This window comes from Amblyomma americanum, unplaced genomic scaffold (genome assembly GCF_052857255.1).
Source record: "Amblyomma americanum isolate KBUSLIRL-KWMA unplaced genomic scaffold, ASM5285725v1 scaffold_12, whole genome shotgun sequence".
In the NCBI taxonomy this organism is placed as follows: domain Eukaryota; kingdom Metazoa; phylum Arthropoda; class Arachnida; order Ixodida; family Ixodidae; genus Amblyomma; species Amblyomma americanum.
In genome coordinates this window covers 1,009-111,450 of record NW_027526484.1, presented here as the reverse complement: position 1 = coordinate 111,450, position 110,442 = coordinate 1,009, and the positions used below count along the sequence as shown (strand labels likewise).

At 46.6% G+C, this 110,442-nt stretch overlaps 1 protein-coding gene across 1 annotated transcript; it reads left to right on the top strand.

The window, feature by feature from the left end:
• Positions 1–40,140: 40,140 nt before the first annotated feature.
• On the top strand, positions 40,141–104,818 carry LOC144111872 (DNA mismatch repair protein Msh6-like; the record flags this gene model as incomplete). The annotated part of the gene is made up of 16 exons (XM_077644900.1): positions 40,141–40,441; positions 45,109–45,286; positions 48,303–48,460; positions 59,645–59,709; positions 63,974–64,135; positions 66,392–66,505; positions 67,266–67,379; positions 68,130–68,233; positions 75,314–75,401; positions 80,169–80,228; positions 81,429–81,503; positions 81,775–81,910; positions 83,594–83,736; positions 87,265–87,336; positions 97,241–97,312; positions 104,623–104,818. Coding segments are annotated over exons 1-16 (1,903 nt in total), but the record flags the coding sequence as incomplete, so codon positions are not given.
• Between the last annotated feature and the right edge of the window lie 5,624 nt (positions 104,819–110,442).

Genomic DNA, 110,442 nt, shown 5'->3' with positions numbered 1-110,442 from the left:
TCTATCGCAGAGGTGAAGAAAGCCAATGTTTTGTTCTTGGGAAGGCTCAGTGGCTACTGGCTACAGTTAACCACCCGTAGGGGCACTCTGTGGGCGTCATTAACTGTCACGAGGCACGCGGCTGCCTTCAGGCCATTGCTTCGAGAGTCGACCGGCTCAAGCACTCCCACGGCGCCGCTCTCTACATCTGAAGGCACAAATGCGTACAAAATGTGCTCCGACCAAGGAAGGACGACCGCCTCCTCGACCAGCCGGACGGCAACCCGCGAATATACCTTCTCCAATGATCCCACTGTTTGACGGGTGTCAATATCGGTAATGCGAATCTCAGCCCCTCTCCTGTTCAAAAACGGAACTTTTGAGCCGCCCGCATTAACCTCTTCCTCAGAGAATGAGACTGCTACCTTCCCTTTTCTCAAAAAATCCTGCCCTAATATACCTGACACTCCGTTTGGCAGAGACACCGTGTCCGGGCATACGTAGCAGGGGTGCTCCAATGCAATTCCGCCGAGAGAGAAGTGTAACCGGTAGAGTCCACTTATGCCAAGAGGATCCCCCGTTATGCCTACAAATTTGGTTGCCATACCACCAGACACTTCCAACACCTCGCGGTCCCCCTTCCTTCGAAGCGTGTTAAAACTGCTCTCCTTAAGCAATGTCACCTTTGACCCCGTATCTATCAACAATTCCATACAACAACCATTTAACTTGCAACGCACAACAGGGCATGCCTCGTCGGCCACACAAACTGCCACCACCTCATCATCTACTGCTCCCTCCCCACGCTCCTCAGGCTGGGGAGGACTAACTAGTTTTTTGACTCTGTATCTGCAGCCCCGCTGTAGGCTTGCTTAGGGCGTGTCTCGCCTGCTTCTCTTTGTGGCTCCCCACGGCGCACGTTTTGGCAGAACCTGGCGATGTGTCCGCGACCCTGGCCAGCGAAGCATACGATTTCTTCAAAATCTCGCATACCGCGCCTGTAGCTTTGTGGCGGTCTCCGGTTTCCAGCGAATGGGCGCTGTTGAGCGCGCGCTTCAACCTGGCATTCTACCTGCTGAGATAGCAGCTGTTCTAAGCGATCTAACCGCTCTGTCAAGAGAGCAACCTCAGGGTTGAGCACCGCTCTCTCTATGACGCGTACTCTCGCTGCGGCTGTCGTTAACGCCTCATTTTGTTCCTCATCCAATGCGGCCTCCACGGCTTGGTCGAAATTGCTCGGCTTGCGCGAGAGCACGAACCGGCGCACGGGGTCTTGCAGACCAGCCACGAACAAAGTGGTTATTTCCTCTTTAAGTATATCCTCCGCGTATTTCTTCTTAAGCTGGTCTCCTTCCTCCTCCCTGCTTAACGTATCGCGCGCTAAGCGCTGAAGCCGCGACGCAAACGTTCGCACGTCCTCCCCTACCATCTGTCCGGCGTCACGGAACCTCTGTACTCGCACGTGACGTGGTTCAGTGTCAAAATGCTCAAACGCGAGCTTCTTAAATTCCGCAAATGATTTTGTGGATTTTACTTTTTCGTCTCGCCATGCAAAATCATGAGCAGCTCCTGCCATCTTACACCTCGCCATTCCCAGCATTTGAGCATCGGACCATCCCCCCATTTTCCCAATCTCTTCTAGCATGGAAAAGAAATCGCAGATTGGAACCCCTGTCTTATCTCCCGTAAACGTCGGAATGACGCTTCCTAATGCCAGCATGCTTGCTCCGAGCGACGGCTGTGGAGTGGGAGCTCCCTCAGATAGTCATTTTTTTTTTTCAAGCCCTCCAGTGCCTCAAGCCTCTCAAATGGGGGTAAAAGTCCCACAATCAGTCCCGTGATTCCCTTTTGATTACAATTTTGAAGTCATGAATGTCACAGCATTCAGAGGACATTTGCTTTTGAGACCCCACTTCTGACACCAGTGTGATGACCCCCATAATGCGCAGGTCCACACGGGACGGAGAGGCAAAGAGACACCGTATGGCTCAGTTTAAACAAACAGGTATATTCAATAATTACACATGATTAAGATTATACATCAGAGGCTGGGGCGTCCGAGCTTACGTGCCGACGACTTCATGGGGGCGATGGAGTGGCTCCGGAGTTGGGCTCGAGCGGTTGCTGGCAGAAGCTGCACGCCGACGGGCTTCGGCGCTGAAGGCCCTCTTGGCGAACGATGTCGTCCTGAGCGTGCTTGCAGTAGAATTTCAATAGTCGTCCGTTTCTTCGAGGATGGTTCACAAACCCTTCCTCTAGTGTCGTTCGGCTTGGAAGATGAACAGGAGGCGAGCTTGTAGATGATGACAGCAGAGCATAATTTTACAACATACATATACAGAGAGTTAAACTGGAAAAAGCAGAACTGAATTTTACAAAAGAACAAACTTTGCACTACTTTACTCATCGACCGGGCAGGTTAGTGCCTAAGTAGCATCACATTACATGCTAAGCATGGAGCCCCAGCTCAGACTCGACTGCATCCGTTTACATGTGCTTTTAAGCACTTGATTAACAAAGGACTAAGGGCGGTCATTTCCAGTGGCCCGCCCAAAGCATCAATTCTCCAATCCAAAATAACATGCGAGATGGGGACCACCCCTTGGGTTGGGCTTAGCCTCGAACCCAGAGTCTGTTAACAATACAAACTAAATAAACAACAAAAACGCCACCACTCTCTCTCAAGTGAGAGTATACACAGGCTCTCTCTTCGGAGCTAATTCACTAGCGCCTGTCTTTCCACATTCTTGGCGAGTACTGCCTGTCCGCCATGACAGGTGTCCGTCACGGCCCTTCTGGGAATGCGCTTTTGTTCACGAGGCACGGCGGGAAGCTGTGGGTGCCTTCCCGGCGATAGTCCACGTCGAAAGGGGAAGGAGGGAAAGAATGTTGTCTTCGCGGTAGCGCATAGCGTCGGCTGTGGTACGGCGCGCTCTGGCCCGCTGACAGCTCCTTTGTCCTGGAATGTGTCCGGAAATTGGGGAGGATAAAGCCTGTTTCCCCGCGGCGGCGGCGGCGGCGGGTCCGGTTGTTCTGGTCGTCACTCAAAGAGCATGGCTGGGTAATTGATGATGCCGCTGTCACGGCGGCGGGTCCCTTCGTTCTGGTCGTCACTCAAAGTGCATGGCTGGGTAATTGATGATGCCGCTGTCATCTGGGTCTCCGTCTACGCCGCGCCGTGGAACGCGGAACCTCGCAGCACACAAGGAATGTCACACTGACTTCTAACCAGCTCACACACTTTCTGGTTGCCAAAGAGCTTCTCTTTCTAGTGTAAAAGTCCCTGTCAGGGCTCAGCGACTCAAATCCTGGCTTGGATTGCTCATTGCACAAAATGAAATAACCTGCTTAAAATTAAGACCGAATCGCTTGCTTATATTATAACCTCACATGTGCCTACCCGCAGCCCGCAATGCTAGGTTAGCACTTTTTATACTGATTACACCACAGAAGAAAAGAAAAATGCAACACTCCTGATTCAGACATGCGCAGCGGGCAAGAACAGAACTAGACGCTGCTACAAAGCAGGGAGTCTGCTAATACAAGCAGCAACGGCCATTTCATTCAAGTAAAGGAATGGGTTAAAATAAATGTGGTCTTTGCCATGGCAGGTCAACGGTTCCATTGATACTACAGGACTCTCAGAAACAGGGCAACGTCGGTATTGCAGAACCAACCACCATGCAGCAATGCTTAGCATATTTCAAAGAACTGAAATAAGCCTTGTTATTGTAGCTTTGAATCTGTGCAGGAATGGTACTGTCGTGACCACACAAATGTGAAAGGATAAGTGGGCCAGGAAACCTAGCCGATCACTGGGGAAGGTGCAAATATGCGTCTATAAGTCAGCAAATAAATTTTTGTTAGTGTAAAATGTAAGGAGGATTAAGGAAATCTGGGAAGCGTTCTACATTGTCGATACTCAGCTCATTGTGCTCGCCATCGCCGTCACTTAGCAGACAAGTAATCATGTCCGTAGCAAGCAGTCACAGGCAAATGAAGGCAGCAGGGTGCATGTGCATTCTGACATCTCCTTCTCAAGGCTTCGAAATTGTGCTGTTAAACAAACTGGTGCGGCTGTCACAGGGAGTGCTGCTGAATAACCACTTAACACCAGCAAAGCAGAGTTCACGAGCTGCTCTGCAACAATAGCATTGTGCACACATCCACTTTCGTACCACTGATCTTCCGATCGAAAGGGACCGTGAGCAAAATCAACAACAGTGTCACGGTTCATGAGGTGCTTCAAGATCACCGAATTTTTCTGATTACAGTGGAGACCAAGATCCCGCTTCAACTTCACATTGCCAAGAATTTGTCAAAGCAAAAAGAGAAAAAAGCAATGGGAAAGATTTTCTTTCCCATTGCTTTCCCATATATATATATATATATATATATATATATATATATATATATATATATATATATATATATATATAATATATATATATATATAAATATATATATATATATAAATATATATATATATATAAATATATATATATATATAAATATATATATATATATAAATATATAAATATATATATATATATATATATATATATATATATATATATATATATATATAAATATTCATCAGGACTCGCACAACTTGTTCTGTGGACAGTTTTACCCATAAGCTGCTGCCACGGTTATATTTTTTTGCGTAACAGAGTGGAATGCTCATTGAAAAGTAGACTCATGAGTAAACACATATTAGAGATTCTATATTGAGAACTAGCCGTGAATGATTCTTGTTCGTAATCGCGTAATACCATGTTGTCACAACCTGAACTGAAATGGCTAGAGGAAGTGTTCAGTCACCCATTCATCGCGCAAATAATTATTGCAGACATCTGCACAGCGGGCAGGAAATAAAAAGAAATGACGACCCCGAAGATACATCTGCACTGCACACCAATGTTTTCACACAAGTCACACAGTGCCGCCGGCCACTCGTAACCCGAGCACCCATAACCACAAAATGTATTGAATGGAGCACCAAGACGCAAAAGGATGGCGGCGTTGCTTTTGTCGCCGCAGAAAAGTCTGGCGGCCGTGCAGCCAAGATCGTGTCACGTCGCACACACGGCAGTACTCGAGCACAGTGCCCGCACGAATCGCGATCAATATGGTAATGGATACGTAGCAGAAATAACGTCGTGTGGTCGCGATCACTGCAACCATCGCAACGAATGCGCCTAGCTGCGCAACGCCACGATCACTTCAGCATTCGGAAAGCACGGCGTCCGTCGTGAGCTTTCGCAGGTGCACATTTCGCTGCCTTGACGTAAAAGCACTCGCTCCGATCGCAGTCACGTTCACTACGCGGACACTTGCCACTGTGCTATGCAGCTCATGCACGCACAAGAAATTCACAGTGAGCAGCTGTTACTCGCCGCTGTCCGTGATGATCCGCGCAGGAATTAGGAACGCTTGCAACAACCACAAACAGCTCGAAATAAACACTTCGTGACACCGCCACTGCATTGGTCTTGCATCGGTTTGAAGAGGCGCTCCGTCAACTCCGTCAGCGTAGATGATTACAGAATTCAACTAGTGGAACTGTCACTCGCCACTGCTGAACGCGGCGAAGTTCGCAGTCGCTCTGAACACGTGGTAATATTAAGATGTGACCAATATAATATGCTTCGCGACATCGCTGCCAATGCCCAGGCCGCGCTCCCCAGTTAAGTCGACGGACGGCCATCTTGCCCCGGCAGGGCAGAACCGAGGCGGAGGGACTCGAGACATCACTGATGTCACGGGAAAAGCAGCCAATAGCTGCAATCCGGTCGCCGGCCGGACACGCTCGTCCGCCAGAAAGTTGAAGTTGACCAACTTTCCATCCGTTCGACGGACGAGGCGGATCCGCCAGGCCCGCTCTCGAAGCGGACCTTGCGGAAGCCGCAAAAGAACGATCGTACGACGGCCCTCCGCGCGTCGTCGCGTGCGCAGCCTTGCGTATAAATGGCGGAGATTTAATCGGCGGCTGTATCGCAACGCTTGATCTGGATGCACAGAAGGAGAGTCCAGCCGCTGCTAGACGGCGGTATGTACAAGAGAACAATAACTTCTGATTCTGAGGTTTTCGCCTGGCAGTTGGCTACTCAACAAAGAGAGAATGAGCGTTAGAAGGTGAAGAGAGCAGCGGAGACGCCCGAACAGGGAGAGGAACGCCTTGCTAAACGGAGACGCCAGACTGCCGATCGAGCGTAAATAGACGCCGCATAGCCTCCGAGATGGAGCCTATGGAAGGCCTCAGTCAACGGGAACCAACCGGAGAGGATGCGAAGGCCCTTCGTGTTACTGATCATACCATTCGAGTTTCCGAAAGTGCATCTGCGACCCGGACATTTGAAGCAGACTTTGTGAACAATCCGTTTGAACACATTTGTAGTGTAGTGTGCGCGACAGACTGTGGCACCAAAATGACTTGACACCACTGAGTAATCCAATGTATGACACTTTGCGTTTGGAATTACCAGAACAACAAGCTCAGCCAGGTAAACGTACCTCCCGCTGCGTGTATCCTGGCATAGCGGAGCTAAGCCACTGCCAATTTTTTAAAAGCTCTGCCCACTGCAAATCTTAACGAACGTACCATATTCCCAGGCGTACTGGCTGGCTGTCGCCGCCCGAAGCAGACGGCCAGCTGAAGGGTTTTCTTTAACTCTTGAACCATGCAGTAATTTAGCTTAGCTACTGAGCCAGAGTACCGGGGTTCGAATCCGGTTGGTTTGGCCGCGTTTCGATGGAGCTCGGTGATACGCAAAAAGCGCCCGCGTGCTCCACTAAGGTGCACCTCTTTCTCCCTTGCTTTTTTAACTCCCTCTTTTATGCTTTCCCTTACGGCGCGATTGAGGAGGCCGCAGAGATGTCAGAAGCCAATGCGGCATTCATTTTTCGAGTGACGAACTCTCAACATTCCATGAAATAATTTCTCATTATAAGCTCGGTCGTAAGACCTATCCAGCTGCAGATAAAAAGATTGGCCCAGCGCAACGGAACGAGGACGAGAAGAAACACGAAACACAGGACGGGCGCAGTCCTGTGTTTCGTGTTTCTTCTCGTCCTCGTTCCTTTGGGCTGGGTAAATCTGTGTCGGAAAGTATGCACCAACTAGCCCACACCAGAATCCTCTTAGGTAAACAGCTCAGTAGGAAAGAGGAAATCATGTGGAGGAAAGAGGAAACCGGGGTGTTTCCAAACCCTCAACTGTACCGTAAATGGCATCCAGAAGTCTTTAATCCTAGGTCCCCGCAGGGGGGCGCCTGCAGCTTGCAGGCGTCGCGACAATGCGTGGCGACACCGCGGGTTCCCGAGCATCCGCAGGGACATCCCCGCAAGGGGATGATGGTGAACAGTGCATCACCACGGACCCGAGCACCCACGTTTCGCCGTGCGTGGCATCGCCGTGTCCGGGGAAAAGGGGATCCTGGTGGTTGAGCCGATGCCGAGCGTTTGGACCTTTAAGGCCCCTCGGCGGAGGCAACGCACCACTTTGGCCCCAGCTTCCTGTAGACGGCACCTTCGGCCTGACCCGACCGGGGGAAATCGTCAGTCGCCTTTTCCTATTCTCCACTTCATCTTTCACTTTCCTACCCCTTTCTCACAACTCTCCTGTCTCCTACTCACTTCTTGGTTTTTCCTTTTTCCTGGCAGCGAGGGTTAACCTTGTGTGGCTGACAAACCTTTGTTACGCCATATTTGGTTATAGTGATGGTGTACAGCTGGCGCGGACAGGGCTTTTTAAAGGCACCTGTCCCGTCCCCATGTAGGGCTCCATGGTGGGTGGCTGCCACCATTGCCGAACAAAGAACACATTCCATGGCTTCTCATTTGTTTCAACCCGATCTCCCTCGAAAAAGAGGGCGCACCGAGACAGATAAATTCTTCAAAAAAACGCTACAAGCTTCCCTCGATTCCACGTTGTTCACAGCGAACACGAGGAACAGACTGCTAGACAAGTGTCACCATTCATTGTTACCAGGACTTTAACAAGTGCCACAGGAGAAGGGTACAACATCAAAAAACTAGCAAACAGAGACCTTCTTTTAGAAGTTTTATACAACCACCAACAAGAGAAATTGTCAGAAGTGAAGTCATTTGGAGATATACCGGCCACAATCAGCACACACCGATCTTTGAATACTGTTCGGGGAGTTATCTCAGATGATGACCTCAAATATGTAACTGATGAAGAACTTCTGGAAGGTTTGAAGGAGCAAAACGTGACCAACGGGTACAGGATAAAAATGAGACGTGATAATAAAGAAATCCCCACAAAGCACATTGTCCTGTCATTTGCATCTAGTATCCTCCCCGACTCCGTAGAAATAGGCTACATAAAGCTCCAACTAAGACAGTACATACCAAACCCACGACGCTGCTTCAAATGCCAACGTTACGGCCACAGATCTCAGAGTTGCCGGGGCCAACTCACATGTGCTAAATGCTCTTCCCATGAACACGATTCCGCAAACTCTGCAGTTGAACCACACCTATGTGTAAATTGTGAGGGCAGCCATCCTGCATACTCACGCGCAGGTCCAGTTTAGAAACAAGATAAGGAGATTGTCACAAAGTCAAAGAAAACATAACATTTAGGGAAGCGCGTAGGAGGGTAGCTTCGATACACAAACCTACTTTCTCTGATGTGGTGCAAAGGGGCACAGCACCACAGCCGCTTTCGGCTCCCACTCAGGCCACACGCAGTGAGCCTGTAGCGGGGCCACCCGTGCCCAAGGTGGCAGCAGCTAGCGCTGCGCCACCACCCACAAAACAAGACGCGCGGGCCTCCAGGTCCGCGGGCCCCAAGGTCCCTCCCCACACGGAGAGGCCGAACATGAAGACAAACGTGCGGCTCGCACGTTCGTCCAGCGTGTCGGAGGATGCGATGGACACGATGGACACAAGTCAAAGTAGTCCTATAGCGTCGACGTCGTAAGGGCGGCGGGGCTCCATAGACCGAAAAAAAAGCCCCGAATAAGGGCGCCTGAAAACCCAACCTAGTTCCTTTCAGTACCCACATAATACAAGATGGCTTTTATACACTGGAACTCTAGGGGACTCTTACATAACCTAAGCGACATAAAAGACATATTAGCCACATACTCACCTGTCGCCTTGTGTTTACAGGAGACAAATTTAGGCTCTAAACACGAAAACATTCTAAAACACTATAAGGTCTTCCGCCGTGACCGAGAGCAGGCGAGCCGGCTTTCGGGTGGCGTAGCCATCATTGTTAACAGTGGAATCGCAGCCCGAGAACACAAGCTTAAAACCAAATTAGGAGCTGTGGCGGCCATCCTGCACACATTTAAAACCCTCACAGTGTGCTGCGTTTATATAGATCCACATCTTAAAATAACACTCCAAGACTTACAAGACCTTTTAGTGCAACTACCAGAACCGTTTTTGATGGTCGGAGATTTTAACGCCCACTCCAGTTTTTGTGGCAGTAACAAAACCGACACTAGAGGCCAACTGATTGAGGATTTTATACTCTCCAATAACCTTTGCCTCCTGAACACTGGCAAACACACCTATTGTTCCCCTAGCTCAGGAAAATTCAGTTGCATAGATTTGTCTTTTAGTTCGTCCTCGATTTTTAGATTTTAATTGGGATATCTAAGATAACCCATGTGGAAGTGATCATCTACCCATACGAATTAGCTTAGCACATTCACCCGAAGTAATCCCAACTAAACCACAACGATGGAAACTGCACTTAGCCGACTGGGCACTGTTCCGTGAAAAAGCCAGCCTAGATAGAATAGTTTCTGACGACGTGAGTGTAGACGAACTAAACGAATTTCTCACAAACTGTATTATTGCCGCTGCACGCCAAGCTATTCCTCAATCCTCTGGAATAGTAAAACAAAATCACAAATACTTGTGCACAAAAGAATGTAAAGAAGCAAAAAAGAAACAAACCAAAGCCTGGGGCATTTTTCGCAGAAACCCTACACAGGAGAATTTTATAAAATTTAAAAAGGGGAGAGCAAAAGCTCGTTATATCCGTCGTAGTGCCGAAAAATCTTCTTGGAAAAATTACGTGTCGTCAATAAACAACTCAACCACATCAAAACAAATGTGGGAGAAGGTCAGAAAGTTAAAAGGCAACTACTCTCCGTTCAGTCCCCCTTCTTACCGCTCCCGGTGTACAGACTAGTCTAGAACAACAGGCAGAAATTTTAGGCGAATATTTTTCCGAAGTTTCCAGCTCATCCCACTACAGCGATTCATTTTTAAAATACAAAATACAGCAGAGAAACAAAGACTGCCGGCAGGTTGCGGTACAAACGAACCGTACAATAGTTTAATTACAATACAAGAAATCCAAACAGTACTTTCTGCCGGTAAACATACTGCCCCCGGCCCAGACCAAATACATTACCAAATGCTAGCCCATCTTTCTGAACCTGCCGTAGAGGCACTTCTCAAGTTTTTTAACAAAGTTTGGGTATCAGGAAAAATACCCAAAGCTTGGAAAAAAGCTATTATTGTGCCTTTTAACCTCTCCGAACAGTTATAGACCCATAGCCCTTACCAGTTGCCTCGCAAAGTCCTTTGAAAGTGTCCTAAACATAAGATTAACTTTTGTCCTTCAATGCCGTGAACTTCTCGACAGCCATCATTGTGGTTTTAAAAAAGGATGCTGCACCACAGATCACCTAGTCCGCCTTGAAAATACTGTCAGAGATGCGTTTATACACAGACACCAATGTCTTGCAGTCTTTTTTACTTAGAAAAGGCATACGACACAACCTGGAGGTTTGGGATTCTGCAAGACCTTGCCGAGCTTGGCGTCCGTGGCAGGATGTTAAATTGCATAAGACTTTTTATCCAATCGCTCATTCCATGTGCGCCTAGGCTCGACCTTTTCAAAGAATTTTATTCAGGAAAATGGGGTACCCCAAGGATGTATTTTAAGTACAACTCTCTTTCTCGTAAAAATGAATTCTATTAGGAAAATAATCCCAAGGTCCATTATGTATTCGGTTTATGTTGACGATCTTCAGATAGCATGTACATCTTCAAACATATCCACTTGCGAAAGACAAATACAGCTAACAATAAATAAACTTGAAACTTGGGCAGACAGGAATGGTTTCCAGTTCTCTCCACAGAAAACAGTGGCCTTACTTTTTTCACTGAAACTGGGTCTACAGACAGACCCCACATTACACCTAAACGAAACCCAGTTACCTTTAAAAACTGAACACAAATTCTTAGGCATAACATTTGACCGAAAACTAACTTTTCTACCACACATAAATGCGTTGAAAAAGAAAGCTTCTCTATCGCTGAATATACTCAAAGTGCTTTCACACAAACACTGGGGTTCTGACAGGGCAAGCCTTCTAAACATCTATCGCTCTGTGGTACGGTCCTGCTTAGACTATGGTTGACTGGTGTATGGTTCTGCAAGGCCATCCTACTTGAAACGACTAGATCCAGTGCATAATTTGGGGTTGCGTCTTTCCACTGGCGCTTACAGGACGTCGCCCATAAACAGTCTATGTCGAAACAAACGAACCATCACTTACAGATAGAAGCATGCTTACATGCTCATACGTCCTAAAAATCCGTTCCCTTCCAAAACACATCTGTTATGAAATAGTGTCCATCCAGAACAATCTTTAACAACAAACCGTAAACCACCAGGCCACTGCTCTTACGCTTTGAAGAGATCTGCCAGAATCTCGGCGTACTAACACATTACCCAGCATTGCGCAAAGACGAGGTCCACTGCCTCCATGGTACGATTTTCCTACATTGTGCGATTTCACTCTCACATAGTTCTTCAAAAAGCAAACTCCACAACACCAAATAGTACAAGAATTTCTGGCACTTGAGGAAAAATACAATGGTTTCACAGCCTTTTATACTGACGGTTCGAAAACGGATACTTATGTAGGAAGTGCAGTGGTGCGAGGGAATTCGGAGACAACAATACGACTTCCACAGTGCGCATGCATCTTCACTGCAGAATGTTACGCAGTATATGTGACCGTAGAAAAAATACTCGGTGAGAACCTCCAAAACGCTATTATTTACACACTCTTTGAGTATACTTACAGCCCTCCACTCAAGAAACGCAAACACTCCTATATTGGTGACATTATACACAACATAGTAACAGCCACAGCTAGAAGACAAAACATAAAACTCTGCTGGGTCCCGAGTCATGTCGGCATAAAAGGCAACGAGCGAGCAGATTTCTGTGCTGCTCAAGCTCGTGGCAAGGAAATAAAAAAAGTAAATATACCCTTGAATGACTGCATGAAATTAGTACAAAGGAAGTTAAGGAAAAAATGGCAATCGGCTTGGAACAGCGAATTGAATAATAAACTACACTTAGTAAAGCCGATTTTAGGTGAATTTAAGTCATGTGTGCACCAAGAACGTTTTAAAGAAGTGATTTTATGCCGTCTCAGAATAGGCCACACGCACCTTACGCACAACTTCCTGCTAACAAAACAAGATAAACCTGTTTGCGAAGAATGCGGAGATTAACTTACGGTTAACCACATTTTATTCTCGTGTATAAAACTAGAAAAACTGAGAAAAAAGTACTTCACTCAATTTTATCATGAATGCATTCCTTTCCACCCTACATTGCCTTTAGCTGATAATGCCATTGTTAACATACCTTCCATTTTTAGCTTTTTAAAAGCAGCAGGCGTATTTGAAAAGATAATTTTTTTTAACCACTGGATCGCTTTTATACATGATACACCTCAGCCACTTTAACATTCTTGAGAAGTAGGCTGAGGCTGTTTATTTGGTTGGGAGCCTCAGGATCCTTGCTAGCCAAGGATAGCCGCTAAGGCTGCCTGACCTTCTTTAAGGCTTTTACCATTAGCCATTTCCAAATTTCTTTCCTTCTTTTATTACTAGGCAGTACAATCTCTTTAAGTCATCTGCACCATCGCCTCTTTTTCTTACTCCAAAACGTTCTGTAGAAAAGCAATTCTATACCTTGTGCTTGGCGCATGATGGCCTTAGCTGCCTATGTGCCATAAAACCCAACACAACACAACCCTTTAATCCTAGATGTGCGCACTGAAATATCATTGCAGATCTAGTCCACATGGTCTGGACCTGCCCTTTCTATAACGACCCGAATCGAAATGTGCAATCCTGGGAGACCTTATTGCTCAACCACGAAGCAGAACAACGCAAGGTCATCGGTCTCGCCCTGACCGCCGCCGAATCCCAAGGGATTCCGGCGGACGGTTAGGGGAATGAATGGGGGTTGCTAAAGCCTTCTCCCCCGTCATTTTTGACTGGTGCAAATTAGTCATTTCTCTCTCTCCCTCTCCGCAAAAACCAATTTATAATTTAACCTAGCAGAAATTATTCCAGAGCCACCCACTACAGCGGTCTCTCTAGTCTTCCTCTCCCTTTCCATCTCTTCCAAAGTGCGGTTGAGGCAAGTGGCCACAAATAAAGAAGTGACTAGGGTGCCTCGATGCCCGCGCCCCCGCGATGCGCGCGCCCCCGCGGGGGCGCGCGCTTCGAGGCACCCTAAAGTGACAATCACTGATCTCCACCTAGTGGAGTAGAGGAGGTCAGTGGTGACAATTACTGCGTCTTTTCTTCCTCAAAACCAGTTTATTTATTGATTATTAGAGCGAGATAAAGCGAAAGTATGCAGAAATGGCTCAGTATAGTAAAAACGGCGCCGTGTGGCACTTCTTTGCTTCAAAGCCTTCAAACGTAGCATGTTGATGTTTATCTAGTCTATATAGCAGGCGGGCATGGCAAGTGTGTTTTAGTTTGTTATTATCAATTATTGGTCGCGATGAACTCGGTGCAAAAAGCCCGACAGCGATTAAATTCATACCCGGATGCGTCCTTCAAGTGCTCCACAGATGTAATGTTGCGCGTAAAGCAAGGATAGTGCCTCGCTTAGCGTGCAGTGTAGTTACGCTACAGTTAACTGGAGCCACGCTAAGATCCCGCGCGTAGCAGTCGGCTCTTGCGATTTGCACTGCTTTATGTCATTTGCTTTTGGTGGTTAAAGATTTGAGGCGTGTTGTCCTGTAAACTATCAGGGATAAAGGCAATAAACGTGTTACTGCAGTACGCGCCTGTCACCGACGCGCGCTGTAGTCTTGAGGGTGCCGAGTGCGCTCTGGCCGTCCGTGCGTTGCATACGTAGTGACGCAACCCTCTCGGTTGCAGGCTGTGCTTTACGGGAAGTGTGTCGTCGCGGCGGACGACCTGAAGATGAACGACTGCGCGAAGGAGTTCCAGGAGCTCAGAAATTGCATCCGCAAACACGTGGGCGTGTTGCTTATTCCCGCCAGAAGCCCGAATTCGCCGTGGCCACTTGTTCTTTCCTATTTAGTTTACTTTTAAGGCGCGGTCTGTTCGCACGACGTCGTGATCTTGAACCGGAAAAGGTATGCGCACGGCGCGACATTAGCGCCCTCAGCGGCGGTTGCGGCGCGTGCTTGACGAAGACTGTTCGGGTTCGGCTGCCGGCTGTCGAGCCCGTGCCCCCCCCCCCCCCCCTCCCCCCCACGTGCCCCCCACTCCGGCGCCAAACATGGCTCACACACGGACGCGGAGACTGCTTTCTCGTTGTTGTCACGTTACTCAAATCGGCGGCCGGACGGCGCGGCGTTGTGTGCCGCTACCGCTGCCCATGCTGGCGGTGCGGTCAGCGCCGTTATGCTCGCCCGCTTCCTTGTGCTACGTTCCCTTGTGCACATCCAATTTTCCTTTGCAAACATCGGCCGCAACAGCAGCGGACTTACGAAAGCCGGATACATGCAAATTGAGTTTGGGCCCGCCGGGCTCAGTAGTTTTGGTTACGACTTATTATGCCACACACTGCACTTTTATATCCCAGATGAAAATGGAACTTTCATTTACAGCTGGAAATGCTCTTCTCCAGCTGGAAATGCTCTTCTCCAGCTGGAAATGGTATTTTCCAGCTGGATATTGCATTTTATAGCTGGAACTTTCCCGGCTGAAAAATACGAAAATCAGCTGAAACTTGTAAAAAAATGGCAAAGTTGTCCCGTGCTTGTGCGACAGACATCCACGCAACCGCAGCTACCAACCGATGCTGAAGCCCATATGTCGCCCATTTGCCACATGCGTGACATGGACCTCGGCATCGAGTTTTGCTAGCATTCATTATTGAAACAAGCCTGTATGTAGCGAAAACTCGCGCGACGGCGACGAGCGACGCCGTCGCGCGAAGCAAAAGGCATGTGTCGCTTGCCGTGTCGCTCGGATCTGCACCCACAGAAAATTTCGCTCGTCACCCGGAAGTTGCTTACGCGATTAGCCAATAGCAGCTAAGGCAGCGTACGTCACTGCCGGTAATTTCGCGCGCTTTCTCCAAAGTGCCGCATTGTTGGCAAGTTATTTCGAGTGCTCGTAGGTGTGTCACATTTGTACTACCATGGCACACGCCCAAGCTCAAATCTTCAATGAGAGGCTCATCGGCGCCGTGGAGTGCGAACGGGTCCTTTGGGACATGCAACAAAAAACTACAAGGCCCGCAACGTATCGGAAGCGGCGTGGCGCCGAGTAGCAGCAGCCGTCGGTGCAACAGGTGAGTGGTTTTGTAAACAAAGCACTCTGTCGGCGCCATTGACTATACGAAATGCTGACCGTACGCCGAGTGCCGCTTTTCGCAATTGCTGCGTTTTACGACGTGGCAAGTTGTGTAACATCGAGCGATCGTTATCATTCGCTAGAAAATACACTCCGCCGGGCAGCAGATTTGCATGCCAAATCGATACAGGCTTTCACCTGATAGCCGATTATTATTACGCTTTTCATGCCTCCGCAGTTCCTGACGTGAAGCACCGATGGAAGAATCTGCACGACACGTGCCTTCAGGAGGGTGTTTAAAGGGCTCACCCAAACGAAAAAGAGCGGGGCTGGGGCGGACGAGGTTGAAGAGACAATCTGGCCTTTCTTCGAAAGGCTGCTCTTCCTGCGGGACACGATGCTCAGCAGACCATAAGTCCATTTGGAGGTTATTATTACATTTCACTGAATGTATGCTGTTATGTGCAGTTTCGCCGCTGATTTACCGTTTTGCACAGAACAAGGAAACCAAGGCCCAATGTTATTTCCTGTCTGCCGTGCTGAAAATTATTGTGGAAAATTTTGTATTTGCTGCCTCTTAAATAATTTCGAGCAGACCATTGGCTTCAAGTGCATTAAACTTTCAAGGGCTTCATTTCCCCGACTGAAACTGGAGGTACTTATCTTTTACCTTACTGTAGGACCTTAGGCAACTTGGAAGCACTGCCGCATGCAGAAGCTGTATATATTGTGCCCGAAGAGAACTTCAACGACACGCCACAAGGAAGTGCGGAGGCGATTTCTAGCAAATGTATGCCAACGAGTGTGCCTCTTAGCCATCCAGTCCTGGGACAAGCTCAGCGCCAGCCCCAAGTGCCAGTGTCAAGCTTGTGGCTGAAATGCCCAGCACCGGCTCACATAAAAAAAAGGAGCAGAATAGATAAATACGACAGTCAGATAGATATGCTCGGAGAAATCCTCCAAGAAAAAACCAGACAGCCTTGATCATTTCGGAGCATATACCTGGTACACAAAATGAGGGAAGTGCCATAGTCTCCAGAATGAGATGCAGATGAAGTTGTTGCAGTGTGTCTTCCAATTCATACCGGAGAAATGATTTAGTTGATATATCCTGTGAACTATCTGGAAGCAATAGGGGGAACACAGGAGCATGAGGCCTCCGTACTTTGAAAAAGTGCAGCCACCAATAGACAACAGGTGGCATCAGGGTCATGCTCGGGAAGGATAGGCGGCCATGCTTACTTTGCGTGCGCCTTACACTGACGATTCTCGCCTTCTATCCTTGGCAGTACTTTGCAAAGCAAGGAGGCCACACGCTTCCATGTTCCCCCTTATATTGCTTCTAGCTATACATCATGCATGGGAGATCATATGAAGGAAGCTAACGGTCACCGAAAGCAAGGAAAGCATAGGGAACTAGATGCATATACATTTCTTCATATTGTGGTATTGCTCATTGAGAAATTATTACTGTAATATTGTTATGCCTGAAAGATAACAGATTACAAACTGGTTTGGTTTGGTTTATGGGGTTTAACGTCCCAAAGCAACTCAAGCTGTGAGAGACGCCGTAGTCAAGGGCTCTGAAAATTTCGACCACCTGGGGTTCTTTAACATGCACTGACATTGCACGGTACACAGGCCTCTAGAATTTCGCCTTCATTGAAATTTGACCGCTGCGTCCGGGATCGAACCCGCGTCTTTCGGGCCAGCAGCCAAGCGTCATTACTACCCAGCCACCGTGGTGGCTAGATTACAAATTAGAACAAAGGCAAGCAATTGCCACAAGTGCGATCCGAACCCACGACCTCCATGTCGTGTACGGTCGTGAATTTGGTTCCCATTGCTGGCATATGCATGCTTTTGATCGACTTGTAATCAGTTACCTTTCAGGCATAACGAGATTACAGTACTAATTTCCAAGCGAGCAGTACCACAATACGAAGAAATGGAGAACAGTATATGTATACAAACTCCCTATGCTTTCCTTCCTTTCGGTGACTGTTGGTGTCACTCGTTTTGAACTGTACTATCAGACACAATTTTGTGCAATAAAGACATCAACATTCTGTATTTTCACAAGGCTTATAGTCAACCGCATCATTATACAGTGAAACCAGCATCGCTTTGTGCATCAATTGTGATAATTCTGCAATGAAGCAGTCACATCTCTGAGCAATGCTAATTGTTTCATGTTTCTCATTTCATCATCTTTGACATTGTAGCCAGATACAACCCAGAAGCTAAGCAGCAGGTGCCGCTGAAAGGAGGCCTCCAGCCAATGGCATCATTAGGCATTGACGCCGAAAGGCATTTGCCGCTTTATCCTTGAGTTGTATTCAACTATAGTGATGCTGTAATAACTCTGAATACTGCAGCTTTTACACTTTTGTGCAATAATCAAAATTATATTCCTTTATAGTTTTTTTTATTTTACAGTCAACTCTGAAATTGGAGTTGCAGCGACTGTTTTCAATACTCAGGAGTCTGCATTTTCTGCGAGATTAGAGGTGTCTAAGTTTTCTCATTTTAGTGTATGATTAGTAATGCCCGACTATAGTGATGTGATAGCTGAATACTGCAGCTTCTACAATTTTTGTGCAATAATCAAGGTTATGTTCCTTTATGCATTTTTATTCACAGTCAGCTTTGCCACTGTAGACATTGCAGTTGCAGTGGTCATTTTCAATGCTTACATGTCCACATTGCTGCGAAGTAAAAGGAGTCTTTAAAATTTCTCACATTAGTGTGCGCTTAGTGATATCCGACTGTAGTGATGCCGCAATAACTGTGAATGCAGCAGCTTTTACACTTTTGTGCAATCAAGGTTACATTCCATTATGCATTTTTTTATTTATAGTCAGCTTTGCCACTGTAGACATTGCAGTTGTTATTTGCAATGCATACATGTCCGCATTTTTGTGAAATAAAATGCGTCTTTAAAGTTTCTAAATTTAGTGTGTGAATACCGTGACCTGTTAAAATCGCAAAGAGAACAGTGTGTTCACAAATTCATTTCTTTCCATCAGAAATACGGGGCGAAGCAAAAAGCTGCAGCAGCAGCTTGAATAGTCGTGGCATCTAGCAAGTTACTGCTTTCGAACTCCCTGATTACTGAAGAGGTTGGAAAACATAACGGGTGATGATAATTGGCAGAATTGGCTGAAAATTCAAGGCACAATGAAACATAAAGTACATGGCAATCTAAAGAATCGAGTGTGCAGAGCTTTTATGGTAGAAGAATTAAATACACAAAGACATATTCATAAGATGTAAAGGTACATAATCTGAATGCAGAGGTTCACATGCAGAATAAAAGAAAGTCTTCAAATACAACAAAATAATTTTCCAATATTTACACACATACACACTTGAGGCTGCAAATTATTGATATCCAACAAAGTTCGCTACGGAAAAAAGACAATGTAATACAGAGAAAGCAGATGGTCAAACATAATTGCGCTTTTGAACTGACTGGGGACAACAGGGGCGACACAAACACTGGTGCGCAAACTGTCAACTGAAGTTTATTGCGGTTTGCACACATATGTAAGCGTCACATGTCAAAACATAAATAAAAAAAGATTGAAAGCAGCAACTTTCCTATCGTATCAAGAAGCATCAAAAAAACTCTCAGTAGATCGGTTGACCTTTGATATTGCTTTTCCAAGATTTGCTTTTCTTGTTTGGAAAGCAAAAATGAAGGGTCTCTTGCACAAGTCCCCTCTTTTCCTGATTCCAAGCATAAGCTTCCCACAGCTCCCTGATTGTCTTATATCTGGCATTATGTTTGACCACGTTAACTACCAACTAGCCCAATTTGAAACCCTCTCAATGGAGGTGCATTGCTGAATGGTACTGGTACCCATCTTGTTTGGTGACTTCAGTTACCCTATTACCTTCTCCCTTTTGTCTGTCCAGTACATGAGCACAATCTAGGCAATTTTTAAGCCTAGTACAGGATCACTACCTTCAGGGAGTGATGATATGGCCCTCCTGTTGACATCAACCCCTGATAATGTAACAAGTATAAATCTGATAACTGGCATCGGCCATCACAACCTCCTCAAATTCAAATTCACCTCAATTTTCAACATTTCACAATGTTGACGGTCTTACAGGCAAAAAGCTGTGGGGACAGCTTGATGGGGCCTGAAAGCCGGCGGCAGGCAACAGTGACAGCAGTACAAAATAAAGTTATACATGTACTGCTGTTTTGAAAAGACACATTTTATCATAAATTTACAAAAATAAGAGCAGAAGCAACAGTGAAAAAAGACATGAAGCCGTTACACAGACTAGCGTATGCATGCACACGAGATTACAGCAAAGCCGATCATTGCATTCAAGTTAGACATAAAGCTAAGATTATGTTTATAGCACGCAAGCGCAGGTCACTCTAGAAATATTGAATGCAGAACTTTACGGGTTATTACAGGGTTAATAGAACTGGGTAAATTGAGCTTATTGAGCAACACTGGCATGTAAAGCTTAATGACTGTAGAAGGTAATTTGTTCGGCGGTGTTCAATTTCCCATTTTTCAGGCACGCGTTTTAAAAATATTGCAGCGTAACATTGCATCTGAAAGTGTCAATAAGAATTCTTTATACTTTTCATTACCAAAATGAAACTGGTGGAGGAGACGGTAATTATAAAGGGAGTGAATATTGATTATATGATGCTGACTAAATAGCTCGGCTGAGGGATGTAAATATGATACATTGTTTAAGCAACGTATGGCTTTTTTTTCTATCACATCACTTTTTCATTATCAATGAAAAGCAGACTACCTTCTAGAAAAATACCAGATTATGGCAGATCAAACAATGAAATCATTAAAGGTACCCTTCGCAGTGGCTTAGTGGTTAAAGCACTCGTCTACTGAGCCGGAGTACCGGGTTCGAACCCGACCACAGCGGCCGCATTTCAATGGAGGCAAAATGCACAAGGCGCCCATGTGCTGTGTGATGTCAGTGCACGTTAAAGAACCCCAGGTGGTCGAAATTTCCAGAGGCCTTCACTACGGCGTCCCTCATAGCCCGAGTCGCTTTGGGACGTTAAACCCTCATAAAACCATGAGGCTAATGCAAGATGATGATAGACTATCATCTAATAGAATGGATGAGAAGGAAACGTGCAACTGCAATTAGTAGTCTGCACTCGACACACACATGGCTGAGCCACTGCCCAAGCCTTACGGCTTGCTGACGCCAGGCAGGCTCCACTGCCAGGGCACTTGGCCTTCAGCACTAAACTCCAAAAATGTGTTGCGCACAACAGTGGCACCCTGTGCACAGTTGCGTGCTCTCGTCCTCTGCAACTGGAACATTGCAGAGGTACACGCAGCCTCCCGCCAGGAGCCCTCGTGAACATTTCCGAACGTGTCAGTGCAGTCAGCGTAGCCAGGAGGGCGTAGTAGCTAGATGAACTGCTCTCTATACAAAGAAAATTATGGAGCACACATGTTGCCTTTACTACACTGTCCACATTTTTGGGCTCAAGGTTGATCTTTCTCTCGAAGATGCGCCACCAAGACATCAAGATACAGAATGCATTTTCGACACATCTTCTGTAAAAGAAACAATCGCAATTCTGCTTGCAAAACCGATATGTGTCTCACTTTTTTCACACCAAGCAAAGCCCTTTTTGTGACTCAATAGGCTGGTTTTAGCACTTATAAAATACCGCACGCCTGCAAGTCTATGATGCTAACTGGCGACTGAGAGAGGCCAGAAACACAGCTAAATTTACTGTTAGGTTCTCACTTGAGTGATACATACCGTGCTCGGCTGAGGTGGTAGTTGAACACCTCTTTGGCATCTGTGCGGCTTCCTGGCAGTGGCCGCATGAAATCTGAGCGCAACTGGAAGGCCCCATCGCCAACGAAAACATGAGGGCACACCTTCTCCGAATTTGGCAGTCGAGCTGCACGAGGCAGATTGAGCTTGCCCTCATGCAGACGTTGGCCAATGGGGGAATCTTTAAAGATGCCCCCATTACTGAGTCTTCCAGGTGCGCCCATGTCCACTAACCGAAAAAGATGCCTGCTGTCCACCACGGCCAGCAGAACGATGGAATGGGTACCCTGCGAATAAGTGTGAATACAAACACTGAAGACTGGGGTCCACAGGTGTCACCAGAGTGAGCAGTAGCGAGTGCGGTGACCTGGCATGTCATCCCAACCTCTACCACGTCCCGATGCTCGCTCTGCACCCACAGCAGTTGACCCCCCCCCCCCCCCCCCCGTAGTGAGTTTACTGCTGGAGTGTCATGAACTTTGTTTCTTGCAGTGCGTTACAATTATTATTGCAACGCAGTAGTTTTCGCAAAAAAAGGGACTTTGCCTCCTCAGAACACACACTTGCAATCACGCCACACAAAACACCAGCTCAGTGTGACTGTTTCACAGTCATATGTGACCCTTTCCACAATGCTCTATGGGCCTTGACAGCAGTGCAACAAATGGATTACAATCTTTTTTACATCACAACATACAAATACTTTGCTTCCATATTTTGTAGTTGAAATAGGCTTCCAGCATTCTTGGGGCATTTGATTTCAATGTGCTTTCCATCAACGGCTCCCAGGCAGTTCGGAAATTGCCACAGACTCCAGAAGTCCGCAGCAATTTCCCTCCACTCGTTCTCTGTTGGAGCCTGCAGTAAGGAGGACCAGTGGTTAATGAAAACTGAAATGCCTATATCGTAGCTGTACTGTACTAGAGGGCAAAATTGATGCACCTTCATGTATAAATTGGAGCAAGCACCTCCCAGAGCACTGTGCATGTCAGATGGATTGCCCGTCTGGCTGTTTCGATCCCCACCCTGAACGCCATTGCGGCATCTTTAATCAGCATTCCTGATGACAGGTACCTGAAAATATAGACAATAACAAGAATTTCATCAAGTTCCAAAACGCGCGCGCTGTGCTACTCTGAATTAATACAGGCAAGCAATCGCCTGAACAATGTCCTCAAACAAGCGTCGTCTGCTCAGAGCCGTTCGTCGCACAGCGTCCCTTCAGAAACAGTACGCCCTTACCGCAGTGTCAGGGCGAGGCGCTCGCCAGACGATATGGGCTCTCTGCACAGTCACTCTTTTGTTAGGCGACTTGCAACCATTGAGTGGAGGAGGTTAAATGTCTCCGGGGACATGCGGTAAAACTTGTGGAACAGCAATGCGTCCCCGTCTTGCATCACCTTCATCTGCAAGAATGCATTGAACCATATGCAGTTGCGCTGTTTTCATTTCTTCGCCAGGAACAACTTGCCGCTGTAAAGAATTAGCTTTCCTCAGCGCGCCGCTCCCAGACTGGTCGCACCCAGTACTTGCGGGTAAGGGCCTTCTTTCTTTTCAGAATTAGGCGCAAACGCAGAGCTGCTACTTTCTGCTGCCACTCCATTTCGACCGGGGAAAGCGCGCGGGGAAAACAATAATAATAACAATAATAATTGGTTTTGGGGGGAAAGGAAATGGCGTAGTATCTGTCTCATATATCGTTGGACACCTGAACCGCGCCGCAAGGGAAGGGATAAAGGAGGGAGTTAAAGAAGAAAGGAAGAAAGAGGTGCCGTAGTGGAGGGCTCCGGAATAATTTCGACCCCCTGGGGTTCTTTAACGTGCACTGACATCGCACAGCACACGGGCGCCTTAGCGTTTTTCCTCCATAAAAAACGCAGCCGCCGCGGTCGGGTTCGAACCCGGGAACTCCGGATCAGTAGTCGAGCGCCCTAACCACTGAGCCACTGCGGCGGGGCCGGGGAAAACAGCCGAAAACAAACTCCACAACCAAGTGCCAAAAGGTTACGTGAGTGTTCAATTAAACAGTCTATACTCAATTGGCAAAGCTGTATACACATTTTATTTTGAATTTATGCGCAAAATTTTAAACTTTGCACATAATGTGACTCTTGTTATAGGCGCAAACAGCTTTGCGGTGTATTATGCCAGCAACACTGATCGTCGCCGCCATTTCGCGTTCGCGCATGGAGCTTGGCCGGTGGGCAACGGAGCGAACGCCAACCGTCGTCTTCGCATTCGCGTGAGTTTTCGCGTACATGAAGTCCAAAATTGCAAAGGGCGAATTTGCGCTACAACAACGACAAAAAGAGCGAGCCTCCACGCCTCAACCAACGCCAATGATTGATTTTGGTACAGCACAGTTGATTATATCAATTGGATTTAGCCAAATCTAGCCAAAGCCGATCGCGAGCCGCACTGGAGTAAACATCAAATATGGCCGGCGTTCGGAAGTTCAGTTGAAGGCTGCGTGCGCTCGGTTTTTCGTGTTTTTTTCGTCCTCAAGTGCTGTTCGCTGACAATGCGGCTGTGTTATCGACGAGTGTTTTGTGCATCTGTAGATGGCATCTGTTTTCAGCAAAGGACATTCGACAGCAAGAGAAAGAAGCAATTTGCAATTAGGCCTCATTGTACTCTGAAGTAATCAAAGCTGTTGAAAACCACTCTTTTCCTTCAACAGCACCTGTGAAAAAAAAAAAGTTACAGCTAGAAATTATAGCCTTCCAGCTGGTGTAGGTGTTATTTTTGGCGTGGAACTTTGAGCTGAGAAACGTGTCCTCCGTATTACTTCTCCAGCTGGAAATGTAAATCATTTTCATAATTAATGGGAAGAAGTAATTATTGTTCCTCCTGATAAATTGGCGGAAAATTGTAGTTCTACTTTACCACTGTTTCCTCGCATGCCTGGTTATGCTTTTTCATTTTGAACTACTAGAACTTACGTGACAGTCTTCAAAACTTAAAGTAGCATGCGCACTTCACATGGCTCCACGATTCCAGGCAGGCAGCCACTTCGCCGAACAGAGAATGTAGCACTGCTAGAAAAACAGCTATAAGCTGCTGTTAAACTGTTAAATGTGATAAGGAGAGCACCAACCTAAGATCGAGTCCCGCGCGCGAGTCAGCCCGATGACGATTAGAGTCGGGGTATATTACTGTTGTAAGCTGTGTGAGTTGACTCGGGGCAATACGGCACGAGCACGGCGTTGTGCTTTTCAGCGCAACTGCCACGAATCTCGCTGCCAGCAATTCGGGTACCCCCGTAAAAGCGGAAAAGAATTGCCACCGCACATCGCTTTATTTACAGATTGCACCGCCAGCAGCAGCTCACGACGCTGCGCCGATTTGAGTAGTCGCGGCGGCCGAGCCGAACATTCTTCGAGCGCGCGCCGGCGCTGCCGCCACTGCCGCTGAGGGCGCTAAGGTCGCGTCGTGCGCATACCTTTTCCGGCGCAAGATCACGACGTCGTGCGCACAGACCGAGTCTAAATTTAAAGTTGCTTGCGCTCACCTTCTCGGACAGCAGCATGCCACAGGCAGGCAAAAATTGCCTTACGACTGTTCTTAGGTGTTTGCCTTGCTTCCCATTAGAATAGCAGCACACACACAAAAAAAAATGAGCACCACTGGCACTTAAAGAAACATTACATTGAATACAAGAACCTTCACTGCGCGAAACTAAAGCAAGACGTATTGGAAATATTGTTTGCCAGCCTGTTCGTTCATGCATATCCTGACTTGGCCCATGTGTATCTTGACACAGGGCAGTGGGATTTTATAAATAATGCCACTGCACCAAGCACAGAAACCTTGACATGCATCTTTAAACTCAACATTTTCTTTTGGTCTTCTGACATATGTGGCCACTAGCGATTTAAGTTCATCGGGGCTGGTAAAGACAGCAGGCATAATGTGACACAACCCCCTTCATGTTTTGAAGCGCACTTCAGACATAAGGAAGCACTCGACAGTTTTGCGCAATGCTGTGAATGATGTGCTATCAGTTGGCATTTTTTACCTTGAACCTTTTGCTAAAGTGTTACTTAAAGGGACACTGAGGAGAGCTCTATCAATTTTTTTTGTTAGCAAAATCTGATAGTTCGGCATTTCATGGCTTTGTTGCCGCTTGTCCGGGAGCGAAAGATGTATTTATTTCAAAGAAATTTCGATTCGAAGTTGAAAATGTTTTTCCCGCCGCTCCGATTCAAACTCGAGAACTCTTATGACGTCACGGAGAACTCTTATGACGTCATAGGACGGAATGACGTGACGTCAACGCAGACTCCGTGATTTCTGCCCGTTAGCGGTGCGGTCTAGCAGCTGCCGAAATGAAAGCTACCGCCGCCGCACGTTGAAGGCATCTATCGGGGGTCGCTACCGTCACTTCGTTTACGTTTGCACCGGCGCCTTGCGAGCGTTACGATGGATTCCCGTTCCAGAACCCGACGTAGTTTTCGCAAAAACCCCGGCCTGCATTTCAGCGACTTCAGCCCCACAGAGCGTGCGATGCTTTTGAGGGAGCATGGTTAGGTTAGGCGCCGGCAAGTCGTTTCCGGCTTCCGTTGTGAGCAGCCGCAGCAAACAAAATATCATAACCCCAGTGCGGGGAGTCGCGAGGGGACAGGACAAGGTCTGCGCGTTGCGCATATCGGAGGCTGGCTGGTGCTTTGAGGCCAACGGATTGTGATTCCTTGAACGGCGCAGTTGCACGGTACAGCAGGCAGCGTCGAGGTCTCCCACGGTTGCAAGGGCCAAGTTATTTATTTTTTTTTGCCACAAAAAACGGATGGGTGCTCAAGGGCGGACGCGTTTAAAGTTGGCGGCTTGAAACTAATGCCGACGCACGACGCTTCAACGGCTTCCGCTAGATCCAATGGGTCCACTGGATCGGGTTCTCTCACCCACTTGCATGTACCTTCAGATGTGTACTGTGAATGGATTAAATTAGCCGAGAGCTCGAAAAGAACAGCTTCGCTCAACTGCCGAAGCTGTTGAATTATGTCACAACGCGCACCTCGCCGCGGAGCCGAATCAGTCTGGCCGAGCCGGCGGCGGCTGGCGCACTCGGTGCGAAATAGACATGCTCAAAGTCCTCGCCAGTGTGGTCAGAGTGCGCCGAAGCTGCCGAACGCGTCGGCAGTCAAGCGCAGTTGGCGGGTCTCGCTTTAGCCGACGTGACGTCGCCGTGCAGCGCGCACGCGTTACACCGGAGCAAAACGCGCCTTAACAGATCCTGCGCTTAACCGCTAACCAACGCATTCGGTGGCGGCATCTATGGGAGCCACTGAAACCCCCCGCCCACTCACTGAATAAAAAAAAAATCCTGTGCCGAGGCTCGGATTCGAGGCAGGGCCTTTGGCGTTTGAGGCGGAGACGCTGCCACTCCGCCACAACGGCTCAATGCAACGTCATCCATAAAGGCGCATGTAGTTAATGGACTCTCTTCCAATGTAGAAACCTCCGCGCTTTCGCTACGTATATCCTGTCCAAACAGAGCTAGGCCATCAGAAATTTTTCTTAACTGCCCTGTATTTGTCTACCGTCCCTAATAAACGATTTCCGTTAAGTAGTTTGAAGTTGACTGGCACAGCCGGGAATGTTTCGCTGGGCGAGCGTGCGAAGACACAAATGCTCTTTATACTGCGAACTGCCTTGTACGATCACCGACCATCGTGCCATCATAGTTTTTCAGCGACCGTGGCGATCATCTGACCAGCCTTAACAGGCTCCTTCAAAGGTTAACTATCACTTGAAGCGGCACTTAAAGTTCCTCTGCTGTTCGGCACTTGTACATCGAGGCGCGTCAAAAACAAAACCACAGGGCACGCAAACCTCATAGACACGAAGCGCCATAAAAAATCGACTCTCCTGGCCTCCTGTGGCGCCGCCAAGCATCGGTTATCTTTGCTTCCAACGTTCAGGTTGTCTTTTGTCTGCCTTTCTTATGTGATAAAAGTGCACTATTGGTTTTAAAACAAAACTTACTTCAATATTAAACTGCGAAACCTTCCTTTGTTAGCCTCAGAGATTCACGGCACACGTAGAAAAGAAAATTCCTCCAAGGTGGCGTCTCTTATCCTATGACGTCGCCACGCTTGTACTTGCGAGATTGGCCTGTGGCGGCGATACCTGTATTTTGGTTCTTGCTATTCTCTACCTTACAAGAGCTTTGTTTTCAGTAACAGTGGCGTTTTTGTGATCAGGAGCTGGTATTCTATCGATACAAGCCAACTTCAATTTCTCCTCAGTGTCCCTTTAAAGCAAACAACCGGCTGCTGTCAATTTTTAAACCTAGCAGTTCAAGCATTTCTGAACAAAGTCAACAGACTTTGTCATGTATATTGGGAGATGAAAAGTTGGGAAAAGAAACATATGTCAAGCTTATCATGTTTTGCACTGTGCATGTTATTAAAAATTCTGTTACTGTGGTGCAAGAATTACATACGATTATCTGGAAGATTTGTAAATAAAGCATGATCTCACTGCCAAGAACAATTCGACTGCACTTTTGCCTCTACATTGTTAGGACTGCTGATACAATCCCCTACTTAATGAGTTTCAAGTATTTAGCTAGAGAAAAGATGTAGCTGTGCAGGCATTCTAGTGGCCTTTAAAATTTTTGTACTGACTCTCAGTTCTGGTTGAAGTTGCTTAACTTCACCCATTTAGTAGGTTGTTGTAAAGGCACACATTTAATCCTTTGTTGCCTGTACCTTTAGTCAATTATTGTTCTATGTTCTGACAGTGAAGTGACTGTTTCTGTGATTTTCAAGGCTGTCGCTGTTCTTTTATCTTCACAGGTCAAGAGGCCAGGAAAATTGTTACAGTTTATCGGGTGGGCAGGTGCTGCAGTTGACATATGAGGAATAAATAAATCATGCTTGTGGCCATCCAGTGTGCATACCAGGCCCTTTACTTGCTGCTAAGTGTAGGTCCAGTTGTGTTGGTTTCAAGTACAGTCAGAGTACTGCGATGCTCATGTGCACATGTACACTTACACAAGCTGTGCTACCAGAGCACTCTTTTGTATGAATTGAATTGAATTGGCTGTTGGGGAAAGGAAATGGCTCAGTATCTGTCTCGCATATTGGCGGAAGGGAATGGATAAAGAAGGGACTGAGAGAAGAAGGGAAGAAACAGGTGCCGTAGAGGAGGGCTGGACCACCTGGGAATCTTTAACATGCACTGGCATTGCACAGCACATGGGTGCCTTTGGGTTTCGGACAGATTTGCGATTGTGGTCATATGGACTGTATCATATGAACAGAGCGAAAACAGATGTGAACATGCAGTGAGACGTGACACAAAGCCCGGCAAGGATAACTTATGAAGTACATATCAAATAATATGAATATTCTAGTCAACAAACTGTGCCAAGAATGCAACCAAAAGCACGACTACCTTGTCAAGTTATCTTTCTGCAGAATAAGGGGTGAAAGTGAAGCTGATGAGAAGCCGAAGAGAACATTATAGGCATGTTATAGTGATCCAAAAGCTCATTATGCAACACAGTTATGCCATAGCACATAATAGCCACACGCATCAACTCGAGCAAAAATGAAACGGACTAAATTCTTCTTTAGGAACTCGTCAATTCGTGTGGAATGTTAAAACAGTGCAAAAATGGTCACAGACAGTATAGTGATGCAAAAACGATAAGCACAAAAGTGGCCTTTGTCATTTCAAGCAATGATAACCCCTGGCTGCTGACGTCCCTTGCTCGACATGACGTCGTATGCCAGGTTTCCGAGTGGAAGCCCGGCACTGCGCGTAGCCGCGAGGTGCGAAAGTGGGAATTTTTAAAAATGTATTGTAAATTTCCCACTTGCTTTTGTGGTCTCGTGCGCAGCATGGACGGTTTGTCGCCTGTACTCTACATACTGCAAACATTTTAAAGCCAAGCTCAAACACCCCTTTCTGTGGCCCTTTAATGTTCCCTTCAATATTTGACTAAGTGGATGTTTTTTGAGTGCACGGCGAATAAAACGATCTAACCGTCGATATGAACATGTGTGCATGCACCTAGTAAAATATTTTCCGCATTTCACACGCTCCTCCATGTCGAAGAAGTGCAGCAATAGTTGTGCTGCTTTCTGGTTCATGCAAGCACCTGTTGTAATGTCCACGGGTCAGGCACTTCTCGACCACTTGACTTTTGAGAATGCCCTTCCGGACTAGCATTTTTATTGGCCAGCAGATGAGTATGGGATTCCAGAGGCCCGTGTCCTGTGCGATGTCAATGCACGTTAAAGAACCCCAGGTGGTCGAAATTCCCGGAGCCCTTCACTACGGCGTCCCTCATAGCCTGAGTCACTTTGGGACGTTAAACCCCCATAAAACCAAACCAAACTTCATTGACAATGCTGCTTACTCTAGAGGAAATGCCCTGTGCAGCTGTTGCCCTAAAAACAAAGCACAATAGTGCCATTATCCGAAAAAAATCTTATCTCAAGGAAACAATGCAAGATATGAACAGGCACCGAAGTAAATTTCAAAAACGAAAAAAAAATGCCACAAGGCCAATGGTCAAGCAACAAAAAATTCAAAATACACCGATAATGGTAACCAGTTGTAGGCAAAAGAAACAAAAATGTCTGGAAACAACAGGGAACCATAAGAATGTAAGCAAAATGCCCTTGAAATACAAAATGTCTCGTCAATAAAGAACTGGATGGCGCACTTATACATTTGTTACTAGCAAGGTTCAATATGTAGGCAGTTTATCTCGTTATCTTTCAAATGTATTTTATCCTGTACCAGGTGGCACAATATACACTAATAACGAGCACAAAAACCGCCTGTTTTTTTTATCTCTTTTCTCAGTCAAATTGGGCTTCGTACATCAGTGTGACCAGTCAAAGAAGCTGTAAAGAAATAAGCATTGAGCAGCTCTTCAAGCTGTGTGCATTTATCCAGCCACCATGAGTATGCCTGTTGGGGATGTATTTTAAGATCATGCTGAAAGGCATGTGCACAACACTGCATTAAGGGATCAGTGGAAGTCTGACTTCTGTACTCAAGGATAAGGCTGCAAATTTATCTATGGTGATAAGAAAAATCTTGACATTGTAAAGCAAATGTTCAAAGAGCATCATCATCAGTCTGACTATACCCACTGCAGGGCAAAGGTCTCTCCCATGTCTTTTAATTAACCCTGTCCTTTGCAAGCTGCACCCACTGTATGCCCGCAAACTTCTTAATCTCATCTGCCCACCTAATTTCTGCCACCTCCTGCTACGCTTACTTTCCCGTGGAATCCATTCCATTACCCTTAAGGACCAGCGGTTATCTTGTCTTCGCAGTACATGCCCTGCCCAAGCCCATTTCTTCCACTTGATTTCGACTAGGATGTCACTAACCCGCGTTTGTTCCCTCACCCACTCTGCCCGCTTTCGGTCTCTTAACCTTACACCTATCATTTTTCTTCAGATAGCTCGCTGCGTTGTCCCTAACTTGAGCTGAACCCTTTTCGTTAGCATCTACGTTTCTGCCCCGCAGTTGAGCACTGGTAAGATACTTTGCATGGAAGCAGCGCAGCAGACGGGACCAAGAAAGGAAGACACACACACACAGCGCCCGTGTGTGTGTCTTTTTTTCTTGGTCCCGTCTGCTGCGTTGTTTCAATGCAAAGAATGTACCAACTAGCCCGGCTTACTCCTTTGTTGGTAAGATACAACTGTTGTATACCTTTCTCTTGAGGGATATTGGTAAACTGCTATTGAGAGAACCTGCTATATGCGCTCCACCCCATTCTTATTCTCCGAGTCATTTCCCTCTCATGATCCGTATCAGCGGTCATTACCTGCCCTAAGTACCCTTACCACTTCCAGCACCTCGCTACCAATGAACTGTTGTTTCCTTGCTAGACTTAAATAATACTTGGTTTTCTGAATGTTAATTTTTAGACCCACCGTTCTGTTCTGCCTGTCTAAAACATTGATCATGCTTTACAGTTCATCTCCTGAGTGACTCAGCAAGGCGATGTCATCAGTGAAACACAGATTATATTTAGGTATTCCCCATTAACTCTTATCCCTAACTCTTCTCAATTCAGGCCTCGGGAGTACCTCCTGTAAACAGGCGGTGAATAGCATTGGCGAGATCATGTCTCCTTGCCTGACGCCCTTCCTTATTGGAATTTTATTGCTGACTTTATGGAGGACTATAGTAGCTGCGCAGTTGCTACATCTTCCAGCATTTTTGCATAAGGCTTTTCTGCACCCTGATTCGCATTGCCTGCATGACTGCCGAGGTTTCCACTGAGTCAAATGCTTTCTCATAATCAATGAAGGCTATATATAGGGGTTGGTTATATTCTGCGCATTTCTCTATCACCTGACTGATAGTGTGAATATGGTCTATTGTGGAATATCCTTTACGAAAGCCTGCCTGATCATTTGCTTGATTGAAGTCTAAGGTTGCCCTAGAGACAGAATAGAACTAGGAGGGCTATCGAAGTTAATAAATAAGTGCAAGGGGGCGGGTAGCCGATATAAGGAAGTTTAATATGGAGAGAATCGAGCATGCTCCAGAAAACGGAGGTAGCCTAAACACGGCGAAGAGAAAATTAGTTAAAGTAGCTGAAGAGCTCTATACAAATCTATATAGTAGTGAATGTAACCAGAGTGTTAATGAGAGAGACAGCAGCAAACAGCAATGCGTCATCTCGTCAGTAACGGAAGAGGAAGTAAAGGAGATAATGTAAAGGGGGTAAACAATGGTGAGGATCGGGTAACGGCAGATCTGTGTAAGGAAGGGGGGATGATGCTAGAACAACTAGCCACCATGTATACGTAATGCCTTATGACCTCGAACGTACCGGAAGCATGGAAGAATGCTAACGTTGTCATAATTCATAAGAAAGGAGACGCCAAAGAGTTGAAAAATTACAGGCCGATCAGCTTACTATCTGTTGCTTACACAGTATTTACTAAGGGATCGCTAATAGAGTCAAAGAGGACTTCACTCCAAACTTAAACCATGCCTATGAATGCTACTAGTTCATCCAGATGAAGTAGAGGGAAGTTGAGCCTTTCATCGAGTTCCTGATGGCAGCGAGACAGCAGGCAAAGAAATGCCAGTTCGGAGGCCTGATCGAGGAGCTGCTTGGTGATCGCATCGTTGTCGATTTCCAGTATCTTGGGAACTCCATGAGTTTCCAAACCATTCTTTCGTGGTGCCTATGACTTGTGATGATTCACCATTATGTCTTAAAGTCTGAACCAGAGAACCTGTCTACGAGAATGTGGGTTGGTTTTGTTTTCGAACTTCAAGAGGCCTGGTGCAATTCTTTCCCAAGGAAGGCTTTGTATTTCCTTTATGAGGAGTTGCTCACGTGATGAATTATTGATGATTTCTTGGCATGCTGGGCATGTTTCTATGTGGTTCTTTATATGAGCATTCATACCAGGCCAGTATACATTTCCCTGGCTCTCTTGAGTGCCAGTATACCATTTCCCTGGCTCTCTTGAGTTTACTGTTTATCCTGACATGACCTTTGTGCATATTTTTTAATTCTTGGGGACCCTATTTCTCCAGTACCTCGAAATTGCAAGCTGGTCACTCCTGAACAACACACCTTCATAAACTGCAAGTTCAGCCTCGAATGACCAGTATACAGTATTGCTGGTTCGTTCAGGGCTTTGGTGTTGTTTGGCCACCCAACTGTAGCTATTCTCATGGCCCTTGTAAGTCTTTGTCCATTTAAACATCTTTTTTTAATCCTTTCCATATATCAGGTGCCATTGGGACAAACGCCATGACGTGAAGGTACTTAATTCGTGCGCTCAGATGAATCTTGTCATCTGACAGCAGGTAAAAACGGGTAGGTTATGATGAGAACCAGAGGGCTGAAAACCGTGTGAATTATGTGAAGGTAGCCATAGGTGGCTAAAGTTGGAGAACTACTGATAGCTGACCAATGGCCATGTCATTGCATAGAACCAGATATTGGCCTCTTTATTGAACAGAGGAAGAGCTGCAATATTGAGTGCCATTAATGCTTCTGCACGGTCATGAATAGTATTGACGCGACCGCATTAAGGTGCCCATGTCACAGAAAAGCCAATATGGTTGGCCGCGAGCGAAAAAGTCACGAAAAAATCTACACAAAAGCAACCTAGGTGGGCTATCTAGAGTCTCATTGCCTTGTGGTGTCGTCGCAACCTGCCCACTGGATTGTGAGCAAACTGCCCAATGTGGCAAGGTGGCAGTTGGTTGCAAGAGGTTGCTCTAGTCTTGCATGTCTCACTGATGGCAGCACCTGCCATCGCAGTGTAAAAATGCTAACTGGCCAACTGGTTTAAGGAACAATTCCCAGCTGAGTTCCAGTTGGCATCAACTGGGAGCCAAGTGGGAACTAACTGGAATCAACTGGGAATTGTTCCTTCAACCAGTTGAACCAGTTAGCATTTTCACAGCTGCGTTGCACCAGTAGTGTACGAGGACTTGCAGGATCTACAGATGTAGATAATGAGCAATTCCACATATATGGGCATTCGCCCATTGAGCCTGTTTCACATGCAAGCGAAAACGCTGGCGAATCCTGTCGCCGCGGCACAAAAACCTGTTTTGAGTCGTCGCGGCGGCGAGCAGTGAGGTTCCAACAGATTGGAAATTTTCGCTCCGGCATGCCGCTCAGTCGCTTGCATGTGAACCAGCTTTTAGGGCGGTGCTTAAGTCTCCCCTCCAATTTTTATTCGTCAAAAGGGTTGAAGCATGTACGTTGCGGAGGGAGAGGGCTTATTGTTGGGAAAGGCGGAGAGGTTGGCCGGAAAAATGAATATCTGGCCAGCTACTCTGCACTGGGGAAGGGGAAGAGGAGAAAAAGGAGGGTCACGATTGGGGATAATGATGATGGGAGACTCCAATCCACACTGCGAAGGTGGTTGGACAGCGAAGCTGTAAAACCAGAGTGAAACCAGAGATTAGTGAAATGTACTTATAATACCCTTTATTACTTCACATGCAATGACATTCACAACTGCTTTATGATCAGTATGATTATACACAGAGATTTTCAGTTCTAACTGCAGAGATATTGTTTGCTAATGTTGAATTGATGCATAAACAATGAATGGTGTTTGGTTGAGTTGCAATGGTGAAACGGTGTTCCCAATGTGGTTTTAATGCTTGTTTTCTGTTTTTTCTTAACAAAAACGAGTACTGAGCTGTAGGCTGCATGCATGATTTCAAAGGAGATCTACTATTTATATATTTTTAGTTTTGATGTTTATTTTTTTATGTGTAATATTTTTAATTTGTTTTTTATGGACCTCCTTCACCCCGCGACGTCACGAAGATGCGGTGGCGCTGATGTTAGCAGCGACTTTCGCATGGTAGGCAAAACAGATTCCGCTTGCCCGTGCCTACCGCAGCTGCCGCAGCTACCGGTGGCTGCTTCAAGCCTGTGAACTGCAGAAGCAGCATGTATTGACCAGCTGCGTCACAGCTGGATCCGCGTAGTAGCATAAAAAATATTAAATTAGCCTCGATAGGTTTCTCGCGCATAAATGCCGCATTCGGAAACTGGCTAACAGGCATTGGGCCACGGTAGTAAAGCGCGAAGTCTGGGATTCGATAGGCACTGCCACTCAATGCACTTAATAGCATGCAAGTTACTGCGTTCATTCACCTTAACTTCAGGATAGTAGGCTAATAATTGCTCAAGGAAAAAAAAGACATATGCAGCTGCACACGTACTTATCACCTTGAGCCGGTGTGCACGGGGCGCCGACAGGTTCACTCACCCCCAAGGAATGCGTTTTTTTTTTGTTAATAGCACACCATGTTTTAATGGCGCGTTTTATGACATTTAATATTTACTTGAAACTGTTTCTTGATATGACGACGTAATTATTTCATTCGAGTAGAAAGAAGTCTGGTAAGTTGTGTCAATCTTGCGCGGTCGCGTTGGTGTGCTTAGAATAGCGTACCTTAAGTATGCTAAACGCCATATGCTTTTTCATTGCATCATGCATGTGTCATGTTTCATGAGGTAGTACATGATCGCGAAGCTTGTTTGGAAAGAAGCAGCCGCAGGAGTGCTACTAACAGACACGTGGCGAGATTGAGAGGGGACGCGGCAATGAAAAGTGTTTTCGTTATTCATGCATGCGATATGTAACTAAACTTGGTGCAAATACCAAATTCCTACGCTAGTTTCAGTAATTCCTTTTATTTATAGCTATACCTGGTGCAGTTCTGGGTAATTATAATTAACACCGTCGTCAAGTCCCCCCAAGGTCTCAAATAATTGAGTAGATAGTGCGCAGTTTTTTTATGCCAGCATGTACATAAACCCCTGTTCTGTACGATGACGCGATTAGTTCTTTTTCTATATGATCAGTACTTATGCATGCATAGTTACATGAAAACGTTTCTTAGAAATAACTAACACAGTACTGCACGTGTAGGGAAAAAAATCGAGAGGTTTATTACGCTCCTCAACGTCTCAGGAATAGTTTGCGACAAATGGAATCATTTGATTTTCATGCGAATTACGAAGGTGAGTGATCCAGTCGCAGAAAATGTGAGAGGTCACAAAACGAACCTTAAAGTTTATGGCATCTTCGCTTTCGCTTTGGTCAAAGAAATGCGGCACTGAAATCAAAGAAATTACCTCACAATTTTTGACGACCACACTTCTAAAAAGCGTAATTTATAAATTTGTACTCAATATTTTGCTATAATTTTTCGTCACGAAACTAGACTTCAGGGCTAAGAAAGAAATAATTCTAGAAATCAAAAATTTTCACCAAATTGACCAGCTTAACAAGAGGACAAGTCGGCCTGGCTGGTGCGTGGTCATGCGGCTAAAAACAGCGCTAAGCGAGACAGAGGAGATCAGGGACACGACGCTGTCCCCACTTTTCGCACAGCGCGACACGTACATATGTCAGCAGACGATGAGCGCACGTCTGCTCCGACGAAACAAGGCCAGCACTTCCCCTCACTATTGTCCCGAAGTAAAATCATTCCGGCTAGTGCAGAGTGTCAAAACTTGTTTTATTCAATGCCTTGCGCATAAATAAACGGCAGGAACGCTTTCTAGTCATGTTTACTACTAACCACATATACAATACAGTGGCAAACTATTTCTCTTTATAGGCCGCACGTGGCCAACGCGAGCTCGTGTACTTCAACAAATTACTAAGTTGGAAGCATCGACCATTGCTATGATTCGCAGAAACTGGAAACGCGCCTACAAACCTTGAAAACCCGCACTCAACACCTATCCGCGACGCTACAGTGCTCTAGAATATGGGTAGTGGGTTCAGGAGCCGGCGCACTCCATGCGATGCGGTGAGGCGGCGAGTGTCGACAGGTCCCGGAAGTAAGCGGTGGCGCTGTTGTAGCGTGGGCTGTAGGCTCGGCGCGCCCGCGGCTAGCAGTCCCGCCAAGCTGCCTGCAGCTGTTTGTTTCTTTTTGTGCGGTGCATTTTTCCTCTTTGTGAGTTCGCGGCGTTAAGACTACGGTCATGCCGAATCGTCGGCGTCAACGGCATTGTTTTGCTCCCTGGTGCAAAACGGGATACCAGTGGACGAAAGGCGATCAGCCGTCGCTCTTCGCTGTGCCAAAGGATGAGAACCGACGGAAGCAGTGGGAAAGCAACCTTCATCGAAAAGATAAGGTTTTGGACGAAACCTGCTGTGTGTGTGAGCTACATTTCGAGCCATCATGCATTGTGAGGGACTTTATACACATTATTGACGGCAGAGAAGTCCGCATCCCGCGTGGAAAGCCGGAACTTTTACCCGATGCGGTGCCAACTTTGCTGCCGAACGCGCCGAGCTATCTGTCAAAGAAAACACCGCTACAGAGGCCACCTAGAAAGAGGAAAAGCACAAGTACATATCCTAATGAAGCGAAAAGACCACAAAGTAATGCTTCCGACGTTAACAAGGAATCGAGGTGTCCGGGCATTGACACTGAGAGTAGCGTGTTGGCGAACGACCAAGACCCTTGTGGGAAACGCATGCAAACGGTGCAGGATTCATAAGTTTGTCAACAGCAGTTAGCTTTAAGGTCACACTTACTGCCACCATCGAACTATTGGACTTCCTGAGTACACAGGGTTTTAAGTATTTAATGACATCGCGCTTGAGTCAGGATCCATTGGAGAACTTTTTCGGTATAGTTAGGCAGTCCTGTGGATCTAACGATCACCCTACACCAACCCAATTTTTGATTGTAGTGAATTGTCTTTCGTTTTACAATCTAGCGAGAGTAGTGAGATCAGGCAACGCCGACAGCAATGAGCCACTTAGTTCCTTGCTGGACGCATATAATGCCAACACTGCAGAGGAAGACATTGACAAACTCATAGAGTCGGGCAATCTCTCATTGGCTGAAGGCAAACTACGCCAAATATCTCCAGATCACAGCGGTTATGTTATTGAAAACAGCGATGACCGGCTAATACGCTACATGGCAGGTTATGTAGCGCGCAAGTTCATTGCACGCAATGACTGTGTCGAATGCAAAAACTTGCTTCTACAGGCACCAAATGAGGAAAGCCAGGACAGTGAGTTTACTGCAATTTGTGACAAAGGAGGGTTGCTCTACCCGTCTCGTGTGCTTTTTTTTGATGGTGAGAAGGCTGGAAAACCTTTTCACAACTTTTTTAGTCAGGAAAAGCTGTGCAGTAACAGCATAGTAGATGTTATGGTGCTGGGAAAATCTCAGATTTCATGTGGTGTAGGGTGCAGCCAGCACTCAGAAGCGCTCACAGTCAGCATTCTCAAGTTTTATGTTTTGACAAGGCTGCATTTTTATGTTAAATCAATCAATGAGTCGCGAGAAGCTCGCAGGAAAAAGAAGCTTCATACTAAGATGGGCAAGTGCTCATAGTCGCGCGGCTAAATGTACTGTGCAAACAAGAAAACACGGCATTCCTTTGAGAAATTCAAGAATATGTCTCACACTGTGCATAGTTGGAGCGCTGCAATAAAGGAGTGCTTTGTTTTATAAAAGTTATTTTATCTTGTCTTGCATTCATCAGCGTTTATACATCGGCGGCAATTGACCCTTCGTTTTGATGAAAAAAATGCATGCATCAAAACAACAATTAAAACAGGGGCATGAAATCTAAAGTTCGACGAAAACTCGTCCGGTCAGGTAGAAGATTCATTAAAAAGGAAAGGAACGCCGGTTTTTAGAAAAAAAGACGTTTCGGCTTCCCTACGGAAGCCTTGATCAGAGTTATCAAGGCTTCCATAGGGAAGCCAGAACGTCTTCTTTTTTAACAACAACCTTTGGTCGGCGTTCCTTTCCTTTTTACAAAACAGAGGCATGCATACCACACTTAAAATTATCGCATTCACATATAGTACGCTGTACACACAACGGTCTTTAAGTGAAGCGTTTTTTTTATTCCAATTTCTTGTTGCCCCGCCCCTCTACTAAAACACTTCCGATGGCTCAAGCTGGAGTACACTCGGCCACGTTTGCCGACAGCTTCGAGTTGGCCGCTGGATAACCCCGATGATCGATAGAATGTTTGCTCCTCTCCCTGTACTCAGCCTTTCCTATGGGCGGCGATAATACTAGTATGCACTAACGTTGAAATATGGGAGCCGTACCTGCAAAAGAGCACGATCAGCGTTGCGAAGCATTAACGGGGCCGCTCGTCCGCACCACCGCGCTATCGGCTGTTGGCTACTACTACATCTAATTTTCTTGATTCGCCGACAATATCTGTGTACAGCTTGACCTATTTGTAGGACCTGTTTTAAAAGACAGAGCATTGCTTATTTCTCCGACGATTCTATGCACAGCGCGCATCCACGGCGCGGCGCGCCGCATTTCATACAGCCCATGCTCTGGTGGCGCCATCTGGTATCGCCGACACAAGTCGCCTCACCGCTGGCCGCTCCCTGAACCCACTACCCATATTCTAGAGCACTGTAGCGACGCCACTCCCCGACCTTTTGCCTACCACGAGCTCGCTAGCGACTGCAGCGCCACCTCGTTTGTTCACAAACATGCAGGAGGTCCATACGATTTCTATGCTGTTGAGTAAATTTCGACTTGGAGTAGCATTGTTTTTAGCCTGGCGTCTTTTGCTGACGACGCCGACGACACGAAACTTACTTTGGACGCTAGAGGTACGCAGCTTCGCTTTAAAAGACAAGGCAGATTTTCCTGCATTACAAACGCGAGTCAAGGCCCGTGTCGCTGAGCGCCCGCGTTGCCTTCAGTTGTCGAACTAGCTCTCTGGCCAAGCGCCTAGTATCAAATCCTCCGAGAGGGGCCTGCTGTCAAAAGCACGGTGGTCAAGACTTCAAAGTAGATGCTCACATGAGTCTTTCTCGAGCATATGCTGGGCACGCCAATAAAACATGCTCTACAGTTTCGAGCACGCCACATGTGAAACAGTCCGGGGAGCATCCACGACCAGAGTTACCGCCACTCTTTCGCAAGCCTGCATTTCGCTGCAACTTAAATCGATGCTAGAAGCCACTTCGTAGACGAAGTGTGATAAAAAACAAAGTGGAAATGTTTGAAATGTGTAGAAATTTGGGATCTTATTTTTTCAGAACAACTCGGGCAATATCTCATCGCCATCGAGAGAAGATGATAGTTCAAAATTTGGTATTTTTACTGCTACAAAGCTCGCATGAAATTGTCACTGTGGAACCTGTTTGCTGCTTTTTTTTTAATAACAAATAGTTTTACAACAACAAAGATAATGAACTGTACAAAGCAAGGACAGATTCGGTTGGTAACCATGGTTTCGCGCGCTTTCATTAGGATCCCTAGCAATACTAGGGACCCTACTTTCATTGCCTTCCATTTTCGGCGCGAGCTCTTGTCTTTTTTCACGTGTTTCGCTCAACGGTGTGGTGCCGCTCGCAGGAGTCTGCGATCGCTGTTCGCTCTTCGTCTCTTCCCAACAAATTACACGCGATGGCAAAGAAGAACACACTGTTCGACTATTTTACCAAGAACCCCAACCCCAAGGCAGCGCCGACAAATACAGACAGCGAGGCCTCGCCAGCCATAGACGCCGAAGGCAAAAAGTCGACTTCGCCAAAAGGGAAATCCATTACAAATGGGACGTCGTCATCGAAAGGTCTCGTAGCGGGCTTTCAAATCATTTTTCGTCGCGCATGCCTTGTCATTTGCTTGCTTGCGGGCGGCTCAATTGATTGTTCGTGCGTGAAATTGTGACCGGCGGGTGGAGGGGGAGTGCGCGCGATTTCTTTGGCTGTTGTACCGTCCGAGTGTCTCACCATTTTCTTGTTTGTGTATTATAAATACTCATCCTTTCCTTGATGCTAGTAGGGGTGAGGAATGCGTTCTTATGATTGCTGTGGCTGAGTGGTTATGGCGCTCGGCTGCTGGCCCGAAAGACGCGGGTTGGATCCCGGCCGCGGCGGTAGAATTTCGATGGAGGCGAAATTCTAGAGGCTGGTGTGCTGTGCGATGTCAGTGCACGTTAAAGAACCCCAGGTGGTCGAAATTTTCGGAGCCCTTCACTACGGCGTCTCTCATAGCCTGAGTCGCTTTGGGACGTTAAACCCACATAAACTAAAACTTACGATTGCTGTCGAACCATTCCTTTACGGCTGTCCGCGCATCCAATGCACGTGTTTAGTACAGCGGTTGCTGAAGATGGAGTGCGTAGACCGTTGTTCTGATCGAGATATTGGAGACAGAAAAAGTTCGGAAAGTAAATTCCGTGTGGTTCCTCCGCAGCGATTTTTAATAAAGATATCTGTACGAAATGCGCTGAGGAAGTTGTCAGGAAACATGCGCTTGTGGCGAAGAAAATGAATGCGTCAGGTTGCTGGGATCGACGGACTGCGGTTCCGTGTAGTTGGAAGTCAAGTTGTTAGGCGTAGAACAGCTAGCCACACGTGCCATTTTTGATTGCAAAGGTAATAAGAGCTGGTGCTCTTTTTAATTCGTAAAACCAAGGAAGGAAGGTTGAGGATTTCTTTTTTTTTGGCTTTAACAGTGTTCGTGTTCAGCTTCTAACAGTGTGGCTATTCAAACGCCCAGTCGGAAAAAGGTACAATTTTCTTTTTACTTGTAATTGTGCATCTGTTTAACAGGAACTATGTTTGGCTTTGGAAGTGGTGAGTTCATTGAATGAGGGTGAACTTGCATATCAGTGTATAGGAGACTTTTGTACTATGTGTAGAGCACTTGATCGGAAGATGAGCCGGGTTTGTTCATTTTAGACAAATATAGGTGCCACTGCAGTGTTGCTTGCAATTGCAGCCATTCATATGCAACATTAGAGCACCACTAGGAACTTTATGCATGTTGTAATTACTGCCAGTCATGTATTTCCATGATGCTGTAAGAGTGTAAAGCGTGGTTTGAAGATTATAACTACCCAAAAATATTCGGAGTAACCTGTAATCTTACCGTGACTTTACTCACACTGACACCACAGTGGCAACGAAAGGTTAAGTGAGGATTTGGCCTGAGGCTTCACAGCGATAACAATCTAGCTTGCAGCTTAACTAGAAAAACAGATTGAGACAAGGTGTCCAACTGAGGGCAGCATAACTGATTTTAATAAGCGTATTTTTAAGTTGTCAGGTTCACTCTTTTTTTGTACATGGCTTCCACCGACATCACAGCAGCTGCCATGCTGGTGAACCATCACTGTAAGAATGTGTGCGGTTCTATAATCCACTTATCGAAACCTGTTCTGACCATGAACTGCTGAAGATATGCCTGGTTCACCACCATGGTGCCTGTGACGTCAGGTGCAAAGTATCTAGTTTTCTACAGAGTCCGGAATGTTCATGATAATGAAAATGAGGCATGTTGAACTTGGTGTGCAAAACAGAAAGTGCCTTTTACTTTGAAATCTACTGCACAAAAAAAATCTACAGAAAATGTTTTACTACATTCGAATCAATGCGAAACCACGGATTTGTGCTACTTAGACAGGCGGGCAGTGCTGCGGGACGGAGCACATGATGTGCACTGGCAATGCTATGCAATGACGGTGACATTCTTCAGTGACACTGCAGGCTTTTTGATCATTCGGAGTCCTCCACTACACCAGTCCTCATAGCCTGTGTGTCTCGTCGGGATGTTGAAACTCACAATCTACAAAAGTATGATGGTTCTTAAAGCTTGTACATGAATATACCAGTAGCTTTTGCTAGCATATGTATTAAGTGCTTCCTAGTTTGGGCTAGGAATGGCATGAGAGGAGTTTGATCGATGAAGTCTGTTCCATATTATGGCCATGTCTGTACATTCATTACTTAAATGTACCAGCGTTGGATGTTTTTTGACAGCACAATGAGTGGCAGTTCTGAGAGCAGGGGGAAGAAGAGTGGGTTGTTAGTGGCAAGTGCTGTTAGGCACTATTAGCACATCACAAACCTGTCAATGTTCACACAGTATGCACAGTTGGAGTGCCAGCGTGACATAGGTGTGAAGGTCTTAGCGGAATTACTGATCAGTACATTTAGGGATAGTATGCTTGTGCGCAAGGCAAAAATTAATTACTCTAATAATTGAGTTCTGGAGTAACTTGGAGACATTATGTAATATTTGTGCATTTTAGGATTGGTTTAACCTGAACAACAGTGCAAACAATGGTTACATAGGGAATGAAGGAACACACGGGAAGAGGCTCCGAGTCATAAAAGAAAACCTAATGACAGAAGGCCCTGCGTGTATAATCGTTGGTTATAAAATGACAGGTTTTGAGTGTTTTGGAATAAAATTATTTCTTCAAGAAGTGTCATATGCATTGTGCATTGTAATGCATCGAACTGTAGTTTATTACACTTCCAAACAAAAAAAGAAAAGAAAATTTCAGAGTTGTGTGTGCAAACGCTTTGAAAATTTGTTGGCCAAATATGTGCTGCCGACACAGGAAAAGAATACAAGCAAAGCAAAAATAAGCGGTCGCACTGAAACAGGAAGTTGATTACAAAAATAAATACTGAAATACACAAACCTTTGCACATGTTTTTAGCTACCATTCTTGTGAATTTCAGCATTGTACATAATACACTGCACTTTCCGTCATGGCCTTTCAAGTTAGGGGTCATGACTGCTGTGCCACTTGGAAAGGCAGTCACGTGAAGACATGGAACAGAGGTAAATCTGGCACATGCTGCACATTACATTTGTTCTGAGTTCTGCTTTTGTTTTTTGATAGGAGAGCTTGCAGTTCCTCCTTTTCTCCATTTTTTTCCAGTTTGTGGTGAATAGGTTATGTGGAAAAAAATATGTGGCCTTCTTCAACATCATCATAATCAAAGGTCTACTGGCATATTTGGTAAAATATTTTGGGTATAGGTTGTGAAGGCTTTAAAGCACAATGTGAAGCACTGTCATCACTTAAAGAATTAATGCACGCAGCGCATAAAATACGTGAGCACTAAAATGAAACTTGGATGTTAGCATGGGCCATGTCCTGGGCCCCTGAGATGAAGTCTTGCTTTCGGAACTGAAATTCGACTATTGAATATCATTGAATATAAACTCATCACTGCTACTCATAATTATCAAAAAGAAAGACCGTATAGAGACGAGCTGAAGCGTGCAATGTAGCCTTTTGCTTTTGAGGAGTGTACAGCAAAATGGACCCCATGATGACCGACAGACTCCACTGCATTCAGTGAAAGTTTAATTTTCCACAATGCTCGCTCACATTAAAAGCTAAAAAATGAACAAAACCAAACATTTTTTTATAGAAATGAACTAGATGGCACAGCTGGTCCAGGGGCGCTGATTTTTGGTCGCATGTTCAAAACCTTGGATTATATGTTCGATATGGTGCAGTATCGAAAGAGTTCAGTGTTAAGCCAGTGTTCTTTCCTGTAGGTTTCTTTTCTCTGTGTACTTGTCTTATGAGTTGCTAAGGTTTATGGATAACATGTCAACATGCCTTTGTCTGGTCAGTTTATTGCACAGGCCATGGAATAGGATGCTTTTACAGCATGTTATTGGTTATGCAAGACATTAGTGGTGTTTACTCGGCTCATGATTGATTACCTTTGTCCTGTCTACCTCGTCGCACGTGTCCCGTCTTCCTTTATGTGCTGTGTGTTGCACTACGAAGTAATCCATAGTGCGGCGTAAAAAAATAACAAAAGCATAAGGGCTTTACAGTGAGCATAAAAGAATGCATATTTACATTTTGTGTCAGTGACATGCATGTGGCTTGTTCTTACAAATGCCCAAGGTCACCTTGGAGACCTCAGAGTTTTTCACAGAGCAATGCTGGCAGTGTGGTAGCATGGTCATCTGTAAGCCATGTGCTGACACCTACAGTACGCTACTTCAGGGGAGTTGAAATTATAAAATAAGACTGTTCAGAAGTGGAAACATTGTTCTCTGGTTATCTTTGGCAATGCTACTGACATGGTGAAGTTTGTCAACTTCTGGTAACTGGAAATTTCGAGGACTGTTCTCATACGCTTTTTGCATTTCTTGCGACATTTATTTTTACCAAGATGAATTTGTTTGATGTTTTTAAATGAGTGCAAATGCTTGCTAGTGTGTTTGGTAATCTGTTTTGTTATCAGCGTCCATGATGAAATGCATATGCAGTAGGAAGTTTGTACTATCAGCTGGTGCTTATCCATTTGCCTCCATCAGCACATCCTGCTATGTGACATTATTTTATCATCAGCTCACACTTGCACCAGTAAACGGTTTTCTTTCACACATACTCTTGCCCTTTGTAAAAAAATTAGTGTCAGAAGTACTTGCGTTCCAGGATTTTTATTTTCGCTGTTGGTCGTCATGCAGGAGGGGCACCCTGTCTCCATGACTTGGTCTGGGCCAAGGTAGTGGGCCACCCCTACTGGCCAGCCCTGGTGACAGCACCACCATCAGGAAAAGCCTTCGTGCGGGATCATGCCAAGCAGCCATTAGTCCATGTCCGATTCTTTGAGTCACCCCCGTCTCGGGCATGGGTTAGGATCAGGTAAGCTTTCACTCTTCTCCTGTGAGCACAAGGTCCGTTGCCTTGCGAAGTTATCAACAGATTCCTGTTTGCTAGGGATGTGTGAATATTCAAAAATTTCGAATAGCAAATCAAATGTTCTTCTATTCGGTTATTAGAATGGATGAAAAGTGCACATTGGACTCTAAACGGAACCTCAAGGGACCAGGAAAATGTTTAATTTATCTAGAGTTACATTTAATGAGAGAATGAGCAGAATGGCAGATTATGAGCACAAACTTGATATAAAAGAAAGGTATAAAATTTTCATTTTACAGTTGCTCTTGAGCCAGTGAAGTACAATGGAAAACCACTTGCAGTAGTGAAGAAAGGTTTTACATTTGTTTATTTTAGCTCTTCCAGCTATTTTTCCTGAATGGTATTATACTCAGACATGAGAAGTTGCACAGGAACAGTTCTGAACATTGCTGTCACTGAAGGGGTCTTCTGCCTTTACTGAAAAAAAGAAACCAGATAACAGTGATGCGTACCACAATGGCATTGAGCTTTCCCAACCACTGTATTCACTTCAGTTTAACGCTTTTTCTTTTTTTTTTAAATGAAAACCTATCTCGGAACGGCATGCGCATTAAGCCTGTGTCACATGCAAGCGGAAACGCTCATGGTTTCCGCCACCGCAGTGTAAAGACCTGTTTCGGGCGGCCGCAGCGGTTTGAGCGGCCGCAGCGGTTTGAGCGGCCAAAGTGACAAGGTTCCAGCAAGTTGGAAATTTTTTGCTGCGCCCACTCAATTTGCTCAGTTACCTGCATGTGAAACAGCCTTTACATTTGGATACAAAGTTGAAACCATGCTGCGACCAGCCCAATGTCGTTGCTGTCACAAGATGGTGTTAGGCTTTTGTTGGCATGTCGGGAGAGGTTTTTCTGTAGGCATAATTGGCACCTTGGTGATGTTAAGCCCAGCTGTGTATATATTGCCGTGTAAAAGTCTGCCTATTTTCACAAAAATGACCACCCGAAATTTGGCGGGCGGGCCACGGGTGCTCTGTAAGCATGCTTTCTACCAGTGCCCGCTCCATCAGGATGCATTGAGTTCCATGTGTGTGAAAAAAAGTAGTTGTTACAGTTTGGTTTCGCTGATGAAAATTTGAACTGCGCTTCATCTACTCGCTCACCGTGGCGGTCACTTTCCCCAGACTAACTAGCAGTACGTAGTATGAGAGAACACTTCCAGTTAGCGACTTTACATTTGGCAACCTCCGGAGTCCAGGGTGCGTGTCGGGCCGGAATCCAGAACTGCCGGAAGGCTGGTTTGCTGCTTACCAGGTTAGTCAGGTGTGCCACACACGAGTATGGAAAGCATGAAAGGCACACCTTGCTATCGTCTTTGACCTGTGTTTGACTCCAACTGCATGCCTTGCAATTGCGTTGTTACGTGTATGCTGCTTACATGTGTGCGTGCCGCGATGACAGTGAAGGATCGTCAAGAGAGCGGCGAGCAACATGAAAGCAGACATGAACAAACTGTGCTTTTCTATTTTCTCGAACATGAAAATTGACTGCACGTTGGGGTCGGGGACGCATCAGAATCGGGCAGTTTCTTTCTGTAGTTGCAGTTTCGGTTCTGTTTTTAGTTCTGTTTACCCGATGGTGGGAAAATTTTGGTTGTGATTAATGAAATTTTTTTTTCACACTGCCTTAATACAAACCAAGCCTCAAGCTGGGGTTATGTTGATGTGGAAATTCTGTTTAACTGATCTCCATTTATTGAGATTCTACTGTATGTTCAAAATTATTTGAAAGGAATCAGATATGTTCTCAACTGCTCAAATAACTGGCACGAGGTTCGAATAAGGTCTACCGTATTTTTGTTGGACGACTGTGGTCCCGCACCGTCGCTGCATGCCATCCTGCTCGATCAGTATGGGCGGGATGAAGGATTCAGAGCCACGAGACAGTCCATTCGTTTGGTGGGCGTTCGCGGTGCTCACACATGCCATTTAAAACTGGACAGCACAGAGGGGCTTAGGCAAATTCAGCGAACCCTGAGTTGATGCTCAATCTCTGAGGTTATCATTCATATGTATCTGTCAGCTGTCTCATGACCTGAGCTGTGGCTTTGGCTTATTCTCTTTTGTCATAAATAGCAAAAGGTAATTTTCCTAAGCATATGACTGGGCAGTCAAAGTTAATAAGCTTACTTTGTACTTCAACCCATTAGTAGAGATTAGTAGTATTGTCTTTAACAGCTACAACTTTAACTTCATAAGTTATAGCACAACTGCTCAAATTGCACGAATATTCACTCAAGTAGCGAATATCAGCACAGCAGAATATCGATCATACAAATCTCACGGGGTCATGAAAAATATTCGTATCATCCAGAATGAACAAAATTCATATGTAGAATTTGCACAGAATTTTTTGGCTGATGGGGTTTACTTATGACCATGCGTCACCACTCGCACGACTGGCGATTGTGGCGTCGGCGATGCACGCACCACCCGCTGCCGCTCGCAACTCGCGATGCGCATTGCGGGACTGGTGGTCTTGGCATCGTTGATGTATGGGCAACAAGTACTTGGTGCTCGAGGGTGCGGTCGTGGCTTGCACATTCGTGTCATCCGCAGTGAGGCGGGGAGTTGTCTGTAACATCCGAATTTCTGTACATTGCACACAGTGCACTCTGGCTAGAGCATTTTACGAATTCGTATCAACCACGATCATATTATTGAGATTCTATTGTACTGTATGATTATTCGCACGAATATTGAGTATTAGTAAGAGTATTCTCTCCATATTCCATTTGGTTCTGGTATATCCAATTCGTATTCTATTCGGTAGCGAAACTACACTATTTGTATTTGATTAGACTTGGAAAAAGTAATATTTGCACACCTCTACTGTTTGCCTTTAGAGACACTGCACATTGCAGGGTTTCATTGCCTCTCCAAACTTAACGGTCTACAGTTCTGTCACTCTGTCACATCTTTTTGCATCACTGCTTGTGTACATGCTCTGCCCTTTGATGTACGCAGGCTGACCAAGCCCTTCAGTGGTGCTCGCCATCCTGAGGTTCCTGCGCAGTGGTTTAAGCCTGCTTGGAACAAAGGAGTGGAGCAGGCAGAGAAAGCACTCTCCATTGACCCAGATGATCGTGTTTTGCTGTTTCCCGCCTATGAAGACCACGAGGAGGGTGTGTAGAGTTTCCACTTGCCCAGCTTTGTAGGGTGCTCCCAGCACACATGCTCTTGTCACTTTACGCTCTTTGGCAAGCTCGGCCAGGTGCACGCACGGGCTCGTCTTAGTAGTTCACTGAGATTTTGCTGGAGTGGGGACTGATACTGTAACTTTTTGTGTCAAGAATTTGTGGTTTACAGTCAGTTGTTGCTATATGGTAGTCGACGGGTAATTCGGACTCCAATAATTCGGACTTGTAGGATATTTCGGACCTCGATGAGGCACTGTCAGTCGCCCCATAGAAATGCATACATATTCGCGATGGATATTTCGGACTTCAAAAGTCCGAAAGTTCGATTTTTCGGACTAATTTCCATCGCCTGCGGGCCAAAATCGGCCATCTTATCGGCTCTTTCGCCGGTGCAAAAGGCGCCATCTTGGTTTGAGGTGGATTTATGCTGCAGTTGGCTTGGCTTGACACACATTCGGCACCTCATTGTTGCCAGTAGAGGTCCCTGTGATCTCTGACACTTCGAGATGGCAGCCAGATTATCATAGCCGCCAACTTGCTTTTGTCGCCGACGTTGTCGCAGGCAGTTATCGCTTGTCCCATACGTTGAAAATTGGTTGTTGGGGGGAAGGAAATTGTGCCGGAGCTATCTCACATCTCAGCGGGATGGGATAAAGGAGGGACTGAGAGAAGAAAGGAAGAAAGAGGTGCTGTAATGGATGGCTGCGGAATAATTTCGACCACCTGGGGATCTTTAACGTGCACTGACATCGCACAGCACACGAGTGCCTTTGCGTTTCGCCTCCATCGAAATGCGGCCACCGCGGTCGGGTTCCAACCCGGGTACTCCGGATCAGTAGCCGAGTGTCCTAACCACTGAGCCACCGCGGCGGGTCTCATACGTTCGCCATTTGCCGTTTCGTCACTTGGGTTTCTCTGACCGCATTGACCAAGTGACACTCAGTCTTCACGAAGTTACATCTGTTTGCCATTTTGTGATTGCGTCCTGCGGTTCCGCCGCTTTGAAAGAAAAGTGCCTTATCTTTGCGTTTGTTTAACGAGCGGTGTGGTGCACATTGGGGTTGTGGACAACATGGCCCCGCCGGGTCCGTCAAAGAAGCGTGGGAAGTATTCCAACTAAATGCGGTGACCTTGCTGTCTAGCGTGTACAGTGAAAGCACAGCCTTGGCGCAAATCGTCGCCAGCAAGAGAAATTTTCCGCAAGGTAAAATCAGTGACATTTTTAAGCCGATTTCATCTCAATAAAGTGATTTTTTGTACTTCATGGATTTTTCGGACCATTTTTCGGGTCCCTTCTTGTCCGAAAAATCGGTCGGCGACTGTATTTTGTACCCGAGCCATGTTCAAAGGTGCCCAAAGCTTTGCCGGCGTGCTGCACGCAGACCGTGCTGAATCAGTGCCTTGCTCAGTTTGTGCATGAGCATCTTTATTTCAGTTGGAACTCGATTTGAGAAATGTGAAATTGTGGAATGTGCAATTGTGAAATGTGAACATGTACTAGCAAAATTGATTTTACAGACTACCATGGACTGCTAAATCACTCCTTGAGGAGCTTTTCCTTATAATAAATTATTAGCCGCCACGGTGGCTCAGTGGTTATGGCGATTTTGGCTGTTGTCCCGAAAGGCGCGAGTTCGATCTTAGCGGCAGCGGTCGAATTTCGATGGAGGTGAAATTCTAGAGGCCCATGTGCTGTGCGATGCCAGCGCGTGTTAAAGAAACCCAGGTGGTCGAGCCCTTCTGGAGCCCTTCACTACGGCGTCCCTCATAGCCTGAGTTGCTTTGGGACGTTAAACCCCAATAAACCAAACCTTATAAATTAGGTAGGAAAACAGAGGGGAAAAAGTGCACAAGATAGATACCTTCATGGGCATGTAAATGAGGTAAAAATAATGCACAGTGATGTCATCAATTATTATTGCCAGCTTTAAAATATACAAAGAAGTGGACGTGTTCACTCACTCGCATGGACACATTTTATGGGTATACATATTTCATGGAGGTCATTTTATGGGATCACAGGTGATGAAGCTTTGCATCATGGAAGGTCAAAGGTCTTTCCCCATCTCAGACAGCCGCATATATGTAATCACGTATATATATACACAACACATAATGCCATAAGCAGTTGTGTATCTATGTGGTGAAGCCGACATTGTCACTGATGCTTTTGCACATTGGCTCATCTGTCGCAGACAAATTCTGGAGATGATCATGTTTTTGAACTTTACAAAAATTTCAGTTTCATAAACTTTTGGGCTGGTGGACTAGGAAAGTTACATTTAAGTTATATTTCACTAGGTATGATGACAGGGTGAACTTGGAAGAAGGCAACGATAGTGTCCTCGTGCATGTGATTTGTTAGCAAAAACAGGCTTTTAAATCTTCTTCGATTACAAGGTGGCGCCGTCTTGACATTGGCATAATATGCGTTCTTGTGCGTATTGTGTTAATTGGGGGATTTTTGCCCGCGAAGGAGCTCCACTTCTGTACTTATTCATACGAGCTGGAGGCTGCTCAGGAGGTGAAGTTTGGCCTAGTGCAAGTTGATTGCTCTTGGCGTGCATGCTGCAGCTTACCAACTCTGTCTATTTCGTGGCTCTGCTACAAAAACTGTTGGGAGAAAATGGTTTCTCGCTTGATCCAAGATGGAAATAGGACAGTCATGGGAATAGGATAGTAAGATGGGACAGTCTTCTCAGACTTAACCCCGCAGGGGGGCGCCTGCAGCTTGCAGGCGTCGCGGCGGTGAGTGGCGACACCGCGGGTTCCTGAGCATCCGCAGGGACATCTCCGCAAGGGGATGATGGTGAACTGTGCATCACCACGGACCCGAGCACCCGCGCCTCGCCGTGCGTGGCATCGCCGTGTCCGGGGAAAAGGGGATCCTGGTGGTTGAGCCGATGCCGAGCGTTTGGACCCTTAAGGCCCCTTGGCGGAAGCAACACACCACTTTGGCCCCAGCTTCCTGTAGACGGCACCTCCGGCCTGACCCGACCGGGGGGAATCGGCAGTCGCCTTTTCCTATCCTCCTCTTCATCTTTAACTTTCCTATCTCTGTCTCACAACTCTCCTATATCCTACTCGCTTCTTGGTTTTTCCTTTTTTCCTGGCGGCGAGGGTTAACCTTGTGTGACCAACTACCCTGAGTTGCGTCATATTTGGTTATAGTTGAGGTGTACAGCTGGCGTGGGCAGGACTTGCTATCAAGTTCCTGTCCCGTCCCCTTGTTGGACTCCGTGGTGGGTGGCTGGCACCATGACCGAAAAACAGTTTTTTTATGGCTCCCCAACTTTCAAAACCTGATCGCTCTCTCAAAAGAGGGCGGAACGAAGCAGACAACTTCTTTCAAAAAAGAAAAGTAACTTTCCCCAAATATCATGTGATCCACAGTGAACAACAAGATAAACAGGCAAGAGTAATATGCCCCTTCCTTGTGTCAAAGTGCTTGACTGATACCCTAGGCATTGGCTATAAGCTGTCAAAAATGGCCAGCGGCGACTTATTGCTCGAACTGTGTGACAATGTCCAACACTCTAAGCTCTCCAACCTAACGTCCATAGGGGAAATCCCGGTCTCCGTGACTCCTCATCGCTCACTAAACACTGTCCGAGGCGTAATATCGGAAAATGATTTTCTTCACATAACTGAAAAAGAAATGCTCGAACGGCTCATCGACCAAGACGTCATAGATGTCCACCGAATCAAAATCCGGAAGGACAACAAGGAAATAGACACAAAACACATGACCCTGACATTCAACACCAGCACCCTGCCCGACACAATCGACGTGGGATATTTGAAAATCAATGTACGACCATACATACCAAACCCTCGCAGGTGTTTCAACTGCCAAAGGTTCGGCCACGGCTCACAGAGCTGCCGCGGTCGTAAAACTTGTGCAAAATGTGCCTCTAACGATCACCAGTCTGATGTATGTGACGCAGCCCTGTGCTGTGCAAACTGTGAAGGAGAACATGCTGCATACTCCAGGGCGTGTCCGTCCTGGAAGAAAGAAAAAGAAATTATCACCATAAAGACCAAAGAAAACATTTCTTTTAAAGAAGCGAGAAGGCGTTTTGCGCTTACAAACACATTCTCCTTCACAGCAAAACAAAACTTCGCTGATGTGGTGCGCAGGGGCGTAGCACCGCACAGCACTCCGGCACCTGCCAAGGCCGCTCCCACCGAGCCTATGGCAGGGCAATCCACGCCCCAGGCAGGGTCAGCGAAAGCTGCCCTGTCACTGCCAAAGCAGGGACTGCCGGTCCATGGGTCTGCATCCCGCAGGACCTCCCCCCGTCGGGAGAGGCCTGAAACTAACACAACCGCGGCTGCGCGGTCCTCCAGCACCTCTGTTGAGGTGATGGATACAACACCCACTCCGCCTTCATTACAGCGGCGGAACAGCTCTGTTGAGCGAAAAAAAGACAGGCCCCTCATAACGGGCCCACCACATAAGTAAATCTCCTTTCATTTTATTTTAAAAACACAAGCATGGCTTTTTTAATTCAATGGAATTGCAGAGGACTTATGCGGAATTATAGTGACATAACACATATTTTAGGGTCAATGTTACCCATAGTTTTATGTCTTCAGGAGACCAATCTTGGTCCACAACATGTGCATATCCTGAAACATTATCAAACTTTTAGACGCGATCGCGAGCAGGCAAATCGACTCTCAGAAGGCGTCGCAATTGTCGTCCAAAGCGGCGTCCCTGCTCGAGAAATAAAGCTCAATACAAAACTAGAGGCGGTTGCAGTCAGCATCGTCAGCTATAAAACACTAACAATCTGTTCCGTATACATTCCTCCACATTTTACATTAACAGTCCATGATCTAGAAGAATTGATAGATGAACTTCCAGAGCCATATCTGGTAGTTGGGGATTTTAACGCTCACTCCCCTTTTTGGGGAAGCGAGCGCTGCGACTCTTGGGGGCAAACAATCAAAGATTTTATCCTCTCAAATAACATCTGTCTTTTAAATACAGGAAAAGCAACTTATTGTTGCCCAAGCTCGGCAAAAATGAGCTTCCTTGATTTAGCTTTCACATCACTGTCTCTTTTTACCGATTTTAAATGGGATGTTTTAAATGATCCTCTGGGAAGTGATCACCTACCCACTGTCATCAGGCTCTCGTCTTCCACTCCAGTCATCCCCACAAGACCACGGCGCTGGAAATTTCACCTCGCCGACTGGTCACTTTTTACAGAAAGTGCCACTCTAGATAAAGAATTTTCTGAAGACCTCAGCATAGATGAAATTAATGACAGGTTTACTACATGCATAATATCTGCTGCAACACTCGCTATACCACAAACAACAGGACTCGTACAGAAGAAACACAAAGTATGGTGGACGCAAGAATGTACATTTGCAAAAAAACAGCAAAATAAAGCATGGGGCACCCTGCGTCGGTACCCCACTGCAGAGAACTTACTCACTTTTAAGAGGGCCAAGGCGAGAGCGCGGTACGTGCGCAGGAATGCTGAGAAAACCTCCTGGCAGAAATATGTGTCCTCTATAAATAGTTCAATACCATCAAAGAAAATGTGGGACAAAGTCCGTAAATTCACTGGTGACCGTACTTCCTTAACACTTCCACTTTTGACAACACCCGGTACACAAACATCGTTGGAAGAACAGGCCAATTTATTGGGCGAGCACTTTGCTGAAGTCTCAAGGTCATCCCACTACACAAACACATTCCAGAAACACAAAGCTATAGCTGAAAAACAAAAACTTCCATTCGGAACAGGCATGCAGGAAGACTACAACCAGCCCATTACACTCCAGGAATTAAATAGAGTATTATCTTCCGGTAAAAAGACAGCACCAGGCCCAGACAATGTGCATTACAATATGCTTGCCCATCTCTCTGATACAGCCGTACAGGCACTGTTAAAATTCTTCAATAAAATATGGATGACTGGCAGAATACCTGAGGAGTGGAAGAAAGCAGTAATAGTACCTTTTCTGAAACCCGGAAAATCACCAACAAGTCCTGACAATTACAGACCAATAGCCCTCACCAGCTGCATTGCTAAATCTTTTGAAAGTGTAATAAACATTAGACTCACCTTTGTACTCGAATCTCGGCAACTATTAGATGTTCTTCTTCGACATGGAGAAGGCATACGATACCACGTGGAAGTTCGGCATCCTCCGCGACCTAGCAGAGCTAGGTATCCGAGGCAGGATGCTGAACTGCTTGAACGACTTCCTGGCTAACCGCACATTTAGGGTCCGCCTAGGAACAACTCTCTCCATGACTTTCACCCAAGAGAATGGCGTACCCCAAGGTTGCATTCTAAGCACGACACTCTTCGTAGTAAAAATGAATTCGTTAGCCAAAGTAATACCCAAGTCCATAATGTATTCGGTTTATGTAGATGACCTACAGATAGCATGCACTTCCTCCAGCATATCGTCCTGCGAGAGACAAATACAAATCACACTAAATAAACTAGCTGCTTGGGCAGAGATAAATGGGTTCAAGTTCTCTCCTCAAAAAACTGTAGCTGTTCTGTTCTCATTGCGACGAGGCCTACAATTCAATCCCAACCTATACTTGAATCAAGCCACACTACCAATTAAACCAGAACATAAATTTTTAGGACTCACTTTTGACAAGAAACTCACATTTCTACCACACATTAACAACCTTAAAAAGAAAGCATCCCAAGCCCTCAATTTATTAAAGGTGCTCTCGCGAAAACGGTGGGGGTCCGATAGAACATGCCTATTACACATCTATCGCTCTCTGGTACGCTCCAAGCTGGACTATGGGTGCATAGTATACGGTTCAGCAAGAGCATCCTACTTGAAACGACTGGACCCTGTTCATAATCTTGGTCTGCGACTATCAACTGGAGCATATAGAACATCCCCGGTAAACAGTCTTTACATTGAAGCTAATGAGCCTGCACTAGAGGATAGAAGAGTCACACTGACATGCGCATACGTCCTAAAAACCCGTACTCTTCCTAAACATCTCTGCCATCCCATTGTTACCAAGTGCCCATCCAAAAGATTATTTAACAATAAAGCACAATCCATCCGGCCACTAATAATGCGCTTTGAAGATAAATGTGAAGAGTTAGGAGTACTGGATGCCCTGCCGAATATTGCACAAAAATATGAAAATTTACCACCATGGTACAGCCTGCCTTCAGTGTGCGACTTCACACTGACACACTTACATAAAAAGGAAATGCCACATCAGCTCATACTACAAGAATTCTTTGAACTGCAAGAAAATTGACACCTTTACTGAATTTTACACTGATGGGTCAAAAACAGAAAGTCATGTTGGAAGTGCAGTAATTCAAGAAAAAAATGAAACAATGATACGACTGCCACAGTATGCATCGGTTTTTACTGTCGAGAGTTATGCAGTCTTTGTAGCCGTAGACCAAATAGTAAAAGAAAACATTAAAAATAGCGTCATTTACACCGATTCACTGAGTATGCTCAAAGCGCTGCACTGTAGAAACGCCGCTGAACCCATTATAGGAAACATCATACATAACATAATTAAAATAAAAAAACAAAATCATAACATTATATTCTGCTGGGTGCCCAGCCATGTTGGAATTGTCGGTAATGAGAGAGCAGATGCATGCGCAGCACAAGCTCGAATTGATCAAATAAAACAAGATAACATACCACACAGGGATTTTTTGAAATTAGTGCACAGTAAACTCAGAATTAAGTGGCAGGCTGCATGGGAAGAACAGGCAAACAACAAACTACATTCTATAAAACCCGTTTTAGGAGAATGGAAATCATGTAGACATCAAGAACGTTTTACTGAAGTTATTTTATGTCGGCTACGCATTGGGCACACACACCTTACACACAACTTTTTACTGACAAAACAAGACAAACCTCTCTGCGAAATGTGCGGCGATGTACTCACTGTAAACCACATTTTAATTTCATGTAGAAAACTGGAACAACTGAGAAAAAAATATTTTACAACACTACAATGAATACATTCCATTGCACCCCAAGTTGCTTTTAGGTGATCAAGCACTGGTTGATCTTTCAAGTATTTTTAAGTTTCTTAATGAAGCCAATGTTTTAAACAAACTCTAGGTATAAAAAGTGTAACATTTAACAAGAACCTAACCTTGTGTTTGGCGCATCATAGCCATAGTTGCTTTTGCGCCATTAAAATCAATATAACTAACTCTTCTCAGACTTATTCTGTGAGTCTTGTGGAAGTGGGAGGGACATCTTGGAGCACATTTGTTATGGGGCTTCTCTGTATGGCTATATTTTATGCTTGGAGGAAGTTGAAAGGTTGCAACCTTGCTTGTCTGTCTGGTACAGTGTAGAATGAGATACTACCACTGTGGCCAGAGGGTCTCCTTTGGCTTAGCTTGTGGTGGATCTTGTTCAATTTAAGTAGTTGCACAACCAAACAAAGACCTACCAAAACATGTGGAGTATGCTAGAAGGCTCTCTAGCAGCCAGTAATAGTGAGGCCTGCAACCAAAAGCATATTGATGACTCCATGTCTTCTACTCGCTGTGAGGAACATCTAAATTCATGGTGTCCTCTTCATTTGCTTCTGAAACTGGCGAATAGCTGACCGTTAGAAGAATGTTTGCTTTAAATACATAGTAGCACTTGGAGCCCCATACCATATTTACTTGCTTAATTTGAGCACCCCTAATTTATTGCCCGGTGTTTTAAAAATTTACTCACATATATTAGGCTATCTGCTGTGCCAGACCACCTGTGTGCACACAGATGTGCGAGAGGCAGGCTTGGGAAGATTGGTGGGGCCGCATCACCCTGTGCAGCTGTGAAAGGTGCGAGTGTTGAGGGGACGAATGGCGTGCTGTTTACCTGGCTCGCTCGCGCTGCCAGTCCTTTCCCTGATGAACGGCTGAAAGAACAATGTTCCGGCAACCTTGCCAGAATCTGAGGCCACCAAGCCATTTGCTGTTTTGTTTGCCGCTAGTCAACCAGGCTGCCCGTGAGGGTGTTGTTTTATTGAGTTTTGTCTCCGTTTATGTCTGGCTGCCCGATTATGTCATTGCACGCTTAATTGCTTTGAGCTGCGCACGCGCCATCATGCCGTCCTGTGGGGAACTGCTGAACGTGGGGTGGGCCAGGAGGAGGTATGGTTCTTATACTTGGAGTCAACTTTCCCTGTTTTTTGCTAACGAGAGGTGGAAGCTGGTGGGGTTGATTTTAGAGTATATTTTGTGCGTTATATCCTTTGTAGTGTTTTTAGGACATGTTCCCAAAAGAAAAAAAGAAAGGGAAAAATCCTTCGTTGCTGCTGGTTTAAAACAAAAAAAGGTTTTCGTGAGGAAGCAGGAGTTGCAGAAGTGTCAAAATTGATGTACTGTTTTTGAACAGTGAATGTGATGCTGACTATGAGGACTCAGGTCTTTTAGATGATATGCAAACTGGTTACTGTGACAGCGATTATCAAGGTGAGGAATCGTACTCAGAATCCTAGTCTGACTGTTAAGACAATGGTTCAGCGCCAGCTTCAAAAGCTTCAAGGAAAGACAAAATTCTTCTGTGTAATGGATTCGTCTATTTACAACCATTACATACACTACCAAAGAGTGACTAAAGAAAAAATTGTGCTACATGAGCTGGACAACTGAATTTGTTGAAAAGATTGTTGAAGAGGCTGTGTTGCCTGGATACGACCGAAGGGGAAAACTGAAGTTTTATCTCCACTGCATTTTGAGGCTTGTCAGCCTGAAGCTCACTGAATGCTTCCCAGTGTTGTCAAGCAGACCCCATCGTTTAGGCGTTTACTGGGCAGAGCCAAGGGCGAAGGGTAGGGAGCCAATGTGAGGGCAAAAAATGCCACATCACACTTAACCTTCCTTATTGCTTCAAGATTTTTCACACGCAAAAAATGTGTCTAGGTGCTCAAGTAAGCGCACACTTTGGCTGTTGAATAAAAAAAAAATGCCCCGCTGCAAACTGCTGCGGTGCAAGTTATTGGCAATCTTTTTGTCACCTCTTCGCACACTTCAGCGCGCGCTCCCAGACACCCTTAGAGCGTGTGGGGGTAGCGGTCTCGGTCACAGAGGAGATGCCCTCGACTCGGCGTGGCAAGCTCAGCCGAAGACTAGCTACCAAGTTACACAGGGGGTGTTGTCGTTTGATGCCCAGCTTTTGCCGGTCGTCATCCAGAGAATGGGTCGGAGCCAAAGGTTCATTAACAAAACAAAGTTTACAGCAAAGAAATGATACAGAGGATTTCACAATCACTCGTTCGAGCACATACAAAGTGATTTACAATACAGTGAAACTTGTGCAAAGTGACAATGGAGAGAGATTACAATACAACAAAATCTTTGCACCTAAAGTGCACTAATACAAGAGGAAGGCAAGCAAACAAAGCACAATTTGTTCACCGGGCACTGCTACAGTCCGACGATCTGAGGAACATGACAGAGCCGTCCCACAGGTTGGCGCACGCTGTTTCGCTGGTCTGTGGCTGGGCTAGTGGTGTTCTCCTGGGAGTCGAGCAGGCGCGCTTCTCGGAAGCTTAAACGGCGGCCTGGGCTAACAGACAACAGTCAACGCCCTTAATTTACAGTTTTGCTCCGCATCTGTTCGTTCTTCGCGCCAAGGCAGGTGCGCACATACACACAGTATCAACTGTACAGTTTCCTTCTCCTTCTCACGCTGGGCGCGTGACCCTATTGGTCAAGCGCGAAAACTGGATTCGAGAACTTTCCATGTCCTTCTCGCGATGCGGGCGTGATTGCTTCCACGCTGTGCCGTTTTTTTCGAATAAGCGCCGAATTTTGTGACCCCTTTTCAGGCACCCTGGTCACACTGTGCCCCAAAAAGAGGTGGCTCAGAATGCTGTGCAGGGGCGCAGACAAAGCTGGGGAAATGAATGGTTTAACATTGGCTGTAATGGCGGCTCTCTTTGTGCACTAATGGAAATACAAGCTTTTTTGGGAAGTAAATGCTGCTGCCAAGTGCAGCACACAACACTGCTGCTTTATTTTTCAACTTGCTTCTCACTGTTTATAGCTCTCCAGTGAAGTTCAGCAGTATTCCAGTGAGGATACTGTCGCTTTCTTCTTTGATGTGGGGCAGGGTGAAAATTATTAGAGCTTTTTTAGGCTCTTGGTGGTTATCGAAATTTTATTCTCTGTTCTTCAGATGAAGACAGCAGTCGAGAAGAGGAGACAGATGATGAAGAGGAGGAGGAAGAGGGAGGTGATGAGGTGGGTGTGACCTTTCACTGTGCTGCCTCGGGCAGCCCGCTACGTGAGTGTGTTTCCATTGTGTCCTTTACTGGTGGACGCATGCGTGCTTGGGCGTGTAAAACAGTTGGTTTATACAGTAAAAGCTCGTTAATTCAAGCATACAGTGAATACGAACCGACAGCCGGATCCTGGCTGTCGGTTCCCTGTGTATTTCAGTGAGGTAAAACTCCCGATATTTCGAACAAATCGACATCTGCAACAGTTAATTCTAACTAGGGGCCCTTGGCTGACACCGCTCCTCACAGATAGAAGTCTGCCCATAGTGAGTAGAACTCTCTGCAGATTTACTAGTGATGGAAAACAATGAAAAAGAAAAAAACGAGCACAGGCTCTGATGCATGCCGTAGCAGGTTTTTTTTTTTTTTTGCTGCCGGAGCACTCTTCTATGCCTTCACTGCTCCAGCTCAAGCTGCTCCAGGTTTTCGTTGTGCCGCAGTCGCTGGGCTGTGATCATGTGGTGTACACAACACCGTTGTTTGCCGCAATGGTGCTTTTGTGCACGCTACTTCTCTGCCGATAATTCAGACGTTGCGCTGGAGTGCTTAGGCAAGCTACAAAGGATGCTCGTGAAGCCCTTGCAGAAGAAACATGAGCAAATGCATATCACTGGTTACTTTTAATTTGGACAACACTTCCCTGTAAATAAACATGTTTTGGATCATAAATAATGTCACATATTTGAGCACTAAAGCCCGCTGCTCACATGAATGCATTCCGACACTTGTTTCTGGCACAGAACTGGCTGATCACTTCATTTCATTAGTCATTCGAATGGTACGATTTTAATTCTCGGAATCGCCCGCCACAAATGTGTAGTAGTGCCTAGCTTGCGATAACGAGTCTACAGTCGGATACAACTCAGGAATGAAGCAGCATATGCCCCTCAAAGGAGGCTCTCTAGCCAATTGCATTGATGATTTTCATGATGCTGCGGTTAATACAATTAAGCCGTGAGTATTGCCCATTCATTGCCACCCCCTGTGATTTCGCGCTAGCAGATCCAAGGGGAGCTATCAAGGGGGAGAATCTGTCAACACCATTGGCTGGAAGGGCTTCTTTGACCACATTTGCCGCTTTGTTCTTGAGTTGTATCTGACTTAGATGTGGCTGCCTTGGGTTCTGCCTGCATGTTGGGGCGTGATTGCTGCTCATTTTAGTGCCCATTCAATAATTAGAACTCTGTTTAATTCGAAGAATTAACAAACATTTACTGTATGGTGAACTTGTAGTTGCAGATAAGGCCTCTCAGTCGTTCTGAACTTGGCACACAGAATGAAAGAGATAGAAACAGAAGTTCATGCCTTGCATACTAAAAAAGCAGAACCTCTTTACTTTTGCACATGTCGGAAAATATTTCATATTGCGCAAAAGCTGCAGGAAAAGATTTGGTGGGTTTTTGAATGCATTGAAATATGTTAATTAAAACTTGCTCAATTTAAACTTTCAATTTGTGCCGCTTTTCTCCCATTAGCATCAGTTTTGCCAAAAAGGCTCCCTTATTTTACTTTGAATTCCACAACGTAATTTAAACAGATTTTCAAATCCCATCCCATCAAGTTCAAATTATTGAGAGTTTACAATGTCTGAAATGGAGCAAAAGAGGGAAATGAACCACAAAATGTTAACTCAGCCAAGCACAGCACTTTGGAGCTGCCATTATTGGCCTCCGCAAAGCTGTGGTTAACACAAAGGACTGCTGTAGGCACCGTGCTACCACCAAGCCTCTCTGCCATCGATGCTGCGGTCAGCGGCACCACTGGCCAGTTTTGCATCCCATATAGAATGGCTGCCCACCACAGCAGATGATTCAGTGGCGATACAACGTCTGGCAGCTGAGCACCGCTGCTCGTAGCAGTGGAGCCTCAGTCTGCTGGTGCTCTCGCAAGTTTCCTTAGAGGTTCAAGCATCGCTAAAGGTTTAAAGTTTTTTTGTCTAATCCAGCAACACCAGTGACTTGAGAAACTGTGCGACCGAAGATGGTAGTGAAATGTTGGCCTGATGCATCACACCGACAAGCATCTGTGTGCCCTCAAAATTTTCACTGCACCAGCATCCTTGAGGCAGGTAGCAATGACATAATATTGTGAGGCAGCTGTGAAATGCATTCGTTTGGTCTTGAACGCCAGCACTGCACAGAACTATTGCCAGAGTCGGCCCATGACAACAATTTTTTCTCAAAACAGGAAGGCTGGCTTCCAGTGGTCAGCTTGTAGTGATCTCAGACTTGCAGCCTCACTGCTTCCTTCATGCTCAGCAATCACCACAGCATGTACACAGTGTATAACTCTATAATGCTAATGAATTGTGATAATGATAAACTCGGTGATGGCAGCTGCAAGTTTCATATCATTTTCATTTATTTCAAGTACTCTCAAGAGATGAGAGAAAGAGCATGGTTTTCAGCAGCTTGACAAGCCTTTGACCGTAGGGGTGCTAGGGATTCCACTGTGGCTTTTCTTCTGAGCAGTGACTTGTTGTGATTGCACGCTGGCAAGCATTATGGTTGTGTTGCACAGAATGGCTCTGGGAGTCATGGTTGTTTAATTGTTTGTGGTAGCACATATTTTTGTCATTTTCAGCTAAGCTGTAAGTTGAACATTTAAGATATTCATTCTCACTCTCTGCATAGTTTTTCAGTCTGTGTTGGCTGTAAGTACTGCATTGTGGTGTCATTCGTTCTTCAGAGGATATACCGTATTTACGCGCATAATTTGCGCACTTTTTATTCAGAAATTAGGGCTCAAAGAAGGGGGTGCACAAATTACGCGGGGATTTCAGGAGCGCGACTTAAAAAACTCCACAAAGGTCATAACGCACAATGTAGGTATAGTGTATGTTGCTGCGTATACGTCAGCACCCCACGTGGGCCGCCCTCCGAAAAAAAATTCACTCTAAATGAAAAGCCGCGCATCCCCTCCCCCCTTGTGGGATGGCATGAAGGTGCATGCATGAAGCTGAATAAGACGCTAAAACAGCGTCATCGCTTGCAGCCCAGCCAATTGTTCGGTAGTTCCGGATTCCCAAGTTTGCTTTCGCAACTTCGTCCGGGATAGCAAGCGTGAATCAATAAAACAATTATCACACCACACAACTCTTTAACAGTACCGTGCGGGCGTCGACCAAACTGCTTGTCGGTGCCTTATGACGGTGCGGAGCTGCGAAGCCAGCGAGAATAGCCACGTGCGCAAAAGTTTGCCGACACAACGACTGTCGTCTATGGGCAAACTTGTGAGCACGTGGTTATTCTCTCTGGCTTCGCCGCTCCGCGCCGTGATAAGGCACTGACAAGTAGTTAGAAACTTGCCGTATAGTTGTGATATCCCATTGCAAGACACGACCGAAGAACCAAACACAAGCAGTCAGAGCCACCAAGAAAAGTGTAGCCGGCAGTCGAGCCACATGCATCAGCCAAACAAACAGCGGTGTTGGCTCTTCTATCAGCTGCTGATCCTCCCTGGAAGCGCTGCTGGCTGTTCCGAGTGGCGATGCTGCTGGTGCCGCCGCGATTGTGGCAGCGGCCTCTGACACCGCCATGAACACCCAGTGCACAAAATATTCGAAAAGCCTTCCGAACAAACACGCGGAATAGTCGAATGCTACTGGGTAGAGCCATATGGTAGAGCCCGTGTGCATGATGGTGGTCTAGCACAGCGCGGTGCGTAAAATATGCAAGTAAAAAATGTTTTTTTTTGTAAACCCGAGTGATAATTTAAGGGTGCGCAAATTATGCGCGTAAATACGGTATGTGTCCTGTATGCATGCATTGTAAGGTACGTTCACGTATGAACCAGCCTATACAAAAAGCCATTTGTGGGATGTTGCCGTTTGCAGAGAGCTTACCCAAAGCCACGCCGTGGGGCACCTCTGGTAGTATACCTTGCCAGTGCAACTTGGTGCCCTGAATTTGCCAGTCGGCATTGCGGTTGTTCTCTTAAACACCCGCAGCAGTGGCCTAGTGGCTTGAGCATCCGCCTCACATGCAGGAGGTGGGGGGTTTGATCCCCAGTGCTGCTGAGATTGCCCCAGCTTTTCCAGTGAGCACAAGCTGGGCTCCCCTGGCCATAGCGCTCGGTTTGTCTGGAGCGAAATCATTGGAAAAATGGGTTTTTGACCGCACCTCGTGCCGAAGAAAAACGCGTTAGTCATGTTGCTAAGCTGCACTTGCACCGTTAAAATAAAATCACCACTTTTTTTTTCCCCCACATGTACATCTCTTACGCAGCCATCACGCAAGAAGCGGCGCATCTCTAGTAGCTCTGAGTATGACGATAGCTCTGAGGACGAATTCAAGCCGGGTAAAGACGACTACAGCGAGTCGGACTCCTCAAGCAGCGGTGTTGATGAGAACACAATCTCGGACCTTGAACCAGAGCCACCAGAAAAGGTTAGCTTCCCTTGGCGGTTCCAGCAGCACGGCACAGTTCACCGCTGCAGGCTGTTGCATCAACCTTTGAAGTGATGTTAAAACAAGAATGCCTGTTTAGTCAAGGGAAAGCAATGTAAACAAGACAGTGCAGTTTTGGAAAGATTTAATGATCATTTATACCAGATGTCATGAAGTCGGCCAAGGCCGATGCAACCGTGTGTGCTAAGTTGCGCCTGGCAAAAGCTGGAAATGTGGACAGAATTACAAGAGCCACAAGCCACTACTATGTCCGCGTGGGGTAAGCTCTATGATGACATGAAAACTTGGTGCTGCACTTTCTTGTGGGCACTAAGCTTCAGGTAGGGACTGTTTCCAGCCTGTGAGTGTAATGTTTTACTAGCTCCAAAAGTAAATACGAGGTATTCAGAGAACCAGATTGGGTAGAGTTTGGAACAAAAGTTAACAACAAATACTTTATTAATATCTATCTGATTTGCTCATGACATTGCCTTGCTAAGTATGTAGCTGAGAAGATGAGTTGCAGAGTATGATCGAGGACCTTAAAAATTAACATGAAGAAATCTAAAGTGATGTTCGATAGTCTCTGACCCACCTCTGGTAGCTCAGCTCCCAGAGGTGGGTCGGCGACGGAGCGCCTACCTTCCGACGTGCAAAAAGTGACGAGAGGAGAGGGAACGGCGTGAAGACGCTGAAATTCAAATTTTAACTACAGATAACTCAGCTTCTACAAAGCGGTCTTAAAAAATCCTTGCTGGACACTATTTGTAAAGCGGCGTGCTTCAATATCCCATGCATGCCGCAACTTTATTAGAGCCCCCTTCACAGCCCCTTTAAGGGGGCTCTGAAAGGGGCTGTAATAAAGCTGCGGTATGCCTGATATGTTAAAGCACGCCTCTTCACGAATACTGTCCATCAAGAAATTTTCTAATGCGATTTGTAGAAGCTGAGTTATCTGTAGTCAGAATTCGAATTTCAGCGTCTTTGCGCCTTTCCCTCTCCTCTCGTCACTTTTTGCACGCTGGAAGGTCGGTGCTCCTCCGCTGGCCCCTCCTCCGGGGGGTGAGCTTCCCGACCTGCCGGAGCTACGCGGCTTATTGGCCGCGGCCTTTGTAACTGCCTGACGTCTGAAAGAATCTAACCAGTAGCCACCTCTTAACATGTATACGTAGATGCGTGTGACGGAAGAGGGTGCGAGGAACTGGGCTTGATAAAACTTTAGCAGCAATACAGAAACACATCTGCTCAATAGTTGCAGAAGGTTCTCACTTGAGCTCACTGCTCGCACTTCACGGCTTCCCGAAAGCCGAAGCCTGTCTACTTGATGAAGCCTGGCCAAGAACCACCTAACACCATGCAATACGCTCTTATATAGCAAGGCCCGAAATTTTTAGAAGTGTACAGCAGTGCTTAGAAAGGGAGTAGGCATCACACCACACACTAAGCTACGCCTCTGTCCCACTGTCTTCTTGATTGTGCTTGAACCATCTCGAGCCTTGTGTCCTGCGCGCAGTGCCTCGCCAAGGTCACCGGAAGAAGAGGACTAGGGCCACGCGCTTGGACGCACTTGCGGGAGGGCACTTTCAAGTGTATTCCAGAAAAATCTGTCTTTCTCTGGTGGGCACACTGAAAACACCCGGCATTATCCATAGCAGCCTTACAGACAAGTCATGTAATGGGAAGGCAAGAGAACTGATGGGCCCTTAGGGTAACAGAGTGGATTCTGAGAGAGTGTGCAAGTCGGTAAGTCAGGTTGGAGGACAAGATTAGGAAATTTGCGAGGATAAGATGGCTGCAGCTGGCACAGGATTAATTGGAGTAATATGGGAGAGTCCTTCGTTGTGCAATGGATGTAGTTACTCATATGGGGATGACTTTGGTGAATGTGAAAGGCTGCTAGCGGAAGCCGCATGCAATGATGATTTGCCCCACCAATGTTCATTGTGTAGGGTGTGTGTAGTATGTCCCCCTTGTCATCAATTGAAAAAAAAAAATTACCATCTTGAGCCATTATTGTGTTCGCAACATTTGGTGCTCTTTTTGGTGGCAGTGAAGGGCTGGGTAACTGGACTAGATTGTCTGTTCACAAACCCAGCTGCATCAGCAACAGGCCAATCCTTGCCTGCTTGTGATAGTGTTAGCACTGGTGACACCCACAAAGAGTACAGGCATTATTTTTATTTTAGGTTGCATGGGCCTTTCTTTCATGTGCATGAACAGTGTGCTCACTTATGTTGCTGCGCCCTTGCCCCACAGACCCCGCAGAAGCAGTCCAAGACGCGCAAGCAAGGAGACGCCATGAGCAGCAATCCCTCGTCCAGCACCAAGTCGCCTGCAGTCCGGAAACTGGCCGACTTTGCCTCACCCAAGGTGAGTGGGGGAACGGAAAACCTCGGGAGTAGTGTTTTTGGCCCAGGTCTTCTCTGATGTACATAGTAGTATGCTTGGAAGTGTAGAAGGAAGTGTAGCAGTTTAAAAATGATCACTTTGGGCTCCGCTGAAGCCCAGTTAAAGAAGTCCACTTGGAACTTCCAAAAGCAGACTTTTTAGAGTAGAAAGACATGTTAGTTGGTCTTGGTAAATAGAATGCATTTTTTTCAATGGAAAATAGGACATAGGAAAGACACACACAGGGCAAATGCTGAGCTTGCGTCCCTTTCCTACGTCCTGTCTGTTTTGCCCACAGGATTGGAGTAATATGGGAGAGTCCTTCGTTGTGCAATGGATGTAGTTACTCATATGGGGATGACTTTGGTGAATGTGAAAGGCTGCTAGCGGAAGCCGCATGCAAAGATGATTTGCCCCACCAATGTTCATTGTGTAGGGTGTGTGTAGTATGTCCCCCTTGTCATCAATTGAAAAAAAAAATTACCATCTTGAGCCATTATTGTGTTCGCAACATTTGGTGCTCTTTTTGGTGGTAGTGAAGGGCTGGGTAACTGGACTAGATTGTCTGTTCACAAACCCAGCTGCATCAGCAACAGGCCAATCCTTGCCTGCTTGTGATAGTGTTAGCACTGGTGACACCCACAAAGAGTGCAGGCATTATTTTTATTTTAGGTTGCATGGGCCTTTCTTTCATGTGCATGAACAGTGTGCTCACTTATGTTGCTGCGCCCTTGCCCCACAGACCCCGCAGAAGCAGTCCAAGACGTGCAAGCAACGAGACGCCATGAGCAGCAATCCCTCGTCCAGCACCAAGTCGCCTGCAGTCCGGAAACTGGCCGACTTTGCCTCACCCAAGGTGAGTGGGGGAACGGAAAACCTCGGGAGTAGTGTTTTTGGCCCAGGTCTTCTCTGATGTACATAGTAGTATGCTTGGAAGTGTAGAAGGAAGTGTAGCAGTTTAAAAATGATCACTTTGGGCTCCGCTGAAGCCCAGTTAAAGAAGTCCACTTGGAACTTCCAAAAGCAGACTTTTTAGAGTAGAAAGACATGTTAGTTGGTCTTGGTAAATAGAATGCATTTTTTTCAATGGAAAATAGGACATAGGAAAGACACACACAGGGCAAATGCTGAGCTTGCGTCCCTTTCCTACGTCCTGTCTGTTTTGCCCTGAAAAAAATGCATTTGTGGGGAGGTGGAAACATTACATTAGCATAGCTGTCTGTTTTGTTTTATCCTGTAGCGTGAATTTACAGGGACAATGAGTAACTGTCACTGGCACATTTGCATCAATAGGCATGTGCACCTTGGTGTGCTGTGCTTCGCAAATAAGAAAAATTGATCTACTGCTGAGGTCAGAAACGATTACCTCAATTGCTCCATTTTTACTGTACTGTACCATACCATACCATATCATACCATACTGTACTGTGTGTCAGTGTATGCTTGCATCTTTTGTGGAGGAACTGTGATAAAAAGCATCTGCTAATGTGCAGTCTTGCATCATGTGGGGTGGTGGTGTTGCTGTTCCCTGACATTATGTATGGATTCAGTTTTGAGATGCAGCTGCTGTTGAACAGCCTGAAGAAGTTGCTGTTATGGTTTGCAGGCCAAGTCTGAAGCCGAGCAAGCAGCCAAAGGTGGTGCAGGTGCCACAGGGCTTCAGACATGGGCACACCTCTCGTATGACTTCCTCGAGGAAGGCAAGCGCAGGTGAGTATGCTGATGTTATCCTCCTGGATAGTTGTGCACAGTGGGCTAGCTGCAATGGTCTAACACCGCCATGACAGCCTGATGCCATGACAGCACCCAGAGCTGTAACTCCAAAAATGGTGCAATTGGTAGGAAGGGGGGCAGTTACAGAGGCATTTGTTTTTTTTTTTTTCAAGTGAATTACAAAATGCAAGAAGTGGACGACTGCATTGGGAAAGTTTCGCTGGCACACGTGAGGTGCACGGGCACCCAGCTCTCCCATCTGAAAGACTAAATGGCATAGGGAAAAACTCACCCTTGTGCTGTGTAGAGGAGCCCCTACAGGTCTCAGGCATTGAAAAAAGAGGTGGGAGCGATAAATTAGCTTCTGGCAGTGAGGTGGGAGGGGGGGAGTGACGTGAATGTCTTCTGCTTGCAATACTTTGGGCAATGCACACCTATTGTGGCTGCATAATGACTACGTTTGCCCATCGCAGGAAGATGAGGAATAACTGAGTATCTTAGCATTCTGTCAGTCTCTTTCTTACTACGTATTGCCACATGTAAGTTGACCTTTATTTTTGAGAAACGTCATCCAAAATGAGGGATTTGACCTATACACTCACCGACCAATTTTTCGTTTTTCGACAGGTCTTTCATTTGCTTTTGATCTCCATTTGCTTTCAACTGCTGACCTTGTGATTGCATTGTTTTTTGTTACGCATTCATTGCTTTGAGTTCCACAAGCATCGCAATGCTGTCCTGTGTGAAGCTACGAAACCAGGTGTGGCGGGGCGGGGCGTATGCGTCTAATTGTATTTGGAGTCTTTTTTTTTCTTTTTTTTCAGCCGGCGAGAGCACCCAGCCGATGGGTCGAGTCATGTTCAGGGTCAGCTTATAAGCAACACAATGTCCATTAATTTTGTTTCCGCTTTCTGCTTTTCGCATTCCTTGGGAGTGGGGTGAAGCTGCCACGGTAGCTCAGTGGTTATGGTGCTGTGCTGCTGACCCAAAAGACATGGCTTTGATCCTGGCCGTGGCGGCTGTATTTTGACTACGGCGTCCCTCATAACCTGAGTAGCTTTGGGACGACGGTAAACCAGGTTGAGGGGGGTAAAAAGGTATTCTAATGACAAGCAGACACCTTTTCATGTGCCTTGATCATTTATGTCTTCAAGTGCTTCTAGTAGGGCACTGTGCTGGCTCACATGAAGTTGCGTTGCCACTTGAAAATTGGAGCTTCAATAAAGTTGATGTTTCAGTTAAAATCACACAGTAAGATAGCGATGCTGACTTGAGAGGCTTGCAGGGTGCTTACTTTGGACTTCCTGTGCCATGGGAACACCACCATGTTCAGTGTATTTGATGTGCAGGGAGTCATGCAGGGTCTTTTTCCTTTTTGGCAATATTTTGTGACTCAGTCAGTCTCAGGCTGTCTGTGGAAAGCAAGTGGCACCTTTTCCATTCATTTTGCTCTTGGGAAAGTCAAGCAACTTTTGTGCCCATTATATAAACCAGTGGGTATCGGCAGGATTGGAATTGGAACTAGATATTGTATTTACTCGCGTAATTTGTGCCTGTGCATAATGTGCACACCCGTACTTTTTACCCGCATTTAAAAAAAAAACTTTTTCTCACATATTTTTTGCATATTTTTTGCCAGACCACCAGCATGTATGTGAGTGCACGCAAGGTAGGCTTGGGAAGATCAGTGTGGCCGCCGATGCGGCCACACCGATCTTCCCAAGGGACAAGTGGTAAGGCCCGATATGTGTAAGGCAAAAGGGGCAAGTGGTGAGAGCCCGATATGTGCACCGCTTACCCGGCTCACTTGTGCTGGCGGTCGCTTTCCCAGATGAACAGTTGCGCGTGTGCCTGAATCCGAAACTACCAAACTGTTTGCTGTTTGTTTTGCTGCTTGTTAGCTGGGCTGCACTCGGGGGCGCTGTTTCATCGCCCATTGTCTCCTTTTCCTCCCACTGCTGGCTTCACGATCGTATTGTTCCCCGTTTATTGCTTGGAGCTGCGCACGCGCCGTCATGCCATCCCATGGTGAACTTCATAACTTGGGGCGGGGTGGGAGAGGTTATGTTTCTTATACAGTAAAAGCTCGTTAATTCGAACTCTAAGGGGACCGGAAAATTGTTCGAATTAAGTGCAGTTCAAATTATCGAATGGGCGCTAGAGTGAGCAGTTGCAGTGCCCCGCCGCGCGGGCAGAACCCGAAGCAGTCACAGCTAGACTCGTTATCGCGAGCTAGGCGCTGCTACGCGCTTGTGGCGGGCATATTCTGAGAATTAAATTGATCCGGTCCTAATGGCAAAAGAAATAAATTGATCGCCCAGTTATGCACCAGAAACAAGTACTGGAATGCATTCGCGTGAGCAACGGGCTTTAGTGCTGGAATATATGATGCTATTGATGCTCCAAAACATGTTTATTTACGGGGAAGGGTTGTAGTCAGGCAGGTTTCTCTCCTCCCTTCACTCCTTTCTCTTCTTTTCCCGATTTAGCCAGACCACATGCAGACTTCAGATTATAAAGTGCCGAATTTATTGACCTCTATTCACAATTGCGGTGACACCACTCTGCCGTCGGGATGCGGCCTCTCGTCTCGGCATCCACGACCCGTCTGCCCAGTCCTTCTCGGTCGCCTCTCCTCTCTTCCCGGCCCTCCTTTCCAGCTTGCTCTCCCTCGTCCTTGCTTCCCCGCTGCTCCCTTCGGTCGGCTCGCTGGGAAGGCATCTTGAGCTGGTTCCCTTAATCCCACGGTCGTTACGGAGGCGGCGCGCAGACCTTGGTCTTATCGGGTTATACCCCCGTAGCTGCTGTTCGGGGAGGGGGGGTCTCTCGTCCATTGTGAGCGGCAAGCACACACATAAAAGCACGAAGCGCCGGCTGTTTCTTGGGAGTGCCGAATCGCTCGCGCGCGCGTACACACACATAACCGCTGCAGCCGTTTCTTCCGGCTACGTTCGCATGTGATACGGCTGCGCGCCCGACACCTCCACCGCCACTGTGATGCGTGCCTCCACGGAACGCATCACACTTCACACCACAACCGCGCGCGGCTGGTGTCCCGCGATCCTCGCCTGGGCACTACGACACCATTAAAATAAAGGACTATGGAACAGCATTGCCCCTTTCACCCCGCTCCCCTTACCAATGGAGCTGGCGCTATAAGCCTCGGCAGCTTGTCAGCGTTGGCGTCGCTATCTCCTGTGCACGATTGCCATCTCGAACGCCACGGTGTGCTCTAAACCCACTGCGGCGGAGGGCGGTCAGTCGGTTCAATGCAATTGCTCTTACGTGTCATATGCCACTGCGCGTACCTCCTGACGATTAGTGCAATTGGTCGTCCCCTGTCGTACGGCCTCTGACAGGGCGCCATCTGACACGAGTTACAATTTTGACCGCACGTTCCCCCCTTGGACCTTTCTGCGAAGCGCAGCGTAGTCGTTCCGCCACCCTGGTGACTTGCCCACACAGGCTCATTCGCCAGTCGCGTCGGTTTCATTTGTTGCGACTCCCGCGACGCCATTTGCACACACGGCCGGCCCACGATCTTGCCTCCACCGTCAAGCAAAACTTCACCTGCTACCGCATTATGAGCGCCGACTCTCGCACGTTCGCCAGTCTCCCTCAACGTAGCGCCGCCAGTTTGCTCGCGCCTGGGCTTTTCGAGCTCTGGAGAATTTGTATGCCTGCCTTACCCTCTTTCAGCGCCAGCGCTATCGTTCTGGGCTACTGCGGTGACCGTTACAGCCGCAGCTGTGTCTGCGCGCTCCTCTTTGTTGTCACTATCCTCATTCAGTGCAGTCACCACTTCTGACACGGCGGTTGCCCCTTCCCACCACTCCGGAAGTCTGACATCCTCGATGACCGCATTACCCCCGGATACTAGCCTGCTCGCTTCAGCACAGAGTTCCACTGCCAAACTTTTCATCAGTTTTCTTCAACTCATCAGAGCGTTCCTCTGACACGTTGACACCTGCCTCCTGTTTCTCGATCGCGGCCGCCTTGTCACCACTCGAGCTTTCCAGTATTGCTCTCTGGCCTACCTCCTCTCTCACAATTGCGACCTCAGTGCCGCCACTCGAGCCTTCCGGTCTGTGGACAGCCTCTACCGCTCTCTGGCCTACCTCGAAATGCTCCGCGATGCCCGCCCCATTCTCCGGACGCACCCCCTCTTGTATTACACCGTCCACCGCCTCCCCGACCTCTCTCTCATACCGCAATATTTCAGTTGCCAATTCTACTTCTGAAATTTTAAATTTCAACAACGCCATCTCACCGGCGAATGACATCCCTGACCCTCCGCTGACGTGTGCTACCTTGGCGTTAGCAACCAGCTCCATCTGCCCACCTCCTACTCGTCGGTTCCCATCCTCCCCGCTCACACAACAGTCACAGTGCCCAGCGGAAGGACCTACAAGACGCCAACCTGTTTCACTGTAGGAGATGGCTTGGCCTGCTGGTCCACACCCGAGATGGTCGCTCAGCCCTGGGCCCTTTGTTGCCGTCTCGATGAGTCCAATGACCGGTCTGCTTCCCGTCGGGAGATCATGTCGACTGCGCCAGTCAGGCAGGTTCCTCTCCTCCCTTCACTCCTTTCTCTTCTTTTCCCAATTCAGCCAGACCACATGAAGACTTCAGATTATAAAGTGCCGAATTTATTGACTTCTATTCACAATAGCGGTGACACCACTCTGCCGTCGGGATGCGGCCTCTCCTCTCGGCATCCACAACCCGTCTCTCCAGTCCTCGGTCGTCTCTCCTCTCTTCCTGGTCCTCCTCTCCAGCTTGCTCTCCCTCGTCCTTGCTTCCCCGCTGCTCCCTTTGGTCGGCTCGCTGGGAAGGCATCTTGAGCTGGTTCCCTTAATCCCACGGTCGTTACGGAGGCGGCGCGCAGACCTTGGTCTTATCGGGTTATACCCCCGTAGCTGCTGTTCGGGGAGGGGGGGGGTCTCTCGTCCGTCGTGAGCGGCAAGCACACACATAAAAACACAAAGCGCCGGCTGTTTCTTGGGAGCGCCGAATAGCCCGCGCGTACACACACACATAACCGCGGCAGCCGTTTCTTCCGGCTACGTTCGAATGCGATGCGGCCGCGCGCCCGACAGTTGTCAAAATAAAAGTAATCGGCGAAGTGCACTTGCTTGCGTTTCTTATGCCAAGACTCCATCAACATCATCTGCAGCTTGCCCAAAGGTCCTGTGCAACGTCAGAGTTCTCATTGACAGAGAAGTGGCGTGCTGCAACATCAAGCGCCGACGCTACTTCTTGTGCACTTGGCGGTGGCATAGTTTCGTTGCTGCCTTCGGACTCATCATTGTCGGCTGTTCTCACCGCACGTGAGCCCTGCGACGCCTGCTGGGAGCATGCAGCCTCAATTATATCGGTGTCACTCAAGGGCTCCAACGTGTCCACACTGCTGTCCACGTAGCTCGCGCTCGCGGCACCAACAAAAGCCGACATCGCCCGAACCGCCATACTACGTTGTTTACACCACACGATCGTGATCCAGCGACCGCGACACACATAAACCTGGAACGGCTCACGCAGAAGCATCAGCGGTATTAGGGTGGCTAGAGTTCTAGCCACCCTAGCGGTATGGTGGCCATAGGTCTTCTCGATTTGGCTGCACTTCCTGAACTAGTTCACAAAGATGCTGTGCCAGTGCAGCGCCAGTTCTTGCGGTGTGAGTATAGCCTGACACTAGTGCTGTCGGTGCAGCGGCCAAATCGAGTGCAGAAGTGCAGAAACTTTCGTCTGCTGTGGCCATGTGTTGGTGTTTGTCGCGTGCTTTCACATATGCGCGAGGTAGCGCTAGCTGTCTTGAACGCTGTGCATTTGCTCGAAGTGGCACATCTCGTGAAGCGACTATGAAATTTCTTACTTCCAAATGTGGTGAAGAATTTGACACCGTTCTTTCCATTGTGTTGTGCAAAGTGGCGGAGGCCGGTCGACCGTCACTGATTCAACGGGTACTTTGAAGAGGGAACAAACTTTGAATTCGAGAGGTTATTCAGACTACTGCTCGAGATGATCTTTTACAGTCCATGCGCATGATTCAGACTGCTTTTGTTCTATCGATAAGGGACTGCAGTTGTCTGCCAAGAGTTGCCTGATCTATATTTAAACTCAACTAGATTGCGTTCACTTTCGGCGGACAGTGACTATCACAGACTAACTGGCAGGCGAAGCTGTGGGCTGACGGCGACGTCATGCCCAGTTGCTGTCGTATGCGGAGGTACTGATGTCGCAGCGAGTCACAGACGTTGTGATCACCCATATATCAGAAAACATCTCACCACCTGCCTCTTATGGAAGCGCTCCATTGTGCTGCGTCTGTAATAATAATTACACTCGAAAGAGAAATGGCGTAAGCAACGTGCGAGGCTGGACAGAAAGATGAGAACCCATACGCAACATGTGCTCCATGCCAGCCAGTAGCTTACGCACGTACGCAGACACGCACGCACACATACTCACACACGTACTCACACATACGCGCACTGTCATCTCAGCTCTTTGGTGAGGGTACGGCGCAGATGCCGCGCCTATCACGGGTACACGGCCGTCTCAGCCATGGTCTCAACGCCGCTCACTAAAACAAGCACGGCCGCGGAGCTGTCTGCTACGGAGCGCGCCAAGCAAATTGCACTACAATACTTGCACGAGAAGACAACTTGCCGGGAGGCAAGTGCAGCAGTGCAGAAGAACTCGTGCAGCACGAAGTCAAATTGAGTGCCGAAGTGCAGGTGGCACTAGTTGCACTGTCAAATTGAGTGCGAGAGGGCTGCAGCTCCTGAACTGGTGCAGACATGCAGCCAAATCGAGGTGACCTCATATTGATGGTGGCATGTTTTGGTTTCAATTTGGTTTCCCCCCCCCACAACTTTGGATTTTTAAATTAAAGAAAATAGGTCGACTTACAATCGTGCAAATATGGTATGACTCTCGTGCTCTCTACTAGGTGTTGATATGCATCATGGACTGCAATGCTGCATTAATGCCATTAACCCGGTGTTGCTATAGGGCCCTATCAACGGTTTGACAGCAGCCTGGCCACTGCTCAACAAGGGTTTCCTCTTTCAGGGATGCCGCAGGCCGCCTGCCCAGCCACCCAGAGTTCAACCCACGCACCTTGAGCGTCCCAGTGAAGTTCAAGGCAAAACTGACACCGGTACGTGTGGTCCTTGGATGGGGGTTGTAGTATTTCAGCGGAACTTTGAGGGGCTGACCAACATCTATTCATTGTTTTTTTTTTCTTTTAATCCTTCTGCACTGATTATCCTTGTCTCTACAGTTGCATGGCAGCATTTCATGCAGTTCGCTGGGCCTTAATTAGCACGTACACTAGTGTCATCAATAACCGGCTATGCCAGTGATTAGATTGGGTCACTGCAAGGCCAGCAGCACCAAGATTAAGGAGAAGAGTTGTGAGCCGTTAGAGGTCCTATCATTCTCAATCCCTCTCACCTGCATACTGTTTGCACTGTTGGCCTTTTGAGTTCCCAAGGGCTGACAATTTACTGGTGCGACTTCATTGAAAATGATTGGATGATTGGAATAATAGAAAGAATCAAGTTTCCTACATTCACAGGTGCCCTTTCAGAATGTTTTCTTTGCTGTCCATGCTGTCACCCCAATCTTAGATCTGCTTTGTGCTTGTCTAAGCTCTGCCCAATTATTCCAATTTTTTTCCAATTATTTTTTGGTAAACAGGTATGAATCCACGCTAATTATTCAGCAACTGCTTTGAACCAAACCTAATTGCTATTGGAGGGTAAAGAAATTTGGGGGACACTTAAAGGGGCTCTAAAGGGGCTGTCAGTAAAGTTGCGGTATTCCTAGCATGTTAAAGGGCACCGCTTCACAAATGTCCTCCAGCAAAAATTTTTTTAATGCGTTTTGTGGAAGCTGAGTTATCTGTAGTCAAAATTTGAATTTCTGCGTCTTCGCCATTCCCTTTCTTCTCGTCACTTTTTGCACGCTGAAATGTCGGCGCTCTGCCGCCGGCCCTACTCACTCGGGTCCTCCGTCAGCTGCTGGCACGGGGGGAATTCCCTGGGGCAAGTTGGCATGGCGAATCAATGATAGCAGTCCACTGCTGACGTAACGAGTGCTACATGACGCATTGTGCACGGATTCAGGCCAGAGCCTGGCACCGCTGGTCGCCGCGAGGTGCGGAAGCTGGAGGTCTGGTACGCATTATGAACGCTCGGTGGCCTGTACTCTCAGTAATGCAGGCACTTTGTAGGCAACCTCAGACGCGCTTTCCAGGGATCCTTAAAAGGTGTACTAAAGAGCATTCTGAGCTCATCTTTTTACGATGGGAACTCGATCTACACCCTCTGAGCATTCTTGCAAAATTCGAATTGTTGTCATGGGCAGCCAATTTTTTTTAAATCGGATTAAACGTCCCAGCTCCCGCCTTTTTTGAACTGACCTCTGAAAGTAGGAGGAGTCAACCAACGCATGTGGTGCCTTTCAGCCAGTCGCTTGGCGGCTTTTTTAGGTTTCTGTGAATAAATAGTTGCAGTCGCAGACAACATAGCGGCAAATTAGGCCCACGGAAATAAAAATGCGTGTGACTCTTTGCTTTACGCATCACTCCGCTAATGGCAGAGCGGCAAGCTGCCAAGCGGCTGGCTAATAGGCACTTTATGCGACTCCTCCTACTTCCGGAGGAGAGTAAAAAGAAACGGTGGGAGCCAGGACATTTAATCTGATTTAATAGAGAAATCGGCCGCACAGGACAATAATTCAGCTACCTGGGGTCCTCTATACATATCACTTCGCAGACACGGACACTGTTCTTTATTTTATTTTATTTTTTAATTTGTTTAAAAAATATTTTACCACAAGAAACACGAGGTCTCCCTTTAACCAAGTCGAACGAATGTTCGTTCCTCAAGGGTCGAAGGGCACCGTGCTTGGCTCGTGTCCTAGCTCGAGTTCGAGTCCTAGCTCGACCATTTTTCTTTTCAGTGCAATTTTCTTTCTTCAGATGTACATAATGGTGGTGGAGTGACGTCACGACTCTGTAGATCAATACCGAATTGTGTAGTGACGTCATCACTGTCGTACTGTGGAATTGTTGTGGGGTGTTTGAATTACCTGCACCAAGTCATGCAGTTGTGACATCACGACCGTGTGTGTCAATTTCATTTTCTGGACATGCTAATGATGCCAGTTTCTCCTCTGAATGGGACTGTTAACGCTTTCGCAATAAAATGCCTATGTGTACACCTGGCCAATTCTTTAACAGTATTATCAAAGCATCAAAACAAATGGTTGTGCAGTTGCATATGACTAAACGAGGCAGCGAAAGTAGCCAACAATATGCACATGTGCAAAAAGTGCCTGCTGTTCTAAGCTTGTTTCATCACTTCGTTTTGTCACAGAGCGCTGTACAGCCGTTATTTCACACTTGTGTGATGAAGCCACAGAATTGGCCTGGTGCACTTGGTTGTCCACTTTTAGGGTGAACACGTGAGTGCACGCATGAAGTCAGGCCATGCTTCAAAGTGGCAAATTGCATGAAGTACCACCTTTAGGTCCCTCTGATTCTCTACCATTTTGCTTCAATGCCTGTCATGTCACACACATTGCCGCTCTGAAGACTGCGGCCACACGTTCAGATGTTCACCCTAACAGTGGATCACCCTGTGCATTACTACTTTGTGTGCTGATTATTTTCCCATAATTACTTCATATTAAAATGATATATCGTCTCTTTGATATGTCCATAAATGGAAGCATACTTCACAAAAAGTGGCAGAACACTTGGCTACTTGGTGGCCCAGCTAGAGTTTTACATATACAGTCGAGCCCAGTTATAACAAATGCTTGCTTATTAATGAGAAAGCATTATATGGTTATATCGAATCAGCGAAAAGTGTCTCCAAATTTTGTCTGCACAATTATGTCGTTCTGTGGAGATAAATGTGCAAAAGTTTGATTGTGTTAGGTAGTGCGTGAGTAGATCTTGAAATGGGAAAAGTTTGGTTGATGAATTGTAGTTAATTAATTAAATTTAATTAATGAAAAAAAATGCTGTTTGAAGCAGGTTTTAAGTGACTGATACGATGAAAAACGATGTAAATTCGCGAGAAGGCTTACTTAGTATGAAAAATTAAAATACAAAAATAAACGAAAAGAAAGTGAATGTATGAGAAGGCTTACTTAGTATAAACAAACAAAAAACTAAATAATAAAAACAACAAAAATTAAAAAAAAATGAAAAAAGAAAAAAGAAAAATTGAGAGTAAAATAGGGGAAAGGGAAAGGCTTTCACATTTCCGCACTTAAGCAGACGTAAGTACAATCCTGAAATTTTTTATTACCCAGGGCGGTGCTACTGTCAGGACATGTATTAGGGCAGTGGCACTGTTTCGGACAAAACGAACAACTGCAGCCACACACCATTCAGTTAGAACGAATGAGGAGGCCTTGTGAACTCGCCTCTGCAGTAAAAAAAACTTATGTTTTGCGAGAGTGCGGAGACTGAAAGCGATCTCCCGGGCGTCGTGACACCTTGGTCCCTGCCTCTGAAAGAATGTGGCGACTTTTAAAGCAAAACAATAAAAAATGGTTAATGGAAGCAACCGCTGGCCAGGCATGTGCCGATGGGCTATGAAGGTCAATCACTATAGTGGGGGTAATGACTGCACTGAAACGGGTCCTCTACTTTGCCATGTTAAAGAAGTTGTTTAAGTGGATGCCATTCGAATGCATTAAGGTGTAATGCGAGACATGAGTGCATGTTTTCCAGCTGTGCAAAGCATTGTAATTGGAAAGAGAAGCGTGGTGGGTGTGAGACAGGGGCGCTATTTAAAGTGAAGCTACTGCTCACTGATCAACTTATGGTAGCGGCTTGAGAAGTTTGGATAGTAGTTAAACGTTACGCCTTGCTGACCTAGTGGATCACTTGACATGCGTGTCACCTGCGCCATTGGCTCTCTTCACCTTGTGTACTGCTGCTGATAAATTCTGTTATGTTGAGAGTTGATGTGATCTGCAAACACATGCACTCTGCTAGCTGAATGTATCATTACAACATTTTCAAGGATGGGAGGTTCCGAGGCTGTTTTTTGGCACGAGTCCGAAGGCTGCAATCGTGTATATTATAACGACGGACAATATGCCAAGTACTGGTTTGATCGACTGGGAAAAGTGTTGTTGACACTGCAGCGAGAAGCAGAAGCCTTTTTGCCACTGAAAGTTAGTGCAGTTTCGCACTCCAGCACATTCCAAGTGGCATTTCCCTCACAATGGCTGTTACAGTTCCCAAGAATTTTTCTGGATGCCGAAAATGTGAACATCTTTCTGACAGCTTCACGGAGCAGTCTGTAGCAATATATAGTTTATTGGTCGAGTTCAGCATTTTTCAAGCTGCTTGATTATTCACAGTTCTTTCCCCGTCCCCTTCCAGTTCCGAAATAAGTTGGTGACTCTATTTTTCCAGCTGTACAAATTTTCTCTACATTACCAGTGTCTTTGCTGAGCCGTTCTTTGTAGCAGCACCTAGGCAACATTGGAGCTCTGAAGGCATGTAAGGAAGAAGAGGCTGCATATGGGACACTTACGTCTGAACTAAAAATCATTGCTTACTCACATTTCATTTCTGCTCAGCAGTGTGTAAAATCACTGTGCATTGCTGTAGTCCTTTTGGGAAGCGTGCCACACAGAGCTGGCTGCGATCTCTCAATCACCCAATCACAGCAGCGTGCCTTTCCTTCCAGTGTTTTCTCTGTTTTGTGTTCCTGCATGTACATAGCATGTGCTCATAAACACTTCAGCATCAGGCTCACTTCTACCTTGTCTGGTGCAGTGTTTAGCCATTTAAAGCAACGCACGCCAGCCAGTGCGCTGGCTGAGCACACGTGTGCTTAGTGAATGAAATAGTTTATGGAGCTTCTTATTATGCATTCTTCATTTTTCATAGGCCATGCGTCAGTGGTGGGACATGAAAGTAGAACACTTTGATGTCGTACTCTTCTTCAAGGTGAGCGCGCTTTCTCTTTACATGTCTGTTGTTCTGTGTCGGCACTTCCCTGCCTTACACCTCCTGTTGATGTCTTTGCCTGTAGACATCTTCCCTAGACAGATTCTGCAGACAGCTTTGGCCCTTTGCAATCGCCCAAATAGGAAAAAATGCCACTGAATGGCTTGAAGTTAGCTTTTGCGCGACAGCAAAAAAATGAAAATGGCACAGAAATGCCTCAGGTTCGAACCTGACCGCGTCGGAAAGGGCAGGGTTTTGTTTCGATGGAGGTGGAAGCCCGTTTGCTGTGTGATGTCAGTGCAGGTTAGACATCCTGTTAAAGATCCCCAGGTGTTCGAAATTATTCTGGACACCTCCACTACGGCACCTCTTTCTTCCTTTCTTCTTTCACTCCCTCCTCCTTTATCCCTTCCCTTACAGGGCAGTTGTCTGCGGAGATGCAAAACAGGTACTAGTACTGCGCCATTTCCTTTCCCCAAAAACCAATTTTCAACCAATTTTCAGAAATGCCCAGGGGAAGTGCACCTTAACAGGATATGGCTGGTAGCTTGATGTGTGAAATATGCAAATGCTTGTCACAATGGTCGAGGAAATTTTTCTGGAGCTTATCTCGAACTATGCTTTAAGGACAAGGTTAATCGGAGAGATACAGGAGAGGTCTTTGCCCTGCAGTGGGTGTAGTCAGGCTGCTGCTGTTTCTACTGCTGCTGATTATTCTGGTGTTTAAAATCTCTAGGTTTGAAATAAATGGATTTGACTCCACTTTTCACTTGTGCCTGGCAGCAGTTGTAGCTTTCCACTACTGATACATAGACATGCATATGTCACATCTTTTACGCCATAATTTGCTGATAGTACTTGATAGTACTTATTCACTATGGTTAGGGCACTGGGCTACTGATCGGGAGTACCCGTATTTGAACCCGACCGCGGCGGCCACATTTGGATGGAAGGGAAATGCAAAGGCACCCCTGTCCTGTGTGATGTCAGTACATGTGCAGGTTAAAGATCCCCAGGTGGTGGAAGTTATTCTGCAGTGCACCTCTTTCTTACTTTCTTCTCTCAGTCCCTCCTTTATCCCTCCCCTTATGGGCTGAGATGCGAGACAGATACTGCACCTTTTTTTTCCCTCAACAACCAGTTATTTCTTATTATTATTACATGCCACAGTTCAGTGGAATGTGTTCTCTTCTTGGCTAGGTGGGCAAGTTCTATGAGCTGTACCACATGGATGCAGTCATTGGAGTGGAAGAGCTTGGATTGGTCTTCATGAAGGTGAGTGTCCGTTGCATTTGTGCATGAGTAAGGGGCCATAGTTGTGTCAACTGCAACAGAAGCTTTTGCACATTCTGCATTACTGCATGTCTGTGGACATAAGGCACTCAAAAAAATAGCCTCTCTGGCATGCATTTGAGGCAGGCACGTCAAATGAGCACTTTGTGTCTTATCTGTCTAAAGCATCCTCTTGTCAGAATGAATCTTTATGCAGTTTTGGCCTTTTTTAAAGAAACGATTGAGCATTCCTTTCTTTTGTGTGTGCATGCAGGGGGAGGTTGCACACACTGGCTTCCCGGAGATTGCGTATGGCCGATACTCGGAAGCACTCATACAGAAGGGCTATAAGGTGGCACGTGTTGAGGAGACAGAGACGCCGAAAATGATGGAGGAACGATGTCGCAAAAGTAAGTTCACTTACCAAACTTATGCTTTGGTTACTGGTGCATGCGCATAAGTGTCGTGGTGTACACTGAGGCATTATTTGAAGTTATTCAAAAGGTTGGACAGTTGAAGGGAGCTCAAATGCTAGCTGATCTTCTTATGACTGAATTGTAGAGTGACACCAGCTGATTTACCATGGCATGTTGTCTTGTATTTTTAAATGTTGTCTTTTTTTTTTCTCATTATCTGGTGCATAATACTGGCAGTGAGTAATGCTTAAAGCATCTTTTGGCTATGCTTTTTCTAAGAGGCTGTCACTGATACAGCCAAGGTTGTTTGAATCGGCCTTCTCACGTTTTGAGAAGCCTGATTTACCAGTAAACCACCTCTCTTAAGGGGAGATGCAGGTCTTGAAGTTATCAAAAAATGCGAACATTTTGATTTTGCAAAAATGGCATACTTGAGATCAACACACTGTAAAGCTCCTGCCTAAAAATTTCAAGCTATAATTTGACCTCCAACTGCTACAATATGCCACCTCTGAAGCCTGGAAATAGCCATTTCGGAGAGAAATGCAGCAGGACTTAGCACCTGCTGCTTCCCAGGACCGCGTCCCCAATGGCTGCCATCATGGTTTTGTTTGAGGGCTGGACCCCTTCCCCACTACGTGGGATTACTCACTATTGCGAAATATTTCTGGAACGTCCTCATCCGGCTGTTTTTTGAGGCCTCTGCAATGACGTCCGAAATGCTGGCGCGTGCACTTCAAATGCGATTTTCTCAGCTTCGTGTTTTTTGCCAACATGACTAGCCTTATGGAAATTTTTTATTATGTTTCTATGGTGCAATTTCAATTAATCCAATACCATTGAATTGAGAAAGAGCTTAACTGTGGAACTATGCAGTTTTTGTTCGACTAAGTCAAACGTTTCAAATTTTGTGAAATATAACGTCGCCTAACTATACTTCATAAATATGCTGCTTGGACAAAATTGAACATTTTTGTATGATGATGTTCTTCAAACAATAATATAATTAGCATAGCTCCATATGGCAGGCCTTTGGCTGCAGCCCCATTTCATTCGAAACCAAAAAATGTAAAGGATATTCACAATATCAAAGTACCAGTAAAGAATATTCGCGATATCAAAGTACCAGTAAAGGATATTTCCAATATCAAAACTTGTGACCTCTTTGTTAGTTTACCTATGTATGCAGCGAGCATTATTATTGGTAATCTATTCTCTGCCTTTTTTTTTTTCAAGCTTTTTCTTTGGAATTTCTTCAAGCAGTTGCCTTTGTTAGCTGTTCTAGTTATTTTTCCCAAAGGTGCTGTTTGTGATGTTGCATGGAGCTAAGATTGGTTTTTCCTAAGTCGTGAATGTCCCACAAATATTATTCTTTTTTTTTTTATCACAACACGGGCCTTTATTTTTGGTCGCTTTCAGCATGTACAATCTGGCAAATTTTCCACTTAGTTGAGGCACCTTAGGCTTAAACTGCAAAAGATGTTTGGCTCTCTGCCAGAAAGCGGTGCTCCAACATTTGGGCAAAAACACTGCTGGATTATCACAAAAGTTGCTTTTGCCCTGCCTAAGTAATTTTGGGATTGAATTTCTTCTCACTGCAATCAGCTAAGCCTAAAAGTGAGCTCAGAGGTTGAGCTGACTGCCAGAGTTGCTGACAGAATGTGTTTGTACCTGCAGTGCACAGACCAACCAAGTTTGACCGGGTAGTCCGGCGTGAGATCTGCCGGATCACGTCTAAGGCAACGCGGACTTTCGGTGTTCAGGATGGCCAGCTCTGTGACCCCGAGCCGTCCTACCTGTTGGCCATTGCACACCAGCTGGTGAGATGCACACTGTCATACATTCTTTGTTATTTTTTTTTTGCTCATGAATTAATGTACAGTCAGTTGCAAGGGCACTACAGAGGAGACAACAATGTAACTTCACTAGTCCTTAGTGTGCGGCGCATCCCCTACCCGCATCCCAGGCCTGCGTGCCGGGACCGGAGATTTGAGGGTGGGCCAATAAAGTTTCCATTCATTACTGTGGAGAGTGGTTGCCAAGATGAGTATTCCTGATTATGTATAGTTAACTTGTGCTTCCCTAAATTTGTCGTGGTTATAGTTGTTGCAGTCTGTGGTGCGAGGAGGTTCTGCTCTTTGGCTGTACATGGCAAGAACAACCACAGAGAAATTTCGGTTCTGCATTATGGAATACAACGTGCCTGATGAGTATATCATCACAGAGGTGAAGAGATATTAGTTTGTTGGTAAATGGTGACAGAACGTCGCACGCGGAAAAGTACTGTGAGAAGAAATTTTGTAGTGATGCTATAGAAGTGGTGTGTATTTCATACATTTCTTTGACATAATTTAGGTACTTGAGGTTGTGAATGGGGTCAGTGAGCATAAAATATGTATCTTTCAAAAGTTTCTCGGCGAGTCTCAGAGTAGCATGGTAACGAGATGATAAATGCGTACTTAGGCACCAGCACTTTGAAGTTCCTTATTTACACTTATGTAGAGCGACCACGAATATAACATGACAGGAGTTTGAGACCTCAAGAAAATAAAAATAATTATGTCAATTACTACGTGTTCACGTTTTGTTCAAGCAACTGCAACTGAGGCGCCGAGGGCTCGGGAATAAAATGGAGATGGTGCGCAAAATTATGGAAGCAACAGATACGTCCATGTTATTCGAGAGGCAACACTTCAGAAATGCATGCGACATTGTCGACTTTGTTAACACGTGCAGTCTTGCACCCAACAAAGGCCGCCGTAATTGCCATACCACTGCTGCTATGTGTTTTATGCTGCCCAATTCTGTGGTGCTTTGCCTTTCTTTCCTCTCCCTGCCCCACTCAACTCCCTCAATGCCTTCTCTCTTGTGCAGACTTCTTTCTATATGTTCATAGTCGTCCTCTCCTTTTCCCATGGTTGCTGAAAAGGGGGCTTCTCCTAGCAGCTCATGATTCCGGTGCTTAAGGCCACTGTAGCTATATGTTGAAATTCAAAGTTCAAAGTTTATTCAAAAATACCGTATTTGCTCGCGTAATCCTCGCACTTTTTTCCCCTGAAAATCAACGCGAAGTTTGGGGGTGTGATAATTATGCGGGGAAAATTTTCAAGCAAATGTTTTGGAGTGTTAAATGCAAAGATGAATGGGTGCAAGATCAGGATTTTCAGGTCCGCAATTGTAAATATAACGAAAACATTACTTTCAAGTGTAACTTACCTTCGTTATGAAAGTACAGGGTGAACGAAGCTCAAGCTGCTAAAGCACTTTATTTGCCGCGCACAACCTCCCCGTCACTACTCGCGTTGCGTACGTCCTGCAGGCAATTCTACTCTTCCATCAGAGTCCGTGTCGACACTGGAATCGATGGTTTCTTCATCTTCCGATGCTTCTTCATCGTCCCACACGAGGTGGTCCTCGGTCGCATCCAGGGCGTTCGAAATTCCTGTTTTCTTGAAGCTTCTGGCCACCATGTTTACATCAATCATCCCCCATGCCTCTGATACCCAGCTGCACAGCAGCTCCACGGACAGTCTTTTGATCTTGCCGCCCGGCGTCGGAGCATGTTCACCTTCGGCCATCCATTCTGCGTACAGCCTCCGGACGTTATCTTTAAATGGCTTGTTCAAAGATACGTCAAGAGGCCGCCGGGTATAACAGCCAGGTCCGTGCGCAGTTCCTTGAACTTCGCCCGAGCCGACTCTTGAAGATGGCCCCAAAAGCTATCAAGCACGAGGAGCGACGGAAAAAGAAGCGCTCCCGGTCGCCGCCCCCACACAGTCTTCACCCAGTCCACCATAAGGTCCGCGGTCAACCACCCCTTTTCTTAGACGCGCACGTGTATACCAGGGGGGAGCTTTCCTTTCAGGAGGGTCTTCCGCTTGAAAATGACGTACAGTGGGAGCTTCTGCCCGTCCGCCGTCACGCCTAGCATGACAGTGCACCTCTGTTTTTCGGCACCTGTAGTCCTGACGTGCACAGTCCGAGCACCTGTCTGTTCGACTGTCCTGCTGCTGGGCATATCGAAATTCAGCAGAGTTTGGTCCGCATTCCCTATCTCGGAGAGCAAGAAGTTTTTCTCCTGCCGGATCCTGATAACGAATCGATGGAAGTCCACTATTTTCTCTTCATAGGCTGCGGGCAGGCGCTGGCAAAGCGTCTTTCACCTCCTGAGCGAGAGTCCATTGCGCCGCATAAATCGTGTGGCCCACCCGTTACTAGCGCGGAAGTCTTGCACCGGGATGCCCTCCGTTCTTGCGATTACGAGCGCCTGGTTCCGTATCAAATCAATCGACACAGCACACCCATCCGCTCGTCAAGCCTTGATATATTCCAGTAAAGAGGATTCGAAGGCAGGAAATTTCCCAGTCTTCGGTCCACGGAAGGCCCGGCGCGTCTTACCAGTCGCCTTGAGTTCGTCGTGCTGCCGTCTCCAATACCGGACGCAAAACTCGTTGACGCCGAAGTGTCTGCTGGCGGCGCGGTTGCCATGTTCCAACGCATACTCAATAGCTTTTAGCTTAAAAGCAGCTGTGTAGCTTGCGTAGCGTCCCATGGCGAAGCGGCACAAAGAGCACGGTGCAACACGCAAACAAGGCAAATGAGGCCTACGAGACACCGGAGAGCTGGAGACACCTTCGCAAAATGGCGTAGCGGTGGTGAGTGGATGAGCGGTAGCGGCGGTGGCAGCGGATGATAGCACAGTACCGCCGCCTAGTAGCACGCGCGCCCAACCATGGCAGTTAGTTGTGGCCGCAGTCAATAGATGGCGATGGCTACGACAAGCAGACGGCTCGCGGCAGTAATTTTGGGGGTGCGATGATTATGCGGGGAAAAAAAATTTTCCCAATTTTTGATAGCCAATGTGGGGGGTGCGAGCGTTACGCGAGTGCGAGCATTATGCGAGTAAATACGGTATATGCAAAGCTAATGTTCACAGGTGGATACAGAAAGAAATCCCTAAGTTGACCACTGTTCAACACTACACCTCTTCGCTACACTAGACCTCTGCATTACACACAGGGCAGCAAGGAAAAAAATTTGCACTATAGTGTTTGTTCCTTGATTTCGAATATAATGTGAGATGTGTTCTGAAACTGATGAGTGAAGGAAAAAGTTCTCGTTATAGTATTCATGTAAATACAGCGGTGTTGTTTTAGCCTTTAGATGCAATATCAGGTCACTGCTTTATTACTTTTTGCTGCCACTGACGTCGCATCTTATTGGTATGATTGTTCTGGCTCCTGGTCTTTTCTTGGTGCACTTCCCTGCTTGTTTCGTTTCATTTTCAATGTGCGATGAATGATTTGTTATAGTGATTGATCTATTTGTTTTCGCTTCTCTTCATGCAGGAATCTGGGGAGTCTGGCAGCAGCATCAGTTTTGGAGTGTGCTTCTTGGACAGTTCTGTTGGCAAGTTTCTTGTAAGCCGGGGCATTCCTTGATTCTTTCTTTACCCCTATTATGTTTTGAATGTTAGTGAAGTCCCTTTAGAGCAGGGATTTTCAAACTATTTTGCCTCAGGGAACCCCACAGACTTACTGTAAAATTTCGAGCAAGCACCCCCACCCCCGCAAGTCGAAATTACTGGCAAAGTAGGAGGGGAGTGTTATCCCGGAACGACGGCGAAATTCAAGATGGCAGCGACAATATTTTCCCGCCAGAAAAAAAAAAAGCACGGTGCACATGGATTTAAAACGTCCTGCCGTTCTTTGCTGCTCGAAGAACTCGAAGAGGGCATGTCCTTCCACGCATTCACTGAACACCGGCGCGCCGTTACTGAACTTCCTTCGAAATTTTGCTTTCCCCGTAAGTTTGCTGTAGCAACTTCTCAAAATTCTTGTCCCATTCACATATCTGTTTCCGGTCGAGCTTGAAGTGCCCAGACGTTTGGTGCACGCTCCTTCCGTTTTCCCGATGCCATTGTATGACCTCAATTTTCTTGGCCACTGTGTACGATTCGATTGCCAGTTTGACACTGGCATGGTTCGAAAAGCAGGATTGGATTGGATTGGATTTTTGGACTGGATTGGGGCAGACAAGTGTTGCCTGGGCACGGTGCGTGATAAGGCGCAGATATAGTGTTAGAGGGGGGTAGTGGGGTCAGGGAGAGCCCGCGGGTGTGACATCTCACGTCGACACCGTGAGATGGCGCCACCGGAGCACTGGCTGTAAAGACCCACGACATACCCGCGATAAGTGCTGCATTCGCAGCGCCGAGAAAGCTGTGTGCATCTGGTGTAACACCGAAAATCGGATGTCTGCAGCTCTAATGCATATTTTCTTAAAACCTACCTCTCAAGGCAAAGAGCCCAGAAAAGGTGGAAAGGCGGACATGCTGCAAGTTTGGGTGAAGATAAAGCCGACCCGACGAAGAGACAGAACCGCCGCATGACGATCCGGTTGCATTTTTAAATGCAAAGCTCACAAACAGGGCAGAAGTAAAATTGTGGATGAGTAAATCGCTTAATTTTCAATCAAAATTTTTGATGCACGTCCAGGCGCGATTACATTCACTGTTAAAGTTAGCCAAACAATTGCGGCACGCGTACTTACGCATCCTGAAAAGAGATATCCCGAATCGACGAGGCTTTATTTCATCAAATTCAGCTTTTATTTTCCAAAGTACACATTCACTGAAATCTAGAAAGATAATTCCTGCCACGGTGATGCAATTAGTAGGCGGTCACGGCGGTTCCTAAACTGCGCGAAATTTCGTAATACACCGGCAAAAAAAAAAAAGTGGGGTACTGCACCAAACAATCTTATTGGTACAACAAACGGGCAGCCACCTCTTCCTCAAGGCACTGCTTACGGCTGCTACGAGAGAGGCACCATGAACAACGGCTTATCTTCGTGTGCAATTTCTTTTTACGTCGTTCCTGTCGCGATTGGTTCAGCCCTTTTACATAAAAGTGCAGCCTTGTCAGCACATAGAACTTCATAAACTTTGTTGTGAGCTCATCTGCATGCTGCCTGCAACCTAAGGCATAACCAAAATTTGCCTTCACAAGCAGCATTACATCTACTATTCTGTCACTGCAGAGTTCCTCGCGACTGAAGAAAACAGTGAATATATCCTCTAACTTCTTCACTGCCGGGAAAAGTTCTTGCGAAGGATACAACAACCCTCCCTTGCCACATATCTATGAACTCAGAATTTCTGCCTTCCTTATTGGAGCTTTTCAATAGGCTTTGCAGTGCGTGCAGTGATAACGTGTCAGAAACTTTCGGGCAACATACCCTGCCATATAATGTATAAGGCGGTCGTCGCTCTTCTGCTCTAGATACTCTCTGTGCTCAGCAGGAATACTCTGAAGCATGCGCTCGGCTGAAGCTAGGTTGCCTTTCTCGATGAGCTGGTCGATTGCAGCAACCCCCTTGAGCAGGAGCATCGCACGCATCCAGGAGAGAACTTATTTCTCCGCTACCTCCATTAAGGTCAGCATTGCCTGAGCGCACTGTCTTGGCAAGATTGTAAAACGGCAAGCAGTTGACGGCAATTAGAAAGTGTGTTGGTGTTGGGTGGTCGCTCGACCCGCACGATTGCCTTATTATGCCAAATAAATTTTCCAGTTGATCCTGGCTAAATCCGGATGTCATGATGTACTTAAAGGGGGACGCGGCTTTCAACTCGCGGAAAATGGTCAAAAAAGCGATTTTTTGAAATACTTATTTTCTGCTTTTACAAGTCATATTTTGTGTGATTACAAATTTTCATCGTCGGAAACCATAAAGAAGTGCGCCAAATCATTGTTTTGATGATCAAGGGTGGCCGAAAATTTCTTCCAAGTAGCGAAAAAACGCCGCTTTTCAAGCCCCGATCTCTCGGCAACCGCCCAACGTAGCGCGGCCATCTTGGTCTCTATGGAAAGCGCGTTCCTCCGACTTCAAATTTCCCGCTTCAGCGGTCTCCTCAGAGCGGAAACAAACGCATAAAAAGCAAATGTTTCACGGTCGCGCGGTGATTTCAGATTGGCTCCGCACGTCACGTGACAGCAGCGCGCTGCGCAATTGGTCTCCTTGGCGGGTGCGTCGTCTGCTACGCGTGCCTCTCGACTCTGCAGCTCCGCTGCTCGTCGTGTACGATGGGGTTTAGTCATTTGAGCAGAGAACCTCGGCTCGCCGTGACTGTCTCTTGCGCAGAGCTTAGTTTCGTATACGGATTACGCGGCCGCCATGTTCGTCGGTACGCGCGGAGCATAGTTTCGGAAGCGGCTTTCACTGGCGGTCATGGGTCGGCGACCTCTGAAGTACAAGACGGCGCGTGCCTATGGCACCCGTAAGCGAAAATCGCCTATGGTGAAGAAGAAGAAGTCGTCTGCTTCAATTACTTCTGATGTGCAGCGCACTGACGAAGTTACGGGCTCGCAGGCGAGTACTTCGTGTGCGGCTACGACTGTTGGTGGCGCCGCTCCAGAGCCGCTGCCGAGCACTTCACACGCGGACGAAACATCGTGTGTGAGCACGGGGGACTGTTCTGAACTTTCTACTTCGCGCTCTGCATCGCCGGAAGCATCAAGCAATGAAGGCACCACGCGTGTCGCGGGTTCTCTTGGCACTTCACGCGACGACGCCACGCCGTCCACGAGCACCGGGCGCACCATTCAGGCGCACCTGGAGCCGCGTTTTGTGTCGGAAACATCAAGTGATGAAGGCACCGCACATGTCGCGGGTCCTCTTGGCACTTCACGCGACGACGCCACGCCGTCTACGAGCACCAGGCGAAAAGGGTCGGCCTATTGGTGGGAAAGGTGGCCTCACTCAGGCTTTAATTAAGAAGTTAACAAATTATTATGGCAAGGCCCTGCACGATCACGACAACGTTGAGGACATGCAGAAAGCTGTGATAGCAACTTTTTATCACGTAACATCTACCGATGAACGCCCACGTCACGAGCTTTGCCCCCAAGGACCACGGAGTTGGTGCCAACACCAGGCTGCAGAAGCAGAGGGCAAATCTCTGCCCTCCCACAAGTACCAGCTTGCAAGGCATGTCATAGATGCATTGTTGCCTGTTTACCAGCGGCTATCGGATGTCCAGCTCCTCAGCCGTTGTCTGGGGAAAAAAACCCAGAATGCGGCTGAAAGCCTTCATTCAGTAATTTGGTCGCTGCTGCCAAAAGATAAAAAGGCATCTTTGACTGCAACAGAGACAGCTCTCAACGAAGCAGTTTGCAAGTTCAATGCAGGGACCCGCCGTGCTTACACAGAGTACTGTTCGACACTTGGGCTGCAAACTGGCCAACATGCTCTTCGCAGAGCAGCGGAAAAGGACGCCTTGCGGAAAAGAAAGGCAGCGAAAGCACTTCATCGAGGCAAGGCATCCAAGAAGCCCCGTGTTAAAAAGGACACAAAAGACTACAACCCCGGTGCCTTTTGATGAGTGAAATACAAGGTGCAACTTCGGAAGCCATTTTCTCAAAACTTTTTTTTTTTTTGTCATTTGCTCTGATTGTTCCGCTGATTTCTTCGCGACCGCTGGGGCTATTTTGATACGGTTTTTTTTCACTGCATTCCTTGAGAAATGTTTCAGGTCGTGACATTCTTGGTTTTCCGGCATCCCGTTTGCTGACTTACTGATTCGACTAGTTGTTCACTGTTTAGGTGCCCATTGTAATGTCTGCTCATAAAATATTAAAACTAAAAACTTTTACATTGTAAATAAAAAAATCTAAGAATGTCACGACCTCATCCATTCATTTTGGAATGCAACACACTTTGAAGAAGTCTTCTATCTTATTTTGTAAGTCGCTCAAGCCTGGTACAAGATGAAAAGGAGGAAAATTTTTTAAATAAAAAAGTTGTTGAGATGTCCATTTGAAATTTTTATGGTGATTTCACAGAAACATTACTAGTAACCCTGCCAATTTTTATCAGAATCCATGAAGAAATAGGAAAGTTGATCCCGAATGCCACGTCCCCCCTTAAAGGGACACTGAGGAGAACTCTTATCGGATTTTTTTCGTTTGCGAAATCTGATAGTTCAGCATTTCATGGCTTTGTTGCTGCTTGTCCGGGAGCGAAAGATGCATTTATTTCAAAGAAATTTGGATTTGAAGTTGAAAAAGTTTTTCCCGCCGCTTCGATTCAAACTCGAGAACTCTTATGACGTCACAGAGAACTCTTATGACGTCGTAGGACGGAGTGACGTGAAACGTGACGTAAACGCAGACTCCGTGATTTCTGGTGGCTAGCGGTGCAGTCTAGCAGCTGCTGAAATGAAAGCTACCGCCGCCGCACGTTGAATGCATCTATCGGGGGTCGCTGCCGTCGCTTCGTTTACGTTTGCACCGGCGTCTTGCCAGAGTTACGATGGATCCCGTTCCCGAACACGCTGACGTAGTTCTCGCAAAAACTCCGGCCTGCATTTCAGCGACCTCAGCCCCACAGAGCTTGCGATGCTTTTGAGGGAGCACGGTTAGGTTAGGCGCCGGCGGGTCATTTCCCCCTTCCGCCGTGAGCAGCCGTTGCAAATTAAATATCATAACCCCAATGCGGGGAGTTGCGAGAGGCCAGCACAAGGTCTGAGCGTTGCACCCATCGGAGGCTGGCCGGGGCTTTGGGGCGAACTGATTCGGATTCCTTGAACAGCGCGGAAGGGCCAGCCTCTCGGGTTTGAAAGAAAAAAGCGTTTTGAGGCAACATGTCAGGCTGCTGCGCTTTCGGGTGCAGCAGCCAGACAGTCGGGGAAGACTTTTTTTTTTCCATTCCATGGGGGAAAAACAAACAGAAAAGGCGCCTTGCCTGGCTTCATAGGATCAGACGAGAGAAGTTCATGCCGACGAGAAACACACGCTTGTGCGAGGTAAGTTTGAGTGGTTCGTGGCAGAAGTCTTGCGCATAGTGTCAAGTGCACGAAATTAGGCTGTAATAGAACAGCTACACGTGCGGACAAAAGGAAACGGAGCTCGCTGTTGCCACCTGACATTTTTACACAATGCCTAATTGTAACTGAAAGCTCTGGTGTGTTAAGGAACAAATATGTTTAAATTTTGTCTCCGGCTTCTGTACAATGCAAGAATAAAGTGCTATCATGCAACTATTTTCTGGGTTTGGCTCCATTTATACTGTGTTCTTCCTCGGTGTTCCTTCATTAAGCGCCCAAGTTGCAGGGTTTTTTGCTGGAAAGTCTAGAAATAGATCTTGAGTACCGTATTTACACGATTGTAAGTCGACTCGAATGTAAGTCGACCCCCCCAAATCGCATGTCCAAAAAAAAAAAAAAAGTTGACGCGAATGTAAGGCGACCCCCCTAATCGCATGTCCGGAAAAAAAACACCGGTGGAGCGCTTCAAAAACGAAAATTTATTGCATAGATGGGCTATTCATCCTCACTTGAGTCATCTTCAGTGGTACTGCTGTTGTCATCGTCGTCGCTGCGATCCCACAGCACATCGTCCTCCATGGAAAGCCCGCACTTCCTAAATGACCGCACCACGACATCGCGTGGAACGGCCGCCCAAGCGGAAATCACCCACCCGCACACAGCCGCCAGGGAGGCTCTCTTCACGCGCCCCGTTGGCGTAAGTTCCCGCCCTTCTGCTGCCAGCCACTCGTTGTACTCACGCCGAAGCAAGTCCATGAATGGCTTGTTAATGCCAACGTCTAGCGGCTGCAGCTGCCCCGTCAGACCGCCGGGAATCACCAGCATATCTGTATCTTCTTTTCGGAGCTCTGCTTTCACTTTCGCGGTAAGGGGGCCGCGAAATGAGTCCAGCACGAGGAGGTTCGGATTGCGATTTTTGAGGGATGCCCCTGGCCTCAAAAGCCACGCCCGATGGTACCAATCAATAACTAAGTCGTCCGTCGTAAAGCCTTTTTCGTTCACTCGCACAATCACACCTTTCGGGAACATTTCCTTTGGCATAGTTTTTCTTTTGAAGACGATGTACGGTCGGAGCTTTGTGCCATCTGCCAAGCATGATAGCATAACAGTGAACCGAAGTTTCTTGTTTCCTGTCGTGAGAAGCTTAACCTCGCGAACTCCCCTTATGCTCACTGTTGTGTTGTTCGTCATGTCGAAGTAGACGGGAGTCTGGTCCGCATTGCCGATTTGGCCGACCAGGTATCGCCGCGAGTCGCGGAGCTTGAGGTAGTGCCTATGGAAGGCGAGAACTTTCTCCTCGTAAGCAGCAGGCAGCTTCTGGCATACACTAGTACGCCGACGAAAAGAGAAGCCAGCCCTCTTCATAAATATCGAAGCCCAAGCTCTGCTGGCTTTGTAGTCTGTTCGGAGTATTCCAGCTTTCGCACCAAAGACCCGGGCTTGTTGCGGGATCATTTCGCATGTCACTGGAAGGGACCGATCACGTATTTCGATGACATACGCTGCAAGCTTGACCTCCAGCTCCAGAAAGCGTCCCGACTTCGGCCCGCGGAAACCTCTTTGCTTAGAGTCGCAATCGAAAATTTTGTCTCGCTGCTTCCGCCTCTCCCGCACCAACCATTCAGAAACGTCGAACTTGCGGCCCGCCACGCAGTTGTTGGTTTCTTCGGCGTAAATGATGGCCTCCCTCTTGAACGCTGCATTGAATGAGCGCCGAATGCTTTTCGAACCTGGAGAGCTCATGGCGAAGCACGCCGCCGGCAGTCGAGTCAAAAGCACCAACTCCAAGCACCACCAAACAAAGAGTGATCGGTGTCAGGGCATCGGCTCTTCCAGCAAACATCGGCATTCCTCAGAAGCACCGCTGTTACGTAATGCAAGCTTGCTGCATTGATCTTTGCCTCAAGTGCACAACTGTCGACATTTCCATGCTCAGCATGTATTCCAGTACCTTCCATCTCCACATCCGCCAGCCTCAACAAGACAGCGAATCGCCTTCAGAATATACCTTTCAGCTTTCATTTTCTAGTTCAAGTTTAATCCACCAATGAAGCTCGCAGTTTGGGACACTATTCAGCCAGACACTGGAGCATGCTTGTGTCGCCTCTTCCGCATGGAGGAATATTAACCTGGGAAGATCTTTTCTGAGCCTTTTCAGGATTTTTTGGTCTTGCACCAACCATAAAAAATATTGATAAGAATCAAGCCAATTAAAATGCTGGACGAAGGAACAGTGGATGCTTTATTATCCTCGGTACAGCAAAGCAGTTTTGCATCTATGCTCATGGAACATGGCACTAATTCGCTCCAAAGCGAAAAAGGTCACGAATCAAAAATAAAAAAATTGGCTTCCTGTAACCCAGTTGAACGTCTTGGTACTCCGGGAAGCAGATATGCTCGTGTAAGGTAATAAGAATGCGCACACGAGTTTGTTTCTCTGTCTGTCTGTCTGTCTGTCTCTCTCTCTCTCTCTCTCTCTGTGTGTGTGTGCGTGTGCGTGCGTGCGTGTGTGTGTGTGGCGAGTTCACCAGCAGCTACACTGCCATCGGGGATGGCTCAATATGTTTGTTGTTGTGGTGATTGAGGAAGGAAAGAAAGCCGGAGAGACTTAAACAGCACCAAAATGACGTAATAATAATAAGGTGCAGGGTTCATCGGTAGAGCTCATTGGAAGGGCTGGAAATGTCCTCACGAAAACTGCCGCTTAATGTTCCCTACCAGCTTACCTCGTTCAGTTAGCAACTTCTACTGTTTTCTGAGTAGAATTTCAACTCCTTAAGGTAGTAGCTTATGCAAATGTCCTTGCTGCATTCAAATTTTTGTCTACATTTGGCTTGCATGTAGCCACAGCGCCCATGCCCTTCAAGCATTTAAGCTTCATGGGCATGCCTATCACTGTTGCCAGCTCAAGGTGGGACCTTCACGGTACTCTAAAATTATCCACTGACTCTACTGTAGGTGCTCATGGAATCCATAAAAGCAGCCCTCAGAACCCAGTTTGAGAATCCCTGCTTTAGAGCTTCAAATTATGCCACACACTTCCTGCACATTTCATGAAAACTTGTGTTGTGTTTGTGCTACTGTATTTACTTGCATAGTTTGCGCATTACCCGCCTGTTTTTTTCCCGGTTTTGAAGGTTGCGGCCCTTAGACGAGCATCATTTTATATGCCCGAGCATGCACGTTATATATACGAGTATTGTGTTATGCAGTGTTCTGGATGGCCTAGGTTGGTCCATCGCCCGATTTGACCTCTTCATGCCAGGTTTATAGTTCATGTTCGTTGCACTCTGCCGTTTTAGTGTTTTTAGTTATCTGGCATGTCTACTAACTGTTGTTGAGTTATTTCTGACCACTGCTTTTTTCTATTAATGTTTGAGTGCTCATAACTTGTTGTAAAGTTGGACCACTCGGGAATGTTGAGAGGAATGCTCTAGCTTCTCTTGCTGCAACTTGTTTAGCCTTACATAGAAATGAGGTCTACATATCTGCTTCCATCTATCTGTACTGCTTTTATATTTTAATAAAAATTCACTGGCTTGTGGTCTTGAGCAACTTGGCTCTGAAATGTGAACGTTTGCGAGGTCATAGTGCAAAATTACACTCACTGGTTCAAGCTTAGTACTATATATAGAAGTGTAGAAGTAAGTTTGACCTTGCTGTGATGCTTGTCAGTATGTCTTAAAGGGGGCAGTTCTTTTCATTGGCAGGTTCAGGGGCAGGTTCAGACAGATACTACTGCATCATTTCCTTTCCCTAAAAACAAATTTCCAATTTTTGGTTCTTTTCTGTGATTTGGGGAACAGAATCTCTGTAGTATTTTTTTAATGCATTAGCATTAGGATCTCCATTGCGAAGAAAAAGTGGTGTTCAGCGTTTTAGTGTTGTGTACACCAACTGCTTGCTGATATTGGCAGGGGGCTAACTGGAGAGGGCGAAATTCCCTCTCCACTAGTCGGGGTGCGGCCAGAAAGGGGCCACTATGGGAAGAACCCAGAGGGTAGCTACCATGGACAGTGGAGGTTCTGACACGGGCAGAGGAATGCGCAGCCTGAGGGAGGTTACCACGTTAGCAACCTGGTGGGTGGCTACCATGTAAAGTGGAGGGTCAATTAGCCAATGCCAATCAGCTTTCGCTGATTAATGTGCTAAGCTGGCAACCTTAGCTCTTCAAGCAAGGAGAAGTCCTAATGAATACATATTGTCATTGTATAATGATAATTACACGTGCGGTAAATTTTTCTTTTCAGGATTATCTTTACTCGCTAATGGTTGCTCACGAAGGTGCAGTGCTTGCCTTTTATGAATTAGGCTTGCCTGTGAGGCATCCTAACTTTCTGGCTGAACTCCACTGCTGTAAAATGAGTTGGAGGATGCTATGCTCTGTGCAACTCTCATTCTCAGGGGAGGCCTATTTCGCACAGTAAAAGCGTGGCATGGATGAAAGAAGAACTGCACAAGACCAACATTGACCTCTGATCTCTTCTTTTCTGGTGCAGCTGGGACAGTTCAACGATGACCACTTTTGCTCCCGTCTCCGGACTGCTGTGTCTCATTATCCACCTGTTCGGGCAAGTTTCCTTGTTTCAGTTGGCCATGTGGGAGCCGGCACGTCAATCATGTAGCTGGCAGTTTAGAATGAACCAGCAGTGCTGCATAATGCCCACTGAAAATATGAAATTGTTCATGCATGTCACTTTAGGAAAATCAAGTTTTTAGTTGGGGGCTTGCACGCGTGATCTCTCTGGTTCCCTCATCTCGGAACTTTTAAAAAAGGCAGTGAATGCTGGGTGATGTATACTTGTGCGACCCAGAGATGGGCATCCTCACAAGGGCGAGCCCTCATGAGGGCGTCCTCGCCCTCACCTCATGAGGATTTCAATCGGTGAGGGTGAGGGAGGATGGGCGCATGAAAATTCGTGAGTGCGAGGGTGAAGGAGGGAAGACGTGGTGAGGCGAGGGTGAGGGAGGGAAGACATTGTGAGGCGAGGGTGAGGGAGGGAAGACATTGTGAGGCGAGGGCGAGGGAGGGAAGACATGATGAGGTGAGGGCGAGGGAGGGATGATATGATGAGGTGAGGGTGAGGGAGAGCGAGATGCACTGTGTGAAGGCGATGGTGATGGTTCGGTACTCTGGGCTAATGTTTTTTTGTCTGTGCAGGCGGTTATGAATTCCCATTTTAAAGTGCTAGTCCTTTGAGTGAAGGTTCCCGTGGAAAACGTAGTTTCTGCAGTCTGGAGGTGCACGAGGCGAGCATGAAAGGCGGGGAGCCGTGCGCCTTCTCCATCACCATGATATACTACACCACTGACAATGCTATGCCGAAAAAGCCCTTCTAAATCAGAAACCCTATTTTTAAAAATTGCGCAAAGTCTTAGTTGAAACACCCTGTATAGTGCGCTAACATTAAGGGGACACTGGCCGGGCTGGTGCGGGTGGCCAACCGTCCAAGGGAACCGTGGCACCGCAGTCAACATTTTCATTATCAGCCCGAGTCTGTCAGATGATCTGAGTGTAGAATAAAACATGTAGAAATTATACCTAGTAACATTGAATTCTTAAGTTCTAAGCTTTGTTTCCCGGAATGAAGTCCGATTTCAGCTCAGTGATTTCAGCGGCGCATTAACTGCAACAAAATTCCACCGTCAAATTGAAACCTGTTGGCGGCTGTCATGGATCTCCCAGGAGAACACTCGGACCAAAAGAATGGACTAGGCGACAGGTGTACCCACACAGACGCACATTTAATACACCCTACGTGACACACACACTAGAACACAAAGCTAACAAAACTGACACAAAACACAAAGAATAAAAATACACACGACCCGGTAACACTGCTACCAGCGTCTACTACTAGCTTTCTACTGTTAGCGGTTGGCGTTCGTGCTCACAGTTGGTTCGGTGCAAATGCGGCGTTGTATGGGTCCAATGGCTGGCGTCGAGATGGCGTTCAACGTGCTGCGGTTGGCGTCGCTGGCTGCGTTGTACAAGCTCCCGGTCCAAGTGCCCGTGGAGGTGATGCCAGTGTTGTCGCCATTGGGGGCACCACCCAAATGGGTGGCAACAGCGCTGGAGACACCCGTGCCCATAGCAGGTGGTAGCATCCCCAGTTAACTCCCCGGAACGGGGAGTTAACTGAGGAGCCGAATCGTCCCTGACCCGCCGGAGCCTCCGCTTCTCTGTTCTCCCCCCCCCCACCCCCACCCCCTTCCCATGCCTCGCTCTCCCTCGCCCTTTTATAGCCTTGGCGTTAGTCCACGTAAGCCTTGTCGTCGTCTTCTCCTTCTTCTCTTCTCCACCAATCATCTCTCTCCACCTCACCGAATGCTTCTTCTTCATCTTCTTTAGTGTCTTCGGTTAATCCACATCATCCTTATCGCCAACCTCTTCTTCTTCTTCACATCTCTTTCCTTCGTAATTTTATTTTAGACTCCCCATTATATGTGACAGCTGCGTTGGTGAGTAATTGTTTTCATTCACACTGTGAGTAGTTCAGTGCAGTCGTATATTCTATTTTCTATTTTCGCTGGAATTGCAGTATAGGAAAGAAGTGCAGCAATGTGGTGGGCAAAGCCAACCACTGTAGTCTTATCATGGAAATAAAGCAGCAGCTTAAAGGGACACTGAGGAGAACCCTATCAAAATTTTTTTGTTAGCAATATCTGATAGTTCGGCATTTCATGGTTTTGTTGACGCTTGTCCGGGAGCGAAAGATGCATTTATTTCAAAGAAATTTGGATTCGAAGTTGAAAAATTTTTTCCCGCCGCTCAGATTCAAACTCGAGAACTCTTATGACGACACGGAGAACTCTTATGACGACACAGAACGGAGTGACGTGAAACGTGGCGTAAACGGAGACTCCGTGGTTTCTGGTGGCTAGTGGTGCGGTCTAGCAGCTGCCGAAATGAAGGCTACCGCCGTCGCACGTTGAAGGCATCTATCGGGCGTCGCCACCGTCGCTTCGTTTATGTTTGCACCGGCGTCTTGCCAGCGTTACGATGGATCCCGTTCCCGAACCCGACGACGTAGTTCTCGCAAAAACTCTGGCCTGCATTTCAGCGACCTCAGCCCCACAGAGCGTGCGATGCTTTTGAGGGAGCACGGTTAGGTTAGGGGCCGGCGGGTGGTTTCCCCCTTCTTCAGAGAGCAGCCGTTGCAAACTAAATATCGTAACCCCAGTGCGGGGAGTCGCGAGAAGTGCGTTGCGCCCATCGGAGGCTGGCCGGGGCTTTGGGGCCAACGGATTGTGATTCCTTGAACGGAGCGGTTGCACGGCGCAGCAGGCAGCGTCGAGGTCTCCCACGGTTGCAAGGGCCAAGTTAATTATTTATTTTTTGCCACAAAAACAAATGGGTGCTCGACGGCGGTCGCGTTTAAACTCGGCGGCTTGAAACCAAAGCCGGCGCACGATGCTTCAACGGCTTCTGCTAGATCCAACGGGTCCACTGGATCTGGCTCTCTCGCCAACTTGCATGTACCTTCAGATATGTACTGGGAATGGATTAAAATAGCCGAGCTCGAAAAGAACAGCTCCGCCGAATTGCCGCAGCTGGCCGGGCCGGCGGCGGCTGGCGCACTCGACGTGAAATAGATACATGATCCAATCTCCCCGCCAATGCGGTCAGAGTGCGCCGAAGCCGCCGAACGCGTCGGCGGTCAAGCGCAGTTGGAGTATAGAGGGTCTCGCTTTGACCGACGTGAATTCGCCGTGCAGGGCGCGTGCAGGGCGCGCCTCGCCGCAGCATAAACGTGCCTTTACAGAGCCTGCGCTTAACCGCTAACCAACGTATTCAGCGGCGGCATCCATGGGAGCCACTGAAACACCCCACCCACTCACTAAATAAAAGAAAAGTCCGGTGCCGAGGTTCGGAATCGAACCAGGGCCTTCGGCGTTTGACGCGGAAACGCTACCGCTCCGCCACGACGGCTCAAGTTACAGCCGTCAATGAAGGCGCATCTAGTGAATGCACTCTCCTGATGCAGAAATCTTCGCGCTTTCGCTACATATATCCTGGCCTAACAGAGCTAGGCCATCAGCAATTTTTCTGAACTGCCTTGCACCTTGTCTCCCGTCCCTGATAAACGATTTCCGTTAAGTAGTTTTAAGTTGACTGGCACAGCCGGGAATGTTTCGCCGGGCAAGCGTGCGAATACACAAGTGCTGCCTTGTACGATCACCGACCATCGTGCCATCATAGCTTTTCATCGACCGTGGCGATCATCTGACAAGCCTTAAGAGGCTCCTTTAAAGTTTAATTAGCACTTGAAGCGGTACTTGGAGTTCCTCTGCTGTTTGGCGCTTGTAAATCGAAGCGCGTCAAAAACAAAACCACGGGGCACACAAAGCTCATAGACGCGAAGCGCTATAACAAATCGAAACTCTCCGGGCCGCCTGTGATGCCGCCAAGCATCCGTTTTCTTTGCTTCCAACATTCAGGTTGTCTTTTGCCTGCCTTCCTTGTGTGATAAAAGTGCACTATTGGTTTTAAAATAAAACTTACTTCAATATTGATCTGCGCAACCTACCTTTGTCAGCCTCAGAGATTCGTGACACTTAAGTAGGATGGAAAATTCCTCCAAGGTGGCGACTCTTGTCCTATGGCGTCACTACGCTTCTACTTGCGAGATTGGCCTGTGGTGGCAATACCTGTATTTTTGTTCTTGCTATTTTCTACCTTACAAGAGCTTTGTTTTCAGTAAGAGCGGCATTTTTGTGATCAGGAGCTGGTATTCTATCGATACAAGCCAACTTCAATTTCTCCTCAGTGTCCCTTTAACCACCTTGGTCTGAATCATCGCTCACTCTGCCTTGCATTGTACGATGTGCTAAAAAAGAAAAGGTTGTACTGCTCTCCACATAGCAGGGACATCACTTGGTTTATTTCTGTCCCTGGTGAGACCTGTGGCCACGTAATCGCGCGCCTTATTTTATGAACCAAATTTCTTCCAGGCATGGTAGGGAATTGACACTGTGTTTGGATAATGCGTAGACGTGGAAGCAAAAAATGGCAGTGGTTTAGCTCTGGTTAAAACTGGAGTGGCACGATAGCTTCATCTAATCGAGTGGAACTCGCTCAGTCAAATTGCAAGGTCAGTCTTTTGCCGCTCCGTTTCGCTGGGCGTTCTTTCTTCATTTTCGTCCTACTTGACACGGCACATGCGCACAGCTGTTGCAGCTCGGTTTTGCCGCCGTGCCACGCTGCCGACAGCAGCAGCCGCTCCGCACCACGTGACCAATCATGTGACCAGGGATGGCCACGGGGTGGCCACGCTGAAGGCTCGAAGTGGTGGCGTAATGTAGCTATCACTACCAAAAATCAGACTGTTTAACTTGGCGTTAACCACAAATTATCGTGCTCTATATAGCACCATTAGCCATGGTTTTGCATGGTTTATCTTGACTTTCTATCCGTTTGCTTGACCTGAGCTGGCTTACTTTGGTTGATATAACATGATGTCAGTTTGCGTGATATTTCATCATTTCAGACATGTACGGCGATAGAATTGGTCATTCTCTACATTCACAGATACCTGGGAGTCCTGATTCCGCTCCTGGCGCAGAGGTGCAGCGGTTAAGCTACGCGCCTCTGCCTCAGATGGCAGCTGCTGCCATCGGTGGGGCTTGCGAGACCCATATTGTTCCTGAGGAATCTCTCGCGACTAATCATTAATTGAACTTCCACGGTCGGCAGTTTGCTCACAATCCGGTGGGCAGCTTGTAATGACGTCATAACGTCACGTGACCAAGGTGGCCCACGTGCTAGAAGTAGGTTTTGGACAGCCAGACATCCGCTTTTCGGCGGAGTGGAAGCGCTAGGGCACTAAAATGGCAACCACAGGAATCGTTCACTACAGACTCTGGGAGTTAGTGATTACCGTTATTCAGCCCAAGTGCTGCATTTTAGCAACCAGTTTTATTTTGAAGTGGCCTGAATAATGTTTTATTTTAAGCGACCGCATAAGGTCCTCACTGCAGCGGAAAGCCGGCATCGCTCTGGGGGAAGACACTAAAGAAATAAAAAAACTTCATAGCAGGGGCAACACGATCCAAAGCCGCGGCGGCACTACGAAATAAGTTTCGCTGGCCACTGCTTCAGACCACTTCGTTATTGCCACAGCTTTTCTTTTTTTTAAGCATGGCATTTATTACATTGAAAATATATTCTGTTTACATTAACTAAATTATTTACGAAGCATATAGGAAATTCTGAGAAATACATCGCAAAAAGACAGCAACAAAGCACTAGACGCGAGGTAAGGCTGAGCACACCACCAAGAAAGACTGCCACTCCGGTTTAAAGTAGGTCGGTTCATACACTTCCCTTAGATGAACAGTCAGCTGTGAGAAATCTTAAAATCCTGTCTGTACGAACTGGCAAGCTCTCCAGCGGTCTCGCAATCCGGTCGTCTTCTTAACATACTCGCGTTCACGCCTGTTAAACAGCCAGTCTCTCATGCTGTAGTTTGAAAATGTGGTCTTCATTATCTTCCATCTGTAGGCATGTAAGCGTCATCAGACGAGCAAGCAGCAAACCGCACGAAATGGAGGGAGATTAGCATCAGTGAAATTCAGAAGACTCAGTGCTATCTCAGTGTGATCGGGTAATGGTAATCAAGGGACCTACAAACTTTCCTTGCTCTGAGTGCTTGGCGCTTATTGTAATTGTCATGGTAAACGCTACTGCATTGTTTTCTAAATATTCTTCGTGTACATTAGTTTTTGTGCACAGACACAACATAAGTGCCATAAGTAAAGGTAGAGTGATATTTTGGGGCTCAGCTCGTAACTGTCTTGGTTTTGTTTCACGCATTAGCTCAAACAGCACACACATGTACACGCACAACAATATAAGTATCTAGCTTCTCGTCCAGTAGTGCCTTGAGGGCTTTTCTTTTATGTTTATTACTCAGTAATATCGCCTGAAGTTGCCGACACAAAAATAACTCGAGTTTCAAAACGACTGCTAGTGAAGGAGGATTGGACAACTTTTCAAAGCGAGGGCGAGGGTGGGCCATGGATTCAAAATTTAGGGTGAGGGAGGAAAAGTGAAAATGAGGCATTTGCCCACCTCTGCTGTCATTTGCACGGAGATGAACCATCGGCAGCAAAAGTTTATGGGATGCAAGCAAACAGAAAAACATTGCCTGAAATGTGTCAAGGTATCAAGGGATGGGCATTCTCGATCTGCAGGTAACAATACCATGCAACTTGGTCACGAGAACATGCGTAGCGTAAACTTTTGCTGCTTGTAGTACTTTGAATGCACATGCATGATAATGTACATTGTGCAGCCACTATAGTCGGATACGCTGCCGCGGTGGCTCAGTGATTATGCCGCTCAGCTGCTGACCAAAAATACGCAGGTTCGATCCCAGCCACTGCAGTCGCATTTTGATGCTGATGAAATGCTAGAGGCCCGTGTGCTGTGCGATGTCGGTGCACGTAAAAGAACCCCAGGTGGTCGAAATTTCCGGAGTCCTTCACTACGGCGTCCCTCATTGCCTGAGTTGCTTTGGGACGTTAAATCCTCATAAACCATAAACCAAACTATAGTTGGATACAGCTCAAGAATGCAGTGATAGATGCTCCTCCAATGAGGCTCCCTAACCAATGGTGGCAACCTATTATCTTGATGTTGTGCCTAAACTCTTTGCACCTGCAAGCCACCTGCGATGCTGAACTATCAGATGGGCACTAGGTGGTTGACCATGATGTCATGACAATAGGCCGGCACCATTGGTTGGAAGGTGTCCTATGAAGAGCCACTGCATATCTGAGTTGTGTCCAACTGTGGTGCTGAATTTATGCCAGTGCCATTAAAAGTACATGTGTGTCGGTTTCTGGGTTGTTAATCAGGGCTGCTGCGCCTGTGCAGGTGCTGTATGAGAACGACCAGTCGCTGCCTGCATGCCTGCGTCAGGTGCTGGAGGGGCCCCTGCACTCCGTGCCTCGGGAGGCACTGAGGCCCTGGAGAGAGTTCTGGGATGCCCCACGTACCCTCAAGCAGCTGTGCGAGGGCAACTACTTTAAGGAAGGATATCCCGAGGCACTGGGGCATTTCATCGATCCAGGTGGATGGTTGTGTTGAACATTTGGGTGATAGTGCCAAAAGGGCTGTAAAAGGTCAGCAACCACAGGTTGCACTACTGCATGCAACCCCCCTACACCTACTACAGTAAAAGCTCGTTAATTCGAACTTCACGGGACCGGGAAAAATGTTTAAATTATCCGATGTTCAAATTATCGAATGGCCTCGAAAAAACTGACAAGAATCAGTTGCATTGCGGTACCATGTATGGTATTTACTCGCGTAACGAACCCACTCACATAATGAACCCACCCACCCCCGATTTTTGCCCAAGAATTTGAAAGAAAAAAAAGAAAAGCGTCAGTCGTTAATGCTTCCCTCCGTTTCGTTTCCACCGTCAGGGTCCACAACGCATTTCTTGGCAGCGACCTTTTGACCTTAGTTTTATCATAGGGGAGGGGGGAGCGAACTTGGCAGAGTGCCAGCGCTTGTCTGGCTGTGCAAGCCTCGTTTTCACTATGTTCGTCTTATCGTGCCATGGGCGATCGGGGCGGACGCCACTCAATCATTGGAAGGCGCGATAGCAGCAAGCGTCTTTTGCAGCAAACGATGCTAAAAGCCGGCGTCATGATCGCGGCTGACCGCGAGGTTCCATTGGAGACTGATATGGGTGGAAGGATGGACGACACTCGCAAAGGGGGGAAAAGAAAAGTTTTTCGCACGTAATTTGTAACCTCCGTCCGAAGTCATAGCCTTTTATGGGCATTGGCTGGGGCCGTGCCGACAGTACTTATCCGTATTACCGAATTAACAGCCTAGGGCTCGAATTAACGAGTATTTGCCGTATTTACTCGTGTAATGGAGCCATTTTTTTCACGGAATAGTTGACATTAGTTTAGGGGAGGGTTCATTACGCGGGAAAAAAAAGTTTCCAACAAATTTTTTTGGAAGGGTCGAGATTTCATATATCTCCGTCCGTCCTTCCGTCATCAACAAACGCACGTGGCCAGATGCGTTGGTGCCGCTATAGTGTTTAGCACCGTTCAGTTTCACGTGCTGTACACGGTCCTGAAGGTCAGGCGCCTGTTTCTTACTGGGAGGTTAAAAACAGGACAGTGACGAGTGTCTAATGCGAATGTTTAAGCTTTAGCTTAGAGTGCACAACGTCTTGGCGCTCTGCCAAGTTCGCCGAGCTCGCAGCCTCCCTCCCCCTATATATATATATATATATATATATATATATATATATATATATATATATATATATATATATATATATATATGGGCATGTTCAGATAAGAACGGTAATCGAGGTCCCATGACCATTTTTTGTTTTCAATTAAATTTTTATATGTGATGGGTAAATGTGTCCACACAAAGGAATGAACCTTAGTTTTGCAAGGAACTTCATGGTTTTCTCGGAAAAAAATTGTATGTCACAAGAGGGGGAGTATGTCGTTTTTGCCACTTCGCAAAGTTGCAAGTTTGGAGCATCACTGCATGCACAATAAGTTGTTTTCGCGCATAAGTATTTTTTCAGCACTTTATTACAACTTGCACTATACGATTAATATAAAAAACGTTTTCTTGCTGTGTCAGTCTTCTGAGTAAAAAATCGCAAACTTCGCTTCCGGAGCTGTGCGGTGCCAAAAAGGCACTTTTCAGGGCAGCCTTAGGGCAAGATGCGTAAAGATCTCCCGACTGAATCTTTTTCTCTGTATTTTTCAGCTACTTTTAATCACTTCAGGCAAGTTTTGTAGCTGTACACTTGACCTATATTTTTCAATATGGCCTCAAAATTGGCAGAAGTTCAAAAACTTCAAAAAAGTGACAACTTTGACTTGAATTTTAAAAAAAACATCATCATCGAATTTTATTAAAAATTGCCCTAATAATACTCAATACTCGATAATTTTAAAACACCAAAAAAGTGTTGCATTATTTTGTTTTAAAGTATAAAAATAAATGCAAAACTGAGTTCATGTTTTTGTTACCTAGAATTGCTTATTACTGCCTCTTAGAAATAGTAACTGTCAAAAATTTGATTTAGCACTCACTGAACGTGGTTACATTTCAATTACCACAATATGCGAACCATCCTGAATGTTTGTACAGCTTCTACTCGCTTGTTAGCGGCGTTCTTAATGCGTCAAAATGGGAATAAATTCGTTATTTCACCTGATGAACTGACTGCTGGCGGTCAAACGTTTTTTTTTTGTATTCTCTAATTTATCATCGTAAGGTACATTGGTATGTAATCGATTTTTTAAAAATATTAGATAATTTGTGGGTTCCTAGAAAAAATTTTATATATAAAAATTTATATTAATGTATTTCTGAAGCCGACGTTTCCGTACCTGCATCTGTTTACCTCTGTGTTCAAAGGTTCTACAGGGCAATGTCAGGTGACAGAACGTCGTCTTCTGAGAGGAACAATTTATCTGCGAGATTTTTAATCAGGAGTTTTAATAGGAACGCAATTTACAAATGGGATGCCGCTTTATATGCAGATTGCAATTCAGAAAATCGTAACAAGAAATTAACGGCAGCAGTTGAAGTCGGTATGCGCGCAGTATATTGTCCAGCACGAAGCACAAACCAGATCACAGTCTCTTCCATTCCGAAGCAGCGGTGGAGGCCACGTAGGATGCACTGCCTTCATTTGTTTGAACGTACTTCCACATATGGAGCGTCTGAACTCCAGGCACTTTCTTTGCCATTTTCCATTCTTCCTTCTTCGTTTCGCGAAAGTCTGCAAGCTCCCTCTGTGGGAGCTCCAGAATGGTGATGTTCTTTAGCGTTCCTTTAATTGCGTCTACGAAGCCGCTGGCTGTTTGTATGGACTCACTTGCAGGCTTCCGCAAGTTGTGGTGTGATGCTCGATGTTTGACAAGCCCACCAACGCCGTCGCAAGCATTTTTGCCGTGTCCAGTGGCCGAAAACATCCATTTCGTCTCTCGACATTCACTGCGTTGTAGCTCATGAAACTGATATTTATTCTTGAAGTGAGCGGGAGCCCCGTCGCTCACATATGTTATCTTGGTGTAGATTGGCGCGTTGTCTTCGAGGTGTGCTTTGATTTTTGACAGAGCCAAGCATGCATGAGCTGAATCATGAGACATATCGTCGGAAATTACGGCGTAGTTCCGAGTCGATTTTCTTGACGTGACAACGCAGGTAAACACGGTCACCTGCTTTTTCTGCCAATGGTAAGCTTGTACTGCGTCTGGAAGCACAACTGTCCAGTTTTCGGCGAAATCAAAATGCAAAACAATTGCACCTCTCTTGCAGCTGTGTTTTTCTTCATGTATTGCTCTTGCTTGCACAGATCTAATATAGTTGTGGGGAATCCATTTCATGGTCATTCTTAGACATTCTCTCATAAATGATGAAGCGGTCAGAGTCTTTTTAACGAGCTCACCGTATTCCCATGAAGCAATCAACACCTCGTCCTCGCTGCTCATTTCAAAATTTTCCGAAGTGAAATGCCATCTTGTGGACAGTGCTCACAATTCCTAAGGAAACACGACGCAGTAGATTCCTGGCATACGCAGAGGCTCTGCATATCTTCGGGAGAAAGCGACCTTCCGGACGCGTTCTGCAGTCCCACGAGGCACAACTGAAAGTTTGCACAGCACACACAAACACACACTTGCCACTGTGGCGAGCATTTCACCCACTTAGGACGCAAGGATATGAATTTTGTGAGGCCAACCTGGGAGGCAGGGTGAGCTTGCTTGTAGAGGCGGAATGCTTCTCGCAAGGACCGCGTCATGAAGCGTTTAGGTATCCATTCTTTCTCTCCTTCCTTCTCGATTCTCACAACATCCTTTTTGTTCGGAGTCTGTCTAGAGCAATCGAGTTCATCCATGGTGTAATATTGTAAAACGGTGGTAATGTCTTCCTGTTGTAGTTTACATCTTGTATATCTCTCCTGTGTTGACCATACGCCTTCCTCATCCACCATCTTCTTCGATTTTTGGATAACATACCTCGTTTCCTGTGGAATAACTTCCTGCACATATTTCACGGTTAGGTTGCGTGGTAGCAGTGTCAGCAGCTGGCAACGCTCTTGATAGGACGTGCACCTATTGTAGGCAGCATGTAGGTTGTCCTCCCAACTGCTGCATTGCGCACACTTTTCTTCTGACGCACGCGAAGTCTCTGGGACATTATATGCTGCCTGTATCCCCGATCGTATTTTCGTCACCATAGCTCTTGCCACCTCTTCCTGCTTTCGCTTTGCATAGGAAAGTCTGAGGCGTTTTTTTAGAGCGCTCGGTGGCTTTAGGGGCGAGATTTCGGAGGTAAGGCTGACACTTGAATTTAAATTTTCTACGATTTCTTCCCCAGGGCGGAATTCTTCTAATGTTTCGGTTGACTCTGCCTGCATATTATCTATGTCTTCCTTGAACCGACGGTAACAATTCTGACAGATGAAGTCACTTTCTCGTACTCGGAGAGCTTCTTCGGGAAGTAGGACTTTTTTGAGAGCAGCGACATTGAGTGTCTTTACACTGCGAAAATTACGTCCTTTTTCAATTCTCTGTTTGTGCCTTCTTGAGTAGTCGGCACAAAACGTTCGCCGCGGAAATCTCTTCATGAATGCAAAAGCTCACCGCTTCCGGACATTATCGCGAGACAGAAGAGCAGGTGACGGATGCAGGGCCCAGAGCTGCTTTTCGAAAAAGAGGAGATGGACAGATGAATGGATTTTTAACACAGGCTGCCCACCGTCGACACTGATGTTCTTTCGGTCTGGCGTACGAGCTGAGACTGATATATCAAGTATGCTTGTCGAGGGAGCGCTCCAGCGCAGAGAAAACACGTGAGTACAGAAAACGACCCCACCGGGTCTACCAGGCCTGGAAAACGACACACAAAATTCGAGATCCGAACAACATCCGCTCACAAGGGTTATCTCGGTCGAAGGTCGAAGACTGAGGCATAACTGCTAGGCGTTCGGTGCGTTGCGATGAAAGATGATAGCGGCGGCTAAAGCCTCGGTGCGGCGGCGGCACACATGATGCTGTGAATTTCAGGGTCGCGCCGGGCGTTATATAGCTATAGGAGCGGCTGCAAAGCGCGGTTCATCCCTGGAGCGGCGGTAGCAGTTAAAGTCACCTTGAAAGTGCGACAGGTGCATTAATTGTTTGCATAAACTACTCCTACACACACGTCACTCCAAAATAACGTGTTGGAATATGCTTACAGTAATTTAGGTCCCACCGTTAGAACAGTACGAAAGCGAATAGGAGCTTTAGACCTTTGATTGTAATAGAAAAAATGCTTACAAATTACACTTATGAACTCAGCAACTGTAGCGTTTAAAATTTACTTACAAAATACCAATACTAAAACCAGCTTCTGACGATTGCGCATTCTAAGAGGGAATACTGAGCAGTCGTAGGGATTGAAATCATAAAGTCCGTTTTGTATTTATTTCCATACTTTAAAACAATATAATGCAATACTTTTTTAAAGCCTTAGAATTATGAAATGTTGAGTATTATTAGGGCAAATTTTAATAAAATTCGATGCTGATGTTTTTTTTTTAAATTCAAGTCAAAGTTGTCACTTTTTGACGTTTTTGAACTTCTGCCAATTTTGAGGCCATATTGAAAAACATAGGTCAACTGTAGAGCTACAAAACTTGCCTGAAGTGAT